The 144,179-nt window shown below is 34.9% G+C and overlaps 4 long non-coding RNA genes across 6 annotated transcripts; all 4 read left to right on the plus strand.

The window, feature by feature from the left end:
- The first annotated feature begins 31,581 nt into the window (after positions 1 to 31,581).
- LOC149673382 (uncharacterized) lies at positions 31,582 to 32,654 on the plus strand. Its single transcript, XR_016367084.1, has 3 exons — positions 31,582 to 31,929; positions 32,012 to 32,139; positions 32,368 to 32,654. It is a non-coding gene; the product is annotated as an uncharacterized LOC149673382 (long non-coding RNA).
- A 3,258-nt stretch (positions 32,655 to 35,912) lies between these two features.
- On the plus strand, positions 35,913 to 36,656 carry LOC149673383 (uncharacterized). Its single transcript, XR_016367085.1, has 3 exons — positions 35,913 to 35,986; positions 36,097 to 36,331; positions 36,405 to 36,656. It is a non-coding gene; the product is annotated as an uncharacterized LOC149673383 (long non-coding RNA).
- A 15,165-nt stretch (positions 36,657 to 51,821) lies between these two features.
- LOC149673384 (uncharacterized) lies at positions 51,822 to 52,700 on the plus strand. The gene is made up of 3 exons (XR_016367086.1): positions 51,822 to 52,176; positions 52,259 to 52,386; positions 52,615 to 52,700. It is a non-coding gene; the product is annotated as an uncharacterized LOC149673384 (long non-coding RNA).
- A 3,434-nt stretch (positions 52,701 to 56,134) lies between these two features.
- Positions 56,135 to 57,226, plus strand: LOC149673385 (uncharacterized). Of its 3 annotated transcripts, XR_016367088.1 has the most exons (4): positions 56,135 to 56,208; positions 56,319 to 56,553; positions 56,627 to 56,906; positions 56,987 to 57,226. It is a non-coding gene; the product is annotated as an uncharacterized LOC149673385 (long non-coding RNA). The 3 variants fall into 3 exon arrangements; XR_016367087.1 differs by having other exon boundaries at positions 56,319 to 56,906; XR_016367089.1 differs by having other exon boundaries at positions 56,178 to 56,208; positions 56,296 to 56,906.
- Positions 57,227 to 144,179: the final 86,953 nt, after the last annotated feature.

Below are 144,179 nucleotides of genomic sequence, written 5' to 3' on the forward strand. Positions count from 1 at the left end.
GATGCCGTAGGCTTGTGTACAAACAGATTCCGGAGATCTGTGCACAGATTGCGTAGTTTTGTGCACAAATAGATGTCATAGACCTGTGCACAAAAATATTCTATAGACCTGTGCACATCAAGTTTCCATAGACCTGTGCCCAAAAGATTTCATGGAACTGTGCACAAAACATTATAAAGGCTTGTGCGCATAAAGACTCCATAGACCTGTGTACATAAAGATTTCATACCCAAAACTATTCCATAACCATTCGCACAGAAATATTCCCTAGACCTGCGTACAAAAATATTTCATAAAACTGTGCACAAAAAGATTCCATTGACCTATGCGCAAAATATTCTATTGTCTTTTGTATAAACATGTGACATAGACCTGTGTACAAAAATATTCCATGGACCTTTGCACAAAAACATGCCTTGGACCTGTTCAGAATCATTCCATACCCCTATATGCTCAAACATATTCCACAGCCATTTGCACAAACATTTTCCGTAGACCCGTGCACAAACAGATGCCGGAGACTAGCGCATAAACAGATTCCATAGATTTGCGCAAAAATATATTACGTAGACTCGTGCACAAATGGGTTCCACAGACTTGTACACAAACAGAAATCACACGGTTTTGCACAATCCGATGTTATAGACTTGTGCACAAACAGATGTTATATGCTTGTAAAAAACTGCTTTCATAGACTTGCTCATAAAGAGATGTCATCGACATTTGCACAAGAGATTCCGTAGACTTGTGCACATAAAGATTCTTCAGACTTGTGCACAAACATATTTTGAAGACCTGTACACACACAGATACCATAGACTTGTGAAAAATAGATGTCAAATATTTGTGCAAAAACTCATCCCTTTGACTTTTGCACAAACTGATGCCATAGACCTGGATGACTTGGTCCAGATAATGTCCCATGGTTCATAAAGAGTACATGATTTAAGAAAGAGAGTCATGGATACTCCCGCCGTTTACCCGCGCTTGGTTGAATTTCTTCACTTTGACATTCAGAGCACTGGGCAGAAATCACATTGCGTCAACACCGATCAACGGCCATCGCAATGCTTTGTTTTAATTAGACAGTCGGATTCCCCTGGTCCGTGCCAGTTCTGAGTTGGCTGTTAGTTGCCGACCGAAACGGTCGCTCCAGGCACAAGATCCAGCACGCCGCGCAGCTGAAATATTCCACGGGAAGGCCCCGACGCTGGTCCGGGCTCAACCAAACCGTTGCCGGTCGGTCTCGCCCAGTCCCGGTGCAGTGCCAGACCCGCTTAGGACCTCAGCCCGATCGGCCCAGCCGTCAGAGCCAATCCTTGTCCCGAAGTTACGGATCGGTTTTGCCGACTTCCCTTACCTACATTTTTCTATCGACTAGAGGCTGTTCACCTTGGAGACCTGCTGCGGATATGGGTACGGTCCGGCACGAAAATCACTACCTCTCACTCGGATTTTCAAGGGCCGACGGGAGCGCTCCGGACACCGCAAGAGGCTTGGTGCTTTACGGAAACACCATCCCTATCTCCGGGCGAGCCAATTCCAGGGAGTCGAATCCTTACAAAGAAAAGACAACTCTTCCCGGGACTCCCGTCGACGTCTCCGAGCTCGTTTGCGTTACCGCAATGTACCCCCGAAGGGGACGATCTCCGTGTCCGGGTTCGGGAATATTAACCCGATTCCCTTTCGGTCACCAGTTTGTTCAAGAACCTTACCTTTTCTATGGTTGTTTATGTGGGCTTGACTTGAGCACCAGAGCCGTTCATACGTCTGGCATTGCATTTTATGTATAAATTCCCAGATTGATATTGTTGCCCTTAAATTTACTAAGATCTACGCAATTGTATACATAAAATACCTAGGGAATGATTTCTAGGAGAGCGATAGCTCTCTTAGATAAGACTTCATACCGACTTTAATGTATAAGGATGGTTTTTTGATTGGTTATAACTTTTTTTGTATCGTATTAACTGCTTTGAAAAAATTCCACAGAACTACAATTCGGGCCCTCAATATGTGGTTAAAATTTCAAGAAGATCCACCCATTAGTTTATTGTATAAAAAGTAAAGTTGCTAAGGGTGGTTTTCATTTCCATAAAATTGATCAGCCCTTTTGGTGAAAAAGTTAAATTTTCCCATAGAAATAACATGGAGTTTTTTTCAAATTTAGCCATTTTGTCGCCACCCTTTTGAAATGAAATATTCGTTTGTTACGTTTGGGAACGGTTATATATCAAAATTTAAACCTTTTTCTAGGACCATTTTTAAGGTTTTTGAGAAAAATTAATTTTAAGTATGTTTAATTTTAAATTTTAAAAACTACCCCAATCTGCGATATTTTAGCACGGATACGCTGTTATATTGGTAAATATCAGCGCGACCAATATTGGCCTTTTTTATGTATAGTTGCGTCATAATAATCCGATTGTTTTTTCTTAATGCCTTTTGGTTGAAATGGCCTATCGATAGTGAGATAAGACTGCTTTAATATTGCCGCCATGACAAACTACCCCGTTTGTGGCCGCCATTTTTTTAAGGGGAAAAAAATTTGAGGGTGGGTCCTTTTTCGTTGCCATTTTCATATTTTTTGAGGATTTGCTCATGAATGGATTTTAAATATAATATAAAGTAGGTTTCAAGCTTTAATATAAGCCTAATTTCATAATTTTCCACCTTTTTATTGTCCCACAATCTATTTCTAAACTTGGCACTTTCTTTAAGGCGGTGAAATTGCGCTAAGCCTTGGCTTACCGTTAATTTTTGCCATTTATAAAAATGTTTACCCAAGGCCGACTATATTATATAATATAGTCGGCCTTGGTTTACCTCTTGTTGTTACTTCGCCTTCTCGTATCGTCGTATTTTTAAAGTTTAGACTTTGAAAGTAGTGCTTAGTTTAGAAAGTCGGATTCCCCTGGTCCGTGACAGTTCTGAAATGGCTGTTAGTTGCCGACCGATACGGTGTCGCCAGGCACGAGACCCAGTACACCGGGCAGCTGAAATATTCCACGGGAAGGCCCCGACGCTGGTCCGGGCTCAACCAGCCGTGGTTAAGGGTAAATCATCCCGGGTGTTGGGGTTAGCTAAAAATTGAATTCGCATTTCTTGGTGCGATGGACTATCTTGTTCAGGATTATCATCAGGAAAAAAATTATCGAGTAAAGTTAGGATATTTTCGTCGAATGAGGTACCATTAGCTTTACGAATCAACCGTATTTCGGTCGGTTGTATAACCTTACCTACCGCAATTTTGAAAGGCCTATCAAAAACATTGTGCCCATTTACCCTTGAACAAAACTCCTCCCACGACTTTTACTTTGACTTATTAATTAATTGCATTGGGGGGAAAATGGATCGTGAAATAAAAAATAATATAAATCATTTAAGCTTAGTCCCACCACCAGAAACTAGCAGCCTTAAGCAGTCGAGCTCCATATATCTAAGACCAGTAGACGAAAACGAACTTACCAGAGAAATTAATAAATTAAAAAATTCAACCGCTACTGGATATGATAATATCAGTGGGATGGTACTTAAATCGATTGCAAATTATATAGTTAAACCCCTAAAACACATAATAAATAATTCTATCACTACTGGGATATATCCTGATGCCCTCAAAATAGCCATTATCTCACCTGTACCAAAATCTGGTAGTCGCTCAAAGTTAACTAATTACAGGCCTATATCAGTACTCAGCCAACTATCAAAACATTTTGAAGCTTGCCTTAAAAAACGTTTAGAGAATTACTTAACAATGAATAAAATTGTATCAGGAAATTAGTATGGATTCCAAAACAATCTCAGCACCAATGATGCTATTTATCATTTCACAAAAACCATTACTAATGCACTTGATAATCCTAAAAAAGCCCTGGCAGTATTCCTCGATCTAGCAAAAGCGTTTGATACCATTTCCCATGAAATACTCTTGGTAAAACTTAGGCGTTATGGTGTGAGGGGTATTGCCCTTAAGTTATTTAAAAGCTACTTAAGTAATAGGAAACAGATGGTGCGCGTGGGTAATTCATATAGTGAAGCTCTATCAATAAAATGTGGAGTATCACAAGGCACCATTTTGGGCCCTATTCTGTTCTTAGTCTATATAAATGATTTTTGTGAAGCTAAAATATCCAGCTCGTTAATATCATTTGCTGACGATACCGTCCTAATCTACATAGATGAGACATGGGAAAAGGTATACTCGGCAGCTTCGATAGGTCTCAAAAAGGCATTTAACGTATTGCAAAAAAACTTGTTAAGTTTAAATATCCCGAAAACTAAACTCACCAAAAACATCTCTGTAAAAATATGCCAAGTTGTTTGGCCGTAAAAAGAAGTGAGATCTAAAATACGGCCAAGTTATTATCTCCAGGTGAACCAACATTTTATTCGACTTAAGTTAAAACTTCTCAAGAATGTTTTTCTGACTTGGCCATTTGCATATCAAGGATTCGTTTAATTCCAGATATGGATCGAAATTAAAATATTAAATCAAATTGGTTAAATATTCTTGATAAGCCTTTGTGGTTAAACTTGTAATTTCCGTTATTAACCTTCACGGGTGCAAAGAAGAAGGATGCAAGTTTGGAATGCTAATGGCCAAGTCAGAAAAATATTCTTGAGAAGTTTTAACTTAAGTCGAATAAAATGTTGGTTCACCTGGAGATAATAACTTGGCCGTATTTTAGATCTCACTTCTTTTTACGGCCAAACAACTTGGCATATTTTTACAGAGATGTTTTTGGTGAGATTTCACTCCTTTTTGTACGTGCATGTTCTTGTAGATTTATAGAAGTAGGATTATGAAGTGAAATAAAAATTTGTACTTTTAGATTTTTATTTGTTCTTTCCAAGAGTTTTACTTGGCTTTGCCTTTTTCAACTTTTTTGCATTCAACTTTCTTTTTTTTTCTCAGGCTGTGATAATTGTTAACCGTATTTCTATTCGAAGAACACAATATTGTGGCAAGTAACACTTTTAATCAACAGAATAGATTTAAGAAAAACTAAATGAATCAAAAAACGCTTAGAACCATTTCAGACGAAATGAAAAGGAAATGACTAAAAAATTTAATTACTAAAACATTATGCAAAAAATATAAATTTTGCAATAATACGAAAGAATCATATTAGTAAAAAATATTAATATTAAGAGACGAAAAAATTAAATTATAATGTCCTATTACGAGGGGATATAAATTATAAAACCCCCATTTCAGGGGCTAACAGGGGAAAATTCCCGCTTTTGGGACTTTTTCCTTTCTTTGTATGCTAAGTCCTACTTGTATGCCAAATTTTATCATTCCCGCAACACCGTAAGTGCCCTAGAGGTTTAGATGATGACTCTAATTCTAAACCCCCATTTCAGGGGCTAAAAGGAGAAAACTCCCGCTTTTGGGACTTTTCCCTTTCTTTGTATGCTAAGTCCTACTTGTATGCCAAATTTTATCATTCCCGCAACACCGGAAGTGCCCTAGAGGTTTAGATGATGACTCTAATTTTAAACCCCCATTTCAGGGGCTAAAAGGCGGAAACTCCCGCTTTTGGGACTTTTCCCTTTGCTTGTATGCTTAGTGGTACAAGTATGCCAAATTTCATCATTCTAGCACCACGGGAAATGCCCTAGAGGTTTAGATGATGACTCTAATTTTAAACCCCCATTTCAGGGGCTAAAAGGGGGAAACTCCCGCTTTTGGGACTTTTCCCTTTGCTTGTATGCTTAGTGGTACAAGTATGCCAAATTTCATCATTCTAGCACCACCGAAAATGCCCTAGAGGTTTAGATGATGACTCTAATTTTAAACCCCCATTTCAGGGGCTAAAAGGGGGAAACTCCCGCTTTTGGGACTTTTCCCTTTGCTTGTATGCTTAGTGGTATAAGTATGCCAAATTTCATCATTCTAGCACCACCGGAAATGCCCTAGAGGTTTTGATGATGTGTCAGTCAGTCAGTCAGTCAGTCAGTCAGTCTCATAATGTGTCATTCTCACATAGGATTATCACAGAAACGAAATGAGTTAGAAAGCTGGAAGTTGGAGGACTTCCTAGGATTAACACTGTGCCCTTGAGGTGCAAATATGAGTGGTGTACTATTCCCCAGTACCGAGTTAAGAGGGGGTCAAAATGAGGCTGAAATGTTTCGGGTAAAGGATTGCTGGTAGTGCACGACAACTTGGCGGGTGCACTGCCGTGCACCCAGATATATAACCTTTTCTATGAGATCGCCTACTGACATACCAGAATTTGAATTGAAAATACATAAAATGAATTGCTTATCATCAAACTGTTCGTGTATCAAACTTGAACAAGTAAATTCTATTAAATACTTGGGCTTATATATAGACTGTCAACTGAAATGGGATACTCATGTACAGCATGTTACTAAAATATTAAGATTCGTATCATTTAATTTAATAACCTTGAGTAAATTCTTAAACTTAAAACTATTAAGAATGGTATATTTCGCCTTGGTCCAATCGCAACTTCAATATGGTCTAATAGCATGGGGCAATACACATTATGCGATTTTACGCCCATTAATTGTTCTTGTTAATAGGATATTGCGTATTTGTTTACATAAACAATATGATTATTCAACTAAACTCTTGTATGAAGAATTCAATGTTTTCTCGGTATCTAAATTATATGTGTATAATATCCTACTGGATGGATTTAACAAGCGATTTAAATCCGCTGCGATTAGTCATGGAAGGAACACTAAGTTAGTTTTAAAAGGTAGCCTGGTTCTACCCAGGGTTTTTACCTCTCTGGGCCAAAAACATGCTTCGTATACAGCAATAAGTTGTTTTAATAAGTTGCCTCAGAACATAAAGTGTCTAAAAAATTATAATCAATTTAAAATGGCTGCTAAATTTTACATAAGAAATAATGATATAGAACTAACTTATTAACATTGAACTGAATTTGTAATTAACATATAACCAAATTTGTAATTAACATATACCAAATTTGTAATTAATATATAACTAAATTTGTAATTAATATGTAACTAAATTTGTAATTAATATGTAACTAAATTTGTAATTTATATGTAACTGAACTGGAAATTAATACAAAACCGAATTGATAACTAATATATAACTGAAGTGGAAAAAAAATGAAAAGCCGCGAGATTAGCCAGCGCGCGAGAACAATATTAAAAAGATCAACATGTCGCCCGCACACAAGTCTTACTTAGGCGGACGGTGAAATTCCAATTAATTAATCATGTCAAAAATATGTAACAATTGTGGAAAATAAAAAATATCAATATCAATATCAATATAGATTGCGTGTTCCCTGTTATAGACGAGTTTTCTCCTTAATCTTAATTCAATAGATCTAGACTTCTGCATTACGCGACGTAACGCCCTCACTCTTTTCCTAGCCACGGCAATTTCCTTTGTCCACCAGGGCACAGTGCGGAACTTCCGGCCAACAGAGCACTTTTGGTTATTTGAGCAAATTGCTACTATTCTTTTCATAAATTCCTCAACAGTTACCTCTAATTCTAATTTTTTTTAAGTCGAAAATAACAAAGTTCTGAAAGGCCAACTTGGTCGAATCCATAAATTTTCTCCACTCGGTATTCCGGGTCGAGAATCTTGGTGAGACTGGCGATTCGTTATGTCGTACCCAACTATTCTTAAAGTTTATATACCGATGGTCACTACAAGATATCTCGTCTACTACGTCCCAATTATTAAAAAATTCTAAAAAAGGCCCAGAAACAATGGTAAGATCAATTCAACTTTCACCATTGGTGGTGAAAATGGTAGCTATAGAGTTCGGATCATTACATATATGAAATCCTAGGATATTTGAAAAGTCAAGAACTGATTCCCCCCTATCATCTGTACGTGGAGAACCTCAGAGGGAATGCTTAGCGTTGAAACCCACAAATAAGGTTATTGGGATGCTTATGGAGAGTAAGATCACTTAGAATATCTGTAAGCAATGGATATATTGCTTGTGATGGTGGGGCATATACTGACACCATGATAAATTAATTAAAAATGTCTTGATTAGAATCAAGTCCTAAAAAGTATCGATAAGACTGAGGTTATCACTTGACTGAAGGATCAGATAAACTTAAAGGCATGCTTAAGAAAAAACAACGTTCCATTACCGTTTTCCGTTGAAATAACTTATTTTACAGGTAATCAATTTCAAAAATTTACTTATCTCGGGTTTTCGGGCACAATTCCATTCCCCCAAAACATTTTATCATTACATTAATTACTTTTGATAGAGTACGTGTATGACATTGAGTTTTAAAAGGTTCCCTCATTTGTGCCCGGCATGCTTCGCAGTGGATACGTTTTAAAATAATGGCGGAAAATTAAGTAGGGACAGTTAGATTTTTACTCGTGGTTATGTAAAATGATGTAATGTCTAGTGTATTTCAGTCAACAGTCATACTGTTCATTCTCATAGCTCAGGACATGATTAATGCTGTTCACTATTTCTCTCTCTAGTTTCAAACAATGGTTAGAGAACATTCAGTGCCGCAGGTCGCACATGAATATATTTCAACTACAGTTTACATCAATTCTCCGTGGTCGTACTATTAGAGGGTTAAGCACTAATTTGTTCAGAACATGTCTCGAAAGTGTGCTTGTTGTAAGTTTTTAAAGCAGTGTTGCCAATGTGTGGGTAATTTCCCACATCGTGGGAGATTTAGGTTTGGTTTTAGGCTCTGTGGGGAAAAAGTAATATTTTTCCGAAATCAATCAAATGTCGGAATTTTCCTGTTCAAGGGTTAATAGTGCAAAATTTTCAAAAATGCACTAATTTTAACTGCACAGTTAAAATTAGTGCATTTTCGAAAATTTTATCCGTTTTAATAATTTCAAGCGACATTTTGAAATAAATTCGGTGATTTTAAGTTTGGCACTGAAAAAAAAAGAAAGCATATTTTGAGAATTTTAAAGCTTTATAGCATTTGTACATATTGTCAAAGCCATGCGGAGTGATATTCCATATTAAACTTAGTATGATAAAATAGTCCAGATAAATATGACTGTAAAAAAGGGGGTGTGGGAAATGCGGCAAAATTTTTAAAATGGAAGTGGGAACATCCACTTTCTAACATTAGCAACACTGATTTGAAGGTTTTGGTCATGGCTAAACAGACCGCTCATTCAGGTTTTTATTGTTTTAAAGCTTATTTTGACACGTTATCTCTCAAAAGTAATTAATGTAATGATAAAATGTTTCGGGGGAATGGAATTGTGCCCGAAAACCCGAGATAAGTAAATTTTTGAAATTGATTACCTGTAAAATAAGTTATTTCAACGGAAAACGGTAATGGAACGTTGTTTTTTCTTAAGCATGCCTTTAAGTTTCAATTAAAAAGAAAAGTTAATATCTGATCCTTCAGTCAAGTGATAACCTCAGACTTATCGATACTTTTTAGGACTTGATTCTAATCAAGACATTTTTGATTAATATCTGCTCCTTCAGTCTTCATTTTAATTAAGATTGTTAAGGAACTGTTTTACATTTTCAAAATCTACACTAAGCAGAAACATATAAAAAGGGAACCGTAACTTTAGCTCAATCAGTCATTTATTTACAATGATACTCTAAAAAATAAAAACCTAACTCATTGAAAGTTTGTATTCTTATTGTAATTAACATAATACAATTTTTTACAACCCTTTATTGAAACGCGAGGCGCTCCCCTAAAAATTCCACAAATAGGACCAAATTGACAGTTTTACACAATTTTTTAAAACGCTGATTTATGTCAGTTTAACCTTTAGCTCAAACTTTTCATAAGCCCAATATGAAATTCGGAAATCCTTAAAACTTCTCAAAGACGATCCGAGATTATCAATTTCAAACTTTTTTGTAGCATTAACTAACGTCTGTTTGATATTAAGCTTTTAAACCTTAAACACAATATATTCAGGGCAATGCCGACTCAATTTGTAAGGGCTACCCTGAAAGTCCACAAAGGTGATCCAAGATTGTTAATACGCCTAAAAAGTGCCCTCTTCAAAATATGTAGCCGGGGAAAAGAGAGCGTGATCGAGTGGGCTATGCTAGTGGGTATTTTGGTAGTAAGTAACGGGGGTTGGGACTCCAGGCATAGCCCGCTCCATCACGCACTCGACAACGCAAAGCAACTCGCGCCAGCGTGGGAAATAAGGCGGTAACACAGGGCAAATGACGAGTTTAAAAATTGCCTGGTACAGTTCAAAAATTAAATCGGAGGGGGTCAGTGGTCCACGAGACTACTAAAAAATTCAAGGGTAACCAGAGTCAACACATTAAAATTCTAATATTTTAATTATCCACTTCCTTAGCTTAGCAGACGACGTGCTCTGGCCAATGGTCACGGACCAGTTTATTTATTCCAAGTCAGGAGGGTCTCTGGCCTAATGTCCAGTTTAAAAAATCCTTATTTCCCACCCTGACTCGCGCTATAGCGCAAGCAGCTTGCGACGTTTTGCGCATGATCGAGTAGGCTATGGTCCGGTCAAAAGAAATCTTCAGTTCAGCGTTGCAAATAAGGCGGTGGCACAGGGAAAATGACCAGTTTAAAAATTATATCGGAGGGTGAGCAGTGGTCCACAGGACCACTAAGGAAATTCTAGGGTAACCAGGGTCCAGACATTATCTCAACTATTTTAATTACCCACTTCTTTAGTTTAGCAGACGCCGCGCCCTGGTCAATGGTCATGGACCAGTTCATTTATTCCTGGGCAGGGGGTCGCTGGCCCAATGACTAGTTTTAAAAAAATCCCTGGGTACGTTCAGTAACCCTCTTTGATGGCAGCGCTTACTAAGCGATGTGAGATTTTTCCAACTGTACGGTTTTTCGCGTTTCCGGTTTTGACGTCATGATGCTCAGCGCTTGCCCATCAAAAAAACCATCTAATCGATATGGTTTTTTTGATGGCGTAACGTAGCGCTTGACTGTTGAACACTTGGCAGACGAAAAGTTGGCGCGGGATTTAAAAATTAAATTCCAACAATGTTATTCCTACAGTAATTGTATTAGTAATTTAGGTTTCTTTACAAAACTACTTCTACCATTAAAATAGGCATAATTTTCTTAAACAATTTCATTATTTGCGAGCTCGTTTATAATTAAAAAGAGCCATTTGCGCTTCGTAACGTTTTGAGGGCCAGCCAGACGTTTCCCCAACTCCTATTTCTAAAACAGCGCTAACTTCAAAATGCCACTTTTCCGTTCAAAAGCCTTTTACGTCACTGTGACGTCTCGAGCCCATCAACCACACATCAAGAAAACAGCGATTTCCTTGAGATTTTCGTTACTGAACGTACCCCCTATTTCCCACCCTGATTCAGTTGGGAGTCCTGGAGCTCCTAAAGTCCAGAGATGCATATGACAAGGATTCATTTCTCATAAGCGAGAATGGCCAACTCTGTTGTGTAAGAGACAGCCTGGCAGCCTGGTATTTTTTTTACTTCTAAGCAGGGTTGGCACGCTGGTATCCAGACCGGTTTTATCCACCTGGATTAAACCGGTTTAAACCACGATGAAAAATCCAGTGGATTTTTCAAAAAAATATAATAATAGAGTACAGCGCAGGCACCATAAAGTGAGATGGAACGAAACGTTTGACCCACATGTCTTTACCTCTTTATTTCATTGAAATGGTCGATCCAGCTCGTTAATATCATTTGCTGACGATACCGTCCTAATCTACATAGATGAGACATGGGAAAAGGTATACTCGGCAGCTTCGATAGGTCTCAAAAAGGCATTTAACGTATTGCAAAAAAACTTGTTAAGTTTAAATATCCCGAAAACTAAACTCACCAAAAACATCTCTGTAAAAATATGCCAAGTTGTTTGGCCGTAAAAAGAAGTGAGATCTAAAATACGGCCAAGTTATTATCTCCAGGTGAACCAACATTTTATTCGACTTAAGTTAAAACTTCTCAAGAATGTTTTTCTGACTTGGCCATTTGCATATCAAGGATTCGTTTAATTCCAGATATGGATCGAAATTAAAATATTAAATCAAATTGGTTAAATATTCTTGATAAGCCTTTGTGGTTAAACTTGTAATTTCCGTTATTAACCTTCACGGGTGCAAAGAAGAAGGATGCAAGTTTGGAATGCTAATGGCCAAGTCAGAAAAATATTCTTGAGAAGTTTTAACTTAAGTCGAATAAAATGTTGGTTCACCTGGAGATAATAACTTGGCCGTATTTTAGATCTCACTTCTTTTTACGGCCAAACAACTTGGCATATTTTTACAGAGATGTTTTTGGTGAGATTTCACTCCTTTTTGTACGTGCATGTTCTTGTAGATTTATAGAAGTAGGATTATGAAGTGAAATAAAAATTTGTACTTTTAGATTTTTATTTGTTCTTTCCAAGAGTTTTACTTGGCTTTGCCTTTTTCAACTTTTTTGCATTCAACTTTCTTTTTTTTTCTCAGGCTGTGATAATTGTTAACCGTATTTCTATTCGAAGAACACAATATTGTGGCAAGTAACACTTTTAATCAACAGAATAGATTTAAGAAAAACTAAATGAATCAAAAAACGCTTAGAACCATTTCAGACGAAATGAAAAGGAAATGACTAAAAAATTTAATTACTAAAACATTATGCAAAAAATATAAATTTTGCAATAATACGAAAGAATCATATTAGTAAAAAATATTAATATTAAGAGACGAAAAAATTAAATTATAATGTCCTATTACGAGGGGATATAAATTATAAAACCCCCATTTCAGGGGCTAACAGGGGAAAATTCCCGCTTTTGGGACTTTTTCCTTTCTTTGTATGCTAAGTCCTACTTGTATGCCAAATTTTATCATTCCCGCAACACCGTAAGTGCCCTAGAGGTTTAGATGATGACTCTAATTCTAAACCCCCATTTCAGGGGCTAAAAGGAGAAAACTCCCGCTTTTGGGACTTTTCCCTTTCTTTGTATGCTAAGTCCTACTTGTATGCCAAATTTTATCATTCCCGCAACACCGGAAGTGCCCTAGAGGTTTAGATGATGACTCTAATTTTAAACCCCCATTTCAGGGGCTAAAAGGCGGAAACTCCCGCTTTTGGGACTTTTCCCTTTGCTTGTATGCTTAGTGGTACAAGTATGCCAAATTTCATCATTCTAGCACCACGGGAAATGCCCTAGAGGTTTAGATGATGACTCTAATTTTAAACCCCCATTTCAGGGGCTAAAAGGGGGAAACTCCCGCTTTTGGGACTTTTCCCTTTGCTTGTATGCTTAGTGGTACAAGTATGCCAAATTTCATCATTCTAGCACCACCGGAAATGCCCTAGAGGTTTAGATGATGACTCTAATTTTAAACCCCCATTTCAGGGGCTAAAAGGGGGAAACTCCCGCTTTTGGGACTTTTCCCTTTGCTTGTATGCTTAGTGGTATAAGTATGCCAAATTTCATCATTCTAGCACCACCGGAAATGCCCTAGAGGTTTTGATGATGTGTCAGTCAGTCAGTCAGTCAGTCAGTCAGTCTCATAATGTGTCATTCTCACATAGGATTATCACAGAAACGAAATGAGTTAGAAAGCTGGAAGTTGGAGGACTTCCTAGGATTAACACTGTGCCCTTGAGGTGCAAATATGAGTGGTGTACTATTCCCCAGTACCGAGTTAAGAGGGGGTCAAAATGAGGCTGAAATGTTTCGGGTAAAGGATTGCTGGTAGTGCACGACAACTTGGCGGGTGCACTGCCGTGCACCCAGATATATAACCTTTTCTATGAGATCGCCTACTGACATACCAGAATTTGAATTGAAAATACATAAAATGAATTGCTTATCATCAAACTGTTCGTGTATCAAACTTGAACAAGTAAATTCTATTAAATACTTGGGCTTATATATAGACTGTCAACTGAAATGGGATACTCATGTACAGCATGTTACTAAAATATTAAGATTCGTATCATTTAATTTAATAACCTTGAGTAAATTCTTAAACTTAAAACTATTAAGAATGGTATATTTCGCCTTGGTCCAATCGCAACTTCAATATGGTCTAATAGCATGGGGCAATACACATTATGCGATTTTACGCCCATTAATTGTTCTTGTTAATAGGATATTGCGTATTTGTTTACATAAACAATATGATTATTCAACTAAACTCTTGTATGAAGAATTCAATGTTTTCTCGGTATCTAAATTATATGTGTATAATATCCTACTGGATGGATTTAACAAGCGATTTAAATCCGCTGCGATTAGTCATGGAAGGAACACTAAGTTAGTTTTAAAAGGTAGCCTGGTTCTACCCAGGGTTTTTACCTCTCTGGGCCAAAAACATGCTTCGTATACAGCAATAAGTTGTTTTAATAAGTTGCCTCAGAACATAAAGTGTCTAAAAAATTATAATCAATTTAAAATGGCTGCTAAATTTTACATAAGAAATAATGATATAGAACTAACTTATTAACATTGAACTGAATTTGTAATTAACATATAACCAAATTTGTAATTAACATATACCAAATTTGTAATTAATATATAACTAAATTTGTAATTAATATGTAACTAAATTTGTAATTAATATGTAACTAAATTTGTAATTTATATGTAACTGAACTGGAAATTAATACAAAACCGAATTGATAACTAATATATAACTGAAGTGGAAAAAAAATGAAAAGCCGCGAGATTAGCCAGCGCGCGAGAACAATATTAAAAAGATCAACATGTCGCCCGCACACAAGTCTTACTTAGGCGGACGGTGAAATTCCAATTAATTAATCATGTCAAAAATATGTAACAATTGTGGAAAATAAAAAATATCAATATCAATATCAATATAGATTGCGTGTTCCCTGTTATAGACGAGTTTTCTCCTTAATCTTAATTCAATAGATCTAGACTTCTGCATTACGCGACGTAACGCCCTCACTCTTTTCCTAGCCACGGCAATTTCCTTTGTCCACCAGGGCACAGTGCGGAACTTCCGGCCAACAGAGCACTTTTGGTTATTTGAGCAAATTGCTACTATTCTTTTCATAAATTCCTCAACAGTTACCTCTAATTCTAATTTTTTTTAAGTCGAAAATAACAAAGTTCTGAAAGGCCAACTTGGTCGAATCCATAAATTTTCTCCACTCGGTATTCCGGGTCGAGAATCTTGGTGAGACTGGCGATTCGTTATGTCGTACCCAACTATTCTTAAAGTTTATATACCGATGGTCACTACAAGATATCTCGTCTACTACGTCCCAATTATTAAAAAATTCTAAAAAAGGCCCAGAAACAATGGTAAGATCAATTCAACTTTCACCATTGGTGGTGAAAATGGTAGCTATAGAGTTCGGATCATTACATATATGAAATCCTAGGATATTTGAAAAGTCAAGAACTGATTCCCCCCTATCATCTGTACGTGGAGAACCTCAGAGGGAATGCTTAGCGTTGAAACCCACAAATAAGGTTATTGGGATGCTTATGGAGAGTAAGATCACTTAGAATATCTGTAAGCAATGGATATATTGCTTGTGATGGTGGGGCATATACTGACACCATGATAAATTAATTAAAAATGTCTTGATTAGAATCAAGTCCTAAAAAGTATCGATAAGACTGAGGTTATCACTTGACTGAAGGATCAGATAAACTTAAAGGCATGCTTAAGAAAAAACAACGTTCCATTACCGTTTTCCGTTGAAATAACTTATTTTACAGGTAATCAATTTCAAAAATTTACTTATCTCGGGTTTTCGGGCACAATTCCATTCCCCCAAAACATTTTATCATTACATTAATTACTTTTGATAGAGTACGTGTATGACATTGAGTTTTAAAAGGTTCCCTCATTTGTGCCCGGCATGCTTCGCAGTGGATACGTTTTAAAATAATGGCGGAAAATTAAGTAGGGACAGTTAGATTTTTACTCGTGGTTATGTAAAATGATGTAATGTCTAGTGTATTTCAGTCAACAGTCATACTGTTCATTCTCATAGCTCAGGACATGATTAATGCTGTTCACTATTTCTCTCTCTAGTTTCAAACAATGGTTAGAGAACATTCAGTGCCGCAGGTCGCACATGAATATATTTCAACTACAGTTTACATCAATTCTCCGTGGTCGTACTATTAGAGGGTTAAGCACTAATTTGTTCAGAACATGTCTCGAAAGTGTGCTTGTTGTAAGTTTTTAAAGCAGTGTTGCCAATGTGTGGGTAATTTCCCACATCGTGGGAGATTTAGGTTTGGTTTTAGGCTCTGTGGGGAAAAAGTAATATTTTTCCGAAATCAATCAAATGTCGGAATTTTCCTGTTCAAGGGTTAATAGTGCAAAATTTTCAAAAATGCACTAATTTTAACTGCACAGTTAAAATTAGTGCATTTTCGAAAATTTTATCCGTTTTAATAATTTCAAGCGACATTTTGAAATAAATTCGGTGATTTTAAGTTTGGCACTGAAAAAAAAAGAAAGCATATTTTGAGAATTTTAAAGCTTTATAGCATTTGTACATATTGTCAAAGCCATGCGGAGTGATATTCCATATTAAACTTAGTATGATAAAATAGTCCAGATAAATATGACTGTAAAAAAGGGGGTGTGGGAAATGCGGCAAAATTTTTAAAATGGAAGTGGGAACATCCACTTTCTAACATTAGCAACACTGATTTGAAGGTTTTGGTCATTTCTAAACAGACCGCTCATTCAGGTTTTTATTGTTTTAAAGCTTATTTTGACACGTTATCTCTCAAAAGTAATTAATGTAATGATAAAATGTTTCGGGGGAATGGAATTGTGCCCGAAAACCCGAGATAAGTAAATTTTTGAAATTGATTACCTGTAAAATAAGTTATTTCAACGGAAAACGGTAATGGAACGTTGTTTTTTCTTAAGCATGCCTTTAAGTTTCAATTAAAAAGAAAAGTTAATATCTGATCCTTCAGTCAAGTGATAACCTCAGACTTATCGATACTTTTTAGGACTTGATTCTAATCAAGACATTTTTGATTAATATCTGCTCCTTCAGTCTTCATTTTAATTAAGATTGTTAAGGAACTGTTTTACATTTTCAAAATCTACACTAAGCAGAAACATATAAAAAGGGAACCGTAACTTTAGCTCAATCAGTCATTTATTTACAATGATACTCTAAAAAATAAAAACCTAACTCATTGAAAGTTTGTATTCTTATTGTAATTAACATAATACAATTTTTTACAACCCTTTATTGAAACGCGAGGCGCTCCCCTAAAAATTCCACAAATAGGACCAAATTGACAGTTTTACACAATTTTTTAAAACGCTGATTTATGTCAGTTTAACCTTTAGCTCAAACTTTTCATAAGCCCAATATGAAATTCGGAAATCCTTAAAACTTCTCAAAGACGATCCGAGATTATCAATTTCAAACTTTTTTGTAGCATTAACTAACGTCTGTTTGATATTAAGCTTTTAAACCTTAAACACAATATATTCAGGGCAATGCCGACTCAATTTGTAAGGGCTACCCTGAAAGTCCACAAAGGTGATCCAAGATTGTTAATACGCCTAAAAAGTGCCCTCTTCAAAATATGTAGCCGGGGAAAAGAGAGCGTGATCGAGTGGGCTATGCTAGTGGGTATTTTGGTAGTAAGTAACGGGGGTTGGGACTCCAGGCATAGCCCGCTCCATCACGCACTCGACAACGCAAAGCAACTCGCGCCAGCGTGGGAAATAAGGCGGTAACACAGGGCAAATGACGAGTTTAAAAATTGCCTGGTACAGTTCAAAAATTAAATCGGAGGGGGTCAGTGGTCCACGAGACTACTAAAAAATTCAAGGGTAACCAGAGTCAACACATTAAAATTCTAATATTTTAATTATCCACTTCCTTAGCTTAGCAGACGACGTGCTCTGGCCAATGGTCACGGACCAGTTTATTTATTCCAAGTCAGGAGGGTCTCTGGCCTAATGTCCAGTTTAAAAAATCCTTATTTCCCACCCTGACTCGCGCTATAGCGCAAGCAGCTTGCGACGTTTTGCGCATGATCGAGTAGGCTATGGTCCGGTCAAAAGAAATCTTCAGTTCAGCGTTGCAAATAAGGCGGTGGCACAGGGAAAATGACCAGTTTAAAAATTATATCGGAGGGTGAGCAGTGGTCCACAGGACCACTAAGGAAATTCTAGGGTAACCAGGGTCCAGACATTATCTCAACTATTTTAATTACCCACTTCTTTAGTTTAGCAGACGCCGCGCCCTGGTCAATGGTCATGGACCAGTTCATTTATTCCTGGGCAGGGGGTCGCTGGCCCAATGACTAGTTTTAAAAAAATCCCTGGGTACGTTCAGTAACCCTCTTTGATGGCAGCGCTTACTAAGCGATGTGAGATTTTTCCAACTGTACGGTTTTTCGCGTTTCCGGTTTTGACGTCATGATGCTCAGCGCTTGCCCATCAAAAAAACCATCTAATCGATATGGTTTTTTTGATGGCGTAACGTAGCGCTTGACTGTTGAACACTTGGCAGACGAAAAGTTGGCGCGGGATTTAAAAATTAAATTCCAACAATGTTATTCCTACAGTAATTGTATTAGTAATTTAGGTTTCTTTACAAAACTACTTCTACCATTAAAATAGGCATAATTTTCTTAAACAATTTCATTATTTGCGAGCTCGTTTATAATTAAAAAGAGCCATTTGCGCTTCGTAACGTTTTGAGGGCCAGCCAGACGTTTCCCCAACTCCTATTTCTAAAACAGCGCTAACTTCAAAATGCCACTTTTCCGTTCAAAAGCCTTTTACGTCACTGTGACGTCTCGAGCCCATCAACCACACATCAAGAAAACAGCGATTTCCTTGAGATTTTCGTTACTGAACGTACCCCCTATTTCCCACCCTGATTCAGTTGGGAGTCCTGGAGCTCCTAAAGTCCAGAGATGCATATGACAAGGATTCATTTCTCATAAGCGAGAATGGCCAACTCTGTTGTGTAAGAGACAGCCTGGCAGCCTGGTATTTTTTTTACTTCTAAGCAGGGTTGGCACGCTGGTATCCAGACCGGTTTTATCCACCTGGATTAAACCGGTTTAAACCACGATGAAAAATCCAGTGGATTTTTCAAAAAAATATAATAATAGAGTACAGCGCAGGCACCATAAAGTGAGATGGAACGAAACGTTTGACCCACATGTCTTTACCTCTTTATTTCATTGAAATGGTCGATTCCCATACATTGTGGGTTAGTTTGACGCGCTCTCCTCCCACTGCCCCACCCGAAACTCGTGAGACTGAGTTGAATTTTTTGCAACGCTAAATTGTTGGGTCGGACCGCGCATTTAGAAAAATCTTTATCAGACCCTGCCCTATTGAAGATCACAAAAAAGCCTACCCGGGCCCGACCCTGCCCTATTGAAGATCACAAAAAAGCCTACCCGGGCCCAACCCTGCCCTATTGAAGATAATAAAAATGTTTACCCGGGTAGACGATATGATAACCCTTCCCGACCCAACCAGCAAAACATTTTAAGTAATTTTCTCACCCAACCCGACCTAGGATTTTCCGACCCGATATGGGTCGGGTTGGATTGAAAAATCCCGATTAAATCAAGGGCCCTACTCATCATCTCTAAGGGAAATGTCTATAGTTTTATCAACTTTAATGTACAAAAAAAATGATTCTCAATTAGACTGCCTAGCAGAAGACAACTAGTGCACTAAATGTAAAAACGAAGTGCTAAAATTAAGCACTAGAGAGTAGTTTAAAAAAAGCCAGATAAATCCAATAAAATCCGGTTTAAACCAGCAAAAAACCATACCATTGGCTTTTTCAAGAAAAATCCGGATTTTTGCCAACCCTGCTTCTAAGTCAGCTGGGTTTTCACCTTTAAAAGTTAATACAGCCCTTTGAATTTAAATAATTAGAAATGAGAAATGTTATTAAATGAATAAATCTATACGGTTGCAGTTGTGTCGAAATGAGAGCAATTAAATATGTGTCTTTGATATTTAGCTCTGATAATTTCAGAAAATTAATAGAAAGTAGTGTTATGTATTTAACCAGAATTTATTTTATTGAAATTTATTAATAATTATTTAATTAAAAAAATTGTAATACTATTTTATGTTTTAAATTTTACAAATAAAATTCAAAACAGTAAACATAGGGCAAAGGATATATTGTATTATAAATATCCCGTGGGATTGATTTTAGCTATATCGCAATTAGAGCTCGACATTTTCTATCCATTATCCACAAATTAGTAATTAATTTGAATGAAAATAGGTGGATATCTTTTATTAATTGGGAAATAATGCACACACTTTACACTTAAATTTTAGAAGTTAATTTATTATTTACTTTGTGTATATAATATTCAGCATTAATTTCACAAAGGAAATAAACTAATTACCTACGACTACGAGGAATTAACTAGTATATATGTGTAAAATTATAATTTAATCGTTTCAAAACTAATATGGTTTTGAACCGGTTTTTGTGATTTAGTTATTAAAATTTGTGATTATCGATTGGTCAATATTGAAAATTAACCAATGGTGGAACTAATTTTTTTTTAAACTCAATGAAACTGAAATATCAATGAATCATCTACTGAAAGAGGTATCAACCTATTATGTTTTTTCAAAAGAAGGTAAATAAGGATTAGATGGCTTGCTGCTTCAAACAAGATTTTTAACCATGAATAGAATATTTTCTTAATTTTAGTCAAATTTAGATATTCGGTAATCGAGTTGATATGCATAAAGCCGTTTTTGCTCATGTCTATTTTAAACTTTAATCACAGATTTCGCTTAGCATTTCACAAGCATAATAAACACTACGAAAGGGCGCAAATCTATCTCTGATCGGTAATGGTGACCAATATAGCAATTTGCCCAATTAATCAGTTTGAACTTCATTTGCACATTTCTATTCGTTAATTTGAAATGTTGTGAGAAATTTGAATGGAATATAAGTAGATATCTCTTTCAGAAGATAATTTTTGATGTTGATATTTAAGATTCATTGAGTTAAAAAATTGGTATTGGTATTTCAAGTAAGCTTAGATATCAACATCGGTGAATTTACGATATGGGCTTATGATGTTAGTCTGTTTATAAGATTAAGTCGTTACTTTAAGTGTCACTAGACAGTATCTACCTCCAAAATCGAGAGTTAGTAACTTTATAACCATCTCCTAGTCAGAGGATATCCGAGGGTCAATTTCTTATATCATTGACTGACGAAGGCTTACTATAGCTTAGTCAACTTTTGGCAAGGCCTAATACCGTTTTTGCATGACTGTCGCCGTCAAATTCCTTTTAAAGCATAGATCATTAGATCATATAGCATCCACCCTTGATTTTCATTACGCAACACACGTTGGATTCGTAAACCTCGACGTGCACCACGATTAGAAGCATTAAAATGCAAAAACAACACACTGACCGCATACATTTTTGGTAAATAACAGAGTCACTACAGCTGTTTTCGGGGCTGAACGAGCGACTGAGAGGGCGTAAAAGAAAAAGCCTCCGGCGGCCGGTCTCTTAAAGGGGGTAGTTTCGAGGGAACTAAATTCAAATGCAAGGCGCGTCCCTTCAACAAAAAACATTGAATTCGTTAATACGGACGTTTCAGGCAATTATAATATTGAAATTTTATACAATTAAGTAATATTTAAGAAAACTAAGCACTACTTTCAAAGTCTAAACTTTAAAAATACGACGATACGAGAAGGCGAAGTAACAACAAGAGGTAAACCAAGGCCGACTATATTATATAATATAGTCGGCCTTGGGTAAACATTTTTATAAATGGCAAAAATTAACGGTAAGCCAAGGCTTAGCGCAATTTCACCGCCTTAAAGAAAGTGCCAAGTTTAGAAATAGATTGTGGGACAATAAAAAGGTGGAAAATTATGAAATTAGGCTTATATTAAAGCTTGAAACCTACTTTATATTATATTTAAAATCCATTCATGAGCAAATCCTCAAAAAATATGAAAATGGCAACGAAAAAGGACCCACCCTCAAATTTTTTTCCCCTTAAAAAAATGGCGGCCACAAACGGGGTAGTTTGTCACGGCGGCAATATTAAAGCAGTCTTATCTCACTATCGATAGGCCATTTCAACCAAAAGGCATTAAGAAAAAACAATCGGATTATTATGACGCAACTATACATAAAAAAGGCCAATATTGGTCGCGCTGATATTTACCAATATAACAGCGTATCCGTGCTAAAATATCGCAGATTGGGGTAGTTTTTAAAATTTAAAATTAAACATACTTAAAATTAATTTTTCTCAAAAACCTTAAAAATGGTCCTAGAAAAAGGTTTAAATTTTGATATATAACCGTTCCCAAACGTAACAAACGAATATTTCATTTCAAAAGGGTGGCGACAAAATGGCTAAATTTGAAAAAAACTCCATGTTATTTCTATGGGAAAATTTAACTTTTTCACCAAAAGGGCTGATCAATTTTATGGAAATGAAAACCACCCTTAGCAACTTTACTTTTTATACAATAAACTAATGGGTGGATCTTCTTGAAATTTTAACCACATATTGAGGGCCCGAATTGTAGTTCTGTGGAATTTTTTCAAAGCAGTTAATACGATACAAAAAAAGTTATAACCAATCAAAAAACCATCCTTATACATTAAAGTCGGTATGAAGTCTTATCTAAGAGAGCTATCGCTCTCCTAGAAATCATTCCCTAGGTATTTTATGTATACAATTGCGTAGATCTTAGTAAATTTAAGGGCAACAATATCAATCTGGGAATTTATACATAAAATGCAATGCCAGACGTATGAACGGCTCTGGTGCTCAAGTCAAGCCCACATAAACAACCATAGAAAAGGTAAGGTTCTTGAACAAACTGGTGACCGAAAGGGAATCGGGTTAATATTCCCGAACCCGGACACGGAGATCGTCCCCTTCGGGGGTACATTGCGGTAACGCAAACGAGCTCGGAGACGTCGACGGGAGTCCCGGGAAGAGTTGTCTTTTCTTTGTAAGGATTCGACTCCCTGGAATTGGCTCGCCCGGAGATAGGGATGGTGTTTCCGTAAAGCACCGCGCCTCTTGCGGTGTCCGGAGCGCTCCCGTCGGCCCTTGAAAATCCGAGTGAGAGGTAGTGATTTTCGTGCCGGACCGTACCCATATCCGCAGCAGGTCTCCAAGGTGAACAGCCTCTAGTCGATAGAAAAATGTAGGTAAGGGAAGTCGGCAAAACCGATCCGTAACTTCGGGACAAGGATTGGCTCTGAGGGCTGGGCCGATCGGGCTGAGGTCCGAAGCGGGTCTGGCACTGCACCGGGACTGGGCGAGACCGACCGGCAACGGTTTGGTTGAGCCCGGACCAGCGTCGGGGCCTTCCCGTGGAATATTTCAGCTGCGCGGCGTGCTGGGTCTCGTGCCTGGCGCGACCGTTTCGGTCGGCAACTAACAGCCAACTCAGAACTGGCACGGACCAGGGGAATCCGACTGTCTAATTAAAACAAAGCATTGCGATGGCCGTTGATCGGTGTTGACGCAATGTGATTTCTGCCCAGTGCTCTGAATGTCAAAGTGAAGAAATTCAACCAAGCGCGGGTAAACGGCGGGAGTAACTATGACTCTCTTAAGCGTCGTCTGCTTAAGTCGCGATTTTGCCGCGCTCCGTTATTTCGTTTGATTTAAGTTATTTTCGGTAGTTTTGTTTGCTGTTTTCGGTTATTTTCTTTAATTGGAACGTGCCTGCTTTCATTTGCGTGCTTTTGCGGCGTTCTACGCGGATATTTAACCAAGTTCTGAGGATATTTGTGTATACCCATAGCGTTACGCTGGTCTCCTATTTGTGCCCAGGGCGCTCGCCCACGTGGTGGCCGAGAATCCGCGAACATCGCAAATCGTACGTCGTCTCCTGCTGCACGTTTTAAGACGTCTTGGAACCCTCTAGGACCAGTCTTTCTAAAGATAAGTCCTTGATTTTGCTATCACTAATCTTCCCGTAGCGTTAAGCTGGGCAACTAAATGTGTGCTGGGCGCTCGCCCAAGTGATCTCTCCGCCTCAAAAGGACATGGATTTCCTCCGTCATATCCGTTTACACGTTTTAAGCGCTCGCTGACCATCCTGCGACCAATATTCGCGAAGATAAGTACTTTTTTTTGGCATCTCTCGGTCTCCGAAGCCGATTTTCGGATTTTCGCTGGTAACTTACTGAATTTTAATCTCAAAGGTTTTGAGTGAGGCATTCCTTACATAACTTTTGCCGCTCTTTCGAATGAGACCAACCGCGCCTTAATCGGTTACTTAGTTACAAAGTTATGGAAACTCAGTTATTTTTGGTTAACGGTAATGCTATTTTGTATGTGCGTCGATTTGCGTGTATTGTCTCAGCTCGGCCGTGTTTCAGCGATTGATTATTAAGAATCTCACGACGCTCTGTCGTTTGCGACCATTCGCGACACTCTACGACCATTAATTACAAAGTTACGGCCAAATTAAAGTTACTGCCACGACGGCCATTTAATTACAGAGCCCCCTCGATCGCGCTGATGTCGCCTCCAGCTTGTGCTGTTTAACTCTTTTTTTTTCGGCGTTTGCGCGCTTGCCGCACCATGTCCGCGTCTACATCTGAGGACGAAAGCCTCGCCTTCAAACCCAAACCCAAAATTCCGCGGGAACCGACCGCCACGGATTCTCTTACTCCAGCAACTGGAGCAGACATTCCCAAGATGAGGGTTCGTCTACCGGAGACACAAAGTCGTCACAGGATGACCAATCAAGCGTTTCTCAGTCAGTACGTTCCTCCTCCACCTCGGCCACGCCCCAATCCGTGTCGCAACCCCTTTCGCGCCTCATGCAGCTGTCAGAACCATTTGAGGCCCTGCTCCAATCTCGCTCTTCTGCTGATAAGCATATTTTGAACAAGCCTTTGCGGAAAACGGCTCGTGCCATTTGGTCTGACCTTTCGGATCTGGTGTTTGACTTCCACAACGACAAAACGAAAACACGTGTCTTATGGACAAACTTCTAGCCCGTCAAACCCCGGAACCGGTTGCTCCGCCTCCCATTTCGTCGGCCTCGTATTCCCACATCGTTTCTCCGTCAGTTATGAACTCCATCGCGCCCCCCTTATGTGCATCTAATACTCCCCCAACTCCGGCCCAGGCTTCTGGTCGTGGCCCAGCCCCCGCGCTTGTCTTCCATCCCACCACGGAAGGAGTCACCTCCACCCAGCTCCGCGATACCCTACGCGACGCGGTTAAAGTAGCCAAATTAAATATCGGTGTGGTGCGTGTTCGCCACTGCGCCAATAATGGCCTCGTCGTCTCCGTGCCGGCAGAACGTGAATTATCTGCCCTCCACTCCTTTGTTGCAGAGGACCGTACACTTTCAAAATCTGTACAATGCGACGTCGACAAACCGCTGCGGCCTCAAATCACGCTTTATCAGATAGACGAGTCGCTTTCCGACGAGGAGATTCCGTCTGCTCTGATTCGCCAAAACAATATCGATGCTCAGTCCGATGACGTTAAGTTACTTACCAAGTATAAGACAGGTCGTGGTACTAACTGCGTTCTCGAAGTGACGCCACATATCTTTCAAGCCGTACTTACCGAAGGTCGGGGTTTTCTTGGTTTCCAGCAAAGTAACGTTCGGGAACGCCTTAATGTGCGTCGCTGTTTTCATTGCCAGGCCTACGGTCACTCACGCGCTCGTTGACCAAGCGACCGCCCTGTTTGTGTATATATTCGGCGTAATATTCGGCGTATAATGGGGAAGGCGTAACACCTTTTTACAGAAGTCGCGAACTAAGGCGTCTAAACGCAGAAGGAGGCACTTGCTCAGGCGCGACAGAGTCAAGACATAGGAGTAGCGCGATAAAACAAAAGTCTTAAGCATAATGATTTTCTGTTGAGGCTTGAGACAGCTGGATCGTAAACGTTCCAGGTGGGACTTTAAAGTCTCAACCAACGGGCTATTTTTACCATTGTGGCCAAACGACATACCAAGATACTTGAAAAAATCCGATGCCGTGATAGGGCGAAAATCAAGGCCTCCGAGCTGAAAAGTAGGCGATGTAACAACGACAATTTTACCCGATTTGCCGAGTTTACGGAACACCAAAGAGTAACACTTCGCGGTATTCACACGTAAAGCGCGTTCAGAAAAAAATTGCGAGGCGCAATCAAGGATGGTGCGCATCCCGAACTCCGCTTCCGAAATAAAAAACAAATCGTCCGCGAACGCGTGAACGTTGAGACGAAGATGGCCCAATGGCACACCAATTGTAGCAGGTAACGAGTCGAGGAGCTCGTCCATGACCGCATTAAACAGAATGGGGGAGAGCGGATCGCCTTGTTTCACTCCCCGAGACATAGCAAACGGACCGCAGGAGACAGAACCACAAGATATACTTGTTTTGGCGAAAGCGTACGTGTTAAGTATATAGGATACAGTTTCGGGCTCTAAACATAAACGAAAGAGGGCGCGTTTGAGGCTACCGTGACCGACCGAATCAAAAGCCTTAGCGAGGTCAATTGACACAACTGAAAGAGGACGACGCCGTTTTTTTGCCGTGTTTATCGCGTAATCCAGCAGTAGGGTATTGGCCATAGCGCCATCGGCTGAGATGAACGCCTGTTGGGCCGGGTTAAGATGTAGTGCCTGCCGTAAGCGAGACGCCAATATGTTATGAAAGACGCGAACTAGTAGGGACAGAATAGTTATGGGTCTCCAATTTGTCGCGCACGTAAGATCGCCCGCCTTGGGAATGAGAACCTTGCGGCATTGTTTAAGGGAATCAGGCAAGTCCTTCAAATAGAAGAAGACATTAAAAATAATTGTCAGGTCGGAGATACGTAGGGCCCGCAGGTTTATCAGGGTAAGTTGATCGGGGCCAGTAGACGAGGCCGTTTGTCGCGAGAGCGCGTGGGATACCTCCGAACTGAGTACGGGGAAGTAGGTATGGGCGTGACTTCCACAGGGGTTCGATAAAATACATGCGAGATTGGGTAATAATACCACGGTCTGATTAAAAACGCCAGTTTCACTAGGTTCATGCCGTTGTCACGACATATTTCCAATAACTAGGCACTCTTGCTTACACGTAAAAGCGCTTTACTCATTGGCTTGACAAAGAAGTTCAATGGGCCATCGTTTTAATGAACGAAAAACCAAGCCACTCAGCAAATACAGCGATCTGAAAACGCCGTTGTAACTTTAGGCAAATTAAAACACTTTACCAAATTAAATGTTTTTTGGTCTAAAATGCTTTTAGCTCGATCGTTTCTTAAATATCGAATCTTTTTCAATTATGACCAATTAATTGAAAACAATATGGTCAAGCCATATTCGTCGCTTCACTTAAAGGGAAAATTCATCGCATTATACGTGATACTTTGATGGCCCGTATCTCCGCGGGTGTTCAGTTTTGGACCATAGTTCTTTGGTGACTTAGTCTTGTTTTGACCCGTAGAATGCGCCCCTGAATTTGTGACACATCTTTTTGTAACACCCTGTATATATATATATATATCGATTGATAAAATTCACTCTGATTCATCCAATGAAAATTATTATCTTATGTCTACTATATTCAGAAAACGTCTGAAACGAGGGCTTTATATAAAATCCACGTTCCTGTATCGCGCATCCCTAAAAATAGACTGAACTTACTGAAGTAAAACCTTTAGGTTTAGCTTCTTGGAATTTCTTTTGGGCAAAAACGAGTGAAAGAAAGAATGACAAAACACGTGTGAGGGGTTTGGGGTAGAGACCCGGGAGAAGGGAACCGGTCCTCCTCTCTGTAAATACTAGGACAATAGCCTTCTTTGGAAATTGAAGCAGTGAAAATGAAATGACCTTCTAGTGCCTAGTACTGTTAGTAGGCTATGAAGAAGAATTCAAATTCGGGCCAACACCAGTTCAGTTAGAACGTTTTAAAGTTCAACGCGATCGTATGGATTAAGCGGAGAACACCATGAACCAAAAAGACCGTAGTTCAAGAGGTGTAACATGTTTACTATGCTTTGGGAGAAGAAAACGAAAGCTATACTTATCATCACCAACTTTTGCTGAATTGAACTCGACGTTAAAAGACAAAAGTTATGCCTTTAGAGGACCAAACATGATTTATATGGTAAGTAAAAATTCTCATTTTCTTCAATAGACGATATTTATAATTAAACCACACTTAAACGACGATTCTAAGCTCCACTCGTTCTTGTTTGTTCTTACGAAATTATACGAAACACCTCTATTCCTATAAGTTTCCTTGAATCTGCCATAACTAAATAAAAAGTACCCCCAATAGTAACTATATTTTGCCTAAAGTTAATATTTGCTCTGTATTGATGAAAACATTAAATCAAAAATAGAAAGCATAACTGTAGTGTATTTCGTTACGAGAAACCAAGAGTTATTTTGACTTAATATTTGCTGAAAGCTTTGAAAATGGCAAAGGGACTGTTCAGAAATTACGTCAAGTAAAAAAATCCGGTTTTTTGACCCTCCCTCCCCCTTAAATTACGTGACAAAAATCTTACCCCCCCTCAAATAAAATACTAGGGGCAGTTCACTTCTTTGTTAAGGGTCGCACTATGGTCTGATTAAATCAAATTAGAATGTTTAACCCTGCCTTCCAAAGTGCATTAATTTAATCATGTTTAAATGTTTAGCTTCATTAAATCTTGTTTCTTGTTTAAAGGGATATTTCCATGTATATTCATGGTAACCAATCTTTAAAAGTATTATTAAAACCGATAGAGTTTGAAGCAAGGAATTCAAAAATATATATATTAAATTTTATAAAGTCGTTACTGATTTTAAAATTAACTTGAAACCTTAAATTTTTCGATGTGGGCGCCCGCTACTGGCAAGATCATGAAACGCGGATTTTCTCGAAATTGGGATTGCTTCACCAATCCCCACCCACCTCTACTCTTGAGGTATAGGAGATATTCTACTAACAGTAGTAGTTTTCATTCTGTCGTCTTCTTGGGCAATATCAATATGGCGTCTTCCAGTTCATCAGCTGATACTTCTTCTTCCAAAAAAGTTTGGAAAAAATGTGTAATTCGCCAGTGTTTTGGGGAAAATTTAAAGAAACAGCGCTCTTTTCATAATTTCCCAACAAATGAAAAGCTTAGAGAAACGTGGATTAATAAAATAAATCTCCCTAACTTAGTGTAAAAAAGTTCTTCTGTAATTTGCTCAGTTCATTTTGAAAATGGTTTTGAGAAAAACCCTGAAGATGCAGCTCAACTGCAATCTTCGAGTAGCGCTTCGTTAACATTAAGAAATAAATTAAAAAAAAACAGCGGTACCAACTATCTTTGGAACATTACTCAACAGCTACGGCGAATTATCCACCAAAAAAAAGTCGAACTCAGGTAAGATTTTTCTAGAAAGAATATACTCTTGACTTGTTTTTAGACTAGGGTAACAGATTTTTACAATTTTACAGGACATTATTAAAAGTACTAGAGATCAATACGTCTAATGTTTACCCCCAAAACTAATGGGTTTTGTTAAGGACGCCTCAGTACAATTTCAAACTTTGCAATCGCCACAAAGAAATGCTGGTATTACTCGTGACATTTTTATTTAATCATACTATAAGATTGGAAGCAAACCCATTATACTTAAAAGGCTGCCAAACTAACAAAGCTGGTGTAGATGTGTCATGCCAAACAGATGCACAAAGCACTAGTCCGTTAGAAGAAATTAGCGGTAGCCAAGAAATGAAGCGTTTTTTGGATGAGGAGGAAGATGAAGGGCAAGCCCCTAATCCCTTCGATGTGAGTTATACTCCATCCGAGCTACCTCAAGAGGATATTAAAGAGTATGTGTTATTTAGAATATTTGACTCATTACGATGAGACTAACTTTTTATTTTAAGTGTTAGAAATTTCAACCTGAACCCCGAAATTGCAATGACAGAGAGAAAGTTTATGGTTTTTGAAAGTGCCTTGCTTCAGCTATTTCATTTCTGTTTCCAATGCCTTCTTCCATGTGATGTAAAAACTGAAACCTATGGCTCGATGTTAACGGTAGAAGCTACTTGTCAAAGAGGACATACGAATATTTGGAAAAGCCAACCCATGCTAGCTCAAAAACCTCTAGGAAACATTATAATTGCGGCTTCGATCCTGTTTTCTGGCCTTAACCCTACACAGGCGCTACGAATGCTTACATTTTGTCGTTTACAAGGCATCAGTAAATCGACATATTTTCGAATACAAAAAAGCTTTTTGCTTCAGTCAATTCGAGAAGTATGATAATATTTTTGTTATAATAGAAAACTATAAATTGCTAATCTTAAATTTTTCTAGGTTTGGCAAGAGGAGCAAAAAACTATTTTGAATTCTCTAAAAAAGAAGAAGATGAAGCTTGGAGGAGACGCCAGATCCGATTCCCCAGGTTTCAGTGCAAAATATGGATCTTATGTCTTTTTTGAAAGCCAAATTAAGAAAGTTATTCATCTGGTTCTCGTACAAATAGGAAATTACAGAATTGACGAAAAAGCCAATTTTTTTCTAAATATATTTTTTAATATATAGAGCAATGAAGTAAAAAATAGTGTCGCGATGGAACTTGAAGGGTTAAAACGGGGTATAACGTTCCTTAAAAACGCTAGATTAAAAATCGCCTCCATTGTCACCGATAGTCATGTGCAAATTCGTAGCTACCTGAAAAAGTTCCATCCAAATATTAAAAAACTCTTCGATGTTTTCACATGGTTAAATGTAAGCGAGTAAAAAATTTCATTATTGATATGAGAATAACATGAACTTAAAGCTGGTGACGGTTACTTTTTGGTTTATTCTAAAATTCAATCAAATATTGAGCTTTGAAGAAAAAAAATTCACGCTGCCGCCACAAAAGAGTACGCTGTTTTGTATGATGGACCCTAAAAGGCACACCTCACACACTAGCACACTTTACACACTCTTCTGAAAAACGCTAATTCGTACAATTAATATCATTTTTCACACTGCAAACTCGTATTATACATCCTAGCTGTCAGAATGATGCAGAAAAGCTTAGTATACAGCATTTAAATTATTATCAATTGAAATAATAACGTTGTTCAGAGTAATTAGAGAATATTAAAGAATTTTGGAGTTTGTACGAGCACTACCTTAGTGGGAAGAATCCCGGGCCGTCGGAGGTGTGCCTTTTCCATGCCGTAGCACACCTCTCTTTTCATCGGCGTTATATTTTACACACTCCGTTGACGATCAATTCTTAGTGCGATGAATCCCGGGCCGTCGAGGTGTGCCTTATCCATGCCGTTGCACACCTCTCTTCTCATCGGCGGTGTATTTCGCACACCTCGTCGACGACCAATTCTTAGTGCGATGAATCGCGGGCCGTCGGAGGTGTGCCTTTTCCATGCCGTAGCACACCTCTCTTTTCATCGGCGTTATATTTTACACACTCCATCGACGACCAATTCTTAGTGCGATGAATCCCGGGCCGTCGAGGTGTGCCTTTTCCATGCCGTTGCACACCTCTCTTCTCATCGGCGGTGTATTTCGCACACCTCGTCGACGACCAATTCTTAGTGCGATGAATCCCGGGCCGTCGGAGGTGTGCCTTTTCCATGCCGTAGCACACCTCTCTTTTCATCGGCGTTATATTTTACACACTCCATCGACGACCAATTCTTAGTGCGATGAATCCCGGGCCGTCAAGGTGTGCCTTTTCCATGCCGTTGCACACCTCTCTTCTCATAGGCGGTGTATTTTGCACACCTCTTCGACGACCAAGGCTTAGTGCGAAGAATCCCGGCCCGTCGAGTTTTAAGGAGGTGTGCCTTTTCCATGCCGTTGCACACCTCTCTTTTCATCGGCGGTATATTTTACACACCTCGTCGACGACCAAGGCTTAGTACGAAGAATCCCGGGCCGTCGAGTTTTAAGGAGGTGTGCCTTTTCCATGCCGTTGCACACCTCTCTTTTCATCGGCGGTAAATTTTACACACCCCGTCGAGGACCAAAGGTAAGTACGATGGTATTTGGAAAGACGAAATTTGTTGGCGAATTATATAACATGAAATATAAGTACCGATAATTTGACACAGTAAAAAAACTGAAACCATTAACAATCTATGAAACTTGTAATCATTCTTTGGGAGCCTGAGATTCCTTTGAAGTGTACAAAAATTTTGAAGTGAACTTCTCCAGAAATGAGTTTTTCTCCATGGAAATGGTACTTATTGGTGTCTAAAATTAATTAACAATTATTTCTAATTATTATTCACCATTTTGATAGGATTTAATGGAAAAAAAAAGACAAAAATCGATTTTGCAGATAGCCTTTTTGGCGAAATTTTCGGAAATCTTCTCCGGAAATGAGTTGTTCTTCATGGAAATGGTACTAATTGGTGTCTAAAATTATTTAGCAATTATTTCTAATCATTATTTACCATTTTGATAGGATTTAATTGGAAAAAAAGTCAAAAATCAATTTTGCAGATAATTTCTTTTTTAACTTTCTGAAAACTTATCCAGAAATGAGTTCTTCTCCATGGAAATGGTACTAATTGGTGTCTAAGACAAATTAGCAATTATTAAAGGCACAATGTTTTTTGGTTACAAGATTAAAGTTAATTAAACCAAACAAAGGGTTGTTTTTATCCACTTCTTGGGATATTGTAGGTTTGTACTTTTTGGCATGTTATAGAATACTAAAGGCACTTTTATTTTTTAAACCTTTACTTAAATATTTAAACCTTTCCTTAATAATTTAAACCTTTACTTCAATAATTTAAACCTTTACTTTAATAATTTAAACCTTTACTTTAATAATTTAAACCTTTACTTTAATAATTTAAACCTTTACTTTAATAATTTAAACCTTTACTTTAATAATTTAAATTCTGTTAAGCCCGAATTGCCTAGTACCTATAGTCACTGGTCAGGCGGCAATTTTAAAATCGTCCAAAAAAATTTTTAACAGCTTTTACAAATATTTTTTTACTTACACGTCACATTGTTGACTTCGTAATAAATAAATGAATAATAAACTTTGCAAATTTTAAAATATTTTTTAGTAAAATTCATTTTTCACCAGAGATACAGATAATGATTAAAACCTCAAAATACTAATGATAGAAGCGTGGCTCCAATTGAATTGTGTTTGATGCACCAAAACGAAGCTGAATAATGTCAACTGCAAGATAAAGTACTTTTAAAAAATAATTATTAATTAACTTTAAAATTTGACAACGGAGGAGAATAATTGACAAGAAATATCTCATTATAGGGTTCGTAAATGACCTTGAAAACCTAAAAAGTCTTTGAAATTGAAAATGGGTCTAAAAGGTTAGGGAAAAATATTTTTGGAATGATAGAGAAATTGAAAGTTGAGGTTACAGTTATTATCATAACTGAATATTATACAAAAATGTCTTGGTTTGAACCAAGGCCGAAAAACAAACGATATGAGTGAGGTTTATCAATTGACTGAAGTTCCAGATATTGCAATTTTTCTTTAATTATTATCATTATTAATTTAATCCTTAATCACAATTTATTTCTATCAACTGATTTTACTGTTAATCGATTTATTCCCTCTAAATTTATTCCAAAAATTGCATATCTACGCTTTTTCAAGAACAATTCCATTTTCCGAAAACATTATATCATGAAATTAATTATTTTGAAGGCAATACGTATTTAGGGATCAATAATGAATATTTGAAATATTCTCTGACTCCCTAAAAAGAGGAAACATTTTGTAGTCATAGATTATAAAGGTTGGCAGGAAAGTCCAGAGAGTCACGTACCGTTTACATTGTGGAAAGATTTGGATCTGACCGCGTGTTTTGAGTGGGCTCTGATGACCCATACACTGCAAGCACTGATAATTGCAAAATTTTATATACTAAGAAAATTTCGGAAGGGGCGGGCTTCAGTGTGCCCTCCTTCGCATAACTCGTTTAGAATGGAGTGGTTTATGTATTAATTCCGAAGGAAAAGAATATAGATATCATTGGTACTGAGACGTTTTCCTTTTTATAGAATCTTTACCCTAACCTTGGTTATGCCTATATAATATTTTTCCAGTCCATGAAAGAAGCGCTACCTACTAAAAGAAACCACAAGGGACAAACGTTGTTCCTATGTCTTAAGTAAACGGCATTATTTTTTTAATTATTCCGTGCAAAATAAATTCTCTTTATCATATTTGGTCGAATATCCGTCTTCTCAGCAAATTGTAACCGTTGAAAAGACTACTAGTGGTGCAAACTTGAAGATTAATTACCAAGCCACTAAAATTTAAAACTATGTCCGTCAAGGTGCTTACATGTTAGTAAACACCGGTATGCTTACATGTTAGTAAACACCGATACGAAATCCCTTCAAAATATTTTCGGAAAATGGAATTGTTCTTGAAAAAGCGTAGATATGCAATTTTTGAATAAATTTAGAGGGAATAAATCGATTAACAGTAAAATCAGTTGATAGAAATAAATTGTGATTAAGGATTAAATTAATAATAATAATTAAAGAAAAATTGCAATATCTGGAACTTCAGTCTGATAAACCTCACTCATATCGTTTGTTTTTCAGCCTTGGTTCAACCAAGACATTTTTGTATAATATCTGTCACTTCAGTCTTAAGGCGGTAGTTAACTCTTAACAGGCTGAAATGTTTGGTGTCGTTTTTGATTCTTGCCGAACTTTATCTATTTTACCTTAAACTTTTGGATTTCACGCCTATTAAAGTACTTTAATTAAAATTTAAATTAATTTAAGCGTGATATAGAAAACATTTGGCTTTACCAACGGCTTGGGTAGTTTTAATCTTATATAAATAGTTTATTTAAAAATTATTTCAGTTTTTATCCAGAAAAATGTATATTTTTGGTTCAATTTCACGTTACTTATACTTAATTAAGTTTAAATTAAAGCTGGATTGTGTTTCGACAGTGTTCATTTAGGTTATAAAAAGAGTTTGAATAAATAATTGACCTTTTTTGTAATGTTTAGAGGAGTTTTTGATTATTCCAACACATTGCGTTCAATTTTTATCATACCCTTGCTAAATTTGCGGTAACGGAAAGAACATCTATGAAATAAGTTAATGAATGATGCTATTCTATAGTTTGGCTTTTATGTCAGTAATTACATCAAATGCGTAAATAATTCATAGCAATTTAATAAACAAAGGGCAATGTGGACTGTGGAAATAGCCTGTAACCGATTGGCGAACAGCGTAACCTTTTGACTCCCACGTGGTTACGTTGGAAAAGTTTCCGCTGATGTAAACATGAAAATTATTTCACTAATAAAATTACATAACGACACTGTCCTCCTGGATTAACCAGCACCACTGTTACTTCTATTTATGGATTAAACAATCCACTGTTGGTAACAAATTCTGACAGAGCGATTGCTCTCTTAGATAAGACTTCATACTGCTCTTAATGTATAAGGAGGGTTTTTTGTTTGGATGTAGTTTTTTTGTATTGTATTAATTGTTTTGAAAAAATTCCACTGAACTAAAATTCGGACCTTTAATATGTGGTTAAAATTTCAAAGAGATCCCTCCATTAGTTTTTTTATAGAAAATAATGTTGCTAAGGGTGGTTTTCATTTCCATAAAAAAATTAAGACATTTTGGAAAAAAAAAGGAAATTTTCCCATAGGAATAACATGGGAAATGTTTGCTGTGATGGCCAAATTGACTCGAGCATTTTTTGAAGACTATTTATTCGATAGGTCTGAAAATGGTTTTAAATGAAAGGTTGAACATTAAACTGGTGCCTTTCGAAGTTTTATTGAAAACAATTAATATTAAGTATTACTTTTTGTACTTTTAAGCACATGCTTAAACTTACGACCTTTTATTCTGTTGGACTTACGTGTTTTAGTCCTGGCTAAAATCATTGAGAAACGTACTGTTGGACTTACGCTGTTTTACCTCTAATAGAAAGACTGAGCGAAGATTTTTGTTTACACAACGAGTGTGGCTGTGTCGAGCTTAAGGCGAATTTTTATCTTTTCACATAAAAGAAGGGGTTAATTCGTCCTCATTTTATTTTAATTTCGTAAGTTAAACCTTATTATAATTTAATACAAAAGAATTTAAATTTAGGATTTAGCCGATAATTTTTAAATTCACTGATTTCACTAAGCCTTGGTCAAAATTTAAATACAGCTGATTGTATGTAGAGAGTCGACTAGAGACCAATTGGCCGTGTTGCGTTCGTTTTAAGGTGTTTCACCTGGTGCCATCGGCCAACGATAGCCGCTAATTAGGTAATTTGTTTTAAATAAATCAATTTTTGTTGTTTAAACTACGCACAAGGGTTCGTTCCCTGCTTTCTCGACTGGTGCCACCAGCGGCCAGCCAAGTGCCAACGGTTACCGCTACGAAGATACGTTTTTTACTGGTAAAATAAATGATGGATTCAATCACACTATCACTAAATCCTGTCACCAAATCAACCAATATTTTTAATTCAGGTCCTTCCAATCATTTGTATTAGGTAACAATTGTATTATTAATTATTTTGCGCCAATTCTAACGTTGCCTAAGAAAACAGTAAACAATGGCCAGATTGCCAACGATAAACGCTACAAAGATTATATCTGGTGCAACCGGCAAACGATAACCCCTGCTTAGATCATTTTGAATGTGTCATTAGTGGTAAAATAATTGATAGATTAAATCACACGATCACTAAACCCTGTCAACAAACCAACCAATGTTTTTTATTCCGGCTCTCCCAATAATTTTTATTAGGTAATATTTAAATTTTAATCCATAAATTTTCTCCACTCGGTATTCCGGGTCGAGAATCTTGGTGAGACTGGCGATTCGTTATGTCGTACCCAACTATTCTTAAAGTTTATATACCGATGGTCACTACAAGATATCTCGTCTACTACGTCCCAATTATTAAAAAATTCTAAAAAAGGCCCAGAAACAATGGTAAGATCAATTCAACTTTCACCATTGGTGGTGAAAATGGTAGCTATAGAGTTCGGATCATTACATATATGAAATCCTAGGATATTTGAAAAGTCAAGAACTGATTCCCCCCTATCATCTGTACGTGGAGAACCTCAGAGGGAATGCTTAGCGTTGAAACCCACAAATAAGGTTATTGGGATGCTTATGGAGAGTAAGATCACTTAGAATATCTGTAAGCAATGGATCTATTGCTTGTGATGGTGGGGCATATACTGACACCATGATAAATTAATTAAAAATGTCTTGATTAGAATCAAGTCCTAAAAAGTATCGATAAGACTGAGGTTATCACTTGACTGAAGGATCAGATAAACTTAAAGGCATGCTTAAGAAAAAACAACGTTCCATTACCGTTTTCCGTTGAAATAACTTATTTTACAGGTAATCAATTTCAAAAATTTACTTATCTCGGGTTTTCGGGCACAATTCCATTCCCCCAAAACATTTTATCATTACATTAATTACTTTTGATAGAGTACGTGTATGACATTGAGTTTTAAAAGGTTCCCTCATTTGTGCCCGGCATGCTTCGCAGTGGATACGTTTTAAAATAATGGCGGAAAATTAAGTAGGGACAGTTAGATTTTTACTCGTGGTTATGTAAAATGATGTAATGTCTAGTGTATTTCAGTCAACAGTCATACTGTTCATTCTCATAGCTCAGGACATGATTAATGCTGCTCACTATTTCTCTCTCTAGTTTCAAACAATGGTTAGAGAACATTCAGTGCCGCAGGTCGCACATGAATATATTTCAACTACAGTTTACATCAATTCTCCGTGGTCGTACTATTAGAGGGTTAAGCACTAATTTGTTCAGAACATGTCTCGAAAGTGTGCTTGTTGTAAGTTTTTAAAGCAGTGTTGCCAATGTGTGGGTAATTTCCCACATCGTGGGAGATTTAGGTTTGGTTTTAGGCTCTGTGGGGAAAAAGTAATATTTTTCCGAAATCAATCAAATGTCGGAATTTTCCTGTTCAAGGGTTAATAGTGCAAAATTTTCAAAAATGCACTAATTTTAACTGCACAGTTAAAATTAGTGCATTTTCGAAAATTTTATCCGTTTTAATAATTTCAAGCGACATTTTGAAATAAATTCGGTGATTTTAAGTTTGGCACTGAAAAAAAAGAAAGCATATTTTGAGAATTTTAAAGCTCTATAGCATTTGTACATATTGTCAAAGCCATGCGGAGTGATATTCCATATTAAACTTAGTATGATAAAATAGTCCAGATAAATATGACTGTAAAAAAGGGGGTGTGGGAAATGCGGCAAAATTTTTAAAATGGAAGTGGGAACATCCACTTTCTAACATTAGCAACACTGATTTGAAGGTTTTGGTCATGGCTAAACAGACCGCTCATTCAGGTTTTTATTGTTTTAAAGCTTATTTTGACACGTTATCTCTCAAAAGTAATTAATGTAATGATAAAATGTTTTGGGGGAATGGAATTGTGCCCGAAAACCCGAGATAAGTAAATTTTTGAAATTGATTACCTGTAAAATAAGTTATTTCAACGGAAAACGGTAATGGAACGTTGTTTTTTCTTAAGCATGCCTTTAAGTTTCAATTAAAAAGAAAAGTTAATATCTGATCCTTCAGTCAAGTGATAACCTCAGACTTATCGATACTTTTTAGGACTTGATTCTAATCAAGACATTTTTGATTAATATCTGCTCCTTCAGTCTTCATTTTAATTAAGATTGTTAAGGAACTGTTTTACATTTTCAAAATCTACACTAAGCAGAAACATATAAAAAGGGAACCGTAACTTTAGCTCAATCAGTCATTTATTTATAATGATACTCTAAAAAATAAAAACCTAACTCATTGAAAGTTTGTATTCTTATTGTAATTAACATAATACAATTTTTTACAACCCTTTATTGAAACGCGAGGCGCTCCCCTAAAAATTCCACAAATAGGACCAAATTGACAGTTTTACACAATTTTTTAAAACGCTGATTTATGTCTGTTTAACCTTTAGCTCAAACTTTTCATAAGCCCAATATGAAATTCGGAAATCCTTAAAACTTCTCAAAGACGATCCGAGATTATCAATTTCAAACTTTTTTGTAGCATTAACTAACGTCTGTTTGATATTAAGCTTTTAAACCTTAAACACAATATATTCAGGGCAATGCCGACTCAATTTGTAAGGGCTACCCTGAAAGTCCACAAAGGTGATCCAAGATTGTTAATACGCCTAAAAAGTGCCCTCTTCAAAATATGTAGCCGGGGAAAAGAGAGCGTGATCGAGTGGGCTATGCTAGTGGGTATTTTGGTAGTAAGTAACGGGGGTTGGGACTCCAGGCATAGCCCGCTCCATCACGCACTCGACAACGCAAAGCAACTCGCGCCAGCGTGGGAAATAAGGCGGTAACACAGGGCAAATGACGAGTTTAAAAATTGCCTGGTACAGTTCAAAAATTAAATCGGAGGGGGGTCAGTGGTCCACGAGACTACTAAAAAATTCAAGGGTAACCAGAGTCAACACATTAAAATTCTAATATTTTAATTATCCACTTCCTTAGCTTAGCAGACGACGTGCTCTGGCCAATGGTCACGGACCAGTTTATTTATTCCAAGTCAGGAGGGTCTCTGGCCTAATGTCCAGTTTAAAAAATCCTTATTTCCCACCCTGACTCGCGCTATAGCGCAAGCAGCTTGCGACGTTTTGCGCATGATCGAGTAGGCTATGGTCCGGTCAAAAGAAATCTTCAGTTCAGCGTTGCAAATAAGGAGGTGGCACAGGGAAAATGACCAGTTTAAAAATTAAATCGGAGGGTGAGCAGTGGTCCACAGGACCACTAAGGAAATTCTAGGGTAACCAGGGTCCAGACATTATCTCAACTATTTTAATTACCCACTTCTTTAGTTTAGCAGACGCCGCGCCCTGGTCAATGGTCATGGACCAGTTCATTTATTCCTGGGCAGGGGGTCGCTGGCCCAATGACTAGTTTTAAAAAAATCCCTATTTCCCACCCTGATTCAGTTGGGAGTCCTGGAGCTCCTAAAGTCCAGAGATGCATATGACAAGGATTCATTTCTCATAAGCGAGAATGGCCAACTCTGTTGTGTAAGAGACAGCCTGGCAGCCTGGTATTTTTTTTACTTCTAAGTCAGCTGGGTTTTCACCTTTAAAAGTTAATACAGCCCTTTGAATTTAAATAATTAGAAATGAGAAATGTTATTAAATGAATAAATCTATACGGTTGCAGTTGTGTCGAAATGAGAGCAATTAAATATGTGTCTTTGATATTTAGCTCTGATAATTTCAGAAAATTAATAGAAAGTAGTGTTATGTATTTAACCAGAATTTATTTTATTGAAATTTATTAATAATTATTTAATTAAAAAAATTGTAATACTATTTTATGTTTTAAATTTTACAAATAAAATTCAAAACAGTAAACATAGGGCAAAGGATATATTGTATTATAAATATCCCGTGGGATTGATTTTAGCTATATCGCAATTAGAGCTCGACATTTTCTATCCATTATCCACAAATTAGTAATTAATTTGAATGAAAATAGGTGGATATCTTTTATTAATTGGGAAATAATGCACACACTTTACACTTAAATTTTAGAAGTTAATTTATTATTTACTTTGTGTATATAATATTCAGCATTAATTTCACAAAGGAAATAAACTAATTACCTACGACTACGAGGAATTAACTAGTATATATGTGTAAAATTATAATTTAATCGTTTCAAAACTAATATGGTTTTGAACCGGTTTTTGTGATATAGTTATTAAAATTTGTGATTATCGATTGGTCAATATTGAAAATTAACCAATGGTGGAACTAATTTTTTTTTAAACTCAATGAAACTGAAATATCAATGAATCATCTACTGAAAGAGGTATCAACCTATTATTTTTTTTCAAAAGAAGGTAAATAAGGATTAGATGGCTTGCTGCTTCAAACAAGATTTTTAACCATGAATAGAATATTTTCTTAATTTAAGTCAAATTTAGATATTCGGTAATCGAGTTGATATGCATAAAGCCGTTTTTGCTCATGTCTATTTTAAACTTTAATCACAGATTTCGCTTAGCATTTCACAAGCATAATAAACACTACGAAAGGGTGCAAATCTATCTCTGATCGGTAATGGTGACCAATATAGCAATTTGCCCAATTAATCAGTTTGAACTTCATTTGCACATTTCTATTCGTTAATTTGAAATGTTGTGAGAAATTTGAATGGAATATAAGTAGATATCTCTTTCAGAAGATAATTTTTGATGTTGATATTTAAGATTCATTGAGTTAAAAAAATTGGTATTGGTATTTCAAGTAAGCTTAGATATCAACATCGGTGAATTTACGATATGGGCTTATGATGTTAGTCTGTTTATAAGATTAAGTCGTTACTTTAAGTGTCACTAGACAGTATCTACCTCCAAAATCGAGAGTTAGTAACTTTATAACCATCTCCTAGTCAGAGGATATCCGAGGGTCAATTTCTTATATCATTGACTGACGAAGGCTTACTATAGCTTAGTCAACTTTTCGCAAGGCCTAATACCGTTTTTGCATGACTGTCGCCGTCAAATTCCTTTTAAAGCATAGATCATTAGATCATATAGTATCCACCCTTGATTTTCATTACGCAACACACGTTGGATTCGTAAACCTCGACGTGCACCACGATTAGAAGCATTAAAATGCAAAAACAACACACTGACCGCATACATTTTTGGTAAATAACAGAGTCACTACAGCTGTTTTCGGGGCTGAACGAGCGACCGAGAGGGCGTAAAAGAAAAAGCCTCCGGCGGCCGGTCTCTTAAAGGGGGTAGTTTCGAGGGAACTAAATTCAAATGCAAGGCGCGTCCCTTCAACAAAAAACATTGAATTCGTTAATACGGACGTTTCAGGCAATTATAATATTGAAATTTTATACAATTAAGTAATATTTAAGAAAACTAAGCACTACTTTCAAAGTCTAAACTTTAAAAATACGACGATACGAGAAGGCGAAGTAACAACAAGAGGTAAACCAAGGCCGACTATATTATATAATATAGTCGGCCTTGGGTAAACATTTTTATAAATGGCAAAAATTAACGGTAAGCCAAGGCTTAGCGCAATTTCACCGCCTTAAAGAAAGTGCCAAGTTTAGAAATAGATTGTGGGACAATAAAAAGGTGGAAAATTATGAAATTAGGCTTATATTAAAGCTTGAAACCTACTTTATATTATATTTAAAATCCATCCATGAGCAAATCCTCAAAAAATATGAAAATGGCAACGAAAAAGGACCCACCCTCAAATTTTTTTCCCCTTAAAAAAATGGCGGCCACAAACGGGGTAGTTTGTCACGGCGGCAATATTAAAGCAGTCTTATCTCACTATCGATAGGCCATTTCAACCAAAAGGCATTAAGAAAAAACAATCGGATTATTATGAAGCAACTATACATAAAAAAGGCCAATATTGGTCGCGCTGATATTTACCAATATAACAGCGTATCCGTGCTAAAATATCGCAGATTGGGGTAGTTTTTAAAATTTAAAATTAAACATACTTAAAATTAATTTTTCTCAAAAACCTTAAAAATGGTCCTAGAAAAAGGTTTAAATTTTGATATATAACCGTTCCCAAACGTAACAAACGAATATTTCATTTCAAAAGGGTGGCGACAAAATGGCTAAATTTGAAAAAACTCCATGTTATTTCTATGGGAAAATTTAACTTTTTCACCAAAAGGGCTGATCAATTTTATGGAAATGAAAACCACCCTTAGCAACTTTACTTTTTATACAATAAACTAATGGGGGGATCTTCTTGAAATTTTAACCACATATTGAGGGCCCGAATTGTAGTTCTGTGGAATTTTTTCAAAGCAGTTAATACGATACAAAAAAAGTTATAACCAATCAAAAAACCATCCTTATACATTAAAGTCGGTATGAAGTCTTATCTAAGAGAGCTATCGCTCTCCTAGAAATCATTCCCTAGGTATTTTATGTATACAATTGCGTAGATCTTAGTAAATTTAAGGGCAACAATATCAATCTGGGAATTTATACATAAAATGCAATGCCAGACGTATGAACGGCTCTGGTGCTCAAGTCAAGCCCACATAAACAACCATAGAAAAGGTAAGGTTCTTGAACAAACTGGTGACCGAAAGGGAATCGGGTTAATATTCCCGAACCCGGACACGGAGATCGTCCCCTTCGGGGGTACATTGCGGTAACGCAAACGAGCTCGGAGACGTCGACGGGAGTCCCGGGAAGAGTTGTCTTTTCTTTGTAAGGATTCGACTCCCTGGAATTGGCTCGCCCGGAGATAGGGATGGTGTTTCCGTAAAGCACCAAGCCTCTTGCGGTGTCCGGAGCGCTCCCGTCGGCCCTTGAAAATCCGAGTGAGAGGTGGTGATTTTCGTGCCGGACCGTACCCATATCCGCAGCAGGTCTCCAAGGTGAACAGCCTCTAGTCGATAGAAAAATGTAGGTAAGGGAAGTCGGCAAAACCGATCCGTAACTTCGGGACAAGGATTGGCTCTGACGGCTGGGCCGATCGGGCTGAGGTCCTAAGCGGGTCTGGCACTGCACCGGGACTGGGCGAGACCGACCGGCAACGGTTTGGTTGAGCCCGGACCAGCGTCGGGGCCTTCCCGTGGAATATTTCAGCTGCGCGGCGTGCTGGATCTTGTGCCTGGAGCGACCGTTTCGGTCGGCAACTAACAGCCAACTCAGAACTGGCACGGACCAGGGGAATCCGACTGTCTAATTAAAACAAAGCATTGCGATGGCCGTTGATCGGTGTTGACGCAATGTGATTTCTGCCCAGTGCTCTGAATGTCAAAGTGAAGAAATTCAACCAAGCGCGGGTAAACGGCGGGAGTAACTATGACTCTCTTAAGCGTCGTCTGCTTAAGTCGCGATTTTGCCGCGCTCCGTTATTTCGTTTGATTTAAGTTATTTTCGGTAGTTTTGTTTGCTGTTTTCGGTTATTTTCTTTAATCGGAACGTGCCTGCTTTCATTTGCGTGCTTTTGCGGCGTTCTACGCGGATATTTAACCAAGTTCTGAGGATATTTGTGTTTGCCCATAGCGTTACGCTGGTCTCCTATTTGTGCCCAGGGCGCTCGCCCACGTGGTGGCCGAGAATCCGCGAACATCGCAAATCGTCCGTCGTCTCCTGCTGCACGTTTTAAGACGTCTTGGAACCCTCTAGGACCAGTCTTTCTAAAGATAAGTCCTTGATTTTGCTATCACTAATCTTCCCGTAGCGTTAAGCTGGGCAACTAAATGTGTGCTGGGCGCTCGCCCAAGTGATCTCTCCGCCTCAAAAGGACATGAATTTCCTCCGTCATATCCGTTTACACGTTTTAAGCGCTCGCTGACCATCCTGCGACCAATATTCGCGAAGATAAGTACTTTTTTTTGGCATCTCTCGGTCTCCGAAGCCGATTTTCGGATTTTCGCTGGTAACTTACTGAATTTTAATCTCAAAGGTTTTGAGTGAGGCATTCCTTACATAACTTTTGCCGCTCTTTCGAATGAGACCAACCGCGCCTTAATCGGTTACTTAGTTACAAAGTTATGGAAACTCAGTTATTTTTGGTTAACGGTAATGCTATTTTGTATGTGCGTCGATTTGCGTGTATTGTCTCAGCTCGGCCGTGTTTCAGCGATTGATTATTAAGAATCTCACGACGCTCTGTCGTTTGCGACCATTCGCGACACTCTACGACCATTAATTACAAAGTTACGGCCAAATTAAAGTTACTGCCACGACGGCCATTTAATTACAGAGCCCCCTCGATCGCGCTGATGTCGCCTCCAGCTTGTGCTGTTTAACTCTTTTTTTTTCGGCGTTTGCGCGCTTGCCGCACCATGTCCGCGTCTACATCTGAGGACGAAAGCCTCGCCTTCAAACCCAAACCCAAAATTCCGCGGGAACCGACCGCCACGGATTCTCTTACTCCAGCAACTGGAGCAGACATTCCCAAGATGAGGGTTCGTCTACCGGAGACACAAAGTCGTCACAGGATGACCAATCAAGCGTTTCTCAGTCAGTACGTTCCTCCTCCACCTCGGCCACGCCCCAATCCGTGTCGCAACCCCTTTCGCGCCTCATGCAGCTGTCAGAACCATTTGAGGCCCTGCTCCAATCTCGCTCTTCTGCTGATAAGCATATTTTGAACAAGCCTTTGCGGAAAACGGCTCGTGCCATTTGGTCTGACCTTTCGGATCTGGTGTTTGACTTCCACAACGACAAAACGAAAACACGTGTCTTATGGACAAACTTCTAGCCCGTCAAACCCCGGAACCGGTTGCTCCGCCTCCCATTTCGTCGGCCTCGTATTCCCACATCGTTTCTCCGTCAGTTATGAACTCCATCGCGCCCCCCTTATGTGCATCTAATACTCCCCCAACTCCGGCCCAGGCTTCTGGTCGTGGCCCAGCCCCCGCGCTTGTCTTCCATCCCACCACGGAAGGAGTCACCTCCACCCAGCTCCGCGATACCCTACGCGACGCGGTTAAAGTAGCCAAATTAAATATCGGTGTGGTGCGTGTTCGCCACTGCGCCAATAATGGCCTCGTCGTCTCCGTGCCGGCAGAACGTGAATTATCTGCCCTCCACTCCTTTGTTGCAGAGGACCGTACACTTTCAAAATCTGTACAATGCGACGTCGACAAACCGCTGCGGCCTCAAATCACGCTTTATCAGATAGACGAGTCGCTTTCCGACGAGGAGATTCCGTCTGCTCTGATTCGCCAAAACAATATCGATGCTCAGTCCGATGACGTTAAGTTACTTACCAAGTATAAGACAGGTCGTGGTACTAACTGCGTTCTCGAAGTGACGCCACATATCTTTCAAGCCGTACTTACCGAAGGTCGGGGTTTTCTTGGTTTCCAGCAAAGTAACGTTCGGGAACGCCTTAATGTGCGTCGCTGTTTTCATTGCCAGGCCTACGGTCACTCACGCGCTCGTTGACCAAGCGACCGCCCTGTTTGTGTATATATTCGGCGTAATATTCGGCGTATAATGGGGAAGGCGTAACACCTTTTTACAGAAGTCGCGAACTAAGGCGTCTAAACGCAGAAGGAGGCACTTGCTCAGGCGCGACAGAGTCAAGACATAGGAGTAGCGCGATAAAACAAAAGTCTTAAGCATAATGATTTTCTGTTGAGGCTTGAGACAGCTGGGTCGTAAACGTTCCAGGTGGGACTTTAAAGTGTCAACCAACGGGCTATTTTTACCATTGTGGCCAAACGATATACCAAGATACTTGAAAAAATCCGATGCCGTGATAGGGCGAAAATCAAGGCCTCCGAGCTGAAAAGTAGGCGATGTAACAACGACAATTTTACCCGATTTGCCGAGTTTACGGAACACCAAAGAGTAACACTTCGCGGTATTCACACGTAAAGCGCGTTCAGAAAAAAATTGCGAGGCGCAATCAAGGATGGTGCGCATCCCGAACTCCGCTTCCGAAATAAAAAACAAATCGTCCGCGAACGCGTGAACGTTGAGACGAAGATGGCCCAATGGCACACCAATTGTAGCAGGTAACGAGTCGAGGAGCTCGTCCATGACCGCATTAAACAGAATGGGGGAGAGCGGATCGCCTTGTTTCACTCCCCGAGACATAGCAAACGGACCGCAGGAGACAGAACCACAAGATATACTTGTTTTGGCGAAAGCGTACGTGTTAAGTATATAGGATACAGTTTCGGGCTCTAAACATAAACGAAAGAGGGCGCGTTTGAGGCTACCGTGACCGACCGAATCAAAAGCCTTAGCGAGGTCAATTGACACAACTGAAAGAGGACGACGCCGTTTTTTTGCCGTGTTTATCGCGTAATCCAGCAGTAGGGTATTGGCCATAGCGCCATCGGCTGAGATGAACGCCTGTTGGGCCGGGTTAAGATGTAGTGCCTGCCGTAAGCGAGACGCCAATATGTTATGAAAGACGCGAACTAGTAGGGACAGAATAGTTATGGGTCTCCAATTTGTCGCGCACGTAAGATCGCCCGCCTTGGGAATGAGAACCTTGCGGCATTGTTTAAGGGAATCAGGCAAGTCCTTCAAATAGAAGAAGACATTAAAAATAATTGTCAGGTCGGAGATACGTAGGGCCCGCAGGTTTATCAGGGTAAGTTGATCGGGGCCAGTAGACGAGGCCGTTTGTCGCGAGAGCGCGTGGGATACCTCCGAACTGAGTACGGGGAAGTAGGTATGGGCGTGACTTCCACAGGGGTTCGATAAAATACATGCGAGATTGGGTAATAATACCACGGTCTGATTAAAAACGCCAGTTTCACTAGGTTCATGCCGTTGTCACGACATATTTCCAATAACTAGGCACTCTTGCTTACACGTAAAAGCGCTTTACTCATTGGCTTGACAAAGAAGTTCAATGGGCCATCGTTTTAATGAACGAAAAACCAAGCCACTCAGCAAATACAGCGATCTGAAAACGCCGTTGTAACTTTAGGCAAATTAAAACACTTTACCAAATTAAATGTTTTTTGGTCTAAAATGCTTTTAGCTCGATCGTTTCTTAAATATCGAATCTTTTTCAATTATGACCAATTAATTGAAAACAATATGGTCAAGCCATATTCGTCGCTTCACTTAAAGGGAAAATTCATCGCATTATACGTGATACTTTGATGGCCCGTATCTCCGCGGGTGTTCAGTTTTGGACCATAGTTCTTTGGTGACTTAGTCTTGTTTTGACCCGTAGAATGCGCCCCTGAATTTGTGACACATCTTTTTGTAACACCCTGTATATATATATATATATCGATTGATAAAATTCACTCTGATTCATCCAATGAAAATTATTATCTTATGTCTACTATATTCAGAAAACGTCTGAAACGAGGGCTTTATATAAAATCCACGTTCCTGTATCGCGCATCCCTAAAAATAGACTGAACTTACTGAAGTAAAACCTTTAGGTTTAGCTTCTTGGAATTTCTTTTGGGCAAAAACGAGTGAAAGAAAGAATGACAAAACACGTGTGAGGGGTTTGGGGTAGAGACCCGGGAGAAGGGAACCGGTCCTCCTCTCTGTAAATACTAGGACAATAGCCTTCTTTGGAAATTGAAGCAGTGAAAATGAAATGACCTTCTAGTGCCTAGTACTGTTAGTAGGCTATGAAGAAGAATTCAAATTCGGGCCAACACCAGTTCAGTTAGAACGTTTTAAAGTTCAACGCGATCGTATGGATTAAGCGGAGAACACCATGAACCAAAAAGACCGTAGTTCAAGAGGTGTAACATGTTTACTATGCTTTGGGAGAAGAAAACGAAAGCTATACTTATCATCACCAACTTTTGCTGAATTGAACTCGACGTTAAAAGACAAAAGTTATGCCTTTAGAGGACCAAACATGATTTATATGGTAAGTAAAAATTCTCATTTTCTTCAATAGACGATATTTATAATTAAACCACACTTAAACGACGATTCTAAGCTCCACTCGTTCTTGTTTGTTCTTACGAAATTATACGAAACACCTCTATTCCTATAAGTTTCCTTGAATCTGCCATAACTAAATAAAAAGTACCCCCAATAGTAACTATATTTTGCCTAAAGTTAATATTTGCTCTGTATTGATGAAAACATTAAATCAAAAATAGAAAGCATAACTGTAGTGTATTTCGTTACGAGAAACCAAGAGTTATTTTGACTTAATATTTGCTGAAAGCTTTGAAAATGGCAAAGGGACTGTTCAGAAATTACGTCAAGTAAAAAAATCCGGTTTTTTGACCCTCCCTCCCCCTTAAATTACGTGACAAAAATCTTACCCCCCCTCAAATAAAATACTAGGGGCAGTTCACTTCTTTGTTAAGGGTCGCACTATGGTCTGATTAAATCAAATTAGAATGTTTAACCCTGCCTTCCAAAGTGCATTAATTTAATCATGTTTAAATGTTTAGCTTCATTAAATCTTGTTTCTTGTTTAAAGGGATATTTCCATGTATATTCATGGTAACCAATCTTTAAAAGTATTATTAAAACCGATAGAGTTTGAAGCAAGGAATTCAAAAATATATATATATTAAATTTTATAAAGTCGTTACTGATTTTAAAATTAACTTGAAACCTTAAATTTTTCGATGTGGGCGCCCGCTACTGGCAAGATCATGAAACGCGGATTTTCTCGAAATTGGGATTGCTTCACCAATCCCCACCCACCTCTACTCTTGAGGTATAGGAGATATTCTACTAACAGTAGTAGTTTTCATTCTGTCGTCTTCTTGGGCAATATCAATATGGCGTCTTCCAGTTCATCAGCTGATACTTCTTCTTCCAAAAAAGTTTGGAAAAAATGTGTAATTCGCCAGTGTTTTGGGGAAAATTTAAAGAAACAGCGCTCTTTTCATAATTTCCCAACAAATGAAAAGCTTAGAGAAACGTGGATTAATAAAATAAATCTCCCTAACTTAGTGTAAAAAAGTTCTTCTGTAATTTGCTCAGTTCATTTTGAAAATGGTTTTGAGAAAAACCCTGAAGATGCAGCTCAACTGCAATCTTCGAGTAGCGCTTCGTTAACATTAAGAAATAAATTAAAAAAAACAGCGGTACCAACTGTCTTTGGAACATTACTCAACAGCTACGGCGAATTATCCACCAAAAAAAAGTCGAACTCAGGTAAGATTTTTCTAGAAAGAATATACTCTTGACTTGTTTTTAGACTAGGGTAACAGATTTTTACAATTTTACAGGACATTATTAAAAGTACTAGAGATCAATACGTCTAATGTTTACCCCCAAAACTAATGGGTTTTGTTAAGGACGCCTCAGTACAATTTCAAACTTTGCAATCGCCACAAAGAAATGCTGGTATTACTCGTGACATTTTTATTTAATCATACTATAAGATTGGAAGCAAACCCATTATACTTAAAAGGCTGCCAAACTAACAAAGCTGGTGTAGATGTGTCATGCCAAACAGATGCACAAAGCACTAGTCCGTTAGAAGAAATTAGCGGTAGCCAAGAAATGAAGCGTTTTTTGGATGAGGAGGAAGATGAAGGGCAAGCCCCTAATCCCTTCGATGTGAGTTATACTCCATCCGAGCTACCTCAAGAGGATATTAAAGAGTATGTGTTATTTAGAATATTTGACTCATTACGATGAGACTAACTTTTTATTTTAAGTGTTAGAAATTTCAACCTGAACCCCGAAATTGCAATGACAGAGAGAAAGTTTATGGTTTTTGAAAGTGCCTTGCTTCAGCTATTTCATTTCTGTTTCCAATGCCTTCTTCCATGTGATGTAAAAACTGAAACCTATGGCTCGATGTTAACGGTAGAAGCTACTTGTCAAAGAGGACATACGAATATTTGGAAAAGCCAACCCATGCTAGCTCAAAAACCTCTAGGAAACATTATAATTGCGGCTTCGATCCTGTTTTCTGGCCTTAACCCTACACAGGCGCTACGAATGCTTACATTTTGTCGTTTACAAGGCATCAGTAAATCGACATATTTTCGAATACAAAAAAGCTTTTTGCTTCAGTCAATTCGAGAAGTATGATAATATTTTTGTTATAATAGAAAACTATAAATTGCTAATCTTAAATTTTTCTAGGTTTGGCAAGAGGAGCAAAAAACTATTTTGAATTCTCTAAAAAAGAAGAAGATGAAGCTTGGAGGAGACGCCAGATCCGATTCCCCAGGTTTCAGTGCAAAATATGGATCTTATGTCTTTTTTGAAAGCCAAATTAAGAAAGTTATTCATCTGGTTCTCGTACAAATAGGAAATTACAGAATTGACGAAAAAGCCAATTTTTTTCTAAATATATTTTTTAATATATAGAGCAATGAAGTAAAAAATAGTGTCGCGATGGAACTTGAAGGGTTAAAACGGGGTATAACGTTCCTTAAAAACGCTAGATTAAAAATCGCCTCCATTGTCACCGATAGTCATGTGCAAATTCGTAGCTACCTGAAAAAGTTCCATCCAAATATTAAAAAACTCTTCGATGTTTTCACATGGTTAAATGTAAGCGAGTAAAAAATTTCATTATTGATATGAGAATAACATGAACTTAAAGCTGGTGACGGTTACTTTTTGGTTTATTCTAAAATTCAATCAAATATTGAGCTTTGAAGAAAAAAAATTCACGCTGCCGCCACAAAAGAGTACGCTGTTTTGTATGATGGACCCTAAAAGGCACACCTCACACACTAGCACACTTTACACACTCTTCTGAAAAACGCTAATTCGTACAATTAATATCATTTTTCACACTGCAAACTCGTATTATACATCCTAGCTGTCAGAATGATGCAGAAAAGCTTAGTATACAGCATTTAAATTATTATCAATTGAAATAATAACGTTGTTCAGAGTAATTAGAGAATATTAAAGAATTTTGGAGTTTGTACGAGCACTACCTTAGTGGGAAGAATCCCGGGCCGTCGGAGGTGTGCCTTTTCCATGCCGTAGCACACCTCTCTTTTCATCGGCGTTATATTTTACACACTCCGTTGACGATCAATTCTTAGTGCGATGAATCCCGGGCCGTCGAGGTGTGCCTTATCCATGCCGTTGCACACCTCTCTTCTCATCGGCGGTGTATTTCGCACACCTCGTCGACGACCAATTCTTAGTGCGATGAATCGCGGGCCGTCGGAGGTGTGCCTTTTCCATGCCGTAGCACACCTCTCTTTTCATCGGCGTTATATTTTACACACTCCATCGACGACCAATTCTTAGTGCGATGAATCCCGGGCCGTCGAGGTGTGCCTTTTCCATGCCGTTGCACACCTCTCTTCTCATCGGCGGTGTATTTCGCACACCTCGTCGACGACCAATTCTTAGTGCGATGAATCCCGGGCCGTCGGAGGTGTGCCTTTTCCATGCCGTAGCACACCTCTCTTTTCATCGGCGTTATATTTTACACACTCCATCGACGACCAATTCTTAGTGCGATGAATCCCGGGCCGTCAAGGTGTGCCTTTTCCATGCCGTTGCACACCTCTCTTCTCATAGGCGGTGTATTTTGCACACCTCTTCGACGACCAAGGCTTAGTGCGAAGAATCCCGGCCCGTCGAGTTTTAAGGAGGTGTGCCTTTTCCATGCCGTTGCACACCTCTCTTTTCATCGGCGGTATATTTTACACACCTCGTCGACGACCAAGGCTTAGTACGAAGAATCCCGGGCCGTCGAGTTTTAAGGAGGTGTGCCTTTTCCATGCCGTTGCACACCTCTCTTTTCATCGGCGGTAAATTTTACACACCCCGTCGAGGACCAAAGGTAAGTACGATGGTATTTGGAAAGACGAAATTTGTTGGCGAATTATATAACATGAAATATAAGTACCGATAATTTGACACAGTAAAAAAACTGAAACCATTAACAATCTATGAAACTTGTAATCATTCTTTGGGAGCCTGAGATTCCTTTGAAGTGTACAAAAATTTTGAAGTGAACTTCTCCAGAAATGAGTTTTTCTCCATGGAAATGGTACTTATTGGTGTCTAAAATTAATTAACAATTATTTCTAATTATTATTCACCATTTTGATAGGATTTAATGGAAAAAAAAAGACAAAAATCGATTTTGCAGATAGCCTTTTTGGCGAAATTTTCGGAAATCTTCTCCGGAAATGAGTTGTTCTTCATGGAAATGGTACTAATTGGTGTCTAAAATTATTTAGCAATTATTTCTAATCATTATTTACCATTTTGATAGGATTTAATTGGAAAAAAAGTCAAAAATCAATTTTGCAGATAATTTGTTTTTTAAATTTCTGAAAAATCCAGAAATGAGTTCTTCTCCATGGAAATGGTACTAATTGGTGTCTAAGACAAATTAGCAATTATTAAAGGCACAATGTTTTTTTGGTTACAAGATTAAAGTTAATTAAACCAAACAAAGGGTTGTTTTTATCCACTTCTTGGGATATTGTAGGTTTGTACTTTTTGGCATGTTATAGAATACTAAAGGCACTTTTATTTTTTAAACCTTTACTTAAATATTTAAACCTTTACTTAATAATTTAAACCTTTACTTCAATAATTTAAACCTTTACTTTAATAATTTAAACCTTTACTTTAATAATTTAAACCTTCACTTTAATAATTTAAATTCTGTTAAGCCCGAATTGCCTAGTACCTATAGTCACTGGTCAGGCGGCAATTTTAAAATCGTCCAAAAAAATTTTTAACAGCTTTTACAAATATTTTTTTACTTACACGTCACATTGTTGACTTCGTAATAAATAAATGAATAATAAACTTTGCAAATTTTAAAATATTTTTTAGTAAAATTCATTTTTCACCAGAGATACAGATAATGATTAAAACCTCAAAATACTAATGATAGAAGCGTGGCTCCAATTGAATTGTGTTTGATGCACCAAAACGAAGCTGAATAATGTCAACTGCAAGATAAAGTACTTTTAAAAAATAATTATTAATTAACTTTAAAATTTGACAACGGAGGAGAATAATTGATAAGAAATATCTCATTATAGGGTTCGTAAATGACCTTGAAAACCTAAAAAGTCTTTGAAATTGAAAATGGGTCTAAAAGGTTAGGGAAAAATATTTTTGGAATGATAGAGAAATTGAAAGTTGAGGTTACAGTTATTATCATAACTGAATATTATACAAAAATGTCTTGGTTTGAACCAAGGCCGAAAAACAAACGATATGAGTGAGGTTTATCAATTGACTGAAGTTCCAGATATTGCAATTTTTCTTTAATTATTATCATTATTAATTTAATCCTTAATCACAATTTATTTCTATCAACTGATTTTACTGTTAATCGATTTATTCCCTCTAAGTTTATTCCAAAAATTGCATATCTACGCTTTTTCAAGAACAATTCCATTTTCCGAAAACATTATATCATGAAATTAATTATTTTGAAGGCAATACGTATTGAGGGATCAATAATGAATATTTGAAATATTCTCTGACTCCCTAAAAAGAGGAAACATTTTGTAGTCATAGATTATAAAGGTTGGCAGGAAAGTCCAGAGAGTCACGTACCGTTTACATTGTGGAAAGATTTGGATCTGACCGCGTGTTTTGAGTGGGCTCTGATGACCCATACACTGCAAGCACTGATAATTGCAAAATTTTATATACTAAGAAAATTTTGGAAGGGGCGGGCTTCAGTGTGCCCTCCTTCGCATAACTCGTTTAGAATGGAGTGGTTTATGTATTAATTCCGAAGGAAAAGAATATAAATATCATTGGTACTGAGACGTTTTCCTTTTTATAGAATCTTTACCCTAACCTTGGTTATGCCTATATAATATTTTTCCAGTCCATGAAAGAAGCGCTACCTACTAAAAGAAACCACAAGGGACAAACGTTGTTCCTATGTCTTAAGTAAACGGCATTATTTTTTTAATTATTCCGTGCAAAATAAATTCTCTTTATCATATTTGGTCGAATATCCGTCTTCTCAGCAAATTGTAACCGTTGAAAAGACTACTAGTGGTGCAAACTTGAAGATTAATTACCAAGCCACTAAAATTTAAAACTATGTCCGTCAAGGTGCTTACATGTTAGTAAACACCGATATGCTTACATGTTAGTAAACACCGATACGAAATCCCTTCAAAATATTTTCACGGTAAAATGTTTTCGGAAAATGGAATTGTTCTTGAAAAAGCGTAGATATGCAATTTTTGAATAAATTTAGAGGGAATAAATCGATTAACAGTAAAATCAGTTGATAGAAATAAATTGTGATTAAGGATTAAATTAATAATAATAATTAAAGAAAAATTGCAATATCTGGAACTTCAGTCTGATAAACCTCACTCATATCGTTTGTTTTTCAGCCTTGGTTCAACCAAGACATTTTTGTATAATATCTGTCACTTCAGTCTTAAGGCGGTAGTTAACTCTTAACAGGCTGAAATGTTTGGTGTCGTTTTTGATTCTTGCCGAACTTTATCTATTTTACCTTAAACTTTTGGATTTCACGCCTATTAAAGTACTTTAATTAAAATTTAAATTAATTTAAGCGTGATATAGAAAACATTTGGCTTTACCAACGGCTTGGGTAGTTTTAATCTTATATAAATAGTTTATTTAAAAATTATTTCAGTTTTTATCCAGAAAAATGTATATTTTTGGTTCAATTTCACGTTACTTATACTTAATTAAGTTTAAATTAAAGCTGGATTGTGTTTCGACAGTGTTCATTTAGGTTATAAAAAGAGTTTGAATAAATAATTGACCTTTTTTGTAATGTTTAGAGGAGTTTTTGATTATTCCAACACATTGCGTTCAATTTTTATCATACCCTTGCTAAATTTGCGGTAACGGAAAGAACATCTATGAAATAAGTTAATGAATGATGCTATTCTATAGTTTGGCTTTTATGTCAGTAATTACATCAAATGCGTAAATAATTCATAGCAATTTAATAAACAAAGGGCAATGTGGACTGTGGAAATAGCCTGTAACCGATTGGCGAACAGCGTAACCTTTTGACTCCCACGTGGTTACGTTGGAAAATTTTCCGCTGATGTAAACATGAAAATTATTTCACTAATAAAATTACATAACGACACTGTCCTCCTGGATTAACCAGCACCACTGTTACTTCTATTTATGGATTAAACAATCCACTGTTGGTAACAAATTCTGACAGAGCGATTGCTCTCTTAGATAAGACTTCATACTGCTCTTAATGTATAAGGAGGGTTTTTTGTTTGGATGTAGTTTTTTTTGTATTGTATTAATTGTTTTGAAAAAATTCCACTGAACTAAAATTCGGACCTTTAATATGTGGTTAAAATTTCAAAGAGATCCCTCCATTAGTTTTTTTTATAGAAAATAATGTTGCTAAGGGTGGTTTTCATTTCCATAAAAAAATTAAGACATTTTGGCAAAAAAAAAGGAAATTTTCCCATAGGAATAACATGGGAAATGTTTGCTGTGATGGCCAAATTGACTCGAGCATTTTTTGAAGACTATTTATTCGATAGGTCTGAAAATGGTTTTAAATGAAAGGTTGAACATTAAACTGGTGCCTTTCGAAGTTTTATTGAAAACAATTAATATTAAGTATTACTTTTTGTACTTTTAAGCACATGCTTAAACTTACGACCTTTTATTCTGTTGGACTTACGTGTTTTAGTCCTGGCTAAAATCATTGAGAAACGTACTGTTGGACTTACGCTGTTTTACCTCTAATAGAAAGACTGAGCGAAGATTTTTGTTTACACAACGAGTGTGGCTGTGTCGAGCTTAAGGCGAATTTTTATCTTTTCACATAAAAGAAGGGGTTAATTCGTCCTCATTTTATTTTAATTTCGTAAGTTAAACCTTATTATAATTTAATACAAAAGAATTTAAATTTAGGATTTAGCCGATAATTTTTAAATTCACTGATTTCACTAAGCCTTGGTCAAAATTTAAATACAGCTGATTGTATGTAGAGAGTCGACTAGAGACCAATTGGCCGTGTTGCGTTCGTTTTAAGGTGTTTCACCTGGTGCCATCGGCCAACGATAGCCGCTAATTAGGTAATTTGTTTTAAATAAATCAATTTTTGTTGTTTAAACTACGCACAAGGGTTCGTTCCCTGCTTTCTCGACTGGTGCCACCAGCGGCCAGCCAAGTGCCAACGGTTACCGCTACGAAGATACGTTTTTTACTGGTAAAATAAATGATGGATTCAATCACACTATCACTAAATCCTGTCACCAAATCAACCAATATTTTTAATTCAGGTCCTTCCAATCATTTGTATTAGGTAACAATTGTATTATTAATTATTTTGCGCCAATTCTAACGTTGCCTAAGAAAACAGTAAACAATGGCCAGATTGCCAACGATAAACGCTACAAAGATTATATCTGGTGCAACCGGCAAACGATAACCCCTGCTTAGATCATTTTGAATGTTTCATTAGTGGTAAAATAATTGATAGATTAAATCACACGATCACTAAACCCTGTCAACAAACCAACCAATGTTTTTTATTCCGGCTCTTCCAATAATTTTTATTAGGTAATATTTAAATTTTTATTATTTATTAGTGCCATCGACCAACAATAACCGCTAATTAGAATAATTTTTTTTTAAATTAGACAAATTTTTGTTGTTTAAGATTAATGCAAACTCTACACATTGGTTTGTTACCTGGTTTCTAAACTGGTGCCAAGGGTAAAAACAAACCATAAGTAACATATAACACTAGAAAAGTGTCCATCCATTTCCTACTCTGACTTTGGTATTGCAAATTAGTTTAATGTTTAATCTCCTCGAAAAAGGGGTGCGGAAGCTGTGTATTATTCTCGAAAAGTTAGACAAGCCTCAAGGACTCCGTCATGCTAAATTTCATTTCATTTCTTCAGTATTTATAATTCAATTACCATTTTCAATTAGTTAAAAATGACAATTACCCAACTAACTATTTAACACTGCTGTGAAAAAAAGCCATATTTTTTATTGTGGCTCTTCCAATCATTTTGATTAGGTAATAATTAAATTTTTATTAATAATTTAGTGCTTATTTTAAGGATACATAGGAAAAAATGAAACCATGGCCAGTTTATGTATATGATGTTCATTTTAGTGCATATTCTAACATTACCTAAAAAAACCATAAACAATGGTTAGTTTTTCCCAAGATTATCAATTCCCATATTGGTCCTGAAAATATAAGTAAAACAATCTTACTAATAAAATTATTAATATATTGAATCATAGGGTCGCTAAACCCGGCCAGGCAGTCACCCACAAACCAATATTTAATGTCCAAGCTGTTCCAGTCATTGTAATTAGGTAAAAAAAACTAAAAATAAATTTTTTATCAATTATATGGGTGTCTGTAACTCAGTTTAGAAGATGTTAAGTTCTTAACACTGTTGAATTATTGATTTACAAAATTACATTTCACTAGATTCATCATAAGCACGAAATTATAAATTAAATGGATCACTGTGTAGCTTTCTACGTCATCAAATAGATCTACTGGGCAACCGTGAATTTCGTACCAATATCAGTGCATTTGCTATGGATGTTTAATACATCTGCCTAACCAATATTCCAGGAAATAGTAACACTACTCCCTAAAACACCTTCCAAAATAGGCCTAACTCGTTGTACTGATAAATCAAGGCCTGACAACCCCGCTCTTGGACTACAGGACCATCTAGTGGCGTATGTTTAAACTAAACAATGGCAGATATTGCTTTAAAACTAGGAAACTATAAGTTTAAAACCTTTTACAAAAAACACGATAATTTAGGACATTTTAATTATACTGAGCTTAGCAGGCCAGTTAGCTATTCCCTTTCGACTATGGGAGCATCTAGTAGCGTTTGTTTAAACTAAACCACAACATGTATTTGCTTTAAAATTCGACGAATTTTCATTAAGTTATGAAGAAAATGATTAACGCAAGTTGATAAAAAAGTTATTTTATTTAAATTATTAGTATTTGTTTACAGCAATCAATGATGCATTCATATTAGTATAAATTTTTCATTTGTGTTAATAGGAAATAAAGCAAAGCGCGGGCCAATGGATCCCCTACAAGTTGACTTTCCTCCTTGGCGAAGGCTAGTGGGCGGGGTTTATAAGTGCAGTTATAAATCCCGACCACAAATGTCCCTGCCTTAGACCGTAGTGGCAGGTCGCCCGTCTTCATTTCCAATCCATCTTACTTCATGTGCAAATGATTTAATGGGTTAGCGAAATGACTGGGAAACGTTTTTCTTAAGTACAAGGGATAACATTTATATTAAAACGGTTTAATAATAACGGAACATTAATTTATTAAAATAGATCAAAAAGAATGGAATAAGGTTGGAGAACTTAGTTTCCATTTTTTGAAGGATAACAAGATGTCTAGGAAACCATTTCCTATGTCCAAGGGGTAATGAAATGACTAGTAAACCTTTTCTTCAGTTAAAGGGGTAAAATTTACTAAAATGGATTAATTAGAACGGAACATTATAATTTATTAAAATGGATCAAAATAATGGAATAATGATAGAAAGTTATTTTCTTCAAGAAATTGCAAAATGGCTGGAAACCGTGTCTTTAGTTCAAGGGATAAAGAAATGGCTGGGAAACGTTTCCTTAAGTTCAAGGGATAAAATTTATTAAAATGAATTAATTAGAACGGACCTTTCCTTTATTAAATAGATCAATAATGATGAAAAAAAATTATTTGGTTCAGGAGATAACCATTTTTAAGTCAAGGAATAACGTAATTGATGGTCAATAGTTTCTTAAGTTTAAGGTATTATGAAATGGCTGGGAAACCATTTCTCGGGTTCAAATGATAAACAAATGACTGGGAAACCATTTCTTATGTTAAAAGAAATAAAAATTTTCTAAAATGGATTAATAGGAATCAAAAGAATGGAATATTAGTTCATTCAAATGAATTAAAAGAATGCAATAATTATGGATGAAATTTATTTGGTTAAATGGATAAATATTATGACAAAAAATTTTTTGGAAAATTAATATGGTGATGATGCTACAAAAAATATAAGAAAAATATATTAATTATCTTCAATGAAAATTTTTAATAAAAACTCAAGAAAAGAATTGAAACTGTAAAAATATTTAAAAATCCACCTTATTCCCATTCGATAGAAGTTAGGCTTAGCTCAGGATTCATGGGGGTGAGTAACGGGAAGAAATTTGTCTGTCGTCTGCTACAGTACATATTTTTGGCTGTTGTAGCAGACGACAGACGAATTTCTTCCCGTTACTCACCCCCATGAATCCTGAGCTAATCCTAACTTCCGGCAAAAGGGAATAAGGTGGATTATGGCTTTCGAGAAATTAATAAAAACCCGAAATTAACTTCTTTTCCTGTGCCCCAATTTAATAAAAGTGTTAACTTTTTTAAATGTGGCTTAATACTTACAAAATATTTACAATGGGGTTTCCATGTTTGTACCCTCTTGTGGTGGGGGGGGGGGGGTTGGGTTGGTGGTGGTGGTGGTAGTTGAATTGGTGGTGGTGGTGGTAGTCGGGTTGGTGGTGGTGGTGGTAGTCGGGTTGGTGGTGGTGGTGGTAGTTGAATTGGTGGTGGTGGTGGTAGTCGGGTTGGTGGTGGTGGTGGTAGTCGGGTTGGTGGTGGTGGTAGTTGAATTGGTGGTGGTGGTGGTAGTCGGGTTGGTGGTGGTGGTAGTTGGGTTAGTGCTGGTGGAGTTGGTGCCCATTTCGTCTACTATGTAACCGTATGTAAGTCAACTATATATGCTTGAGCCTTTTACACCTTTGGCTGGTTTGCGTGCGATGTGCTTTTTTTTATAATTCATTTTGGTCTCACATGCATAGATTCTGTGTCCTACAATTTCAGTCTAATATCCCCTTTTCTCTAGATACTTTTATACCATAGAATACCTTTCTACCTCATTTCCAATATTACAACAAAATTACGCTATGAAAGCCATGGCGATAAAAGGCTCTAACTAAGATTGCTTGCATTAGGGCCACCTAGTGATAGCAGGGAACATCACTATCTTTTTTAAATTCAATAGGGAGCTTTCAGATGGGATAGTAGTAGGTACGTCACACCCACCCAAGTCTTCTGGGAGCCATATTGGGTGGTCTCGGCTTCATTCCTGCTTTAAACCCACCAATATGGCAGGGTAAATTATGTCCCGAGACTCAGCTCCAACTGAAAGCTCTCTATAACATTTTATTAAATTTAAAACTCTTTTCCCTAAATGAGAACTTTAACGAAGTGCATAGAAGATTTTAGGTAGCCCCAGGAAAAGCAATCGAAAATACTTAGTACAGTCGTCTCCAATGAAAACTTTCTCTCCCGCGACGACTTGTTCATTCATTAGTACCCCAAATATTAGGTCTTGTGAAAGAAATTAAAAAACCAAAGTTAATCGTCACTTTTTAACAATCTAAGTTGGTGATGATGGTTTTCATGAACTAGGATAAGAATATGGTTTTTTTTTATTAAATGAAGAAGTTATAGTTTGTTAGGAATATTATATATATATATATATATATGAATGTGAGGTCAAGTATGCGTGCAGGATAAAACTCACAGTTTAAGGATATAAAGGGAAAAATTCATGCGTGCTTGTTCTTCAGGCAATGCTTCAGCGACACTGTATTATCAAAAATTGCCCAATGAATTAAGGTCAAAGTTCATTTGGCCACTTCATATAAATAGAGCTTAACAATGAGGTGTAGAGAACATTCACTATGCCGAGATTAAGTAATCTAGATCGGGAAAGGTTAATAGCTCTTCATGAAGCCGGTCGAAGTGTTGCGCAAATAGCCTTTCAACTGAATTGTACAAAACCAACTGTAAGATATTGGATTGCAGCTCACGTAGATAATGGTCGCCTAACTGATTTGCCAAGACCTGGAGCACAACGAGTTACGACACAAGAAGAGGATGAAGTTATTGCAGCCATCGCTTTCAACAACCCGACAATCACGTGTCGTCCCATCAAATTCCTCATGGACTTAGAAGCTTCGGAACAAACTATCAGAAGAAGGATTCGTGCTTCCGGGCTTCGAAGCCGCATCGCAGCCAACAAGCCTTTCCTAAAGCCGGAGCAAGAAGCACAACGACTGGGCTTTGCGCGCGATTATTTGCATTGGGGAAATGAATGGAATCAGGTTATTATAAGCGACGAGTCAACCTTTTGCTCTAGCCAAAATCATCAGTGTCGGGTATGGAGGGAGATAGGCTGCAGGTATGATCCTTCATTCATTAATTCTCGAAAGAATAGTGGTCGTTTTTCCGTTCCGGTTTGGGGTTACATTAGTCGAGAAGGGCTAGGATGTTTGGTGCGCATCGATGGGCATTTGAACTCAGAAAAATATATAGACATAATCGAGCACAGCTTCGTTCCTCACGTCCTTGACAACTACTTTCCGGATGGAAAATTCACTTTCCAACAAGACAACTCGAGGATTCACACTTCGCGCGCAACGCTGCAATATTTTCGGGAGTATCGTCCAGAAATTGCTCTTCTTAGATGGCCAACATGTTCACCAGATCTGTCTCCAATTGAAAACGTTTGGGCGGAAATGAAGAAGAGCATGGGACGGATTACAGTGGCACCTCAAAACGCAGATGAGCTTTGGGCTATGGTGAAGGTTGCCTGGGAGGAAATCAGTGAAAGACAAAACTACACGGCGGAGTTGTTCGCGTCGATGCCACGAAGGTTGCAAAACGTCATCGATGTTAACGGAAAGATGACAAGATATTGATTAAATTTATAACTTTAAGAACCCAATTTAATTACACTTTAATGATTCATATTGAAATAAATAAACTGTTTGTCCTCGTATAGACTTTTGAATAAATTTACTTGCAATTGCAATAACGTGTTTGGAACTTATTTTTTTTTAACAATCGTGCTACGCATTTTCCCATTAATTGTTCTAAACTGCGAGTTATATCCTGCACGTAGACTTGACCTCATATTCATATAAATAATATTCCTAACAAAATAAAACTTCTTCATTTAATAAAAAAACCTTATTTTATCCTAGTTGATGAAAACAATCATCACCTACTTAGATTGTTAAAAGTGACGATTAACTTTGGTTTTTTAGATTCTTTCACAAGACCTAATATTTGGGGTGCTAATGAATGAACAAGACGTCGCGGGAGAGAAAGTTTTCATTGGAGACGACTGTACCTCGGTTTTGCGGGCAGTCCCGCATTATGTGCCCCGCCTCCTTACACCTGTAACAGGTTCGCACCCATTGCCACCGTCCGCGACCGCCGCCTCGTCCGCGACCGCCGCCTCTCCCACGACCGCCGCCTCGTCCGCCACCGCGTCCTCGATTTTTGCCGCCGCCGCCGTAAAAGTACGCATTGACGACCTTAATGTTTTTGCCTTCCATTACTAAGCCCAAACCGACAAACAAGAAATTTCATTGAATAGTTTACAATCAATTACTTTCTATCTAGTTTAAGGTTTGACAATAAATTTAAACATTATAACTTTAAATTTTATGACTTAGCTTCAAAATCCGTTAATTATTAATATTAACTATTAAAAATAGTGTTCAAAACATACTTACGAGGTTCAAGTTAGTCTGGCTGGATTAAAAATGATAAACTCTAGGATTTCCCGCCAAAAACTTCCCCGCGCAGCAGCAGTAACATGGAGCAATTAAAACATTGGAGTTAAAACCATGATTTCACAGCAACGTTCTAGGTATAATTGCTCCATGCTACTGTTCTAGACTCGGGAGTCGGGAGGGCACTAAATTGAAATCGCTTGGCTGCTATTTGGGCGGGAATTGTTTCAATTTCCTCATCGTTCTGTTCTCTTACAATTCTGAAGACTTGTAAATGAATATCAATTGCCACGAATCTTAATTATTAAGGTTTTATATGATCTATAAACAATTTTTTTATGTTCCTACTGTTACATTAACTTTTGTTTTCGTTTCAGATTGTGAAATTGTCTTTTTCACTCTTAGCCTTAAAAGGCTTCACTATCCCTTGTAATTAATTTATTTTCATTCATTTTAATTGTATTTTTTTTTACGATTTGCAATTCTGTCAGAGGTTTTTTTTTGACACTGGGTTCTTTCTGTGCGCCCAATAGGTTCTCTGTGTTCCTATTATTTAGCCAATTCTTTGTGTTTGGCAATTGGGTTCTCTGTGCTCTCATTAATTGGGTTCTCTGTGTTCTCATTAATTGGGTTCTCTGTGTTCTCATTAATTGGATATCTTTGTGTATCCAAATTGCAAGTTCCAGTGTGGAATTAAGGTATCTTTGTTACCTATTGCAATCTGTGTCAAATATAGTACTACTTGTACTGTTTGAAAATTTACAAAAATTGAAAAGAATTTGCTATTTTGCGTCCATTAAGAAATTTTGAAATGGTTTCTCAGGAGAGACTTAGAAAAAAAAAATGGCGTGAATTAAACCAAAAGAAAAGAGCTGAAGCTAAGTTAAAGTTACTTGTTCAAAGGAAAGCTTCGCAAAAAAAGCAAGCTAAACGAGATATTAACAAGAAGTACTATTTGAAAAACAAAGATAATTTTCTTAGAAAAAGTAAATCAACGCTATGTACATAAAAAGGTGGTAAAAGGGCTATGGCACCAGGTGGCGCCACTAATGGTGGTTTTTGCTCCAAAAAAACAAATCCCAAACCTAAAACAACTAAACAAGATAAATTTGGTTTTGCGAAAAAGCTCCTCAATGCGGGGATTTTCAAAACGAAAAACAAAAGAATTATAGCCGAAAGCTATAAAAGGTTTCTAGTCAAACGTCTCACTGAAAGATTGGCGGCGTCAAAGTCTTTTGACACCGAGACCAAAAATAGACGCACGAAGTCCATCTCTCACAAGCTAAAATGCCAAGTGCTAGCTGGTAGAATATTGCATTTGAAAAGGCAATTATATTCGGCTTACCACGCCCAACTAACGGGGATTGTTAGTGAATTTAAGGATTTTGTCGAAAAAATCAAACATATTGGGTCCATTGATCCTGACAATTTGGCAGAAGTTGTGGGTGGGAAAAGGCTTCACAGTAGCATGAAAGAGGCCTATTTCCATGAAACTTCCTATTATCTGATTGGAAATAATGGTAAAATATATAAAAATGACGATGAGTCACATTACGGCAAAATTTTTCAATTGGATTCTAATGGTCGTGTACGAAAAGTTCTGAGAGACCGTGTTACGAGTTCAACAAAAGAATTGTTTGTTGACGAAATGGGAAATTTCGTTGACATAAAAAACAATAACGAGACTAGTAACGTAGAACGAGTTTTACAAGTTAATGAGTCGTTAATTGTTACGAATCTTTTCAAAATTGTTGAAACTGAAGAGAAGAATCCGAAAGCAAATTTAGTGATCAATGAAGGGGGGTTTATTGAAACCCAAAACAAATCTGTATATTGGGAATGCAGTGATATTTGTAATGTTCGAACTCGAGCCATTGCAAAAGTACTAGCTTTCATAAAAACAGTTGCCAATGCTAATGAAAAATCTTTGACTAAAATTTTTCAGTCTGATTTGGACCTTTGCGAATTAAGAAAAGAATTTTGCAAAAAATCAAAAGTGTTTATACCACCAGATGGGGACGAAGTAGTGGTGAGAATAGTTTCGTTCCTAGGGCACACCTCTTACTGCGCTGATAGCGAAGAGTGCCAAAGTCATTTGCGTTCTTTCGCTGAATTGGCTCCACATTATTCGGGAATAAGAAGTATTCTGAATAAGATCTATCAAGTCAAAGCGTTGCTCAACGCGTTAACTAAAGTTTCAACTGAAATTGAAAGTGGTGATTACGATTCTCTGACGACTGTCATGGCGGGGTCAAGAAAAATCCTAGCCACACGTGGGAAAAATTTAAATAACGAACAAAATAATGCTCCCACAGGAAGCATTAACGCTCCTCGGCCCACTCTCGATGAAAGTGAAATCTTGAGTCTTTACGAGAATCAATTCGCTCGGGCAATGCTAAACACCAACGTGTATCACGACACGCCTTGCGACTGTTGTTTTAGATTACTGAAAAAAACTGATTTAAGAGCTGTAGAAAAACTAGTAAACAGTGCTGTTTTCAATAACGAGGCCTATCTGATTTTAAGAGCTGGCTGGATAATGAATAATTCGGACGCTAGAGAAGCTGACATGCTTCTATGTCGTTACTGCGCTACGGATTTGGGAAAGGGTAAAGTTCCCATTAGATGTTTTCTGAACAACTTGGCGGTTGACAATCCTCCGCCAGATGTCACCAATTTAAACATGTTTGAGAAAGTTTTAATTCAGCTTGTGAAGCCCTTCCACACTGTGGTGCGGTTAGGCACTAAAACCAATTCCAACATGCAGCTTGGCACGGTTAAAGCTTTGAAGGGAAGAGTAATTTATCTTCCAATACCCGCGGAGAAAAATTTGAAGATGATTCCCAAGACATTGCCTAAAAATCACGAACTGCATATCTTGGTGAACGGTGTTCCCACTGCGGACAAAAAAGTTTGGCAGCAGGTTGTTTGCCTCGAAAAAGTGTTGAAAGCTTTCAGTGTGCTGAAAAAGATAAACCCTTTTTACAAAGACATTGATATTTCGACAATGAACGAGGAATATATTTGTGGGACGCAAGAAATTGATGGAAATGAAAATTCATTGACTCCAGAAGAATTACTGAGCGTAACAGATCCACTTGCGTTAATTAATGATGGATCTGATGCGTTGACACGCGCTTCCGCTGCGCTTCCAACAGAAGGACCAGCGGATAGTAGTCACGACGTCCAAGGTGACCAAAACGCTTCGAACATGCAGGAGCAGGATGAAAATCAGTCTAGCCTTGCACCAGGCGACGCCTACAAAATTCTAACACAGCCCGAGGCTTTGTTGCGAAAACTATCTGAGGGTGAAGCCAATGATCTGTACGATCATTACTCTATTCATCCAGTAAACGTTCAACCACCGAAAGATTTACTTGGCGCTTACCAAATGAAGCGCGTCGAAGCCGAGCCAGTTAGCACTTGGGACAAAAAACTGGAATACATGAGCTTTGTTCATTTGTTCCCTAAGGGTCGTTTTGGCAAGCACGATGATAGACCATTTGGGAAAATAACGGAAACCGAGTATCGTTTATCCCGTATTTTGAACAAAAGTCCAATTTTTAGACGAGATTACGCCTATTTGTTCCATTCTTATCAAGAATGCGAAATGAAAGCGATTTCTAGCAGTTTGAACTACGTTCTTCGTGTTAAAAAACCCATGCCAATTGGGGTTGAAAATTTGCTCAATCGAGTTGAATCTGGCGATGAAGAACTTGAGAGTAATTTAGCTACTTTCTTGGGTCATATTCGAGGAACGAAGGACTACTGGTATAAAGTTCTTAGAAACTTTTTAGCGATGATTCGGGAATTTGGTCCTCCCACCTGGCTTCTAACTTTTAACCCGGCCGAGTACGATGATATGGAACTGCACGATCACTTGAGAAAAGTGCATTCAGACGTTCCGGGAGTAGAGTCGATGACGGTGGCTGAATTGTTGAATTTCGACCCACTTAGCGTCAATTTGCACTTTCACAACAAAGTGCGGTCGCTGTTAAACAACTTTGTCTTGTGTAAACAAAATCCAGTTCTTGGCATGATAGAACATCATTTTTGGAGGGTTGAATACCAATCTCGAGGTTTACCTCACTACCATATGCTTTTGTGGGCCAAGGACGCTCCAAAGATTGGAACTTCTTCGACCGAGACTATTTTGGATTACGTGCAAAAACACGTCACGTGTTCGATGCCGAGAGCATCGGTAAGTCCGGAACTGCAACGGCTGGTAAAAAAATTCCAAACTCACAAATGCACCTCTAGTTGTTACAAGAAGGTGAAAAAGTCTAAAAAAGGATCGAGAGTGTGTCGTTACGGTTTCCCTCGTAACGTAACAAACGTAGCGACTATGAATTCCGTTAGATCAGTTACTCGTCACCGTAACATGAAAAAGGTGCAGAAACGGTTGTACGACTTGCCGAGAAAACAGCACGAAGATTTAATAAATGATTATAATCCCACGCTACTATTGGCTTCCAAAGCCAACATGGATTTGCAATTTGTCGCTGACAAATCGGAAATAGTGGCAAACTATGTCACGGCTTACGTGACAAAGGGAGACCGGGCTGACATGGACCAAACTTTTGCTGAGTTAGGGAATGAAAGTTTGTCCAAAAAATTATTTGCCTATAGATTGAAATCTTTGACGTGCAAGCAAATAGGAATTTATGAAGCTCTTGATATGATGCTGGGCCAAGATCTTTACAACAAGTCCGACAGCACTAAATTTATAAACACTAACTTGAAAGAAAACCCATCGAGAATTTTGAAAGGTTACAAGGAACTCGCGCGTTTGAGGGGAAACTGACCCCGAAAGCATGGACACTTGCCAAAAAGGGTTCGTCGACGACAAGTATCCGAATCGTCCCGACAGGTTGGAAAATCTTAGTTTGCGGGAATTTGGTCGGTTTTACGATTATGCGATGCGCTCTGAGGGTGTCGAGAAAAATGCGAATGTAATCCAGTTGAAAAACAATCTGGGTTTCATGAGAAAGAGAATTAAGCCCTACATAGTGGAGCACTACATTCACGACCCGATAGAGGAGAAAGAACAGTATTGTCACGCTCTACTGATCCTCTTCAAACCGTGGCGTGACGAAACCGAGCTATTGGGCGATTTTGAAACATACGCCGATGCTTTCGAAAACTCGCATTCGGTGTTAAAAGACATGAGAGAATATCACGAGAAGCTGTCGGTTTCCAAAGAACTTGAAAAGAAACGGGAGGCTTCTAAAAAGGCGAAAGAGCTAGAAACCATAGTATCGGAGGGAGAAAGTGAAGACGATGAAAATGCTTTACAAGGGAAAGAAATTGTTATCGAAGCTGAACACGCGATGGCTGATGTGGAAGCTGCCATGGAAATCAATTTCGAGACTGATGTTGACAATGTGGCGTCACTAAACTCGGATCAAAAGAGAATTTATGATCACATCATGGACCACTTCTCCCAAGAGGGAGAAAAATCTGGAAACAAGTGCCTTTTTGTGTCGGGACCTGGTGGCACTGGTAAATCATTTCTTATCGACACTCTCGCCAGCGCTGTAAGGCGACGCTTTCAAAATCCAGCTAGCGTGGCCATTGCCGCGCCAACGGGTTTGGCAGCGTTGAATGTTAATGGCGTAACGTTACACAGATTACTAATGTTGCCGGTAGATCATGGGCGTATCGCCGAATACCATTCCCTAAGTTCTGAGAATATAAGCATTATGAAAGAAACCTTGGGAAATTTAAAACTGTTAATTATAGATGAGATTTCTATGGTCTCGTCGGTGTTACTGACTCACGTTCACTTGAGGCTGAACGAATTTTGGGAAATGAACCAACCATTTGGCGGAGTTGTTTCTATCCTTGTTTTAGGAGACTTTTTCCAATTGCCTCCGGTTCAAGGAAATCCCGCGTTCATCAAAATCACTTCCGAAGAAGTCAGACTTAGATTCAATTGCATCGGAGGAAGTGATCTTTGGAAGTTTTTTAAATACGATGAATTAACGCAAAATGTTAGACAAGCCAACGACCGAAGTTAGAGCGACATTTTAAGCAGAGTTAGAATTGGAAATATTTCCAAAGCTGATGTTGTAACCTTAGAAAGTAGATTGGTTGCTGGAGGAGAAAACATCAAGGTGGCTATGGACCTTTTCATTAAGCTGTCCAATGAAGGGTTTCACCCAATTTGTTTGATGCCTAAATTAGCCATGTGCGAAAAATTTAACTGTGAAATGTTGCGAAAAAACGGAGAGAAAGTTCAAGTCATTCATTGCCAGGATAGACTCGCTGACTACGGCAAAAAAATAAATAAAAACATTCTCAGCAGACTGCAAAGGCTACAAAACGAACCGTCCAAAACGGCCGGTTTGGAGAGCAAGTTAGTTCTGTGCGTTGGCTGCCGAATAATGGTCAGAAGGAATATCAGTTTTGAAAAAGGCGTTGTAAATGGTACGATGGGTTTCGTAACTGGGTTCAAGAAGGACGAACAAGGAAACGTTACTGGGATTTTTCTAAGAGTAGATCGCGAACCGAATAACGACGACGCTAACACTGACTTTTTAGTTGAGAAAATTTGCGTCAAATTTTTGCTCATGGCAAACATTTACGTTAAACGCTCCCAGTTTCCCGTCATCCTGGCGTACGCTATTACGATACACAAAAGCCAAGGTATGAGTTTAAAATGCGCCATTATGGATTTGGGTCCGAATTTATTTGGAACAGGCATGGCGTATGTGGCTTTATCGAGAGTGACGTCCTTGGCCGGACTCCATTTATTACAGTTCGATCCGACTAAAATTAAGGCGGATGGACGAGCCATTATGGAGTATAACAGGCTTCGCAAAAAATATAGGCCAGATCTGCCTCTTTTGGAAATAACGGAGTCGAAAGAAAGTCGAGGTGGCAAAAGAAGTGCGCCTACACTATCTAAAAGCCTTTTAGAAGGCGAGGAAGAGAGATGTGAAGAAACACCGAAGAAGAAAAGGAAAGCCCAACAGAGTTTGGATAGTTTTCCCTTGAAGGGTTTAGCTAACGATGATCAAGTAACGTGCTATTCTAATAGCGTTTTGCAACTACTCTTATTAGTGCCGGAATTAAGAGAACTGGTTAAATCTTACAATGGATCATTCGTTGAAAAACCAGTTTTACGTTGCCTCCATAACACGATAAACGACACCGAGAGTTCTCAAGGAAGTTTCAGTCGAAAAGGGTTGGAACTGAGAATGGCTGTCGGAAACCATTTTACGCAAAACGATCAACAAGACGCCAGTGAATTTTTGATGGTCCTTTTGACGGCACTAAGTCAAGAAATGGAAGCCAATTACTCTAAGGCTCTAAAAGATCTTTTTTGGTCAAAGTCGCGAAACGCTACCAAATGCCCCCAATGTCAAGTTGAACAAAATTCGGAGAATATTGTTGAAAGCAACATTTTCAATCTTCCACTAGAAAACCGAGATAAAATTGATTGGAAATCTCTAGAAAAAAGGATGAGATTAACAGAGGTGCCATGCGTATTTTGTAACAACCCAAAAATACAAGAGCGTGATGTATTGATATCCAGCGGGAAGTACGTATTTTTGTGTCTTCTCCGTGGCGATTACAAAGATGGTCGACCAATTAAGATATCGACCAAAATATCAAGTTTTGAAAATCAAAATGTCTCTATGAGTAAGATGCTTTTTAAAACTAAAGGGGTGATTATTCATAAAGGTGAATCGTTGGCCGAGGGACATTATGTGAACTTTGTGAGAAAAGACAACGGCTGGTACGAGGTCAGTGATACAATGATCAGAAAAAGGGAGAGATTCGTCAGTAACTTGACTGACGTCACTGTTCTGCTCTTGGAAAGAGTTTAGAAACATTAAAGGGAATCTAACGTGCTTGAAGAATCCATATCAAATTTACCCCGAGTAAAGCCTAAAATTTCAATATTCGTACCAGAAAGGAGCATCATATCTGTCAAACATATACTAATAGTTTCCCTTTAAAGTAATTTATGACTGGGTATGATTGTTAATCCTCGAGCAAGTTTAAGGTTAACGATGGTTCTGGAGTAATTTTGATGTTGCCTACTATAATAAGCGTGAAAGGGAGAGGAGGGAGGATTGTAGGGCCATGCTATTTTACGAAAAAAAGCGATGATTCTTGCATTAATTTTAGAATTTTCTAGTGAAGGTTTAACTTTTTAGTACTCTGTATTAGTTTTGCCCCAATGGTGTTTTATGTAAAAAACACGCTAAAAACGTGTTGGTAATGCTATGTGATTAAATATAATTCTTTAATAAGCTGGTGAAACTATTGAGACAAACTCATCCTATTAGTTAACATTGAACAGATTTTTTGAACTGAGATTTAGACACTCGTATCCAAATTTTAAATAAATACTGATTAAAATTAATATATTCAAAGAGTTTTCTAAATATCAGTTTCGCATCTTCCATTTTTTTCTCTTTTAAGCGCGCTATTTTTTTTTAAATTAAGACGCCCATAACTTTTTTACATTAACAATTTAAAACCATTCAAAAACATTAAATTAAATTAATATAATCTAATATTATCCTGTTACAATATCAAAGATTAGCAAAGATTTTATGTTTAAATATTATCTATTATTATAATCTTTTCTTTCTATAACTTATCAATAATGTGTACCAGACACAATCCGATACCACTTACAAAAATTTATTTTTAAACTATTTAATAGTTACGCTTAAAAAAAGCCATATAAACTTATTAATCTCACCAAAAACATCTCTGTAAAAATATGCCAAGTTGTTTGGCCGTAAAAAGAAGTGAGATCTAAAATACGGCCAAGTTATTATCTCCAGGTGAACCAACATTTTATTCGACTTAAAACTTCTCAAGAATGTTTTTCTGACTTGGCCATTTGCATATCAAGGATTCGTTTAATTCCAGATATGGATCGAAATTAAAATATTAAATCAAATTGGTTAAATATTCTTGATAAGCTTTTGTGGTTAAACTTGTAATTTCCGTTATTAACCTTCACGGGTGCAAAGAAGAAGGATGCAAGTTTGGAATGCTAATGGCCAAGTCAGAAAAATATTCTTGAGAAGTTTTAACTTAAGTCGAATAAAATGTTGGTTCACCTGGAGATAATAACTTGGCCGTATTTTAGATCTCACTTCTTTTTACGGCCAAACAACTTGGCATATTTTTACAGAGATGTTTTTGGTGAGATTTCACTCCTTTTTGTACGTGCATGTTCTTGTAGATTTATAGAAGTAGGATTATGAAGCGAAATAAAAATTTGTACTTTTAGATTTTTATTTGTTCTTTCCAAGAGTTTTACTTGGCTTTGCCTTTTTCAACTTTTTTGCATTCAACTTTCTTTTTTTTTCTCAGGCTGTGATAATTGTTAACCGTATTTCTATTCGAAGAACACAATATTGTGGCAAGTAACACTTTTAATCAACAGAATAGATTTAAGAAAAACTAAATGAATCAAAACACGCTTAGAACCATTTCAGACGAAATGAAAAGGAAATGAGTAAAAAATTTAGTTACTAAAACATTATGTAAAAAACATAAATTTTGCAATAATACGAAAGAATCATATTAGTAAAAAATATTAATATTAAAAGACGAAAAAATTGAATTATAATGTCCTATTACGAGGGGATATAAATTATAAAACCCCCATTTCAGGGGCTAACAGGGGAAAATTCCCGCTTTTGGGACTTTTTCCTTTCTTTGTATGCTAAGTCCTACTTGTATGCCAAATTTTATCATTCCCGCAACACCGGAAGTGCCCTAGAGGTTTAGATGATGACTCTAATTTTAAACCCCCATTTCAGGGGCTAAAAGGGGGAAACTCCCGCTTTTGGGACTTTTCCCTTTGCTTGTATGCTTAGTGGTACAAGTATGCCAAATTTCATCATTCTAGCACCACCGGAAATGCCCTAGAGGTTTAGATGATGACTCTAATTTTAAACCCCCATTTCAGGGGCTAAAAGGGGGAAACTCCCGCTTTTGGGACTTTTCCCTTTGCTTGTATGCTTAGTGGTACAAGTATGCCAAATTTCATCATTCTAGCACCACCGGAAATGCCCTAGAGGTTTAGATGATGACTCTAATTTTAAACCCCCATTTCAGGGGCTAAAAGGGGGAAACTCCCGCTTTTGGGACTTTTCCCTTTGCTTGTATGCTTAGTGGTACAAGTATGCCAAATTTCATCATTCTAGCACCACCGGAAATGCCCTAGAGGTTTAGGTGATGACTCTAATTTTAAACCCCCATTTCAGGGGCTAAAAGGGGGAAACTCCCGCTTTTGGGACTTTTCCCTTTGCTTGTATGCATAGTGGTACAAGTATGCCAAATGTCATCATTCTAGCACCACCGGAAATGCCCTAGAGGTTTAGATGATGACTCTAATTTTAAACCCCCATTTCAGGGGCTAAAAGGGGGAAACTCCCGCTTTTGGGACTTTTCCCTTTGCTTGTATGCTTAGTGGTACAAGTATGCCAAATTTCATCATTCTAGCACCACCGGAAATGCCCTAGAGGTTTTGATGATGTGTCAGTCAGTCAGTCAGTCAGTCTCATAATGTGTCATTTTCACATAGGATTATCACAGAAACCAAATGAGTTAGAAAGCTGGAAGTTGGAGGACTTCCTAGGATTAACACTGTGCCCTTGAGGTGCAAATATGAGTGGTGTACTATTCCCCAGTACCGAGTTAAGAGGGGGTTAAAATGAGGCTGAAATGTTTCGGGTAAAGGATTGCTGGTAGTGCACGACAACTTGGCGGGTGCACTGCCGTGCACCCAGATTTGTCCTATAACCAAAAACGGATTTATGGGATAAGAACGTCGGAGTTAGCGAATTTACTCCCCATCCTCGCATATTTTATTGAGAAACTTCGTCTGCTTATATTTTGACTCCACCCACAAATTCTGTATATAGCTACTTCTAGAGATCGAATTTGTGGGTGGAGTCAAAATATAAGCAGACGAAGTTTCTCAATAAAGTATGCGAGGATGGTACTAGAGGCTAAAGTTACGATCCGACGTTCTTATCCCATAAATCCGTTTTTGCTATAACTAACATCCTACTATTGTTGTGTAATTTGTTTTTATAAAGTGTGAAAATTATTTCCCAAATTGTGGTTACCAATATATATATAGACATAACCCCTGTAATTAAAACAACTAAACCATTTTTCCAATTAATATTCCAGTAAGTTTTGCATAATCTCTTTGTGTTTCTCACCAGCTGGGGTAGTCTGCGTGGCAGGTTGCATTGCGTAAATCCAACAGGGGTACAATTTGCAAAGCCTTCTGGAATATTTTTTTTCCCAAAAATTAATAACCTTTTCATTGTCCCTTTGGTAACCCACGCGCAAAACAATAATTGCCATGTTCTAGCAGCAATGTTTACAAACTTAAACTTAAGAGTTGCGTGACAAAATCTTAAAAATAGACCCTCAAAATCTTATATTTAAATGAACATATAATTGCCAGTAAATTGTAAAGTTTTCTTTCAACCCCCGCCCCTTTACATAACTAATATAACGAAGATTAAAATTATTTCGACATAAATACTACAAGCAGTGCATATTTTCGAGTTTGAAACATACAATTTAAAGACAAATTTCGTGCAACTACATGCGTATCGTATCAACACGTGCCAACTACTAAGCTTCAACAGAAAGATAATTCATCATAGCTATTACCAGTACAGCTCAAAAATATGATGATCATCATCATTTTAAAAAAACCACAACAAGACTTCGATAGACAAATCAAAATATATATTCAACTTCTCCACCGAAATAACAGACACTTTAGACTGGCGTGTTCATAGAGTGAGAGCGTCTTTGGATTAAGAACAGCAAAGATATTCAAAGAAATAACCTTTCTATTGGCTTGAGTCAGTGTCTATAGAAGCTGTATCAAGGCCAAATAATACATGTCACCTCTTTGGTTTCCCTATATAATTACCTTACGGTTTGGCAAGCCGTGCCTACAAGTTCATCAACACAATAGAAGTTCATAACAGCTATGGATTCGCAAAAAAACCTTTTTCGGGCAAAAGTTGCCTCAACGTTGTTAAACTTTAGAACAGCAATGGTTTGTTTTGTTACTAAAATTATGTGCTTGACTATGTTGGGAGTTGGGCGCACTCCTGTAAGCCAAGCTTCTGGGCGACAAAGTTTTGAGGGAATAAGGGACTTGTCAGCATCTCTACCCTACAGGAACTGACTACCCCGCGTCCGCGGGTGGTGAAACACCCCAAATCCCCCCTCCTTCACCACTCGATTAAACCTCAAGTACTTCACTCGTTACTCTAAAATACCAACTGATTAACCTTGGACTTCAATTTTCATCAAAACGCCTTAAAGGTAATATACCATAAATGGTATATTACATTGTTTAACGGACGTTTGCCAAACAAAACAAGGTCGAGGGAACCAGTAAAAAATGCTGCCAATTAATGACGTTAAGCTGTAATGCCATCTGAGTTCAATAGTAATAAATATAGAAAAAAAAACTAAAATCAACTGGATTGGAGATGTCGCTACCAAACACAAGGCACCTAATTAACTCTCTGAACTGAACTGCAGATTCTACAATAGCAAATCACTACCCTTTTAAAAAGCATCTTTAAGTATATTAGAAGTAATTTAACAAACTCCCCTTCCCTTTTTTTATACCTTAAAAAATATAATATTAAAACACATGCTTACTATTTTTCTGGCAATTATATAGTCTCAATTTGACAATCCTAGGATTAAAATGCAAATATTTTTTCGTCATTGAATTGTTCACTTGAGAGATTAACAAAATTGTTATAGGCATTCATACGATAATGTTGAACTCTCACACTTTTTAAATCCAACCTTCACGTATGAGTGTCTTTGAACAATTTTTTAATCCCTCTCACGCATTCATTGTGAAACTTACATTATAGATTCATTTCAAATTAATTATAGTTACTCATAGCTTTTCCCTGTTAAGGTCTGTTTTTTGGCAGCAGGACGCAATCGCTAATTATCCTCAAAACCCTTTCTGGTGTCAAAAACAATTTTCTTTGGAAAAACCCTTTAAAATATGCAACTTTTACCTTTAAACGTAAAAAAACAATATATTTATTCACAGGAATAAATTTATAATGAATACCATAATTAAATAACAACTAGGGAAATTAAGCCCAAATTACATGCTGTAAATAAACATGGCAAGTATCAAACCAAATGTTTATTTAAATAAATCTTTTGCGCCTTCCAATATCATAATCTAAATCATGCGTGTTTAAAAACTTGAAAATAGTCAAACAAAAACATTCTTAATGCAATTTAGTACTTTAATGATTTGAAAGTAATTATTCAACAGCCATTACTTAAAAACATTCCTATTTGTATATTAACTATTATATGAAATAATATTATTAACCCTAAATTTTGTCATCAATAAATTACCATTAACTTTATTTATTAAAGGTAAAATAGTTTACAGCGTGTAAAATTACCATTAATTTCAAGTAAATAATAATTTAATCCTGTTATTTCCTATATTTAATGATAAATCAAAGCACACTTCCATTGCCTGACCTCCTAGCATTCTGGCAAATCATTTAAACACCAACTTCAATTTCCCAAAGGCTGAATCCAAGGACGGAGCTAATAACATTAAAACTGAATGACTGATCCCATAGCTCCGATCTCTCAACAATTTTCTATAGGGAGCTAACAACTGGCAACGGGGAAGAGATAGTCTAATGTCACGCAGCCCCTATCTGGTTGGCATTTTTGTGCGTAGAATACTGTTTCCAACCGTTAGGGGGGATGGAACTCCAGTAAGAGATAGAAGGGTGTGACGTTTCAGGGTCAGAACTGTTAGCTCCCTATTCTACGGCATGCAGAAATAAGCGTTGAAATAATCAATATAAAATCACCAATGTGTCTACACAAAATTTAAAAAAAATTAAGACCGAAGTCACAGATATTAATCAAAACGTCTAGGATTTAACCAAGACCTAAAAAGTATCGATAAGAACAAGGTTAATCACTTGACTGAATGCGCAGATATTGAAAGTTTTTTTTTAATTAAGACTTACATGCTTAAGATGCTGTTCGGACAGTGGGACAAAGGACGAACTTCCTCGTAGAGCTTAACATGGCGGGTGGGTAAAAAAGGAGAGGGCGTCGGACAGCCCCTTTAAGAAACTAATGTTCCATCACCCTATTCCATTGAATAAACTTAATTTACTGGTAGTCAATTTATTCCCTCTCAATAATTTGAAAAATTTACTTATCTCGGGTTTTCGAGCACAATTCCATTCCCCGTTTACATTTTATAACTACATTATCATTTTTAGGGGATTTCGTCATGAAAAATACCTTATAAATACACGTAACAATGACAAAACGATTTAGTCGTAGTCTGCTTTAGCCTCTGCTATGCCTGATACGAGCAAGGAGGATGCATAGCTGTATACATCGTCCTGGCTAGAAGTACGCCTTGTGCCACTCTCATGCCTTCTTTCGCTGGCCTCGTCACCAAGGCAATAGCCCACTCAATTACGCGTTAAGCTGCTCCAAAATTCCGTGTGAATAGTACTTTTTAAGGTTTCCGTCATCAAATAGTAATTGTTTTTTTAGAACATTCCTCGGCTTGAAATAGGACAACTACGAAATTATTCGACCAAATTTTATTTCGAAAATATTTTCTACCATTTCAATTTCTATAAAAGTATTCTACCAAATGTATACAATTACAGAGTGCTACCAGAAGTCTCTGCGGCTACTTGAAATACTACATTTATATAGGAAGATTCGCAGCAACGAGTACATAAATCCAGGGCTATCCCTGATAAATCCCATATTCCTTTAAAAACCATTAATACATTCATTAATCTTGTTCCTGAAGATATACAGACTTAGTAGCAGAGTCGAGTCACAGCCTCCTAGATCACGCGACTCGGTGAACGCAGGCTATATTGCAAAATAGCCAAGTCAGAAATTTCAGGCTACGACCGCGCTGAGTCCAGCTGACACTCTCACATCCTTAGCGCCCTTAAGTTGGCAATTACAAGTTTACAACAAAGAAAATAAAAAAATTTCGAATAGTATGCACCCCCCCTACTGCTTGCGAGCCATAGAAACGATAGAGACGCCATGGGCCTGGCATAGAACCGTGTGACCGTTGTCTGTCGTACCGCTGCTATAGACACAAGAGATTTCAATGCTCAGTATCGGGATATACAGGGGGTTGACCCCTCGACGTCTCTACTCTTTTTATGATCTTTCCATCGAGCGAGATGGAAGGCAAAGTATTTTCCCCGTGTCGTTCCCTCTTACATATATTCAGTTTAACCAAGACTAAAAATCATAACATCCCTATTGAATTTTCCGCCATTGTTGAAATATGAGCGGCTAAATGTGGGCCTGTTTTTGTTATTATCAAGTTTTATCAACTGAATAAATTTCCCCTTTTCCAAAATTTTACTAAATAGAATATGTTTTTACCCCTTATTATTGGTACCTTTCCAAATTATTGCTAATTTGCTTGTTAATTGCCACCTTTTCCAAAAAATCCTTATTTTTAGTTTCTTTCTACCCTAAAAAGAGGCGCACTTTTAGCCATTCGTTTGAAATTTGCACAAAAACAAAAGGTTTCACTATAAATCGTTCAGGCCATGAACGGGGATATGTTAGCAACCTATTAACGACACAATGTCATACACGTACTCTCCTAAAAATGATAATGTACTTATAAAATGTAAACGGGGAATGGAATTGTGCTCGAAAACCCGAGATAAGTAAATTTTTCAAATTATTGAGAGGGAATAAATTGACTACCAGTAAATTAAGTTTATTCAATGGAATAGGGTGATGGAACATTAGTTTCTTAAAGGGGCTGTCCGACGCCCTCTCCTTTTTTACCCACCCGCCATGTTAAGCTCTACGAGGAAGATCGTCCTTTGTCCCACTGTCCGAACAGCATCTTAAGCATGTAAGTCTTAATTAAAAAAAAACTTTCAATATCTGCGCATTCAGTCAAGTGATTAACCTTGTTCTTATCGATACTTTTTAGGTCTTGGTTAAATCCAAGACGTTTTGATTAATAGTTTAAGAAATGATTACGTAACATCATTAGGATTAAAAATTGTTTTAACGAATAATGATGCGTTGGTTGAGTTTCAGGAATTATATCACACACCTTCAAATTAGTAGAATTTTAGTGAGATTAACAAATAATGAAACCCTGTATACCTCATATGGGAATGTTGAATTAAATAAACACCACTCGTTTAACTTCCCTAGTGAAAACACATTAAACTTTGTGTCATCATTCCAGTAGTATTTTGAAGTTTTATAACTTTTCACAAGGTGAAAACACTCTATTTCAAGAATCAACACGTTAAGAAATTGAAAAGATATAACATTTTTACTTCAAATTGGAAGGGCCCCGTAAATCCGGTAAAATCTAGGATATGTTTCTAGCAGGAAACGAAGCAGACTACAGACAACAGAATTCCAAAAAGGAGCTGGAAATTAGCTTTTTTTAATAATCTTTAAAGAGAAATGACACTATAAAGACTATATTGCAGTCTTTACAGAGACTTACTAAGCCTTGGCCGTAAAGAACGTCGGAAAACGTATTTCAAACGATATAGAAACCTCTATTAACTGTAATTATTTACCTGAATTACTTTTTTAGACGAAAATTCGACCTGATAACAAAGTATTTGTTTCTAAGGGTGTTATAGTTAGTTAGAAAATCCAAATAAAGTTGTTCAAGCTCGGAAAATACTAAACAATCGTCGACTGCTCAAAAACAAGTTCTTAAGATCATAGCCTCCTGGATCACGCGACTCGCGGACGCAGGCTGCTCGCGCTATAGCACAGAATGAAGCAAACTGAAAATGTCAACTTAACTTGTTATCAGGCACAAAGCTAGGCCCTCCCTTGTTCTCAATCTGGTTGAAAATTGAAGAAATGGGTATCAGCGCGCTAACAGGTTAAACAGACATTTAACTCAAGAGCCGTACTTCCGTAATTAACTAAAATTAACATACTTAGACTTATTTTTTTCTGATTAGACTAGCCGATCGCACACCCTGAATACTTAATTGTTAAATTAAGAGTATTCCGAAAAGAACTTCGCTCTAGTTTTTCAGTTAGAGGTGGTTAAATATCAGGAAAAACCCCATGTTAATCTCCATAGGAAAATTGGTAAAAGCATGTGAATTTTGCTTTAACGTTACAAAAGAGTATCAAGTCATATCTACAAGGGCCTACCGGCCCTGTAGAATTGTGCACCTGTCCATGCTCACAATTTTTAATGTTTGTGCATTAAAGTAAATTTGTAAGTTATATATATAACCATAGCAATTCATTGCCAAAATGTCTCAATTGAATTGCGCCATGCACATTGTTCAAGGTAACCTTTAATCTGAAATATATCAGTCTATAGATAGGGTCATAAGTTTATAAGATATGTTCCATAAGTGTGTCATTCGTTAATGAGAGCTTGTCATGAAGTGACGTAGCCGAAACGTCATAGATTACCGTAAAGTGACGCCTGGTGAGGCGCTGTCAAAGGCTTAGTTCAGACTAAATAGGAGGATGGACTGCAAAACCGAGTGTAGTCAATTCTCGCGCCGTTCTCGAACTAGCTCTCATTAAGGCTTCTGTATTACGAAGTATAGGTAGTGACATACTTATGGAACATATCTTATAAACTAGCTTTTTATGTATTTCTTAATTAAGCACACCAAGCTTTAAAATTCCCACACCATCTTGATCATAAAAATAATTTTGAATGTTTTCTTCCTGTGGTAATTCGCACTGAATTTCTAAGTGCGGGTTTTGGTGTATTATTTATTTTTGCAGTTTCTGCATTTATAGTATGCATCTTTGTTATATTTTCTTATTTTTTGGCATGTGAAATGAAACCAATTTCTACATATAACACATAATAATTGTTTCTGGTTTTTATTTCGAGACGTGCAGTTTACTGATCCAAGGGCGCATATGGTGAAATTAGGGTTCACGTATTTCTCCATCAATTCGCTGCTTTCTTCCTCTGTGTCCCTGTAGTAAAATTTTAGATCGTTTCTCAAATCAGCTATACTATTCAGTGATTTTATAACTTCATTAATTTGATCCTGATTAAAAGATGTTTCAGTTTTCTTAAGCTGATCAAACTCCACATTCGTGTTCAATGATGAATGAGCCTTAATGTAAGTTATCCACTTCCTACCTTCCTTTTTATTTTTCGGAATTTTACTTCTAGTTGCAGCTAAAATGGACTTGAAGTAATATATCACAAATGAGCCACTGTCATCTGGCCACTGTTTTGGGCAGTCTCTGCTATGAGTTAAAGACCATTTTTTCATTTCGAAATTGACTCTAGCGTTGTGAAAAGCCATCAATGCAATAGCTAATAATGTTTTGAAATGCCATTGTAGTTCACTAATTTTCGTGACGGAACCGTCCAAGACGAAATTTTTTTTTCATTTAAAGAAATCAATCCTAACAACCAATGAGTGTTTAAAACACCAAGGTAACGTGGTAAAATAGCGGCCAAGATATCTTTGTTACCCGCTTCATTACCATCGAGAAATGACAAAATTTTAGTAACAACATCGGAAATAGATATTTGATGGCGATCATCGTGAACATTTTTTAAAGCTTTGAATAGTTTAGAAAACGTTTCATGATTTATAAGGAGAACGTTATTTTCAAATCCTAAACGATTAATCAAAGTTTGCATTACACACTGGATAAATAAAGGTTTTCCAGAACACCCACTTTTAAGGATTTGCACATCCTTGCAGGTTTTTTCATTGCCTTCATTTGTAGCGCAAGCATTATATTCGGTGTCCCATTCTTGAGGATTCTCTGATCTCTGGTTTGAGGGTTTTGCCTTTTTGGCAAAGAAAGGGTTTTTTGTGTTCCCCCTTCTCTTCAATGTCTTTTGGACATCCATGGTTTTTAATTTTAAGGATTTCTGTTCAAATTCATTTACCTCTGTTGGTTCTGTGACCAACGAAATTTCTTTGACCAGCGTGAAAATTTCTTATTATCTTGTCCTTTAGGCTTTTCCAGATCTGGTTCGCTAACCTTGGTTACACATTCTTCATCCGTAATATTTTTCTCTAATTCACATACCGAATTGTCAGAGCTTCTACCATGAAATGTGTTCCCTCTTCCTTTAAAGGTATTTTCGACATCCGCGGTCTTTAATTTTGAGGATGCGTCTTTTACTTCGTTAACCATTCAGTGGCGTAACTACAGGGGGGTGCAGAGCCCGCAACTGCGGGCGGGCCCAAGGCTTTTGGGGGCCCTTTCCAAATTTTGCTTATAGACTGATTGTCCCATATTTTTAAGTGTCCTATAATTCCACAAATTGTCCAATAAAGTCCTATATTTTTGAGATTTCTAAGTTATTTTTTATAATCCCAGGTGTATGACATTTTAAACGCAGAATTAGTGATATCTCATTTGGTCAGATCAAAAAATCGATCAGGAATTTTTTATTTACAATTTTCACATAATTGAATTTATACGATTTTTTAAGGTTTTTGTATGAAATGATAACAATTTGAATTCTGAGCTGCACTCCAAAATAACTCAACATAATTTTGCCTCAGACCTTGCATTTAAATATACAAGCCCACAGTTTGAACTGAATTATTGCACAGAGCTTTAAAATATGTTCAATTGTAAAATATTGTTTTGAAAATTTTTTTTCTCTGAAAACCTCTCTTCCTACCTGACCTTTTTAAATAGCTTGATTTGGTCATTTGGTCTCTTTTTACTACATAGCCTCTTTTTCAAGTAAATCAAAAAGTACATCTGTGTGATCCATTCAGCAAATGTTTAGATCTAGGTGCGAGGTATACGTTCATTTAAAGAATCATAAGTTCTCAATAAAATAGAATTACCTACACTCTAAATCATGTCAGTTATGAGTCATCGTGAGTTACAATAGAGAGAGGAATTTGAGGGATTTAGAACCGGTCCGAGCGGGCGAGCTACAAGGTGTCGATGGGACTAATAGTTTTACCCGAAGACTAGTGGTAGTAGTAGTAGTATTAGTAATTAAATTAGTAACCGGCGTTGATGATATTCGATTCACTTTGCCAAGCAGCCATTGGAAAATTATTCCCCCTGACCGGTATATTAGGGAATATTTCACTAGAGCTATATTTATTGTAGTAGGGGTAGTGAGAGTACGTAAACGATGTGGTTTAATTATGGGCTAGACCATCTTGTTTTTCTTAAAAATGCTCCGAAACAGTTAAAGGAATAGCGACGAGGTTTAAAAATTATCTCAAATCTAAAGAAAACCTTACTTTTTTGAGAAATTAAACTCTTCTGATTCCAAAAATATGCTTCATAAATATCTAAATATGAGGGAAAACACAGAAAAAACACTTCGAAAGCTTGAAATTTGGGGGGCAAATGTAAATTTGCGAAGATTTGTGGCGGGTTTTTCTCCTTGATACGTCACTCACGACATCTAGCGGAAAAGCCAAGCGCGAGCGCCCGAGACTCCCGAAACCATTAATGCCGCGCGAATCTGAAAAAAATAGGCTTAACGCGACGCTGAGACACTAACAGGTGCGAACAGGCGTCACGTTAGCGACATCAAGAGTCAAAATTTCTCCTGACTACGTTAACAAGCGAAACAAAATTTTAACTAGGCCTTTTCAAAACACAATGCTTTGATTGCAATTTTATAAATTGCTACGAAACCAAAGAAAGAAGTAAATATATCATAATAATCTAGGTTTTTCAAGTATTTTTTGCATTTTTAGTTTGTGGATGACGAAAATCATGACACTAACACTTTAAGGCCCTGCATTGCAGAGACTTGCACGGGCCGAGTTTTTCAGGCCCAACCCAAGCCCGGCCCAGTTTTAGCCTTTTGAAAAAGCCCGAAGCCCGGCCCGAGTCCTAGTACATAGTTCGTTTTTCGGCCCGGTCCGGCCCGTTACATGCATTAACCAAGCCCGGCCCGGTCCGACACATTGCATGAATTGAACAGGCCCGGCCCGGCCCGTTACACGTAGTGAAGATGTAATTTTTATATTTTTTTACATAAAATCAATGAATTCAATTCAGATTTGCTTGAGCGTCGTGTATTATTCATTTCTTTCGATAATTGTTCGTCACATTTGTTCTTAGGAGATTATAATCATTTAAATTGTCTTTCATTTGAATTTTGGATTAAATGAGAATCAAGTTCGGCCCGGCCCGGCCCGTTAATTTCCAAAATTTTAAAAGCCCGACCCGGCCCGGCCCGATACAATTTTCAAAAGTGGAAAGCCCGGCTCGACCGATGCAGGACTTTGCTGCATTGCAGTTTAGGTGAGTGAGCCATGTATGTGCCAGAAATTTTAGTCGAGAGTGACAACAAGACGCATTGCTATAAATTACGAAAGACAAAAGTAGTAACGTTCGTGATGCTTTCATACTTTTTGAAATCTCGACACCCAGGAAGGGGCCCTAATTGTCGAACTGCGGGCGGGCCCAACAAACGTCGTTACGCTACTGTAACCATTGTTGGTTTCGTGGATGTTTCATTTATTTTATCTTGGTCGTTAGGCTTTTCCATATGCAGTGATGTACATTCTTCATCTATACTATGCTTTTCCAATTTTGATGCCGAAAATTCTTTGCTTATTCCGTGAAAGGTAATATTTCCTTGATTTCTACTAATAGCCACGTCAATTTCTTGGTTTAAAAAATCATTTTTTTTTCTTATGTGTTGTCTGTAGTTCTTCGAGTTTGAAGTGCTCAGTTTTGTCTTCAAAAATTTCATTCTCATTTTGCGTAGCTTTTTTCACAGATAAGATGTGATGACAACGACGTGAATTACAAGAGCACTTATTTTCATCTATTTGCACTATGGAGTATTTAGAGGTTATTTTCTTGCAGTGTTGATTTTCAACAACATGTACATTATGGTAGGGATCAAAGCCAACGTGCTTATTTTTCGAAACCTCTTTCATACTGCCCTTATTATTATTATCATTTTTGAGGTTGTAAGTAAAGTTTCCTCGTTTCACATTCTGAACTATTTCATGCGGATTTCCAAATTCTACACCAGGCAAAGCTAGTTCCAATTTTGATTTTATTTTCTTATCGTTCGAATTTTTATACATAATGTTAAATTCCCTTAATATGCTGATTTGTATGAGATATAACGATAAAATTAATTCATCTGGTTTCAAATCGTGCACAACGTTTTTATCGGTAAGTTGCTTGCTATAAGAAGGGCTTATGTCCGTGTTTGATGACACATCATTAATATACTTTGGGCCATACCTAATATTTTTGTTAGCAAAGTGGCAATTTCTCGATATGGCATCAATAACTTTCTTCTCGTTGTATGTATTTATTGGAATAGTCCTCCCGTATTTACCAAAATTTAGTAAAGGAAAAACACAATGCTTCCAAAAAAACATTTCTGTATTTGGACTTACATTTTCGTGCAAGAGGAATAAAACAGGAAATTTTGTCTTCTCTGGTATTTCTGAGTTTGTTAGTCCAACCACAGACACATGAAATCCAGCAACCTGAAAAGTAGTATTGTATGAGATCTCGGTTTTTGTACTTTTCTTTCTTGAGGAAGATTTCAAGACTCTGTTACCTAGGGATAGTGCTTCGGGTGCACCGCAAATAATATATACCTCTTCATCTACCATGAATCTATGTATTACTTTTGATAAAGGGCCCTTTTTCAACATACCTATGCTTTTGAAAAACCCTGAATTAACTTTCAAATCAAATACCACATTATGTGAAGAAACGTTTTTGGGAATCTGTTCTTCATTATCAATTTTTTCGACACCAATGCGTTCTGTGCAATGTACAATGCCATCCGAAGTTTCGTTTGAGGACTTCAATTTCTTGTTTAATGGCAATGTACCAGTTGATTTTGGTTTAATGTTAAATCGCACTGCATTTTTGGATTTCGATTGCAATACTTTGTTTTTGCCCTGGTAATGAATTAGCACTGCAATTTTTGCAGAGAATCACTGCTCTTACGCAAGTAATATGTTATTTTTTTAAATCATTTGTCACCTTAAGTGAATTCCCAAGTCTTAGGTAACGGTATGTTGATACAACAGCAAGGTTGTCTTTCCTGTTGTTTTTGGTGGGCTTCCAAAGATAATCGTCCTTGTTGATGCTCACGTTTTTTTTTGAGAAATGAAGAAATATATATCTCCATTTTTTACCGCTGTACCTGCTGGCAACTGATTATAAAATACTGGGCCTGAAAAATTGAAAAATTATTTTCTTCAATCTTTTTTAATATACCCTCAATTTCTTGTAATGTCAATGATTTTCGTATATTTTCCATAAATGGGGCCTTAATGACCTGGGAAATCTGTGACTCTTTAACATCCTCCATGGAAACGGGTGAGTTATCAGTATCAGTGTTATCTGATATCTCATTGTTTTCAAAATTACATGGCTTAGAGTCATATTCTTTCACTTTGGATACAAATTTTCGTGACTCTTTTACAGTACTGCAAAATGATTCATCCTCAGAACAAGCTGAGTTCAAATCGGATTCATTCCCTAAAGAACAATCAAGTTCTGATGATGAGTCTATGTTAAGATTGGACTTTGTATCAGAGTACAAATTTTCATCACAATCAAAAAAAGACCCATCACATTCAGATAGCGCCTCTTCGTCAGAGATCGAGGCATCTTTATTAAGGTTTTCATCAAGTTTTGGATTATTGAACTCATATTTGTGGACCGTGAGCGTCTTTGAGTTTCCTTCAGGTTTTAAATCAGACTCGGGTTTATAGATCGAGACAATATTGTAGTTTGCATAATGTCTTGAATTTGACTCGTCTTTACAGATCGAGACAATATTCGAGGTACAAACAGTTTCAGAATTTGTCTCCCCTTTATTGGTGGAGACAATATTAGAGGTTCGAACAGGTTCGGAATTTGTCTCTCCTTTATTGGTGGAGACAATATTAGAGGAATCAACAGCTTCGGAATTTCTCTCCCCTTTATTGGTGGAGGCAATATTGGGCTTTGATTCAAGATTTGAAGTTGATTCATCTTTAGAGATAGAACGATCAGTCGTGTTTGAATTCAATGTAGTATCTGATTCATTGAGTTTCACATAACTACGACTTAACTTTGAAAACCTCCTCTTCTTCTCACTTCGATTTATATTTTGAAAAATATATCTCTGACTTGACGTTAGCCTATCGTCACCGACTAGCCACAAAATGATACAGTATCAAATGGTTCAGAGCTGAGAGCACAAAGCAGAATCTTTTTGCACTTCACACTTGACAGTTGACACTTCTATTCGTTCCTCATGGCCGACTCGATGACGCAATGGAAGGCGTAAGCGGGGCCGGAAATAAGAAATATTTCTTATAGGACATTGTCCAGTGTAGTGTGCAAAAATAGTGTCGCATCTTCATAGTCCAGCTTCAAAACTTCGTAAAATTTATTGGTCAAACTTTCCACTTATGTGACATTTTAAAATTTTTCTGGACAATATCCAGTGTCCTGTGCTTATTTCCGGCCCTCGGCGTAAGCTTCCCGAAAAGGAAAGGTGATCGTGTGGGCTGTGCTCAAACAATTAGAAACAGTAAAAGGCGCGTAATTTAAAGTGGTTTTTTGAACCCTAGGACAAAAGACATCTTCCTCACAAATCTCAGCATAACGGGTTGGTTTAAAAGGTTAGGGTGTCGGAGAGCCCCTTTAAACGTACGAGGAGGTATAAAAAAGGAAAGAACAAAACATACACTGTAAAAAATAACTGTTGAAATTACGGCAATTTTACTGGCAGAAAATTACCAGGAAAGTTACCGTTAAATTACAGGTTTTTTTACCGTTAACATCAACATTAATTTTATAGTGAAACTTGCAATTAAAAACCTGATATATGTACAATTATATTATAGTTAGTTTAACAGAAACATTACTGTGGTGTCAACAGTAAATTATACCTGATTTCAACAATTATTTTAAAATAAAATGACGGAAAAAAACCACAACGTTATTTTTCACGTAAATCTTGCAATTAAGAACTTGCTCCATGCAGAAGTGAAGTAAGGTTAGTTTTACTGGAACGTTACTGGTGTGCCAACGTGAAATTCTGCCTTCCTTCCACTATTTTTTCGAATAAAATTACAGATAACCGTAGTAACTACTGGTAACATCCCATTATTTTAAACTTAAATGACGGCAGCCCATCGTAACTAGAGCAAATTTTTGTGTTTTTACGGTTTATTTTCAAGGTTTTCAATTATAATTTTGAAGTCTAACTAGATGGTAACAATATCCCTCAAAATAAGTTTGGAAACTAAAATAAACCTCTCCGAGTCGAGAGCTAATATATCCTATCAAGAATTATACTTCTCAAACAAAGGTCAATCAGCCAATGAGATAACAGGAAATAAAAAGCACAAATCTGGCGAGATCTTTCCTAGTTCATTTGTAAAGGTTAAAGAGTCTAATCCTTTACTATATGTCCTCATTATTTCTATTAAAGGCCTAATATATATCATTTAAATGCGTATTTAACTTTCGGCTCACTCAAAACCGTTAAGACCTCCTCAAGGAGAAGATGAATCAAGGCTAATTTTGCTTTAGCCCAAGGAATTCTTAATTCATGGATCCACTTCGAATAACAGTTACTAAAATAATAAGCGTTAACATCCACTGAAACTATGAAAGTTAAATTTTACGTTTACCCAATATATAAATGTAGTAAAGCTGAAGTAAAAAGTAAACACAAATTTGAAATATTAATATCAAGAGATGTTCTTGGAATGAAACAGAACTCTATAGTTACAGAACTACTAAAAGAATCGTAATGTTGAAACATATTTAATAGATTTTCATTTAATATTCTGCAAAAAGAAAATGTTAATGGTTTTGTAGGAGAACTTTTCATCCTACTCGCTTTATAATAACTTTGATACGCGTGTAGTGTTTCGATTCAGATGCAATCTTCATTACTCGTTCTATATAAACTTTCAATCGTGTCGTTCCGAAGAAAGAAGTTTATCTTAAATAATTAAATAAATATATCTTATATTAATTATTTTAATCGTCTGTATTTTAGATTAATTATAGTTAAGTCGATGCAAGAAACATCATTCCTAAAACTATTTAAAACATAGCTATTGTTAACGTTTGACTTCTAGCGAACACCTTTTTCAGAATTTTCGTGAATTTAGGGTATATAAGGTGATCGATTCACAGTGAGGTATAAGAAAACGAGCAAATTCGTGAACGTATGGTGGAAGCCCTGCCATTGGGAGGCTAGACGTTTCTCGTAACCCTAGCCGCTCGCCGCGTACATCTTAAACCTAACGACGTAGATGCAGTAGAAGCTAATGTTGCAGATTGGTGTCTATGTTGTATAGAAAGACTAGTACATGGTGTTGTTGTTAGAATCCAATAAATATTTATTGGTATTGGGTGAAAGAGTTCGCCAGCAGATTAAGCTATAACGGCTAGTTAACGATTGACGTTAAGTAATATAAATATAGCGATGAAGTAAAGTTTTCCGAAATTCTGTGTGCTGCGAATGCGGTTCGGAAATTGCGAACACGTTTGCTCCGATTTGCCAACTGCTAACGCGGTGGCAGACAGACGGACGCACAGACACGTCCAGTATAATACCTCTCCGTGACGTCATCGTCACTCGGAGAGGTAAAAATAAATTTCTAGATAAAATGTTTTAGGAAAATGAAATTGTTGTTGAAAAATTTGAGATAAGTTATTTTTATTTCAATTATTTTATAGGAAATAAATCCAATACCAGTAAAATAAATTTCCCTAGATATGGGAAATTTCCCTCAATCTGGCATCACTGAATTACGCGGAAGAATGCTGGTTAATCCGATATGTTACGCTTAGTTGTTGTCCAATGTCGTAAATTGTAATAATGAATAAATAATAGTAAATAATATTCTAACAGAGAAAAAGGTGAACTTATTTGAATTTATTTCATTTGGAGTTGTACGAAACCGAATGCAAAGAATACCATTGTTGATATATTATTACTAACCTAACAGCATCCTCACAGTTGATCACTGATAATTTATTGTTGATGTTACGATATTTCTAAACGACAATGTTTCTACTATTCCTTAGTGTTGATTTTACAGTATTTTTAATCGACAGTAATTTTACTATTATTTTATTGTTGATGGTACGGTATATTAAGATAACAGTAATTTTCTTATTATTTATTGAACATTTACTGCTAAATGTACAGTTAATAAAATGATTACATTTTTACTGTTGCTTATAGTAAATATCCTGTTAATCTGACGGTTATATCTGGTATTGGATGTTACTTGTTGAAATTTTACGGTAATTCAACAGGAAGAAACGGTTATTTTTAACAGTGTATCCAAGTGCATTAAAAAGTGTTATGAAAAGAGAAAGATTATTTTAACCAAGGAAAATGTTAACAAATTAATAAAAATTGGCTTTCATGTGGAATAGAATTAGGGATATAAAGTAATGAATGATGAAATAATATCGAGCCAAATTTCTTAAAATATTTTTATTGACACCCTAGGTATTACATATAAAAATTGCCATTTTACAAGAGCGACACAATCGCCAAGTTTGTCTCTAAAGGAATTGTTAGCAAAGCCCACTGATGGCGAAGCCCATCTCATGTCCCCCTAGGTTAGTAATTCTATTAAAATAAACATTACCTTCTAATTCAGAATGAAGCTTGCATATCCTCCCCTGTGGCTGAGCTGAAATTTATATATTGTCAAATTCTACAGCACTTTGACGATGCCGTCACCTTTAAACTTCCCATAGAAATGTTGGAACAGCATCAGCTTAACAGTGTCACCTAGGGAAAGGTTTTTGTGTTAAATAATCAAATAACTTCAGATAAAATCACTTCGTCGTGACTGTGTTAGCCACGTAAGAGTTTCTTCTTCTGTTTTAAGACTTTGAAGTTTTAACTCTGTCTTTCCTTTTAAGAATTTTAAAATATTTTGTCGCACTTTCGATAAATTGTGGTTTTCTAACACTCCAAATTTCATGTGCTGAATGACACGCAACTGTTCAAATTCCACATCAGTTGTCCTAGATATAAGATGTAACGCCCATTTTCTACCAGAAAGGCTGTCATTTGGCAGTTCAGTTTTAGTTCCTTTCAACATGCCTAATAGGAAATACAATACAAATAAGCCGCAGTCATTTGTCCAAGGTTTATCCTCACAAGTTGGTGAAAATTGAACTGGACAGTCCGAACTCGTCCCTTGAACCCAGTCATCTATTTTTAAAGTTTCACCTCGGCGGTCGAATGCCAGCATCAATAAAACCAGCATGCATTTAAAATGATGACGTAGGTAAACCAATCCCAGTAGCCAGTGATTTACTCTCCCTAGTGGCATATTTGGTAGTAAAATTGCCCACACTTCTTTGTTCAAAGCCTGAGTTTCTTGAAGATATGATGAAATTTTCCTGATAATAGTGTTGAAAAAATCATTATTTTTTTTGCTACACGCGTTTTTCAAGGCACCAACCAAAGATATGAAAGCCACGCTATCTAATACCCATACTTGATTCTCTAGGTTCAATGTTTCAACTAAAATTCGCATACATATTTCAATAACTTTATCATAAATCTCTTCTCTCAACTTCAAGCTACGTGTGTACCTATTTCTATCAAAATCTTTCTCGCTATACAGATCACCTTCACTGAATTCCAATTCTAGTGGCCTTTCCTGTTCATTTATATCAATATCTTCGTCAAGATTGAGACTTATGACTACCCTTTCATGTGGATCGTCATCAATTTCAAATCTTTTTCTTTTGGTTGAAGCGTTGAAAGAAACAGTTTTCTTCTGGTCTTCATCGCTATCATTTGGGACTTTCTGAGAGGGTTTATCATTTTTAGAAAAGTTGATATCCAAGGTTTTACAGGATTTATTTTTCTTTCCCTCGCCGAGGGGAGTTGAATATAATATCGTTTTGTTCATAGCATTTATAGATTAATCAAAAATGTCTTGATTAGAATCAAGACCTAAAAAGTATCGATAAGACTGAGGTTATCACTTGTCTGAAGGATCAGATATTAATTTTTCTTTTTAATTGAAACTTAAATGCATGCTTAAGAAAAAACAACGTTCCATTACCGTTTTCCGTTGAAATAAATTATTTTACTGGTAATCAATTTCAAAAATTTACTCATCTCGGCTTTTCGACCACAATTCCATTCCCCGAAAACATTTTATCATTACATTAATTACTTTTGGGAGATAACGTGTCAAAATAACCTATAAAACAAAAACAATTGTAATAGCGGTCTGTTTAGCCATGACAACAACCTTTTAAAAGTAACAAGGACTATATAACCCTTTCGAGACTAACAGGACCTGAGCAAACTATAGCTTAACCTGCTACTAGCACGACCAGGGAGAATTGATGTAAACTGGAGTTGAAATTTCATCATGTGCGACCAGCGGCCTTGAAACTCCCATAATCCCAGTGTGTGTAGAACATAGGTTTTTCGCTGTTATCTGCCAAAATCAGTCTTTCTAGGTAGTGCCGCCTCCTCACTTGAATTTTTCATGATATATTTAGGTTTGAACGAACAAAATTCTAGATAACTATTTTCACTACCATGTCCCTCTGCTAACTTGAAGCAAACTTTCCTCTCTTTTTGCTGCTCATTACCGGTGCCATTCCCTTGACTTTCTGTTCGTTATAACTACTATCATGAGTTTATTTATTTCATACCAAAATATAAAAAAATGGATTCTTTTTCATTTTGTGCTACTTAGGTTTTACAAATGTATATAACGTTGTGCCGTGACATATCAAATAGTCTCTAACCATTGTTAGAAACTCGAGAGAGAAATTGGGCAGTAACACTGACCATGCCCTGAACTATGAGAAAGAACAATACGACGGTTGACTAAAGTACACTTGATATTACATCATTTTTCAAAACCGCAAGTAAAAATCTTACTGTCCCTATTGATTTTGGTGCCATCGGTTTTAGAATAATTAAAATGTTCCACTGCGAAGCGTGCCGGTCACGAATGGGGATGTAACGTCTTTAGGAACCTTTTAAAACGCAAAACCATACACGTACTCTCCCAAAATTAATTAATGTAATGAAAAAATGTTTTCGGGGAATGGAATTGTGGTCGAAAAGCCGAGATAAGTAAATTTTTGAAATTGATTACCAGTAAAATAATTTATTTCAACGGAAAACGGTAATGGAACGTTGTTTTTTCTTAAGCATGCATTTAAGTTTCAATTAAAAAGAAAAATTAATATCTGATCCTTCAGACAAGTGATAACCTCAGTCTTATCGATACTTTTTAGGTCTTGATTCTAATCAAGACATTTTTGATTAATCCTATCATGCACTGTGGAATTACCATGGTCTTGGTTTCCATAATCTTTCGTTTCCAATATATTGGACAATAATTGGGACACGGCTGCTGTCCTTGTTGATTTCTAGTTTAAAAACCACTTTCCTAAAAGCATTGGAAGATTTCCCGCTATCAGTCTTAATATAATAATATTCTTTCTTAACAGAATTACAGATCTCATTCTTGGTTTTTTTCCATAGCATTCGATCATTGTTGATGTCAGAAATTTCTTCTTCCGCAACACAAAAAGCATAAATTTGTCCTCCACAAACTTTTGTGTTCAATGGTTATGGCGTTTTTAAGAGTTTCTCCTTAAAAGTTTTTTTCAAAATGTCACCAAGTATTATCCTTGCCTCATTGTGGTTCAAAGTCTTTGATACATTAATTTTAAAAGCGTGTGTTTCAAAGGTTGGATATTTTGACGGATCTGACTGAGTGAATCCTGCTTCAACTGAACTTAGAGTTTCTTTGGGATCCCATTTTTTTGGTGACCCTATTTTTTTAAGGATGGTTGAGACTGTGTATTTCCAATATCACATAAACAGTCATGTTCATTGCCTTTTTTGGTCAATATCAGATTCAATGAACTATGACTAGAGGGAATGTCCTGTACAGGATCAATTAAGATTCTTTGACAGTCGCCTTTTTTGGTCGACCTATAATTTGTACTTTGTAGAGAATTAAGATTCTGAGCAGCAAAATTTGAAATGTGTTTAGAGTCGCCTTTTTGGTCAACTTTTGATTTGTACTTTGTACAGAAGTAAGATTCTCAGCAGCATAACTTGAAATATCTTTAGAGTCGCCTTTTTTGGTCGACCTCTGATTTTTATTTTGTACAGTGTTTAAATTGTTTGCCAAATTAATTGAAATTTCTTCAGAATTGCCTTTCTCGGTCAACCCTAGTTTGTCACATGTTTTTTCGTAATCAGAATTTCCACAATCTGATGAATTTTAGTAGAAGTACAAGTTGACAATCTTTTGTCTATGGTAACATCATTAAAGTCGCTATTTTCAATAGAAATACCATAAAATTTAATATCGTTGATATACATATTAGCTTCCTCTCTAGTACATTCTTCTTCTAAAAAATATTTAAAGGCATCCTTACGTGACAATCCTTTTCTATATATTTGAACAGCTGAAATTCGCATGTTTATTAGTCTTCTGAAATCAGTTTGCTGCTTTGTAGCACTCTTGTGGATTTCTCCCAGACCCATCCTATGTTGTCTGTTGTAATCATCATTAGTGCTAATTCGACTTTTTGGTACAATTTCAGTCCCTTGGATGTTTTCTAATTGAGGAATTCTTTGATTTGTCTGTAAATACTTCTGAAATTTTATTACAGCTTTTTCATGATCTACATGAATTTGGTTTTCTATCAAATCCAAGGTATCTCTATCGAAATAATGTTAGCCTTCAAAATTTATACAGTTTCTAACATCATTTACTGTAATGTCCCCACTCTGTCCATTGTTGTAAAGAAATCCAAAACCTAACTGAAGGATTCTATTTGGAGATAGTCCAAGGGTGCTGAGTATTAACTCTATTGACCTTCTCCTACCATCACTCATTAAAAAAGAGATATTGATGTCATCAGAAATGGCTACAGAACGGCGAGTGCCATAATTGTGATCTAGCAAAAGAGAATCAAACTGTGGTATATTACTGGACTGATTACTTAAATTTCATTCTGATAATCAATATTTTAACTATAAAATTATAATATACATGAAATTAGAAAATGTGTGTTTAAAAGACCCCACTTGTCAGTTGAAATGACGGTGAAGGTCCCCACTTGTAAATTTATCGAGTGTGAAAAATGAAATTGAAATACTTGATTGAACCATATAGGCTTTGACACTAATTCTAAATCTAATAATTTATACACAAATGTCCCCAGATATAAGGTTGGAAGACTGTTTAGGTCCCCACTTGTTAACCTGAAATCAGCTCAAAACTTAAGTGTTAAGCCTTTAAAAGGTCCGATTACCTAAATTTGATTATAATAATCAATATTTAAACTATAAAATTAAAATATACATGAAATTAGAAAATGTGTGTTTAAAAGACCCCACTTGCCTGTTGAAATGACTGTCAAGGTCCCCACTTGTAAATTTATCGAGTGTGAAAAATGAAATTGAAATACTTGATGAAACCATATAGGCTTTGACACTAATTCAAAACCTAATAATTTATACACAAATGTCCCCAGATATAAGGTTGGAAGACGGTTTAGGTACCCACTTGTAAACCTGAAATCAGCTCAAAACTTAAGTGTTAAGCCTTTAATAGGTCCGATTACCTAAATTTCATTATAATAATCAATATTTAAACTATAAAATTAAAATATACATGAAAAGAGAAAATGAGTGTTTAAAAGACCCCACTTGTCTGTTGAAATGACTGTGAAGGTCCCCACTTGTAAATTTATCCAGTGTGAAAAATGAAATTGAAATACCTGATGGAACAATATAGGCTTCGACACTAATGCAAAATCTAATAATTTATACACAAATGTCCCCAGATATAAGGTTGGAAGACGGTTTAGGTCCCCACTTGTAAACCTGAAATCAGCTCAAAACTTAAGTGTTAAGCCTTAAAATGGTCCGATTACCTAAATTTCATTATAATAATCAATATTTAAACTATAAAATTAAAATATACATGAAATTAGAAAATGTGTGTTTAAAAGACCCCACTTGTCTGTTGAAATGACTGTGAAGGTCCCCACTTGTAAATTTATCGAGTGTGAAAAATGAAATTGAAATACTTGATTGAACCATATAGGCTTTAACACTAATTTAAAACCTAATAGTTTATACACAAATGTCCCCAGATATAAGGTTGGAAGACGGTTTAGGTCCCCACTTGTAAATCTGAAATCAGCTCAAAACTTAAGTGTTAAGCCTTTAAAAGGTCCGATTACCTAAATTTCATTGTAATAATCAATCTTTAAACTATAAAATTAAAATATATACATGAAATTAGAAAATGTGTGTTTAAAAGACCCCACTTGTCTGTTGAAACGACTGTGAAGGTCCCCACTTGTAAATTTATCGAGTGTGAAAAATGAAATTGAAATACTTGATGGAACCATATAGGCTTTGACACTAATTCAAAACCTAATAATTTATACACAAATGTCCCCAGATATAAGGTTGGAAGACGGTTTAGGTCCCCACTTGTAAACCTGAAATCAGCTCAAAACTTAAGTGTTAAGCCTTAAAATGGTCCGATTAACTAAATTTCATTATAATAATCAGTATTTAAACTATAAAATTAAAATATACATGAAATTAGAAAATGTGTGTTTAAAAGACCCCACTTGTCTGTTGAAATGACGGTGAAGGTCCCCACTTGTAAATTTATCAAGTGTGAAAAATGAAATTGAAATACCTGATGGAACCATATAGGCTTCGACACTAATACAAAATCTAATAATTTATACACAAATGTCCCCAGATATAAGGTTGGAAGACGGTTTAGGTCCCCACTTGTAAATCTGAAATCAGCTTAAAACTTAAGTGTTAAGCCTTTAAATGGTCCGATTACCTAAATTTGATTATAATAATCAATATTTAAACTATAAAATTAAAATATACATGAAATTAGAAAATGTGTGTTTAAAAGACCCCACTTGCCTGTTGAAATGACTGTCAAGGTCCCCACTTGTAAATATATCGAGTGTGAAAAATGAAATTGAAATACTTGATGAAACCATATAGGCTTTGACACTAATTCAAAACCTAATAATTTATACACAAATGTCCCCAGATATAAGGTTGGAAGACGGTTTAGGTCCCCACTTGTAAACCTGAAATCAGCTCAAAACTTAAGTGTTAAGCCTTTAATAGGTCCGATTACCTAAATTTCATTATAATAATCAATATTTAAACTATAAAATTAAAATATACATTAAAAGAGAAAATGTGTGTTTAAAAGACCCCACTTGTCTGTTGAAATGACTGTGAAGGTCCCCACTTGTAAATTTATCCAGTGTGAAAAATGAAATTGAAATACCTGATGGAACAATATAGGCTTCGACACTAATGCAAAATCTAATAATTTATACACAAATGTCCCCAGATATAAGGTTGGAAGACGGTTTAGGTCCCCACTTGTTAACCTGAAATCAGCTCAAAACTTAAGTGTTAAGCCTTTAAAAAGTCCGATTACCTAAATTTCATTATAATAATCAATATTTAAACTATAAAATTAAAATATACATGAAATTAGAAAATGTGTGTTTAAAAGACCCCACTTGTCTGTTGAAATGACTGTGAAGGTCCCCACTTGTAAATTTATCGAGTGTGAAATATGAAATTGAAATACCTGATGGAACCATAAAGGCTTCGACACTAATACAAAATCTAATAATTTATACACAAATGTCCCCAGATATAAGGTTGGAAGACGGTTTAGGTCCCCACTTGTAAATCTGAAATCAGCTTAAAACTTAAGTGTTAAGCCTTTAAATGGTCCGATTACCTAAATTTGATTATAATAATCAATATTTAAACTATAAAATTAAAATATACATGAAATTAGAAAATGTGTGTTTAAAAGACCCCACTTGTCTGTTGAAATGACGGTGAAGGTCCCCACTTGTAAATTTATCGAGTGTGAAAAATGAAATTGAAATACTTGATGGAACCATATAGGCTTTGACACTAATTTAAAACCTAATAATTTATACACAAGTGTCCCCAGATATAAGGTTGGAAGACGGTTTAGGTCCCCACTTGTAAACCTGAAATCAGCTCAAAACTTAAGTGTTAAGCCTTAAAATGGTCCGATTAACTAAATTTCATTATAATAATCAGTATTTAAACTATAAAATTAAAATATACATGAAATTAGAAAATGTGTGTTTAAAAGACCCCACTTGTCTGTTGAAATGACGGTGAAGGTCCCCACTTGTAAATTTATCAAGTGTGAAAAATGAAATTGAAATACTTGATGGAACCATATAGGCTTCGACACTAATACAAAATCTAATAATTTATACACAAATGTCCCCAGATATAAGGTTGGAAGACGGTTTAGGTCCCCACTTGTAAACCTGAAATTAGTTCAAAACTTAAGTGTTAAGCTAGAAATAGGACTGATTACCTAAATTTCATTATAATAATCAATATTTAAACTATAAAATTAAAACATACATGAAATTAGAAAATGTGTGTTTAAAAGACCCCACTTGTCTGTTGAAATGACTGTGAAGGTCCCCACTTGTATATTTATCGAGTGTGAAAAATGAAATTGAAATACTTGATTGAACCATATAGGCTTTAACACTAATTTAAAACCTAAAAGTTTATACACAAATGTCCCCAGGTATAAGGTTGGAAGACGGTTTAGGTCCCCACTTGTAAATCTGAAATCAGCTCAAAACTTAAGTGTTAAGCCTTTAAAAGGTCCGATTACCTAAATTTCATTATAATAATCAATATTTAAACTATAAAATTAAAATATACATGAAATTAGAAAATTTGTGTTTAAAAGACCCCACTTGTCTGTTGAAATGACGGTGAAGGTCCCCACTTGTAAATTTATCGAGTGTGAAAAATGAAATTGAAATACTTGATGGAACCATATAGGCTTTGACACTAATTCAAAACCTAATAATTTATACACAAATGTCCCCAGATATAAGGTTGGAAGACGGTTTAGGTCCCCACTTGTAAACCTGAAATCAGCTCAAAACTTAAGTGTTAAGCCTTAAAATGGTCCGATTAACTAAATTTCATTATAATAATCAGTATTTAAACTATAAAATTAAAATATACATGAAATTAGAAAATGTGTGTTTAAAAGACCCCACTTGTCTGTTGAAATGACGGTGAAGGTCCCCACTTGTAAATTTATCGAGTGTGAAAAATGAAATTGAAATACTTGATTGAACCATATAGGCTTTAACACTAATTTAAAACCTAATAGTTTATACACAAATGTCCCCAGGTATAAGGTTGGAAGACGGTTTAGGTCCCCACTTGTAAATCTGAAATCAGCTCAAAACTTAAGTGTTAAGCCTTTAAAAGGTCCGATTACCTAAATTTCATTATAATAATCAATATTTAAACTATAAAATTAAAATATACATGAAATTTGAAAATGTGTGTTTAAAAGACCCCACTTGTCTGTTGAAATGACTGTGAAGGTCCCCACTTGTAAATTTATCGAGTGTGAAATATGAAATTGAAATACCTGATGGAACCATAAAGGCTTCGACACTAATACAAAATCTAATAATTTATACACAAATGTCCCCAGATATAAGGTTGGAAGACGGTTTAGGTCCCCACTTGTAAATCTGAAATCAGCTTAAAACTTAAGTGTTAAGCCTTTAAATGGTCCGATTACCTAAATTTGATTATAATAATCAATATTTAAACTATAAAATTAAAATATACATGAAATTAGAAAATGTGTGTTTAAAAGACCCCACTTGTCTGTTGAAATGACGGTGAAGGTCCCCACTTGTAAATTTATCGAGTGTGAAAAATGAAATTGAAATACTTGATGGAACCATATAGGCTTTGACACTAATTCAAAACCTAATAATTTATACACAAATGTCCCCAGATATAAGGTTGGAAGACGGTTTAGGTCCCCACTTGTAAACCTGAAATCAGCTCAAAACTTAAGTGTTAAGCCTTAAAATGGTCCGATTAACTAAATTTCATTATAATAATCAGTATTTAAACTATAAAATTAAAATATACATGAAATTAGAAAATGTGTGTTTAAAAGACCCCACTTGTCTGTTGAAATGACGGTGAAGGTCCCCACTTGTAAATTTATCAAGTGTGAAAAATGAAATTGAAATACTTGATGGAACCATATAGGCTTCGACACTAATACAAAATCTAATAATTTATACACAAATGTCCCCAGATATAAGGTTGGAAGACGGTTTAGGTCCCCACTTGTAAACCTGAAATTAGTTCAAAACTTAAGTGTTAAGCTAGAAATAGGACTGATTACCTAAATTTCATTATAATAATCAATATTTAAACTATAAAATTAAAACATACATGAAATTAGAAAATGTGTGTTTAAAAGACCCCACTTGTCTGTTGAAATGACTGTGAAGGTCCCCACTTGTATATTTATCGAGTGTGAAAAATGAAATTGAAATACTTGATTGAACCATATAGGCTTTAACACTAATTTAAAACCTAAAAGTTTATACACAAATGTCCCCAGGTATAAGGTTGGAAGACGGTTTAGGTCCCCACTTGTAAATCTGAAATCAGCTCAAAACTTAAGTGTTAAGCCTTTAAAAGGTCCGATTACCTAAATTTCATTATAATAATCAATATTTAAATTATAAAATTAAAATATACATGAAATTAGAAAATTTGTGTTTAAAAGACCCCACTTGTCTGTTGAAATGACGGTGAAGGTCCCCACTTGTAAATTTATCGAGTGTGAAAAATGAAATTGAAATACTTGATGGAACCATATAGGCTTTGACACTAATTCAAAACCTAATAATTTATACACAAATGTCCCCAGATATAAGGTTGGAAGACGGTTTAGGTCCCCACTTGTAAACCTGAAATCAGCTCAAAACTTAAGTGTTAAGCCTTAAAATGGTCCGATTAACTAAATTTCATTATAATAATCAGTATTTAAACTATAAAATTAAAATATACATGAAATTAGAAAATGTGTGTTTAAAAGACCCCACTTGTCTGTTGAAATGACGGTGAAGGTCCCCACTTGTAAATTTATCAAGTGTGAAAAATGAAATTGAAATACTTGATGGAACCATATAGGCTTCGACACTAATACAAAATCTAATAATTTATACACAAATGTCCCCAGATATAAGGTTGGAAGACGGTTTAGGTCCCCACTTGTAAACCTGAAATTAGTTCAAAACTTAAGTGTTAAGCTAGAAATAGGACTGATTACCTAAATTTCATTATAATAATCAATATTTAAACTATAAAATTAAAATATACATGAAAAGAGAAAATGTGTGTTTAAAAGACCCCACTTGTCTGTGTAAATGACTGTGAAGGTCCCCACTTGTAAATTTATCCAGTGTGAAAAATGAAATTGAAATACCTGATGGAACAATATAGGCTTCGACACTAATGCAAAATCTAATAATTTATACACAAATGTCCCCAGATATAAGGTTGGAAGACGGTTTAGGTCCCCACTTGTTAACCTGAAATCAGCTCAAAACTTAAGTGTTAAGCCTTTAAAAGGTCCGATTACCTAAATTTCATTATAATAATCAATATTTAAACTATAAAATTAAAATATACATGAAATTAGAAAATGTGTGTTTAAAAGACCCCATCTGTCTGTTGAAATGACTGTGAAGGTCCCCACTTGTAAATTTATCGAGTGTGAAAAATGAAATTGAAATACTTGATTGAACCATATAGGCTTTAACACTAATTTAAAACCTAATAGTTTATACACAAATGTCCCCAGATATAAGGTTGGAAGACGGTTTAGGTCCCCACTTGTAAATCTGAAATCAGCTCAAAACTTAAGTGTTAAGCCTTTAAAAGGTCCGATTACCTAAATTTCATTGTAATAATCAATCTTTAAACTATAAAATTAAAATATATACATGAAATTAGAAAATGTGTGTTTAAAAGACCCCACTTGTCTGTTGAAACGACTGTGAAGGTCCCCACTTGTAAATTTATCGAGTGTGAAAAATGAAATTGAAATACTTGATGGAACCATATAGGCTTTGACACTAATTCAAAACCTAATAATTTATACACAAATGTCCCCAGATATAAGGTTGGAAGACGGTTTAGGTCCCCACTTGTAAACCTGAAATCAGCTCAAAACTTAAGTGTTAAGCCTTAAAATGGTCCGATTAACTAAATTTCATTATAATAATCAGTATTTAAACTATAAAATTAAAATATACATGAAATTAGAAAATGTGTGTTTAAAAGACCCCACTTGTCTGTTGAAATGACGGTGAAGGTCCCCACTTGTAAATTTATCAAGTGTGAAAAATGAAATTGAAATACTTGATGGAACCATATAGGCTTCGACACTAATACAAAATCTAATAATTTATACACAAATGTCCCCAGATATAAGGTTGGAAGACGGTTTAGGTCCCCACTTGTAAACCTGAAATTAGTTCAAAACTTAAGTGTTAAGCTAGAAATAGGACTGATTACCTAAATTTCATTATAATAATCAATATTTAAACTATAAAATTAAAACATACATGAAATTAGAAAATGTGTGTTTAAAAGACCCCACTTGTCTGTTGAAATGACTGTGAAGGTCCCCACTTGTAAATTTATCCAGTGTGAAAAATGAAATTGAAATACCTGATGGAACAATATAGGCTTCGACACTAATGCAAAATCTAATAATTTATACACAAATGTCCCCAGATATAAGGTTGGAAGACGGTTTAGGTCCCCACTTGTTAACCTGAAATCAGCTCAAAACTTAAGTGTTAAGCCTTTAAAAGGTCCGATTACCTAAATTTCATTATAATAATCAATATTTAAACTATAAAATTAAAATATACATGAAATTAGAAAATGTGTGTTTAAAAGACCCCACTTGTCTGTTGAAATGACTGTGAAGGTCCCCACTTGTAAATTTATCGAGTGTGAAAAATGAAATTGAAATACTTGATTGAACCATATAGGCTTTAACACTAATTTAAAACCTAATAGTTTATACACAAATGTCCCCAGATATAAGGTTGGAAGACGGTTTAGGTCCCCACTTGTAAATCTGAAATCAGCTCAAAACTTAAGTGTTAAGCCTTTAAAAGGTCCGATTACCTAAATTTCATTGTAATAATCAATCTTTAAACTATAAAATTAAAATATATACATGAAATTAGAAAATGTGTGTTTAAAAGACCCCACTTGTCTGTTGAAACGACTGTGAAGGTCCCCACTTGTAAATTTATCGAGTGTGAAAAATGAAATTGAAATACTTGATGGAACCATAAAGGCTTTGACACTAATTCAAAACCTAATAATTTATACACAAATGTCCCCAGATATAAGGTTGGAAGACGGTTTAGGTCCCCACTTGTAAACCTGAAATCAGCTCAAAACTTAAGTGTTAAGCCTTAAAATGGTCCGATTATCTAAATTTCATTATAATAATCAGTATTTAAACTATAAAATTAAAATATACATGAAATTAGAAAATGTGTGTTTAAAAGACCCCACTTGTCTGTTGAAATGACGGTTAAGGTCCCCACTTGTAAATTTATCAAGTGTGAAAAATGAAATTGAAATACTTGATGGAACCATATAGGCTTCGACACTAATACAAAATCTAATAATTTATACACAAATGTCCCCAGATATAAGGTTGGAAGACGGTTTAGGTCCCCACTTGTAAACCTGAAATTAGTTCAAAACTTAAGTGTTAAGCTAGAAATAGGACTGATTACCTAAATTTCATTATAATAATCAATATTTAAACTATAAAATTAAAACATACATGAAATTAGAAAATGTGTGTTTAAAAGACCCCACTTGTCTGTTGAAATGACTGTGAAGGTCCCCACTTGTAAATTTATCGAGTGTGAAAAATGAAATTGAAATACTTGATTGAACCATATAGGCTTTAACACTAATTTAAAACCTAATAGTTTATACACAAATGTCCCCAGGTATAAGGTTGGAAGACGGTTTAGGTCCCCACTTGTTAACCTGAAATCAGCTCAAAACTTAAGTGTTAAGCCTTTAAAAGGTCCGATTACCTAAATTTCATTATAATAATCAATATTTAAACTATAAAATTAAAATATACATGAAATTAGAAAATGTGTGTTTAAAAGACCCCACTTGTCTGTTGAAATGACTGTGAAGGTCCCCACTTGTAAATTTATCGAGTGTGAAAAATGAAATTGAAATACTTGATTGAACCATATAGGCTTTAACACTAATTTAAAACCTAATAGTTTATACACAAATGTCCCCAGATATAAGGTTGGAAGACGGTTTAGGTCCCCACTTGTAAATCTGAAATCAGCTCAAAACTTAAGTGTTAAGCCTTTAAAAGGTCCGATTACCTAAATTTCATTGTAATAATCAATCTTTAAACTATAAAATTAAAATATATACATGAAATTAGAAAATGTGTGTTTAAAAGACCCCACTTGTCTGTTGAAACGACTGTGAAGGTCCCCACTTGTAAATTTATCGAGTGTGAAAAATGAAATTGAAATACTTGATGGAACCATATAGGCTTTGACACTAATTCAAAACCTAATAATTTATACACAAATGTCCCCAGATATAAGGTTGGAAGACGGTTTAGGTCCCCACTTGTAAACCTGAAATCAGCTCAAAACTTAAGTGTTAAGCCTTAAAATGGTCCGATTAACTAAATTTCATTATAATAATCAGTATTTAAACTATAAAATTAAAATATACATGAAATTAGAAAATGTGTGTTTAAAAGACCCCACTTGTCTGTTGAAATGACGGTGAAGGTCCCCACTTGTAAATTTATCAAGTGTGAAAAATGAAATTGAAATACTTGATGGAACCATATAGGCTTCGACACTAATACAAAATCTAATAATTTATACACAAATGTCCCCAGATATAAGGTTGGAAGACGGTTTAGGTCCCCACTTGTAAACCTGAAATTAGTTCAAAACTTAAGTGTTAAGCTAGAAATAGGACTGATTACCTAAATTTCATTATAATAATCAATATTTAAACTATAAAATTAAAACATACATGAAATTAGAAAATGTGTGTTTAAAAGACCCCACTTGTCTGTTGAAATGACTGTGAAGGTCCCCACTTGTAAATTTATCCAGTGTGAAAAATGAAATTGAAATACCTGATGGAACAATATAGGCTTCGACACTAATGCAAAATCTAATAATTTATACACAAATGTCCCCAGATATAAGGTTGGAAGACGGTTTAGGTCCCCACTTGTTAACCTGAAATCAGCTCAAAACTTAAGTGTTAAGCCTTTAAAAGGTCCGATTACCTAAATTTCATTATAATAATCAATATTTAGACTATAAAATTAAAATATACATGAAATTAGAAAATGTGTGTTTAAAAGACCCCACTTGTCTGTTGAAATGACTGTGAAGGTCCCCACTTGTAAATTTATCGAGTGTGAAAAATGAAATTGAAATACTTGATTGAACCATATAGGCTTTAACACTAATTTAAAACCTAATAGTTTATACACAAATGTCCCCAGATATAAGGTTGGAAGACGGTTTAGGTCCCCACTTGTAAATCTGAAATCAGCTCAAAACTTAAGTGTTAAGCCTTTAAAAGGTCCGATTACCTAAATTTCATTGTAATAATCAATCTTTAAACTATAAAATTAAAATATATACATGAAATTAGAAAATGTGTGTTTAAAAGACCCCACTTGTCTGTTGAAACGACTGTGAAGGTCCCCACTTGTAAATTTATCGAGTGTGAAAAATGAAATTGAAATACTTGATGGAACCATAAAGGCTTTGACACTAATTCAAAACCTAATAATTTATACACAAATGTCCCCAGATATAAGGTTGGAAGACGGTTTAGGTCCCCACTTGTAAACCTGAAATCAGCTCAAAACTTAAGTGTTAAGCCTTAAAATGGTCCGATTATCTAAATTTCATTATAATAATCAGTATTTAAACTATAAAATTAAAATATACATGAAATTAGAAAATGTGTGTTTAAAAGACCCCACTTGTCTGTTGAAATGACGGTTAAGGTCCCCACTTGTAAATTTATCAAGTGTGAAAAATGAAATTGAAATACTTGATGGAACCATATAGGCTTCGACACTAATACAAAATCTAATAATTTATACACAAATGACCCCAGATATAAGGTTGGAAGACGGTTTAGGTCCCCACTTGTAAACCTGAAATTAGTTCAAAACTTAAGTGTTAAGCTAGAAATAGGACTGATTACCTAAATTTCATTATAATAATCAATATTTAAACTATAAAATTAAAACATACATGAAATTAGAAAATGTGTGTTTAAAAGACCCCACTTGTCTGTTGAAATGACTGTGAAGGTCCCCACTTGTAAATTTATCGAGTGTGAAAAATGAAATTGAAATACTTGATTGAACCATATAGGCTTTAACACTAATTTAAAACCTAATAGTTTATACACAAATGTCCCCAGGTATAAGGTTGGAAGACGGTTTAGGTCCCCACTTGTAAATCTGAAATCAGCTCAAAACTTAAGTGTTAAGCCTTTAAAAGGTCCGATTACCTAAATTTCATTATAATAATCAATATTTAAACTATAAAATTAAAATATACATGAAATTTAAGAAATTTGAAAATGTGTGTTTAAAAGACCCCACTTGTCTGTTGAAATGACTGTGAAGGTCCCCACTTGTAAATTTATCGAGTGTGAAATATGAAATTGAAATACCTGATGGAACCATAAAGGCTTCGACACTAATACAAAATCTAATAATTTATACACAAATGTCCCCAGATATAAGGTTGGAAGACGGTTTAGGTCCCCACTTGTAAATCTGAAATCAGCTCAAATCTTAAGTGTTAAGCCTTTTAAAGGTCCGATTACCTAAATTTCATTATAATAATCAATATTTAAACTATAAAATTAAAATATACATGAAATTAGAAAATGTGTGTTTAATGTGTGTCCGATTACCTAAATTTCATTATAATAATCAATATTTAAACTATAAAATTAAAATATACATGAAATTTATGAAATTTGAAAATGTGTGTTTAAAAGACCCCACTTGCCTGTTGAAATGACTGTCAAGGTCCCCACTTGTAAATATATCGAGTGTGAAAAATGAAATTGAAATACTTGATGGAACCATATAGGCTTCGACACTAATACAAAATCTAATAATTTATACACAAATGTCCCCAGATATAAGGTTGGAAGACGGTTTAGGTCCCCACTTGTAAACCTGAAATTAGTTCAAAACTTAAGTGTTAAGCTAGAAATAGGACTGATTACCTAAATTTCATTATAATAATCAATATTTAAACTATAAAATTAAAACATACATGAAATTAGAAAATGTGTGTTTAAAAGACCCCACTTGTCTGTTGAAATGACTGTGAAGGTCCCCACTTGTAAATTTATCGAGTGTGAAAAATGAAATTGAAATACTTGATTGAACCATATAGGCTTTAACACTAATTTAAAACCTAATAGTTTATACACAAATGTCCCCAGATATAAGGTTGGAAGACGGTTTAGGTCCCCACTTGTAAACCTGAAATCAGCTCAAAACTTAAGTGTTAAGCCTTAAAATGGTCCGATTAACTAAATTTCATTATAATAATCAGTATTTAAACTATAAAATTAAAATATACATGAAATTAGAAAATGTGTGTTTAAAAGACCCCACTTGTCTGTTGAAATGACGGTGAAGGTCCCCACTTGTAAATTTATCGAGTGTGAAAAATGAAATTGAAATACTTGATGGAACCATATAGGCTTTGACACTAATTCAAAACCTAATAATTTATACACAAATGTCCCCAGATATAAGGTTGGAAGACGGTTTAGGTCCCCACTTGTAAACCTGAAATTAGTTCAAAACTTAAGTGTTAAGCTAGAAATAGGACTGATTACCTAAATTTCATTATAATAATCAGTATTTAAACTATAAAATTAAAATATACATGAAATTAGAAAATGTGTGTTTAAAAGACCCCACTTGTCTGTTGAAATGACGGTGAAGGTCCCCACTTGTAAATTTATCAAGTGTGAAAAATGAAATTGAAATACTTGATGGAACCATATAGGCTTCGACACTAATAAAAAATCTAATAATTTATACACAAATGTCCCCAGATATAAGGTTGGAAGACGGTTTAGGTCCCCACTTGTAAACCTGAAATTAGTTCAAAACTTAAGTGTTAAGCTAGAAATAGGACTGATTACCTAAATTTCATTATAATAATCAATATTTAAACTATAAAATTAAAACATACATGAAATTAGAAAATGTGTGTTTAAAAGACCCCACTTGTCTGTTGAAATGACTGTGAAGGTCCCCACTTGTAAATTTATCGAGTGTGAAAAATGAAATTGAAATACTTGATTGAACCATATAGGCTTTAACACTAATTTAAAACCTAATAGTTTATACACAAATGTCCCCAGATATAAGGTTGGAAGACGGTTTAGGTCCCCACTTGTTAACCTGAAATCAGCTCAAAACTTAAGTGTTAAGCCTTTAAAAGGTCCGATTACCTAAATTTCATTATAATAATCAATATTTAAACTATAAAATTAAAATATACATGAAATTAGAAAATGTGTGTTTAAAAGACCCCACTTGTCTGTTGAAATGACTGTGAAGGTCCCCACTTGTAAATTTATCGAGTGTGAAAAATGAAATTGAAATACTTGATTGAACCATATAGGCTTTAACACTAATTTAAAACCTAATAGTTTATACACAAATGTCCCCAGATATAAGGTTGGAAGACGGTTTAGGTCCCCACTTGTAAATCTGAAATCAGCTCAAAACTTAAGTGTTAAGCCTTTAAAAGGTCCGATTACCTAAATTTCATTGTAATAATCAATCTTTAAACTATAAAATTAAAATATATACATGAAATTAGAAAATGTGTGTTTAAAAGACCCCACTTGTCTGTTGAAACGACTGTGAAGGTCCCCACTTGTAAATTTATCGAGTGTGAAAAATGAAATTGAAATACTTGATGGAACCATAAAGGCTTTGACACTAATTCAAAACCTAATAATTTATACACAAATGTCCCCAGATATAAGGTTGGAAGACGGTTTAGGTCCCCACTTGTAAACCTGAAATCAGCTCAAAACTTAAGTGTTAAGCCTTAAAATGGTCCGATTAACTAAATTTCATTATAATAATCAGTATTTAAACTATAAAATTAAAATATACATGAAATTAGAAAATGTGTGTTTAAAAGACCCCACTTGTCTGTTGAAATGACGGTTAAGGTCCCCACTTGTAAATTTATCAAGTGTGAAAAATGAAATTGAAATACTTGATGGAACCATATAGGCTTCGACACTAATACAAAATCTAATAATTTATACACAAATGTCCCCAGATATAAGGTTGGAAGACGGTTTAGGTCCCCACTTGTAAACCTGAAATTAGTTCAAAACTTAAGTGTTAAGCTAGAAATAGGACTGATTACCTAAATTTCATTATAATAATCAATATTTAAACTATAAAATTAAAACATACATGAAATTAGAAAATGTGTGTTTAAAAGACCCCACTTGTCTGTTGAAATGACTGTGAAGGTCCCCACTTGTAAATTTATCGAGTGTGAAAAATGAAATTGAAATACTTGATTGAACCATATAGGCTTTAACACTAATTTAAAACCTAATAGTTTATACACAAATGTCCCCAGGTATAAGGTTGGAAGACGGTTTAGGTCCCCACTTGTAAATCTGAAATCAGCTCAAAACTTAAGTGTTAAGCCTTTAAAAGGTCCGATTACCTAAATTTCATTATAATAATCAATATTTAAACTATAAAATTAAAATATACATGAAATTTAAGAAATTTGAAAATGTGTGTTTAAAAGACCCCACTTGTCTGTTGAAATGACTGTGAAGGTCCCCACTTGTAAATTTATCGAGTGTGAAATATGAAATTGAAATACCTGATGGAACCATAAAGGCTTCGACACTAATACAAAATCTAATAATTTATACACAAATGTCCCCAGATATAAGGTTGGAAGACGGTTTAGGTCCCCACTTGTAAATCTGAAATCAGCTCAAAACTTAAGTGTTAAGCCTTTTAAAGGTCCGATTACCTAAATTTCATTATAATAATCAATATTTAAACTATAAAATTAAAATATACATGAAATTAGAAAATGTGTGTTTAATGTGTGTCCGATTACCTAAATTTCATTATAATAATCAATATTTAAACTATAAAATTAAAATATACATGAAATTTATGAAATTTGAAAATGTGTGTTTAAAAGACCCCACTTGTCTGTTGAAATGACGGTGAAGGTCCCCACTTGTAAATTTATCGAGTGTGAAAAATGAAATTGCAATACTTGATGGAACCATATAGGCTTTGACACTAATTCAAAACCTAATAATTTATACACAAATGTCCCCAGATATAAGGTTGGAAGACGGTTTAGGTCCCCACTTGTAAACCTGAAATCAGCTCAAAACTTAAGTGTTAAGCCTTTAAATGGTCCGATTACCTAAATTTGATTATAATAATCAATATTTAAACTATAAAATTAAAATATACATGAAATTAGAAAATGTGTGTTTAAAAGACCCCACTTGCCTGTTGAAATGACTGTCAAGGTCCCCACTTGTAAATATATCGAGTGTGAAAAATGAAATTGAAATACTTGATGGAACCATATAGGCTTCGACACTAATACAAAATCTAATAATTTATACACAAATGTCCCCAGATATAAGGTTGGAAGACGGTTTAGGTCCCCACTTGTAAACCTGAAATTAGTTCAAAACTTAAGTGTTAAGCTAGAAATAGGACTGATTACCTAAATTTCATTATAATAATCAATATTTAAACTATAAAATTAAAACATACATGAAATTAGAAAATGTGTGTTTAAAAGACCCCACTTGTCTGTTGAAATGACTGTGAAGGTCCCCACTTGTAAATTTATCGAGTGTGAAAAATGAAATTGAAATACTTGATTGAACCATATAGGCTTTAACACTAATTTAAAACCTAATAGTTTATACACAAATGTCCCCAGATATAAGGTTGGAAGACGGTTTAGGTCCCCACTTGTAAACCTGAAATCAGCTCAAAACTTAAGTGTTAAGCCTTAAAATGGTCCGATTAACTAAATTTCATTATAATAATCAGTATTTAAACTATAAAATTAAAATATACATGAAATTAGAAAATGTGTGTTTAAAAGACCCCACTTGTCTGTTGAAATGACGGTGAAGGTCCCCACTTGTAAATTTATCGAGTGTGAAAAATGAAATTGAAATACTTGATGGAACCATATAGGCTTTGACACTAATTCAAAACCTAATAATTTATACACAAATGTCCCCAGATATAAGGTTGGAAGACGGTTTAGGTCCCCACTTGTAAACCTGAAATTAGTTCAAAACTTAAGTGTTAAGCTAGAAATAGGACTGATTACCTAAATTTCATTATAATAATCAGTATTTAAACTATAAAATTAAAATATACATGAAATTAGAAAATGTGTGTTTAAAAGACCCCACTTGTCTGTTGAAATGACGGTGAAGGTCCCCACTTGTAAATTTATCAAGTGTGAAAAATGAAATTGAAATACTTGATGGAACCATATAGGCTTCGACACTAATAAAAAATCTAATAATTTATACACAAATGTCCCCAGATATAAGGTTGGAAGACGGTTTAGGTCCCCACTTGTAAACCTGAAATTAGTTCAAAACTTAAGTGTTAAGCTAGAAATAGGACTGATTACCTAAATTTCATTATAATAATCAATATTTAAACTATAAAATTAAAACATACATGAAATTAGAAAATGTGTGTTTAAAAGACCCCACTTGTCTGTTGAAATGACTGTGAAGGTCCCCACTTGTAAATTTATCGAGTGTGAAAAATGAAATTGAAATACTTGATTGAACCATATAGGCTTTAACACTAATTTAAAACCTAATAGTTTATACACAAATGTCCCCAGATATAAGGTTGGAAGACGGTTTAGGTCCCCACTTGTAAACCTGAAATCAGCTCAAAACTTAAGTGTTAAGCCTTAAAATGGTCCGATTAACTAAATTTCATTATAATAATCAGTATTTAAACTATAAAATTAAAATATACATGAAATTAGAAAATGTGTGTTTAAAAGACCCCACTTGTCTGTTGAAATGACGGTGAAGGTCCCCACTTGTAAATTTATCAAGTGTGAAAAATGAAATTGAAATACTTGATGGAACCATATAGGCTTCGACACTAATAAAAAATCTAATAATTTATACACAAATGTCCCCAGATATAAGGTTGGAAGACGGTTTAGGTCCCCACTTGTAAACCTGAAATTAGTTCAAAACTTAAGTGTTAAGCTAGAAATAGGACTGATTACCTAAATTTCATTATAATAATCAATATTTAAACTATAAAATTAAAACATGCATGAAATTAGAAAATGTGTGTTTAAAAGACCCCACTTGTCTGTTGAAATGACTGTGAAGGTCCCCACTTGTAAATTTATCGAGTGTGAAAAATGAAATTGAAATACTTGATTGAACCATATAGGCTTTAACACTAATTTAAAACCTAAAAGTTTATACACAAATGTCCCCAGGTATAAGGTTGGAAGACGGTTTAGGTCCCCACTTGTAAATCTGAAATCAGCTCAAAACTTAAGTGTTAAGCCTTTAAAAGGTCCGATTACCTAAATTTCATTATAATAATCAATATTTAAACTATAAAATTAAAATATACATGAAATTTGAAAATGTGTGTTTAAAAGACCCCACTTGTCTGTTGAAATGACTGTGAAGGTCCCCACTTGTAAATTTATCGAGTGTGAAATATGAAATTGAAATACCTGATGGAACCATAAAGGCTTCGACACTAATACAAAATCTAATAATTTATACACAAATGTCCCCAGATATAAGGTTGGAAGACGGTTTAGGTCCCCACTTGTAAATCTGAAATCAGCTTAAAACTTAAGTGTTAAGCCTTTAAATGGTCCGATTACCTAAATTTGATTATAATAATCAATATTAAAACTATAAAATTAAAATATACATGAAATTAGAAAATGTGTGTTTAAAAGACCCCACTTGTCTGTTGAAATGACGGTGAAGGTCCCCACTTGTAAATTTATCGAGTGTGAAAAATGAAATTGAAATACTTGATGGAACCATATAGGCTTTGACACTAATTCAAAACCTAATAATTTATACACAAATGTCCCCAGATATAAGGTTGGAAGACGGTTTAGGTCCCCACTTGTAAACCTGAAATCAGCTCAAAACTTAAGTGTTAAGCCTTAAAATGGTCCGATTAACTAAATTTCATTATAATAATCAGTATTTAAACTATAAAATTAAAATATACATGAAATTAGAAAATGTGTGTTTAAAAGACCCCACTTGTCTGTTGAAATGACGGTGAAGGTCCCCACTTGTAAATTTATCAAGTGTGAAAAATGAAATTGAAATACTTGATGGAACCATATAGGCTTCGACACTAATACAAAATCTAATAATTTATACACAAATGTCCCCAGATATAAGGTTGGAAGACGGTTTAGGTCCCCACTTGTAAACCTGAAATTAGTTCAAAACTTAAGTGTTAAGCTAGAAATAGGACTGATTACCTAAATTTCATTATAATAATCAATATTTAAACTATAAAATTAAAACATACATGAAATTAGAAAATGTGTGTTTAAAAGACCCCACTTGTCTGTTGAAATGACTGCGAAGGTCCCCACTTGTAAATTTATCGAGTGTGAAAAATGAAATTGAAATACTTGATTGAACCATATAGGCTTTAACACTAATTTAAAACCTAATAGTTTATACACAAATGTCCCCAGGTATAAGGTTGGAAGACGGTTTAGGTCCCCACTTGTAAATCTGAAATCAGCTCAAAACTTAAGTGTTAAGCCTTTAAAAGGTCCGATTACCTAAATTTCATTATAATAATCAATATTTAAACTATAAAATTAAAATATACATGAAATTTAAGAAATTTGAAAATGTGTGTTTAAAAGACCCCACTTGTCTGTTGAAATGACTGTGAAGGTCCCCACTTGTAAATTTATCGAGTGTGAAATATGAAATTGAAATACCTGATGGAACCATAAAGGCTTCGACACTAATACAAAATCTAATAATTTATACACAAATGTCCCCAGATATAAGGTTGGAAGACGGTTTAGGTCCCCACTTGTAAATCTGAAATCAGCTCAAAACTTAAGTGTTAAGCCTTTTAAAGGTCCGATTACCTAAATTTCATTATAATAATCAATATTTAAACTATAAAATTAAAATATACATGAAATCATGAAATTAGAAAATGTGTGTTTAATGTGTGTCCGATTACCTAAATTTCATTATAATAATCAATATTTAAACTATAAAATTAAAATATACATGAAATTTATGAAATTTGAAAATGTGTGTTTAAAAGACCCCACTTGTCTGTTGAAATGACGGTGAAGGTCCCCACTTGTAAATTTATCGAGTGTGAAAAATGAAATTGAAATACTTGATGGAACCATATAGGCTTTGACACTAATTCAAAACCTAATAATTTATACACAAATGTCCCCAGATATAAGGTTGGAAGACGGTTTAGGTCCCCACTTGTAAACCTGAAATCAGCTCAAAACTTAAGTGTTAAGCCTTTAAATGGTCCGATTAACTAAATTTCATTATAATAATCAGTATTTAAACTATAAAATTAAAATATACATGAAATTAGAAAATGTGTGTTTAAAAGACCCCACTTGTCTGTTGAAATGACGGTGAAGGTCCCCACTTGTAAATTTATCAAGTGTGAAAAATGAAATTGAAATACTTGATGGAACCATATAGGCTTCGACACTAATAAAAAATCTAATAATTTATACACAAATGTCCCCAGATATAAGGTTGGAAGACGGTTTAGGTCCCCACTTGTAAACCTGAAATTAGTTCAAAACTTAAGTGTTAAGCTAGAAATAGGACTGATTACCTAAATTTCATTATAATAATCAATATTTAAACTATAAAATTAAAACATACATGAAATTAGAAAATGTGTGTTTAAAAGACCCCACTTGTCTGTTGAAATGACTGTGAAGGTCCCCACTTGTAAATTTATCGAGTGTGAAAAATGAAATTGAAATACTTGATTGAACCATATAGGCTTTAACACTAATTTAAAACCTAAAAGTTTATACACAAATGTCCCCAGGTATAAGGTTGGAAGACGGTTTAGGTCCCCACTTGTAAATCTGAAATCAGCTCAAAACTTAAGTGTTAAGCCTTTAAAAGGTCCGATTACCTAAATTTCATTATAATAATCAATATTTAAACTATAAAATTAAAATATACATGAAATTTGAAAATGTGTGTTTAAAAGACCCCACTTGTCTGTTGAAATGACTGTGAAGGTCCCCACTTGTAAATTTATCGAGTGTGAAATATGAAATTGAAATACCTGATGGAACCATAAAGGCTTCGACACTAATACAAAATCTAATAATTTATACACAAATGTCCCCAGATATAAGGTTGGAAGACGGTTTAGGTCCCCACTTGTAAATCTGAAATCAGCTTAAAACTTAAGTGTTAAGCCTTTAAATGGTCCGATTACCTAAATTTGATTATAATAATCAATATTTAAACTATAAAATTAAAATATACATGAAATTAGAAAATGTGTGTTTAAAAGACCCCACTTGTCTGTTGAAATGACGGTGAAGGTCCCCACTTGTAAATTTATCGAGTGTGAAAAATGAAATTGAAATACTTGATGGAACCATATAGGCTTTGACACTAATTCAAAACCTAATAATTTATACACAAATGTCCCCAGATATAAGGTTGGAAGACGGTTTAGGTCCCCACTTGTAAACCTGAAATCAGCTCAAAACTTAAGTGTTAAGCCTTAAAATGGTCCGATTAACTAAATTTCATTATAATAATCAGTATTTAAACTATAAAATTAAAATATACATGAAATTAGAAAATGTGTGTTTAAAAGACCCCACTTGTCTGTTGAAATGACGGTGAAGGTCCCCACTTGTAAATTTATCAAGTGTGAAAAATGAAATTGAAATACTTGATGGAACCATATAGGCTTCGACACTAATACAAAATCTAATAATTTATACACAAATGTCCCCAGATATAAGGTTGGAAGACGGTTTAGGTCCCCACTTGTAAACCTGAAATTAGTTCAAAACTTAAGTGTTAAGCTAGAAATAGGACTGATTACCTAAATTTCATTATAATAATCAATATTTAAACTATAAAATTAAAACATACATGAAATTAGAAAATGTGTGTTTAAAAGACCCCACTTGTCTGTTGAAATGACTGTGAAGGACCCCACTTGTAAATTTATCGAGTGTGAAAAATGAAATTGAAATACTTGATTGAACCATATAGGCTTTAACACTAATTTAAAACCTAATAGTTTATACACAAATGTCCCCAGGTATAAGGTTGGAAGACGGTTTAGGTCCCCACTTGTAAATCTGAAATCAGCTCAAAACTTAAGTGTTAAGCCTTTTAAAGGTCCGATTACCTAAATTTCATTATAATAATCAATATTTAAACTATAAAATTAAAATATACATGAAATTAGAAAATGTGTGTTTAATGTGTGTCCGATTACCTAAATTTCATTATAATAATCAATATTTAAACTATAAAATTAAAATATACATGAAATTTATGAAATTTGAAAATGTGTGTTTAAAAGACCCCACTTGTCTGTTGAAATGACGGTGAAGGTCCCCACTTGTAAATTTATCGAGTGTGAAAAATGAAATTGAAATACTTGATGGAACCATATAGGCTTTGACACTAATTCAAAACCTAATAATTTATACACAAATGTCCCCAGATATAAGGTTGGAAGACGGTTTAGGTCCCCACTTGTAAACCTGAAATCAGCTCAAAACTTAAGTGTTAAGCCTTTAAATGGTCCGATTACCTAAATTTGATTATAATAATCAATATTTAAACTATAAAATTAAAATATACATGAAATTAGAAAATGTGTGTTTAAAAGACCCCACTTGCCTGATGAAATGACTGTCCAGGTCCCCACTTGTAAATATATCGAGTGTGAAAAATGAAATTGAAATACTTGATGGAACCATATAGGCTTCGACACTAATACAAAATCTAATAATTTATACACAAATGTCCCCAGATATAAGGTTGGAAGACGGTTTAGGTCCCCACTTGTAAACCTGAAATTAGTTCAAAACTTAAGTGTTAAGCTAGAAATAGGACTGATTACCTAAATTTCATTATAATAATCAATATTTAAACTATAAAATTAAAACATACATGAAATTAGAAAATGTGTGTTTAAAAGACCCCACTTGTCTGTTGAAATGACTGTGAAGGTCCCCACTTGTAAATTTATCGAGTGTGAAAAATGAAATTGAAATACTTGATTGAACCATATAGGCTTTAACACTAATTTAAAACCTAATAGTTTATACACAAATGTCCCCAGATATAAGGTTGGAAGACGGTTTAGGTCCCCACTTGTAAACCTGAAATCAGCTCAAAACTTAAGTGTTAAGCCTTAAAATGGTCCGATTAACTAAATTTCATTATAATAATCAGTATTTAAACTATAAAATTAAAATATACATGAAATTAGAAAATGTGTGTTTAAAAGACCCCACTTGTCTGTTGAAATGACGGTGAAGGTCCCCACTTGTAAATTTATCAAGTGTGAAAAATGAAATTGAAATACTTGATGGAACCATATAGGCTTCGACACTAATAAAAAATCTAATAATTTATACACAAATGTCCCCAGATATAAGGTTGGAAGACGGTTTAGGTCCCCACTTGTAAACCTGAAATTAGTTCAAAACTTAAGTGTTAAGCTAGAAATAGGACTGATTACCTAAATTTCATTATAATAATCAATATTTAAACTATAAAATTAAAACATACATGAAATTAGAAAATGTGTGTTTAAAAGACCCCACTTGTCTGTTGAAATGACTGTGAAGGTCCCCACTTGTAAATTTATCGAGTGTGAAAAATGAAATTGAAATACTTGATTGAACCATATAGGCTTTAACACTAATTTAAAACCTAAAAGTTTATACACAAATGTCCCCAGGTATAAGGTTGGAAGACGGTTTAGGTCCCCACTTGTAAATCTGAAATCAGCTCAAAACTTAAGTGTTAAGCCTTTAAAAGGTCCGATTACCTAAATTTCATTATAATAATCAATATTTAAACTATAAAATTAAAATATACATGAAATTTGAAAATGTGTGTTTAAAAGACCCCACTTGTCTGTTGAAATGACTGTGAAGGTCCCCACTTGTAAATTTATCGAGTGTGAAATATGAAATTGAAATACCTGATGGAACCATAAAGGCTTCGACACTAATACAAAATCTAATAATTTATACACAAATGTCCCCAGATATAAGGTTGGAAGACGGTTTAGGTCCCCACTTGTAAATCTGAAATCAGCTTAAAACTTAAGTGTTAAGCCTTTAAATGGTCCGATTACCTAAATTTGATTATAATAATCAATATTTAAACTATAAAATTAAAATATACATGAAATTAGAAAATGTGTGTTTAAAAGACCCCACTTGTCTGTTGAAATGACGGTGAAGGTCCCCACTTGTAAATTTATCGAGTGTGAAAAATGAAATTGAAATACTTGATGGAACCATATAGGCTTTGACACTAATTCAAAACCTAATAATTTATACACAAATGTCCCCAGATATAAGGTTGGAAGACGGTTTAGGTCCCCACTTGTAAACCTGAAATCAGCTCAAAACTTAAGTGTTTAGCCTTAAAATGGTCCGATTAACTAAATTTCATTATAATAATCAGTATTTAAACTATAAAATTAAAATATACATGAAATTAGAAAATGTGTGTTTAAAAGACCCCACTTGTCTGTTGAAATGACGGTGAAGGTCCCCACTTGTAAATTTATCAAGTGTGAAAAATGAAATTGAAATACTTGATGGAACCATATAGGCTTCGACACTAATACAAAATCTAATAATATATACACAAATGTCCCCAGATATAAGGTTGGAAGACGGTTTAGGTCCCCACTTGTAAACCTGAAATTAGTTCAAAACTTAAGTGTTAAGCTAGAAATAGGACTGATTACCTAAATTTCATTATAATAATCAATATTTAAACTATAAAATTAAAACATACATGAAATTAGAAAATGTGTGTTTAAAAGACCCCACTTGTCTGTTGAAATGACTTGTAAATTTATCGAGTGTGAAAAATGAAATTGAAATACTTGATTGAACCATATAGGCTTTAACACTAATTTAAAACCTAATAGTTTATACACAAATGTCCCCAGGTATAAGGTTGGAAGACGGTTTAGGTCCCCACTTGTAAATCTGAAATCAGCTCAAAACTTAAGTGTTAAGCCTTTAAAAGGTCCGATTACCTAAATTTCATTATAATAATCAATATTTAAACTATAAAATTAAAATATACATGAAATTTATGAAATTTGAAAATGTGTGTTTAAAAGACCCCACTTGTCTGTTGAAATGACTGTGAAGGTCCCCACTTGTAAATTTATCGAGTGTGAAATATGAAATTGAAATACCTGATGGAACCATAAAGGCTTCGACACTAATACAAAATCTAATAATTTATACACAAATGTCCCCAGATATAAGGTTGGAAGACGGTTTAGGTCCCCACTTGTAAATCTGAAATCAGCTTAAAACTTAAGTGTTAAGCCTTTAAATGGTCCGATTACCTAAATTTGATTATAATAATCAATATTTAAACTATAAAATTAAAATATACATGAAATTAGAAAATGTGTGTTTAAAAGACCCCACTTGCCTGTTGAAATGACTGTCAAGGTCCCCACTTGTAAATTTATCGAGTGTGAAAAATGAAATTGAAATACTTGATGAAACCATATAGGCTTTGACACTAATTCAAAACCTAATAATTTATACACAAATGTCCCCAGATATAAGGTTGGAAGACGGTTTAGGTCCCCACTTTTAAACCTGAAATCAGCTCAAAACTTAAGTGTTAAGCCTTTAATAGGTCAGATTACCTAAATTTCATTATAATAATCAATATTTAAACTATAAAATTAAAATATACATGAAAAGAGAAAATGTGTGTTTAAAAGACCCCACTTGTCTGTTGAAATGACTGTGAAGGTCCCCACTTGTAAATTTATCCAGTGTGAAAAATGAAATTGAAATACCTGATGGAACAATATAGGCTTCGACACTAATGCAAAATCTAATAATTTATACACAAATGTCCCCAGATATAAGGTTGGAAGACGGTTTAGGTCCCCACTTGTTAACCTGAAATCAGCTCAAAACTTAAGTGTTAAGCCTTTAAAAGGTCCGATTACCTAAATTTCATTATAATAATCAATATTTAAACTATAAAATTAAAATATACATGAAATTAGAAAATGTGAGTTTAAAAGACCCCACTTGTCTGTTGAAATGACTGTGAAGGCCCCACTTGTAAATTTATCGAGTGTGAAAAATGAAATTGAATTACTTGATTGAACCATATAGGCTTTAACACTAATTTAAAACCTAATAGTTTATACACAAATGTCCCCAGATATAAGGTTGGAAGACGGTTTAGGTCCCCACTTGTAAATCTGAAATCAGCTCAAAACTTAAGTGTTAAGCCTTTAAAAGGTCCGATTACCTAAATTTCATTGTAATAATCAATCTTTAAACTATAAAATTAAAATATATACATGAAATTAGAAAATGTGTGTTTAAAAGACCCCACTTGTCTGTTGAAACGACTGTGAAGGTCCCCACTTGTAAATTTATCGAGTGTGAAAAATGAAATTGAAATACTTGATGGAACCATATAGGCTTTGACACTAATTCAAAACCTAATAATTTATACACAAATGTCCCCAGATATAAGGTTTGAAGACGGTTTAGGTCCCCACTTGTAAACCTGAAATCAGCTCAAAACTTAAGTGTTAAGCCTTAAAATGGTCCGATTAACTAAATTTCATTATAATAATCAATATTTAAACTATAAAATTAAAATATACATGAAATTTATGAAATTTGAAAATGTGTGTTTAAAAGACCCCACTTGTCTGTTGAAATGACTGTGAAGGTCCCCACTTGTAAATTTATCGAGTGTGAAATATGAAATTGAAATACCTGATGGAACCATAAAGGCTTCGACACTAATACAAAATCTAATAATTTATACACAAATGTCCCCAGATATAAGGTTGGAAGACGGTTTAGGTCCCCACTTGTAAATCTGAAATCAGCTTAAAACTTAAGTGTTAAGCCTTTAAATGGTCCGATTACCTAAATTTGATTATAATAATCAATATTTAAACTATAAAATTAAAATATACATGAAATTAGAAAATGTGTGTTTAAAAGACCCCACTTGCCTGTTGTAATGACTGTCAAGGTCCCCACTTGTAAATTTATCGAGTGTGAAAAATGAAATTGAAATACTTGATGAAACCATATAGGCTTTGACACTAATTCAAAACCTAATAATTTATACACAAATGTCCCCAGATATAAGGTTGGAAGACGGTTTAGGTCCCCACTTGTAAACCTGAAATCAGCTCAAAACTTAAGTGTTAAGCCTTTAATAGGTCAGATTACCTAAATTTCATTATAATAATCAATATTTAAACTATAAAATTAAAATATACATGAAAAGAGAAAATGTGTGTTTAAAAGACCCCACTTGTCTGTTGAAATGACTGTGAAGGTCCCCACTTGTAAATTTATCCAGTGTGAAAAATGAAATTGAAATACCTGATGGAACAATATAGGCTTCGACACTAATGCAAAATCTAATAATTTATACACAAATGTCCCCAGATATAAGGTTGGAAGACGGTTTAGGTCCCCACTTGTTAACCTGAAATCAGCTCAAAACTTAAGTGTTAAGCCTTTAAAAGGTCCGATTACCTAAATTTCATTATAATAATCAATATTTAAACTATAAAATTAAAATATACATGAAATTAGAAAATGTGAGTTTAAAAGACCCCACTTGTCTGTTGAAATGACTGTGAAGGCCCCACTTGTAAATTTATCGAGTGTGAAAAATGAAATTGAATTACTTGATTGAACCATATAGGCTTTAACACTAATTTAAAACCTAATAGTTTATACACAAATGTCCCCAGATATAAGGTTGGAAGACGGTTTAGGTCCCTACTTGTAAACCTGAAATCAGCTCAAAACTTAAGTGTTAAGCCTTAAAATGGTCCGATTAACTAAATTTCATTATAATAATCAGTATTTAAACTATAAAATTAAAATATACATGAAATTAGAAAATGTGTGTTTAAAAGACCCCACTTGTCTGTTGAAATGACGGTGAAGGTCCCCACTTGTAAATTTATCAAGTGTGAAAAATGAAATTGAAATACTTGATGGAACCATATAGGCTTCGACACTAATACAAAATCTAATAATTTATACACAAATGTCCCCAGATATAAGGTTGGAAGACGGTTTAGGTCCCCACTTGTAAACCTGAAATTAGTTCAAAACTTAAGTGTTAAGCTAGAAATAGGACTGATTACCTAAATTTCATTATAATAATCAATATTTAAACTATAAAATTAAAACATACATGAAATTAGAAAATGTGTGTTTAAAAGACCCCACTTGTCTGTTGAAATGACTGTGAAGGTCCCCACTTGTAAATTTATCGAGTGTGAAAAATGAAATTGAAATACTTGATTGAACCATATAGGCTTTAACACTAATTTAAAACCTAATAGTTTATACACAAATGTCCCCAGGTATAAGGTTGGAAGACGGTTTAGGTCCCCACTTGTAAATCTGAAATCAGCTCAAAACTTAAGTGTTAAGCCTTTTAAAGGTCCGATTACCTAAATTTCATTATAATAATCAATATTTAAACTATAAAATTAAAATATACATGAAATTAGAAAATGTGTGTTTAATGTGTGTCCGATTACCTAAATTTCATTATAATAATCAATATTTAAACTATAAAATTAAAATATACATGAAATTTATGAAATTTGAAAATGTGTGTTTAAAAGACCCCACTTGTCTGTTGAAATGACGGTGAAGGTCCCCACTTGTAAATTTATCGAGTGTGAAAAATGAAATTGAAATACTTGATGGAACCATATAGGCTTTGACACTAATTCAAAACCTAATAATTTATACACAAATGTCCCCAGATATAAGGTTGGAAGACGGTTTAGGTCCCCACTTGTAAACCTGAAATCAGCTCAAAACTTAAGTGTTAAGCCTTTAAATGGTCCGATTACCTAAATTTGATTATAATAATCAATATTTAAACTATAAAATTAAAATATACATGAAATTAGAAAATGTGTGTTTAAAAGACCCCACTTGCCTGATGAAATGACTGTCCAGGTCCCCACTTGTAAATATATCGAGTGTGAAAAATGAAATTGAAATACTTGATGGAACCATATAGGCTTCGACACTAATACAAAATCTAATAATTTATACACAAATGTCCCCAGATATAAGGTTGGAAGACGGTTTAGGTCCCCACTTGTAAACCTGAAATTAGTTCAAAACTTAAGTGTTAAGCTAGAAATAGGACTGATTACCTAAATTTCATTATAATAATCAATATTTAAACTATAAAATTAAAACATACATGAAATTAGAAAATGTGTGTTTAAAAGACCCCACTTGTCTGTTGAAATGACTGTGAAGGTCCCCACTTGTAAATTTATCGAGTGTGAAAAATGAAATTGAAATACTTGATTGAACCATATAGGCTTTAACACTAATTTAAAACCTAATAGTTTATACACAAATGTCCCCAGATATAAGGTTGGAAGACGGTTTAGGTCCCCACTTGTAAACCTGAAATCAGCTCAAAACTTAAGTGTTAAGCCTTAAAATGGTCCGATTAACTAAATTTCATTATAATAATCAGTATTTAAACTATAAAATTAAAATATACATGAAATTAGAAAATGTGTGTTTAAAAGACCCCACTTGTCTGTTGAAATGACGGTGAAGGTCCCCACTTGTAAATTTATCAAGTGTGAAAAATGAAATTGAAATACTTGATGGAACCATATAGGCTTCGACACTAATAAAAAATCTAATAATTTATACACAAATGTCCCCAGATATAAGGTTGGAAGACGGTTTAGGTCCCCACTTGTAAACCTGAAATTAGTTCAAAACTTAAGTGTTAAGCTAGAAATAGGACTGATTACCTAAATTTCATTATAATAATCAATATTTAAACTATAAAATTAAAACATACATGAAATTAGAAAATGTGTGTTTAAAAGACCCCACTTGTCTGTTGAAATGACTGTGAAGGTCCCCACTTGTAAATTTATCGAGTGTGAAAAATGAAATTGAAATACTTGATTGAACCATATAGGCTTTAACACTAATTTAAAACCTAAAAGTTTATACACAAATGTCCCCAGGTATAAGGTTGGAAGACGGTTTAGGTCCCCACTTGTAAATCTGAAATCAGCTCAAAACTTAAGTGTTAAGCCTTTAAAAGGTCCGATTACCTAAATTTCATTATAATAATCAATATTTAAACTATAAAATTAAAATATACATGAAATTTGAAAATGTGTGTTTAAAAGACCCCACTTGTCTGTTGAAATGACTGTGAAGGTCCCCACTTGTAAATTTATCGAGTGTGAAATATGAAATTGAAATACCTGATGGAACCATAAAGGCTTCGACACTAATACAAAATCTAATAATTTATACACAAATGTCCCCAGATATAAGGTTGGAAGACGGTTTAGGTCCCCACTTGTAAATCTGAAATCAGCTTAAAACTTAAGTGTTAAGCCTTTAAATGGTCCGATTACCTAAATTTGATTATAATAATCAATATTTAAACTATAAAATTAAAATATACATGAAATTAGAAAATGTGTGTTTAAAAGACCCCACTTGTCTGTTGAAATGACGGTGAAGGTCCCCACTTGTAAATTTATCGAGTGTGAAAAATGAAATTGAAATACTTGATGGAACCATATAGGCTTTGACACTAATTCAAAACCTAATAATTTATACACAAATGTCCCCAGATATAAGGTTGGAAGACGGTTTAGGTCCCCACTTGTAAACCTGAAATCAGCTCAAAACTTAAGTGTTTAGCCTTAAAATGGTCCGATTAACTAAATTTCATTATAATAATCAGTATTTAAACTATAAAATTAAAATATACATGAAATTAGAAAATGTGTGTTTAAAAGACCCCACTTGTCTGTTGAAATGACGGTGAAGGTCCCCACTTGTAAATTTATCAAGTGTGAAAAATGAAATTGAAATACTTGATGGAACCATATAGGCTTCGACACTAATACAAAATCTAATAATATATACACAAATGTCCCCAGATATAAGGTTGGAAGACGGTTTAGGTCCCCACTTGTAAACCTGAAATTAGTTCAAAACTTAAGTGTTAAGCTAGAAATAGGACTGATTACCTAAATTTCATTATAATAATCAATATTTAAACTATAAAATTAAAACATACATGAAATTAGAAAATGTGTGTTTAAAAGACCCCACTTGTCTGTTGAAATGACTGTGAAGGTCCCCACTTGTAAATTTATCGAGTGTGAAAAATGAAATTGAAATACTTGATTGAACCATATAGGCTTTAACACTAATTTAAAACCTAATAGTTTATACACAAATGTCCCCAGGTATAAGGTTGGAAGACGGTTTAGGTCCCCACTTGTAAATCTGAAATCAGCTCAAAACTTAAGTGTTAAGCCTTTAAAAGGTCCGATTACCTAAATTTCATTATAATAATCAATATTTAAACTATAAAATTAAAATATACATGAAATTTATGAAATTTGAAAATGTGTGTTTAAAAGACCCCACTTGTCTGTTGAAATGACTGTGAAGGTCCCCACTTGTAAATTTATCGAGTGTGAAATATGAAATTGAAATACCTGATGGAACCATAAAGGCTTCGACACTAATACAAAATCTAATAATTTATACACAAATGTCCCCAGATATAAGGTTGGAAGACGGTTTAGGTCCCCACTTGTAAATCTGAAATCAGCTTAAAACTTAAGTGTTAAGCCTTTAAATGGTCCGATTACCTAAATTTGATTATAATAATCAATATTTAAACTATAAAATTAAAATATACATGAAATTAGAAAATGTGTGTTTAAAAGACCCCACTTGCCTGTTGAAATGACTGTCAAGGTCCCCACTTGTAAATTTATCGAGTGTGAAAAATGAAATTGAAATACTTGATGAAACCATATAGGCTTTGACACTAATTCAAAACCTAATAATTTATACACAAATGTCCCCAGATATAAGGTTGGAAGACGGTTTAGGTCCCCACTTTTAAACCTGAAATCAGCTCAAAACTTAAGTGTTAAGCCTTTAATAGGTCAGATTACCTAAATTTCATTATAATAATCAATATTTAAACTATAAAATTAAAATATACATGAAAAGAGAAAATGTGTGTTTAAAAGACCCCACTTGTCTGTTGAAATGACTGTGAAGGTCCCCACTTGTAAATTTATCCAGTGTGAAAAATGAAATTGAAATACCTGATGGAACAATATAGGCTTCGACACTAATGCAAAATCTAATAATTTATACACAAATGTCCCCAGATATAAGGTTGGAAGACGGTTTAGGTCCCCACTTGTTAACCTGAAATCAGCTCAAAACTTAAGTGTTAAGCCTTTAAAAGGTCCGATTACCTAAATTTCATTATAATAATCAATATTTAAACTATAAAATTAAAATATACATGAAATTAGAAAATGTGAGTTTAAAAGACCCCACTTGTCTGTTGAAATGACTGTGAAGGCCCCACTTGTAAATTTATCGAGTGTGAAAAATGAAATTGAATTACTTGATTGAACCATATAGGCTTTAACACTAATTTAAAACCTAATAGTTTATACACAAATGTCCCCAGATATAAGGTTGGAAGACGGTTTAGGTCCCCACTTGTAAATCTGAAATCAGCTCAAAACTTAAGTGTTAAGCCTTTAAAAGGTCCGATTACCTAAATTTCATTGTAATAATCAATCTTTAAACTATAAAATTAAAATATATACATGAAATTAGAAAATGTGTGTTTAAAAGACCCCACTTGTCTGTTGAAACGACTGTGAAGGTCCCCACTTGTAAATTTATCGAGTGTGAAAAATGAAATTGAAATACTTGATGGAACCATATAGGCTTTGACACTAATTCAAAACCTAATAATTTATACACAAATGTCCCCAGATATAAGGTTTGAAGACGGTTTAGGTCCCCACTTGTAAACCTGAAATCAGCTCAAAACTTAAGTGTTAAGCCTTAAAATGGTCCGATTAACTAAATTTCATTATAATAATCAATATTTAAACTATAAAATTAAAATATACATGAAATTTATGAAATTTGAAAATGTGTGTTTAAAAGACCCCACTTGTCTGTTGAAATGACTGTGAAGGTCCCCACTTGTAAATTTATCGAGTGTGAAATATGAAATTGAAATACCTGATGGAACCATAAAGGCTTCGACACTAATACAAAATCTAATAATTTATACACAAATGTCCCCAGATATAAGGTTGGAAGACGGTTTAGGTCCCCACTTGTAAATCTGAAATCAGCTTAAAACTTAAGTGTTAAGCCTTTAAATGGTCCGATTACCTAAATTTGATTATAATAATCAATATTTAAACTATAAAATTAAAATATACATGAAATTAGAAAATGTGTGTTTAAAAGACCCCACTTGCCTGTTGTAATGACTGTCAAGGTCCCCACTTGTAAATTTATCGAGTGTGAAAAATGAAATTGAAATACTTGATGAAACCATATAGGCTTTGACACTAATTCAAAACCTAATAATTTATACACAAATGTCCCCAGATATAAGGTTGGAAGACGGTTTAGGTCCCCACTTGTAAACCTGAAATCAGCTCAAAACTTAAGTGTTAAGCCTTTAATAGGTCAGATTACCTAAATTTCATTATAATAATCAATATTTAAACTATAAAATTAAAATATACATGAAAAGAGAAAATGTGTGTTTAAAAGACCCCACTTGTCTGTTGAAATGACTGTGAAGGTCCCCACTTGTAAATTTATCCAGTGTGAAAAATGAAATTGAAATACCTGATGGAACAATATAGGCTTCGACACTAATGCAAAATCTAATAATTTATACACAAATGTCCCCAGATATAAGGTTGGAAGACGGTTTAGGTCCCCACTTGTTAACCTGAAATCAGCTCAAAACTTAAGTGTTAAGCCTTTAAAAGGTCCGATTAAATAAATTTCATTGTAATAATCAATCTTTAAACTATAAAATTAAAATATATACATGAAATTAGAAAATGTGTGTTTAAAAGACCCCACTTGTCTGTTGAAACGACTGTGAAGGTCCCCACTTGTAAATTTATCGAGTGTGAAAAATGAAATTGAAATACTTGATGGAACCATATAGGCTTTGACACTAATTCAAAACCTAATAATTTATACACAAATGTCCCCAGATATAAGGTTTGAAAACGGTTTAGGTCCCCACTTGTAAACCTGAAATCAGCTCAAAACTTAAGTGTTAAGCCTTAAAATGGTCCGATTAACTAAATTTCATTATAATAATCAGTATTTAAACTATAAAATTAAAACATACATGAAATTAGAAAATGTGTGTTTAAAAGACCCCACTTGTCTGTTGAAATGACTGTGAAGGTCCCCACTTGTAAATTTATCGAGTGTGAAAAATGAAATTGAAATACTTGATTGAACCATATAGGCTTTAACACTAATTTAAAACCTAATAGTTTATACACAAATGTCCCCAGGTATAAGGTTGGAAGACGGTTTAGGTCCCCACTTGTAAATGTGAAATCAGCTCAAAACTTAAGTGTTAAGCCTTTAAAAGGTCCGATTACCTAAATTTCATTATAATAATCAATATTTAAACTATAAAATTAAAATATACATGAAATTAGAAAATGTGTGTTTAAAAGACCCCACTTGTCTGTTGAAATGACGGTGAAGGTCCCCACTTGTAAATTTATCGAGTGTGAAATATGAAATTGAAATACCTGATGGAACCATAAAGGCTTCGACACTAATACAAAATCTAATAATTTATACACAAATGTCCCCAGATATAAGGTTGGAAGACGGTTTAGGTCCCCACTTGTAAATCTGAAATCAGCTTAAAACTTAAGTGTTAAGCCTTTAAATGGTCCGATTACCTAAATTTGATTATAATAATCAATATTTAAACTATAAAATTAAAATATACATGAAATTAGAAAATGTGTGTTTAAAAGACCCCACTTTTCTGTTGAAATGACGGTGAAGGTCCCCACTTGTAAATTTATCGAGTGTGAAAAATGAAATTGAAATACTTGATGGAACCATATAGGCTTTGACACTAATTCAAAACCTAATAATTTATACACAAATGTCCCCAGATATAAGGTTGGAAGACGGTTTAGGTCCCCACTTGTAAACCTTAAATCAGCTCAAAACTTAAGTGTTAAGCCTTAAAATGGTCCGATTAACTAAATTTCATTATAATAATCAGTATTTAAACTATAAAATTAAAATATACATGAAATTAGAAAATGTGTGTTTAAAAGACCCCACTTGTCTGTTGAAATGACGGTGAAGGTCCCCACTTGTAAATTTATCAAGTGTGAAAAATGAAATTGAAATACTTGATGGAACCATATAGGCTTCGACACTAATACAAAATCTAATAATTTATACACAAATGTCCCCAGATATAAGGTTGGAAGACGGTTTAGGTCCCCACTTGTAAACCTGAAATTAGTTCAAAACTTAAGTGTTAAGCTAGAAATAGGACTGATTACCTAAATTTCATTATAATAATCAATATTTAAACTATAAAATTAAAACATACATGAAATTAGAAAATGTGTGTTTAAAAGACCCCACTTGTCTGTTGAAATGACTGTGAAGGTCCCCACTTGTAAATTTATCGAGTGTGAAAAATGAAATTGAAATACTTGATTGAACCATATAGGCTTTAACACTAATTTAAAACCTAATAGTTTATACACAAATGTCCCCAGGTATAAGGTTGGAAGACGGTTTAGGTCCCCACTTGTAAATCTGAAATCAGCTCAAAACTTAAGTGTTAAGCCTTTAAAAGGTCCGATTACCTAAATTTCATTATAATAATCAATATTTAAACTATAAAATTAAAATATACATGAAATTTATGAAATTTGAAAATGTGTGTTTAAAAGACCCCACTTGTCTGTTGAAATGACTGTGAAGGTCCCCACTTGTAAATTTATCGAGTGTGAAATATGAAATTGAAATACCTGATGGAACCATAAAGGCTTCGACACTAATACAAAATCTAATAATTTATACACAAATGTCCCCAGATATAAGGTTGGAAGACGGTTTAGGTCCCCACTTGTAAATCTGAAATCAGCTTAAAACTTAAGTGTTAAGCCTTTAAATGGTCCGATTACCTAAATTTGATTATAATAATCAATATTTAAACTATAAAATTAAAATATACATGAAATTAGAAAATGTGTGTTTAAAAGACCCCACTTGCCTGTTGAAATGACTGTCAAGGTCCCCACTTGTAAATTTATCGAGTGTGAAAAATGAAATTGAAATACTTGATGAAACCATATAGGCTTTGACACTAATTCAAAACCTAATAATTTATACACAAATGTCCCCAGATATAAGGTTGGAAGACGGTTTAGGTCCCCACTTGTAAACCTGAAATCAGCTCAAAACTTAAGTGTTAAGCCTTTAATAGGTCAGATTACCTAAATTTCATTATAATAATCAATATTTAAACTATAAAATTAAAATATACATGAAAAGAGAAAATGTGTGTTTAAAAGACCCCACTTGTCTGTTGAAATGACTGTGAAGGTCCCCACTTGTAAATTTATCCAGTGTGAAAAATGAAATTGAAATACCTGATGGAACAATATAGGCTTCGACACTAATGCAAAATCTAATAATTTATACACAAATGTCCCCAGATATAAGGTTGGAAGACGGTTTAGGTCCCCACTTGTTAACCTGAAATCAGCTCAAAACTTAAGTGTTAAGCCTTTAAAAGGTCCGATTACCTAAATTTCATTATAATAATCAATATTTAAACTATAAAATTAAAACATACATGAAATTAGAAAATGTGTGTTTAAAAGACCCCACTTGTCTGTTGAAATGACTGTGAAGGTCCCCACTTGTAAATTTATCGAGTGTGAAAAATGAAATTGAAATACTTGATTGAACCATATAGGCTTTAACACTAATTTAAAACCTAATAGTTTATACACAAATGTCCCCAGGTATAAGGTTGGAAGACGGTTTAGGTCCCCACTTGTAAATGTGAAATCAGCTCAAAACTTAAGTGTTAAGCCTTTAAAAGGTCCGATTACCTAAATTTCATTATAATAATCAATATTTAAACTATAAAATTAAAATATACATGAAATTAGAAAATGTGTGTTTAAAAGACCCCACTTGTCTGTTGAAATGACGGTGAAGGTCCCCACTTGTAAATTTATCGAGTGTGAAATATGAAATTGAAATACCTGATGGAACCATAAAGGCTTCGACACTAATACAAAATCTAATAATATATACACAAATGTCCCCAGATATAAGGTTGGAAGACGGTTTAGGTCCCCACTTGTAAACCTGAAATCAGCTCAAAACTTAAGTGTTAAGCTAGAAATAGGACTGATTACCTAAATTTCATTATAATAATCAATATTTAAACTATAAAATTAAAACATACATGAAATTAGAAAATGTGTGTTTAAAAGACCCCACTTGTCTGTTGAAATGACTGTGAAGGTCCCCACTTGTAAATTTATCGAGTGTGAAAAATGAAATTGAAATACTTGATTGAACCATATAGGCTTTAACACTAATTTAAAACCTAATAGTTTATACACAAATGTCCCCAGGTATAAGGTTGGAAGACGGTTTAGGTCCCCACTTGTAAACCTGAAATTAGTTCAAAACTTAAGTGTTAAGCTAGAAATAGGACTGATTACCTAAATTTCATTATAATAATCAATATTTAAACTATAAAATTAAAATATACATGAAATTAGAAAATGTGTGTTTAAAAGACCCCACTTGTCTGATGAAATGACGGTGAAGGTCCCCACTTGTAAATTTATCGAGTGTGAAATATGAAATTGAAATACCTGATGGAACCATAAATGCTTCGACACTAATACAAAATCTAATAATTTATAGACAAATGTCCCCAGATATAAGGTTGGAAGACGGTTTAGGTCCCCACTTGTAAATCTGAAATCAGCTCAAAACTTAAGTGTTAAGCCTTTTAAAGGTCCGATTACCTAAATTTCATTATAACAATCAATATTTAAACTATAAAATTAAAATATACATGAAATTAGAAAATGTGTGTTTAAAAGACCCCACTTGTCTGTTGAAATGACGGTGAAGGTCCCCACTTGTAAATTTATCGAGTGTGAAATATGAAATTGAAATACCTGATGGAACCATAAAGGCTTCGACACTAATACAAAATCTAATAATTTATACACAAATGTCCCCAGATATAAGGTTGGAAGACGGTTTAGGTCCCCACTTGTAAATCTGAAATCAGCTTAAAACTTAAGTGTTAAGCCTTAAAATGGTCCGATTACCTAAATTTGATTATAATAATCAATATTTAAACTATAAAATTAAAATATACATGAAATTAGAAAATGTGTGTTTAAAAGACCCCACTTGTCTGTTGAAATGACGGTGAAGGTCCCCACTTGTAAATTTATCGAGTGTGAAAAATGAAATTGAAATACTTGATGGAACCATATAGGCTTTGACACTAATTCAAAACCTAATAATTTATACACAAATGTCCCCAGATATAAGGTTGGAAGACGGTTTAGGTCCCCACTTGTAAACCTTAAATCAGCTCAAAACTTAAGTGTTAAGCCTTAAAATGGTCCGATTAACTAAATTTCATTATAATAATAAGTATTTAAACTATAAAATTAAAATATACATGAAATTAGAAAATGTGTGTTTAAAAGACCCCACTTGTCTGTTGAAATGACGGTGAAGGTCCCCACTTGTAAATTTATCAAGTTTGAAAAATGAAATTGAAATACTTGATGGAACCATATAGGCTTCGACACTAATACAAAATCTAATAATTTATACACAAATGTCCCCAGATATAAGGTTGGAAGACGGTTTAGGTCCCCACTTGTAAACCTGAAATTAGTTCAAAACTTAAGTGTTAAGCTAGAAATAGGACTGATTACCTAAATTTCATTATAAAAATCAATATTTAAACTATAAAATTAAAACATACATGAAATTAGAAAATGTGTGTTTAAAAGACCCCACTTGTCTGTTGAAATGACTGTGAAGGTCCCCACTTGTAAATTTATCAAGTGTGAAAAATGAAATTGAAATACTTGATTGAACCATATAGGCTTTAACACCAATTTAAAACCTAATAATTTATACACAAATGTCCCCAGATATAAGGTTGGAAGACGGTTTAGGTCCCCACTTGTAAACCTGAAATCAGCTCAAAACTTAAGTGTTAAGCCTTAAAATGGTCCGATTAACTAAATTTCATTATAATAATCAGTATTTAAACTATAAAATTAAAATATACATGAAATTAGAAAATGTGTGTTTAAAAGACCCCACTTGTCTGTTGAAATGACGGTGAAGGTCCCCACTTGTAAATTTATCAAGTGTGAAAAATGAAATTGAAATACTTGATGGAACCATATAGGCTTCGACACTAATACAAAATCTAATAATTTATACACAAATGTCCCCAGATATAAGGTTGGAAGACGGTTTAGGTCCCCACTTGTAAACCTGAAATTAGTTCAAAACTTAAGTGTTAAGCTAGAAATAGGACTGATTACCTAAATTTCATTATAATAATCAATATTTAAACTATAAAATTAAAACATACATGAAATTAGAAAATGTGTGTTTAAAAGACCCCACTTGTCTGTTGAAATGACTGTGAAGGTCCCCACTTGTAAATTTATCGAGTGTGAAAAATGAAATTGAAATACTTGATTGAACCATATAGGCTTTAACACTAATTTAAAACCTAATAGTTTATACACAAATGTCCCCAGGTATAAGGTTGGAAGACGGTTTAGGTCCCCACTTGTAAATCTGAAATCAGCTCAAAACTTAAGTGTTAAGCCTTTAAAAGGTCCGATTACCTAAATTTCATTATAATAATCAATATTTAAACTATAAAATTAAAATATACATGAAATTTATGAAATTTGAAAATGTGTGTTTAAAAGACCCCACTTGTCTGTTGAAATGACTGTGAAGGTCCCCACTTGTAAATTTATCGAGTGTGAAATATGAAATTGAAATACCTGATGGAACCATAAAGGCTTCGACACTAATACAAAATCTAATAATTTATACACAAATGTCCCCAGATATAAGGTTGGAAGACGGTTTAGGTCCCCACTTGTAAATCTGAAATCAGCTTAAAACTTAAGTGTTAAGCCTTTAAATGGTCCGATTACCTAAATTTGATTATAATAATCAATATTTAAACTATAAAATTAAAATATACATGAAATTAGAAAATGTGTGTTTAAAAGACCCCACTTGCCTGTTGAAATGACTGTCAAGGTCCCCACTTGTAAATTTATCGAGTGTGAAAAATGAAATTGAAATACTTGATGAAACCATATAGGCTTTGACACTAATTCAAAACCTAATAATTTATACACAAATGTCCCCAGATATAAGGTTGGAAGACGGTTTAGGTCCCCACTTGTAAACCTGAAATCAGCTCAAAACTTAAGTGTTAAGCCTTTAATAGGTCCGATTACCTAAATTTCATTATAATAATCAATATTTAAACTATAAAATTAAAATATACATGAAAAGAGAAAATGTGTGTTTAAAAGACCCCACTTGTCTGTTGAAATGACTGTGAAGGTCCCCACTTGTAAATTTATCCAGTGTGAAAAATGAAATTGAAATACCTGATGGAACAATATAGGCTTCGACACTAATGCAAAATCTAATAATTTATACACAAATGTCCCCAGATATAAGGTTGGAAGACGGTTTAGGTCCCCACTTGTTAACCTGAAATCAGCTCAAAACTTAAGTGTTAAGCCTTTAAAAGGTCCGATTACCTAAATTTCATTATAATAATCAATATTTAAACTATAAAATTAAAATATACATGAAATTAGAAAATGTGTGTTTAAAAGACCCCACTTGTCTGTTGAAATGACTGTGAAGGCCCCACTTGTAAATTTATCGAGTGTGAAAAATGAAATTGAAATACTTGATTGAACCATATAGGCTTTAACACTAATTTAAAACCTAATAGTTTATACACAAAAGTCCCCAGGTATAAGGTTGGAAGACGGTTTAGGTCCCCACTTGTAAACCTGAAATTAGTTCAAAACTTAAGTGTTAAGCTAGAAATAGGACTGATTACCTAAATTTCATTATAATAATCAATATTTAAACTATAAAATTAAAACATACATGAAATTAGAAAATGTGTGTTTAAAAGACCCCACTTGTCTGTTGAAATGACTGTGAAGGTCCCCACTTGTAAATTTATCGAGTGTGAAAAATGAAATTGAAATACTTGATTGAACCATATAGGCTTTAACACTAATTTAAAACCTAATAGTTTATACACAAATGTCCCCAGGTATAAGGTTGGAAGACGGTTTAGGTCCCCACTTGTAAACCTGAAATTAGTTCAAAACTTAAGTGTTAAGCTAGAAATAGGACTGATTACCTAAATTTCATTATAATAATCAATATTTAAACTATAAAATTAAAATATACATGAAATTTGAAAATGTGTGTTTAAAAGACCCCACTTGTCTGATGAAATGACGGTGAAGGTCCCCACTTGTAAATTTATCGAGTGTGAAATATGAAATTGAAATAACTGATGGAACCATAAAGGCTTCGACACTAATACAAAATCTAATAATTTATAGACAAATGTCCCCAGATATAAGGTTGGAAGACGGTTTAGGTCCCCACTTGTAAATCTGAAATCAGCTCAAAACTTAAGTGTTAAGCCTTTTAAAGGTCCGATTACCTAAATTTCATTATAATAATCAATATTTAAACTATAAAATTAAAATATACATGAAATTAGAAAATGTGTGTTTAAAAGACCCCACTTGTCTGTTGAAATGACGGTGAAGGTCCCCACTTGTAAATTTATCGAGTGTGAAAAATGAAATTGAAATACTTGATGGAACCATATAGGCTTTGACACTAATTCAAAACCTAATAATTTATACACAAATGTCCCCAGATATAAGGTTGGAAGACGGTTTAGGTCCCCACTTGTAAACCTTAAATCAGCTCAAAACGTAAGTGTTAAGCCTTAAAATGGTCCGATTAACTAAATTTCATTATAATAATCAGTATTTAAACTATAAAATTAAAATATACATGAAATTAGAAAATGTGTGTTTAAAAGACCCCACTTGTCTGTTGAAATGACGGTGAAGGTCCCCACTTGTAAATTTATCAAGTGTGAAAAATGAAATTGAAATACTTGATGGAACCATATAGGCTTCGACACTAATACAAAATCTAATGATTTATACACAAATGTCCCCAGATATAAGGTTGGAAGACGGTTTAGGTCCCCACTTGTAAACCTGAAATTAGTTCAAAACTTAAGTGTTAAGCTAGAAAAAGGACTGATTACCTAAATTTCATTATAATAATCAATATTTAAACTATAAAATTAAAACATACATGAAATTAGAAAATGTGTGTTTAAAAGACCCCACTTGTCTGTTGAAATGACTGTGAAGGTCCCCACTTGTAAATTTATCGAGTGTGAAAAATGAAATTGAAATACTTGATTGAACCATATAGGCTTTAACACTAATTTAAAACCTAATAGTTTATACACAAATGTCCCCAGGTATAAGGTTGGAAGACGGTTTAGGTCCCCACTTGTAAACCTGAAATTAGTTCAAAACTTAAGTGTTAAGCTAGAAATAGGACTGATTACCTAAATTTCATTATAATAATCAATATTTAAACTATAAAATTAAAATATACATGAAATTAGAAAATGTGTGTTTAAAAGACCCCACTTGTCTGATGAAATGACGGTGAAGGTCCCCACTTGTAAATTTATCGAGTGTGAAATATGAAATTGAAATACCTGATGGAACCATAAAGGCTTCGACACTAATACAAAATCTAATAATTTATAGACAAATGTCCCCAGATATAAGGTTGGAAGACGGTTTAGGTCCCCACTTGTAAATCTGAAATCAGCTTAAAACTTAAGTGTTAAGCCTTTAAATGGTCCGATTACCTAAATTTGATTATAATAATCAATATTTAAACTATAAAATTAAAATATACATGAAATTAGAAAATGTGTGTTTAAAAGACCCCACTTGTCTGTTGAAATGACGGTGAAGGTCCCCACTTGTAAATTTATCGAGTGTGAAAAATGAAATTGAAATACTTGATGGAACCATATAGGCTTTGACACTAATTCAAAACCTAATAATTTATACACAAATGTCCCCAGATATAAGGTTGGAAGACGGTTTAGGTCCCCACTTGTAAACCTTAAATCAGCTCAAAACTTAAGTGTTAAGCCTTAAAATGGTCCGATTAACTAAATTTCATTATAATAATCAGTATTTAAACTATAAAATTAAAATATACATGAAATTAGAAAATGTGTGTTTAAAAGACCCCACTTGTCTGTTGAAATGACGGTGAAGGTCCCCACTTGTAAATTTATCAAGTGTGAAAAATGAAATTGAAATACTTGATGGAACCATATAGGCTTCGACACTAATACAAAATCTAATAATTTATACACAAATGTCCCCAGATATAAGGTTGGAAGACGGTTTAGGTCCCCACTTGTAAACCTGAAATTAGTTCAAAACTTAAGTGTTAAGCTAGAAATAGGACTGATTACCTAAATTTCATTATAATAATCAATATTTAAACTATAAAATTAAAACATACATGAAATTAGAAAATGTGTGTTTAAAAGACCCCACTTGTCTGTTGAAATGACTGTGAAGGTCCCCACTTGTAAATTTATCGAGTGTGAAAAATGAAATTGAAATACTTGATTGAACCATATAGGCTTTAACACTAATTTAAAACCTAATAGTTTATACACAAATGTCCCCAGGTATAAGGTTGGAAGACGGTTTAGGTCCCCACTTGTAAACCTGAAATTAGTTCAAAACTTAAGTGTTAAGCTAGAAATAGGACTGATTACCTAAATTTCATTATAATAATCAATATTTAAACTATAAAATTAAAATATACATGAAATTAGAAAATGTGTGTTTAAAAGACCCCACTTGTCTGATGAAATGACGGTGAAGGTCCCCACTTGTAAATTTATCGAGTGTGAAATATGAAATTGAAATACCTGATGGAACCATAAAGGCTTCGACACTAATACAAAATCTAATAATTTATAGACAAATGTCCCCAGATATAAGGTTGGAAGACGGTTTAGGTCCCCACTTGTAAATCTGAAATCAGCTCAAAACTTAAGTGTTAAGCCTTTTAAAGGTCCGATTACCTAAATTTCATTATAATAATCAATATTTAAACTATAAAATTAAAATATACATGAAATTAGAAAATGTGTGTTTAAAAGACCCCACTTGTCTGTTGAAATGACGGTGAAGGTCCCCACTTGTAAATTTATCGAGTGTGAAAAATGAAATTGAAATACTTGATGGAACCATATAGGCTTTGACACTAATTCAAAACCTAATAATTTATACACAAATGTCCCCAGATATAAGGTTGGAAGACGGTTTAGGTCCCCACTTGTAAACCTTAAATCAGCTCAAAACTTAAGTGTTAAGCCTTAAAATGGTCCGATTAACTAAATTTCATTATAATAATCAGTATTTAAACTATAAAATTAAAATATACATGAAATTAGAAAATGTGTGTTTAAAAGACCCCACTTGTCTGTTGAAATGACGGTGAAGGTCCCCACTTGTAAATTTATCAAGTGTGAAAAATGAAATTGAAATACTTGATGGAACCATATAGGCTTCGACACTAATACAAAATCTAATAATTTATACACAAATGTCCCCAGATATAAGGTTGGAAGACGGTTTAGGTCCCCACTTGTAAACCTGAAATTAGTTCAAAACTTAAGTGTTAAGCTAGAAATAGGACTGATTACCTAAATTTCATTATAATAATCAATATTTAAACTATAAAATTAAAACATACATGAAATTAGAAAATGTGTGTTTAAAAGACCCCACTTGTCTGTTGAAATGACTGTGAAGGTCCCCACTTGTAAATTTATCGAGTGTGAAAAATGAAATTGAAATACTTGATTGAACCATATAGGCTTTAACACTAATTTAAAACCTAATAGTTTATACACAAATGTCCCCAGGTATAAGGTTGGAAGACGGTTTAGGTCCCCACTTGTAAACCTGAAATTAGTTCAAAACTTAAGTGTTAAGCTAGAAATAGGACTGATTACCTAAATTTCATTATAATAATCAATATTTAAACTATAAAATTAAAATATACATGAAATTAGAAAATGTGTGTTTAAAAGACCCCACTTGTCTGATGAAATGACGGTGAAGGTCCCCACTTGTAAATTTATCGAGTGTGAAATATGAAATTGAAATACCTGATGGAACCATAAAGGCTTCGACACTAATACAAAATCTAATAATTTATAGACAAATGTCCCCAGATATAAGGTTGGAAGACGGTTTAGGTCCCCACTTGTAAATCTGAAATCAGCTCAAAACTTAAGTGTTAAGCCTTTTAAAGGTCCGATTACCTAAATTTCATTATAATAATCAATATTTAAACTATAAAATTAAAATATACATGAAATTAGAAAATGTGTGTTTAAAAGACCCCACTTGTCTGTTGAAATGACGGTGAAGGTCCCCACTTGTAAATTTATCGAGTGTGAAATATGAAATTGAAATACCTGATGGAACCATAAAGGCTTCGACACTAATACAAAATCTAATAATTTATACACAAATGTCCCCAGATATAAGGTTGGAAGACGGTTTAGGTCCCCACTTGTAAATCTGAAATCAGCTTAAAACTTAAGTGTTAAGCCTTTAAATGGTCCGATTACCTAAATTTGATTATAATAATCAATATTTAAACTATAAAATTAAAATATACATGAAATTAGAAAATGTGTGTTTAAAAGACCCCACTTGTCTGTTGAAATGACGGTGAAGGTCCCCACTTGTAAATTTATCGAGTGTGAAAAATGAAATTGAAATACTTGATGGAACCATATAGGCTTTGACACTAATTCAAAACCTAATAATTTATACACAAATGTCCCCAGATATAAGGTTGGAAGACGGTTTAGGTCCCCACTTGTAAACCTTAAATCAGCTCAAAACTTAAGTGTTAAGCCTTAAAATGGTCCGATTAACTAAATTTCATTATAATAATCAGTATTTAAACTATAAAATTAAAATATACATGAAATTAGAAAATGTGTGTTTAAAAGACCCCACTTGTCTGTTGAAATGACGGTGAAGGTCCCCACTTGTAAATTTATCAAGTGTGAAAAATGAAATTGAAATACTTGATGGAACCATATAGGCTTTGACACTAATACAAAATCTAATAATTTATACACAAATGTCCCCAGATATAAGGTTGGAAGACGGTTTAGGTCCCCACTTGTAAACCTGAAATTAGTTCAAAACTTAAGTGTTAAGCTAGAAATAGGACTGATTACCTAAATTTCATTATAATAATCAATATTTAAACTATAAAATTAAAATATACATGAAATTAGAAAATGTGTGTTTAAAAGACCCCACTTGTCTGATGAAATGACGGTGAAGGTCCCCACTTGTAAATTTATCGAGTGTGAAATATGAAATTGAAATACCTGATGGAACCATAAAGGCTTCGACACTAATACAAAATCTAATAATTTATAGACAAATGTCCCCAGATATAAGGTTGGAAGACGGTTTAGGTCCCCACTTGTAAATCTGAAATCAGCTCAAAACTTAAGTGTTAAGCCTTTTAAAGGTCCGATTACCTAAATTTCATTATAATAATCAATATTTAAACTATAAAATTAAAATATACATGAAATTAGAAAATGTGTGTTTAAAAGACCCCACTTGTCTGTTGAAATGACGGTGAAGGTCCCCACTTGTAAATTTATCGAGTGTGAAATATGAAATTGAAATACCTGATGGAACCATAAAGGCTTCGACACTAATACAAAATCTAATAATTTATACACAAATGTCCCCAGATATAAGGTTGGAAGACGGTTTAGGTCCCCACTTGTAAATCTGAAATCAGCTTAAAACTTAAGTGTTAAGCCTTTAAATGGTCCGATTACCTAAATTTGATTATAATAATCAATATTTAAACTATAAAATTAAAATATACATGAAATTAGAAAATGTGTGTTTAAAAGACCCCACTTGTCTGTTGAAATGACGGTGAAGGTCCCCACTTGTAAATTTATCGAGTGTGAAAAATGAAATTGAAATACTTGATGGAACCATATAGGCTTTGACACTAATTCAAAACCTAATAATTTATACACAAATGTCCCCAGATATAAGGTTGGAAGACGGTTTAGGTCCCCACTTGTAAACCTTAAATCAGCTCAAAACTTAAGTGTTAAGCCTTAAAATGGTCCGATTAACTAAATTTCATTATAATAATCAGTATTTAAACTATAAAATTAAAATATACATGAAATTAGAAAATGTGTGTTTAAAAGACCCCACTTGTCTGTTGAAATGACGGTGAAGGTCCCCACTTGTAAATTTATCAAGTGTGAAAAATGAAATTGAAATACTTGATGGAACCATATAGGCTTTGACACTAATACAAAATCTAATAATTTATACACAAATGTCCCCAGATATAAGGTTGGAAGACGGTTTAGGTCCCCACTTGTAAACCTGAAATTAGTTCAAAACTTAAGTGTTAAGCTAGAAATAGGACTGATTACCTAAATTTCATTATAATAATCAATATTTAAACTATAAAATTAAAACATACATGAAATTAGAAAATGTGTGTTTAAAAGACCCCACTTGTCTGTTGAAATGACTGTGAAGGTCCCCACTTGTAAATTTATCGAGTGTGAAAAATGAAATTGAAATACTTGATTGAACCATATAGGCTTTAACACTAATTTAAAACCTAATAATTTATACACAAATGTCCCCAGATATAAGGTTGGAAGACGGTTTAGGTCCCCACTTGTAAACCTGAAATCAGCTCAAAACTTAAGTGTTAAGCCTTAAAATTGTCCGATTAACTAAATTTCATTATAATAATCAGTATTTAAACTATAAAATTAAAATATACATGAAATTAGAAAATGTGTGTTTAAAAGACCCCACTTGTCTGTTGAAATGACTGTGAAGGTCCCCACTTGTAAATTTATCGAGTGTGAAAAATGAAATTGAAATACTTGATTGAACCATATAGGCTTTAACACTAATTTAAAACCTAATAGTTTATACACAAATGTCCCCAGGTATAAGGTTGGAAGACGGTTTAGGTCCCCACTTGTAAATCTGAAATCAGCTCAAAACTTAAGTGTTAAGCCTTTAAAAGGTCCGATTACCTAAATTTCATTATAATAATCAATATTTAAACTATAAAATTAAAATATACATGAAATTTATGAAATTTGAAAATGTGTGTTTAAAAGACCCCACTTGTCTGTTGAAATGACTGTGAAGGTCCCCACTTGTAAATTTATCGAGTGTGAAATATGAAATTGAAATACCTGATGGAACCATAAAGGCTTCGACACTAATACAAAATCTAATAATTTATACACAAATGTCCCCAGATATAAGGTTGGAAGACGGTTTAGGTCCCCACTTGTAAATCTGAAATCAGCTTAAAACTTAAGTGTTAAGCCTTTAAATGGTCCGATTACCTAAATTTGATTATAATAATCAATATTTAAACTATAAAATTAAAATATACATGAAATTAGAAAATGTGTGTTTAAAAGACCCCACTTGCCTGTTGAAATGACTGTCAAGGTCCCCACTTGTAAATTTATCCAGTGTGAAAAATGAAATTGAAATACCTGATGGAACAATATAGGCTTCGACACTAATGCAAAATCTAATAATTTATACACAAATGTCCCCAGATATAAGGTTGGAAGACGGTTTAGGTCCCCACTTGTTAACCTGAAATCAGCTCAAAACTTAAGTGTTAAGCCTTTAAAAGGTCCGATTACCTAAATTTCATTATAATAATCAATATTTAAACTATAAAATTAAAATATACATGAAATTAGAAAATGTGTGTTTAAAAGACCCCACTTGTCTGTTGAAATGACTGTGAAGGCCCCACTTGTAAATTTATCGAGTGTGAAAAATGAAATTGAAATACTTGATTGAACCATATAGGCTTTAACACTAATTTAAAACCTAATAGTTTATACACAAATGTCCCCAGATATAAGGTTGGAAGACGGTTTAGGTCCCCACTTGTAAATCTGAAATCAGCTCAAAACTTAAGTGTTAAGCCTTTAAAAGGTCCGATTACCTAAATTTCATTGTAATAATCAATCTTTAAACTATAAAATTAAAATATTTACATGAAATTAGAAAATGTGTGTTTAAAAGACCCCACTTGTCTGTTGAAACGACTGTGAAGGTCCCCACTTGTAAATTTATCGAGTGTGAAAAATGAAATTGAAATACTTGATGGAACCATATAGGCTTTGACACTAATTCAAAACCTAATAATTTATACACAAATGTCCCCAGATATAAGGTTGGAAGACGGTTTAGGTCCCCACTTGTAAACCTGAAATCAGCTCAAAACTTAAGTGTTAAGCCTTAAAATGGTCCGATTAACTAAATTTCATTATAATAATCAGTATTTAAACTATAAAATTAAAATATACATGAAATTAGAAAATGTGTGTTTAAAAGACCCCACTTGTCTGTTGAAATGACGGTGAAGGTCCCCACTTGTAAATTTATCGAGTGTGAAAAATGAAATTGAAATACTTGATGGAACCATATAGGCTTCGACACTAATACAAAATCTAATAATTTATACACAAATGTCCCCAGATATAAGGTTGGAAGACGGTTTAGG

The sequence above is a fragment of the Phalangium opilio genome, unplaced genomic scaffold (assembly GCF_054372755.1).
Source record: "Phalangium opilio isolate 3A_F unplaced genomic scaffold, DU_Popi_V2 ptg000052l_1, whole genome shotgun sequence".
NCBI classification, from domain to species: domain Eukaryota; kingdom Metazoa; phylum Arthropoda; class Arachnida; order Opiliones; family Phalangiidae; genus Phalangium; species Phalangium opilio.